This window comes from Lissotriton vulgaris, chromosome 8, assembly GCF_964263255.1.
Source record: "Lissotriton vulgaris chromosome 8, aLisVul1.2, whole genome shotgun sequence".
Taxonomy (NCBI): Eukaryota; Metazoa; Chordata; class Amphibia; order Caudata; family Salamandridae; genus Lissotriton; species Lissotriton vulgaris.
The window spans coordinates 60616208-60732634 of NC_141696.1; the positions used below are offsets into that span (position 1 = coordinate 60616208).

The 116427-nt window shown below is 49.8% G+C and overlaps 1 protein-coding gene across 1 annotated transcript; it reads left to right on the forward strand.

Moving 5' to 3' along the window:
- The first annotated feature begins 51933 nt into the window (after nt 1-51933).
- On the forward strand, nt 51934-104459 carry HPX (hemopexin). Its single transcript, XM_086933709.1, has 10 exons — nt 51934-52153; nt 62355-62416; nt 66948-67025; nt 68073-68215; nt 68682-68835; nt 72560-72775; nt 96455-96571; nt 100456-100586; nt 101436-101580; nt 103849-104459. Exons 1-10 carry the CDS (start codon nt 52089-52091, stop codon nt 104073-104075), a joined length of 1338 nt encoding a protein of 445 aa, XP_086789835.1. The 5' UTR covers nt 51934-52088; the 3' UTR covers nt 104076-104459.
- The last annotated feature ends 11968 nt before the right edge of the window (nt 104460-116427 follow it).

The following is a 116427-nucleotide window of genomic DNA, read 5'->3' on the forward strand; positions in this document are numbered from 1 at the left end:
TTGCAATATTTCTGGGCCTTCGGTCCAAACGCGCTGCGTAGCTAGGCCATAAGTCGGGGTTGGCACGACGGATTTCCTGAAAAGCAAATGCAATCAAGATTAGAGTGTCCCAGCAATGCTCCCAGACCACGAAACTCACCCACAAACAGACAGAACCCCCCCTAAGAGCACCTAAAAGGCAAGCAAGTCATCAAAAACACAAAAAAAATTCTTCCTGGGATTTGGTCCAAACCACTTTTATCCGGTATTAGAGCTTCCCAACAATGGTCCCAGAGCCGTCAACTCACCTGCAAAGAGGTACAACAACACCCCCACCAGTGCTGAGTCTTTCTTTATTGGGCGTAAACCAGCCCTCTGGTTTGATGGAAATAGGAGTCTGGAGGAGGAGGATAGAGGAGCATGTTCTTCTGAACTTGTGAACCTGAGGAATGCAGACTGCGGCAACTTCAAATCAATTAGCAAACCAGCGAAGACAGTTCTGCTGATGGGCTTGATTTTGTGATTATCTGATTAAAGTTTGAAATATATTAACTGTGCACAACAAAGAAAGACAGACACACAGGAATAAAAGTGAATAGGGACGAAAAAGAAAGTTATTGATTCGTTGTCTCATTTTCAGGGCTCGGTATCACGGTCCAGGAATGAGAATAAGCCTTCATCATCATACTCTGCGAATTCAGACAGGGTGAGCTCAGTGTCACCTGACAGAGTAGAAATTCCCTCATCCATGTTGCTGGCCACCTCCTCTTCATCCGGCACGCTCTCTCGTACTCTGAAATCTGGTGGTATGAGGTGCTGATTCATCTTGATCATTGTTAACCTCTCCACATTTTTGGGCGAGAGGCGGCTCCGTTTGGGAGTTACAATCCCACCAGCCGCACTGAAAACCCGTTCAGAAGACACGCTTGCGAGTGGGAAAGACAAGTAGTTTAAAGCCAGGTTGGTGAGCTGTGGCCACAATTCTTTTTTCCCATGCCAATACGCCAATGGGTCAGAATTAACATAGACCTCTGTTGAGTCATTCAGATAGTCCTTCACCATCGACTCAAGGTCCTCATCCAAGGTTCCTCCACTTTGCTTAGCTCTTGCTGTGCCTCTGACCTTTTGAGAACCAAACCCACGCAGAGCTAGCCAATCCTCTTCAGCCTCCAATGTTTCTGTTGTGTTTCGTGCAGATGATCCGGTTGCCGGTGTCTTTAACGGCTGAGAGGTCACTTGTGCCACAGCCACAGGTGCAGAAGTGGATTGTTTTGACTGGGGATGGCCTGCTGATGTACTGCCATTTCCTTCAATTTCCAGCCGTTCTGTTTCAAACCTCTTGGCTGACGAGGCTAGCCAACGTTTGTACTTTGGAACATGTTCATCATCAAAAGGAAAGAATGCTTGGCCTGCCAGCGCCTTTTTGTAGCGTGGATCCAGAATAGTAGCACAAATGTAATGCTGTTCTGAGTGGATCTTTTTAAGACGTTCATCACCTTGTAGGAGCTCTAATAATTGCTCAGCCAGAAGCAAAGAGTCTTGGTTTTTGTCATCTTTTCCAAACACAGAACACACCTCCTTCAGTTGGTCCTCCAGCATGTACAACAATGGGATAGCTTTTCCCAAATTAGAGTCCTCCTTGCTGACTGCACGCGTGAAGAACTCAAAAGGACGAAGCATGCGTGTCAGGCTTTCAACTATGTTCCATTGCGGCCCACCCATCCTCAGCTCCTCTGTACCCTCTTTAAGGAAATATTGATCGAGTTCCGTATACTGCTCATACAGACGCTCAAGCATGTAGAAGGTTGAGTTCCAACGTGTTACCACCTCCTGGATGAGTGCTTTCACTGGCATTTGACGTTGATATAGCAGGCTCCTCAGCTGCTTCCGGGCCTTAAAAGAATGGCTGAAATGCTTGCACATTTTTCGGCAGGTCTCCAATACACTGTACGCTGCACTGCCTTTATTACCCAAGAATTTTTGGACAACCAGGTTTATACAGTGCGCCAAACACGGCACTCTGAAATAGTAACCGTCCCTCATGGCCTTAACTATATTGGCGCCATTGTCCGTGGAAATATAACCAACCTTGCGTTTTAGTGGGGACAGCCAGTTAAGGACCTTTGTGTTAAAGACATCCAAAATGTTTTCTGCTGTGTGACGTTTCTCCAAACCAAACATGGCTAGTGTTGCATGTTTCCGAGCAGCTTTAAAAACAATGTTCGTGTCAACACCTGTGTTTAGCTTTGCTTTAGCCCCTGAAAAAGAGACCCAGTGTGCAGTGATGCACATGTAATCAGCGCCTGCGCCACTGGTCCACATGTCTGTTGTCAGATGTATAGTGTGAACAGCACTCTTCTGCAAAGCTGCCCCAATCACCTTCAGAACATCTTCATGTAGTGCTGGAACCGCAACTCGGGCAAAACAGAACCGGCTAGGAACCTTCCATTTAGGGCAGAGCGCTGCCACTAATTCTAGAAAACCAACCCCTTCTACAAAAGAAAAAGGGAGAAGGTCCAGAGCTAGCATTTTAGCCAGCTTAGTGTTATACAGACGGGTCATTGGGTGGTTGCGTTCATATTGCGCTTCTGTAAACAACATCTTTTTAATGTTGCCCTGGACCAAGGATTTACGGGATGATGATGATCTCTTCGACCCAGTTACGCTCGCTGATGAACTTTTCCGCATTGATGTCTCACTCTCTCCCACACTCTTAGTGTGGCTCCCATGGGGTGTGCTGCTGACAGGGGAACTGGGTGTAAGTGAAGTGTTTGAATCGTCTTCTTCCTCCTCGTCATCATCAGATGAAAAATCAACGTTTTCATTGCGTGCAATTCCGGCTTCCTTGATCGCGTGTAGGTGCGCAAACCATTGGACATCGTGCGTTCTCCTAAGATGACCTCTCTGGCCTCCGGTACCATAGTTGGAACCCAACTTACCACGACTAACTCGAAGCTTACAAATGCTACAAATGGCTACGTTTTCCTTTTTTGGGCAAACACTAAAGAAGTCCCAAACTGGAGACTTGAAATGTCTTCGGGGGCCGGAGGAGGTGGCGATACTGGTGGTGGTGGTCCTGCTGCTAATGCCAGATGAAGTGGAGGATGTGGATTGCCGAACTTCAGTACGTTTTGCACTTTCACCACCACGAATTGAGGTCGAGGACGAGGTGGGTACCTTCTTGCGAGGAAGAAATATGGAAGCGGTAGGTTTTGGTGTACTACTTAACTCCAAATCTAATGATTCCATTTCCATTGCCTCCTCGCCGACATCATCATCACGCTCAGCAGCTTCTCGGGATAGGGTCAAAATGTCTCTTTGCTGCATGCCCGGTGGGGCTGCAGTGACCTTTGTGATGACTGGCTCGTCGTCATCGTGAGAGGCTTCATCACCAGCAGTATCTGTCACTTCTTGTTGAGCCTCATCACACTCCATAGGTTTGAGTTTTTGGACGACCTTCCTTTTACGCTTAGGTACCGGTGTCAGATCATGGTGTGCCTCACTGTCAGACCGCAGTTGTGGTTCCCAAGCTGGATCTGTATCATCAGAAGGAGGTGGGCTTGAAGAAGATGTAGACACCCCCCTTGATCTTTTCCTTGCTAGGGATGTGGAAGACAATGAATGATCATCAGGAGGAGTGGCTTCCAATGATACCTCGGCTTCATTGTCGATTTCCTGATGTGCCCCTACTTCGGGAGGAACAACTATTGTGGGCACTTGTGAACCTCCATGCACCTTTGCTTGCGCATCTCCTTTTGCTGCCTCTCCTTCCACATGTACTTGGGCGTGTACTTGCACATGGTGTTGTTGTTGCGGCTGTGGTTGTTCAACACTTGTCAGATGAGTTACAACAACCTGTGTTGATTCAGGGACATTGCTGCTACTTTCTTGCGATGAGCCAACATCACTGGTCGATGGTGATTGGAGAAGTACACTGACTGCCTCTGAAGCACTCAAGGGCTTTGACTTAAGTTGGCGTGGTGGTGGAGGCACTGAACCCAATGGAGCAGGGGTGCTGCTCCCAGCTTGGTCCCCAGCAGATCCTGCTGCTGCAGGCGTACTTTTTTTTTTTCTCCCAAAAAACGTGGCGGGTGGCACACCAGCCTCCTTGGTAACTTGCTTCTTCTGCTCCTTACTAGCAACTTTCTTGCTAGAGGAGCTACAGAGAACTTTCTTTGGGGCCATCTTCTTCAGAGCAGGTCAGACAGCAGGCCGCAGTTGCACGAATTGTAGAGTTGTCTGAGGCCAAACGTGACGTCGCGTGACGTTATGCTGCACACACACACCGCTGCAGGACTTCTTCCTGGCACTAGTGGTTCTCTTGAGTCTTGTGCACCTAAAAAAATGGAAGACAGAGGAACATCAGTTCAGTTATAGAGCACAAAAAAATCGAAAAACACTGCAAAATCAGCACAATCCCATTCCATCCATGGCCTCCATGATGTTTAAATTCAAGACAACCCACAGAAAGACTAGGCCCATGCAAGACTCACTACCCCTGGGCATAAATAAAGGTTGAAAAGTAGGCAAAATGGTTGGAGGCCTAACAACAAAGCCTGCATTCAAAATGGCCACTTGCCTCCTAGCACATGGCCAGGGCCTGCCTGTACCAGCACTCAAAATGGCCCCCACCCACATGGCCTGTCCCCATGAACACCCCCAAAAATCGAAAAACACTGCAAAATCAGCACAATCCCATTCCATCCATGCCCTCCATGATGTTTAAATTCAAGACACCCCACAGAAAGACTAGGCCCATGCACCACTCACTACCCCTGGTCAAGGCCCCAACAACAGGTCAAAAATCGAAAAACACAGAAAAATCAGCACAATCCCATTCCATCCATGCCCTCCATGATGTTTAAGTTCAAGACAGCCCACAGAAAGACTAGGCCCATGCTAGACTAAAATACCCCTGGTGAAAAGGCCACAAGTACAGGCCCAAAAAACGAAAATCACTGAAAAATCTGCACAATCCCATTCCATCCATGGCCTCCATGATGTTTAAATTCAAGACAACCCACAGAAAGACTAGGCCCATGCAAGACTCACTACCCCTGGGCATAAATAAAGGTTGAAAAGTAGGCAAAATGGTTGTAGGCCTAACAACAAAGCCTGCATTCAAAATGGCCACTTGCCTGCTAGCACATGGCCAGTGCCTGTAGCTGCACTCAAAATGGCCACCAGCCACATGGCATGTCCCTCCCCATGAACACCCCCAAAAATCGAAAAACACTGCAAAATCAGCACAATCCCATTCCATCCATGCCCTCCATGATGTTTAAATTCAAGACACCCCACAGAAAGACTAGGCCCATGCACCACTCACTACCCCTGGTCAAGGCCCCAACAACAGGTCAAAAATCGAAAAACACTGCAAAATCAGCACAATCCCATTCCATCCATGCCCTCCATGATGTTTAAATTCAAGACACCCCACAGAAAGACTAGGCCCATGCACCACTCACTACCCCTGGTCAAGGCCCCAACAACAGGTCAAAAATCGAAAAACACAGAAAAATCAGCACAATCCCATTCCATCCATGCCCTCCATGATGTTTAAGTTCAAGACAGCCCACAGAAAGACTAGGCCCATGCTAGACTCAAATACCCCTGGTGAAAAGGCCACAAGTACAGGCCCAAAAAACGAAAATCACTGAAAAATCTGCACAATCCCATTCCATCCATGGCCTCCATGATGTTTAAATTCAAGACAACCCACGGAAAGACTAGGCCCATGCAAGACTCACTACCCCTGGGCATAAATAAAGGTTGAAAAGTAGGCAAAATGGTTGGAGGCCTAACAACAAAGCCTGCATTCAAAATGGCCACTTGCCTGCCAGCACATGACCAGTGCCTGTAGCTGCACTCAAAATGGCCACCAGCCACATGGCATGTCCCTCCCCATGAACACCCCCAAAAATCGAAAAACACTGCAAAATCAGCACAATCCCATTCCATCCATGCCCTCCATGATGTTTAAATTCAAGACACCCCACAGAAAGACTAGGCCCATGCACCACTCACTACCCCTGGTCAAGGCCCCAACAACAGGTCAAAAATCGAAAAACACTGCAAAATCAGCACAATCCCATTCCATCCATGCCCTCCATGATGTTTAAATTCAAGACACCCCACAGAAAGACTAGGCCCATGCACCACTCACTACCCCTGGTCAAGGCCCCAACAACAGGTCAAAAATCGAAAAACACAGAAAAATCAGCACAATCCCATTCCATCCATGCCCTCCATGATGTTTAAGTTCAAGACAGCCCACAGAAAGACTAGGCCCATGCTAGACTCAAATACCCCTGGTGAAAAGGCCACAAGTACAGGCCCAAAAAACGAAAATCACTGAAAAATCTGCACAATCCCATTCCATCCATGGCCTCCATGATGTTTAAATTCAAGACAACCCACAGAAAGACTAGGCCCATGCAAGACTCACTACCCCTGGGCATAAATAAAGGTTGAAAAGTAGGCAAAATGGTTGGAGGCCTAACAACAAAGCCTGCATTCAAAATGGCCACTTGCCTGCCAGCACATGGCCAGTGCCTGTAGCTGCACTCAAAATGGCCACCAGCCACATGGCATGTCCCTCCCCATGAACACCCCCAAAAATCGAAAAACACTGCAAAATCAGCACAATCCCCTTCCATCCATGCCCTCCATGATGTTTAAATTCAAGACACCCCACAGAAAGACTAGGCCCATGCACCACTCACTACCCCTGGTCAAGGCCCCAACAACAGGTCAAAAATCGAAAAACACTGCAAAATCAGCACAATCCCATTCCATCCATGCCCTCCATGATGTTTAAGTTCAAGACAGCCCACAGAAAGACTAGGCCCATGCTAGACTAAAATACCCCTGGTGAAAAGGCCACAAGTACAGGCCCAAAAATCGAAAAACACTGCAAAATCAGCACAATCCCATTCCATCCATGCCCTCCATGATGTTTAAATTCAAGACACCCCACAGAAAGACTAGGCCCATGCACCACTCACTACCCCTGGTCAAGGCCCCAACAACAGGTCAAAAATCGAAAAACACAGAAAAATCAGCACAATCCCAATTCATCCATGGCCTCCATGATGTTTAAGTTCAAGACAACCCACAGAAAGACTCAGTCCACCCACCACTGAGTACCCCTGGGCAAAAGGCCCCAAAACAGCCCAAAAATCGAAAATTCCAAAATTTTATTTGCAGCAACTGTAATGCCCCAAACAAACTTACTTGTAAAATTTCTAATCCAACAGTGATCCAAAGAAAGTCAAAAAGGCCTCAAATCCAAATATCCAGCAGCATCCACAAAAAGTAATCCTTCCAGCTCCAGATCCAAATGAAAAGTGACCAGGAGAAAAGCACTGGGAGGAGCCTGCTGAACAGGAACAGGAAGTTGAAGACTGTGGGGCACTTCCTTCCTCCCACCCCCCATACCCCCTCCCCAAAAAGGACTCCTCGCTAAAAAAGTGCAGGCAAATGTCAAACTAAGGAGTTATTCAGATAAAAATCATCATTTCTAGAAGGTTTATGCTGCTTGCTGGTGGATTTCTTGTGCAGAATTGCAAATTTATATTTTCGCTCGCCGCATCTCAAATCTCACAATTGCGAAGTACCGCGAGACGTGATCTCGCCGTACTCGCGTTGACAAACTCTCGCTGTGCAAGTTGGCAAGCCGCGATGACGTAATCGCACTCGCTAAATTCCCGCGGGATCACACAGCAAGATCCAAAATGGCGCAGCACTCGCAAAATATCGAGAAAAACAACTCGGCAAACGATGATAAACGCCGAGCGCCGCAAAAATTGTATCACCAACGCCGCGCGCCGCCAAAAAAATCCGCTGCGTGCGAATTTGCGGATTTTGCGGGAAATTCGCGAATCTCGCGGATTGGGAATTTCCCAAAAATCCGCAAAATCCGCGAGCGTAACGGATTTTCCGCCCATGCTTACCCACCACACAGCTCCACCGATGCACCCACCACACAGCTCCACCGATGCACCCACCACACAGCTCCACCTACACAGCTCCAGCGATGCACCGATCACACAGCTCCACCGATGCACCCACCACACAGCTCCACCTACACAGCTCCACCGATGCACCCACCACACAGCTCCACCGATGCACCCACCACACAGCTCCACCTACACAGCTCCAGAGATGCACCCATCACACAGCTCCAGCGATTCAGCCACCACACATCTCCAGCGACACAGCTCCACCGATGCACCCACCACACAGCTCCACCGATACACCCACCACACAGCTCCACCAACACAGCTCAACCGATGCACCCACCACACAGCTCCACCGATGCACCCACCACACAGCTCCACCTACACAGCTCCACCGATGCACCCACCACACAGCTCCACCGATGCACCCACCACACAGCTCCACCTACACAGCTCCAGAGATGCACCCATCACACAGCTCCAGCGATTCAGCCACCACACATCTCCAGCGACACAGCTCCACCGATGCAGCCACCACACAGCTCCACCGATGCAGCCACCACACAGCTCCACCGATACAACCACCACACAGCTCCACCGATGCAGCCACCACACAGCTCCTCTGACACAGCTCCACGGATGCACCCACCACCCAACTCCACCGATGCACCCACCACACAGCTCCACTGACACAGCTCCACCGATGCACCCACCACACAGCTTCACCTACACAGCTCCACCGAGGCACCCACCACACAGCTCCACCAAGGCACCCACCACACAGCTCCACTGATGCACCCACCACACAGCTCCACCGACACAGCTCCAGCGATGCACCCATCACACACATCCAGCGATGCAGCCACCACACAGCTCCACCGACACAGCTCCACCGATGCAGCCACCACACAGCTCCACCGATGCAGCCACCACACAGCTCCACCGATGCAGCCACCACACAGCTCCACCGACACAGCTCCACCGATGCACCCACCACACAGCTACACCGATGCACCCACCACACAGCTCCACCGACACAGCTCCACCGATGCACCCACCACACAGCTCCACCTACACAGCTCCACCGCTGCACCCACCACCCAACTCCACCGATGCATCCACCACACAGCTCCACCGATGCACCCACCACACAGCTCCACCTACACAGCTCCACCGAGGCACCCACCACACAGCTCCACCTACACAGCTCCACCGATGCACCCACCACCCAACTCCACCGATGCACCCACCACACAGCTCCACCTACACAGCTCCACTGATGCACCCACCACACAGCTCCACTGACACAGCTCCACCAATGCACCCACCACACAGCTCCACCTACACAGCTCCACCGATGCACCCACCACCCAACTCCACCGATGCACCCACCACACAGCTCCACCGATGCACCCACCACACAGCTCCACCGACACAGCTCCACCGATGCACCCACCACACAGCTCCACCTACACAGCTCCACCGATGCAGCCATCACACAGCTCCACTGATGCAGCCACCACACAGCTCCTCCGACACAGCTCCACCGATGCACCCACCACCCAACTCCACCGATGCACCCACCACACAGCTCCACCGACACAGCTCCACCAATACACCCACCGCTCAGCTTCACCTACACAGCTCCACCGAGGCACCCACCACACAGCTCCACCAAGGCACCCACCACACAGCTCCACTGATGCACCCACCACACAGCTCCCCCGACACCGCTCCACCGATGCACCCACCACACAGCTCCACCGATGCACCCACCATACAGCTCCACCGATGCACCCACCATAAAGCTCCACCGATGCACCCACCACACAGCTCCACCGATTCACCCACCACACATCTCCACAGATGCACCCACCACACAGCTCCACAGATGCACCCACCACAGGGCTCCACCGATGCACCCACCACACAGCTCCACCGATGCACCCACCACACATGCCCCCACCACACAGCTCCACAGATGCCCCCACCACACACCTCCACTGATGCACCTACCGCACAGCTCCACCGATGCACCCACCGCACAGCTCCACCGATGCACCCACCACACAGCTCCACCGATGCACCCACCATACAGCTCCACCGATGCACCCACCACACAGCTCCACCGATGCACCCCCCACACAGCTCCACCGATGCACCCACCATACAGCTCCACTGATGCACCCACCACACAGCTCCACCGATGCGCCCACCACACAGCTCCACCTACACAGCTCCACCGATGCACCCACCACACAGCTCCACCGATGCACCCACCACACAGCTCCACCTACACAGCTCCACCGATGCACCCACCACACAGCTCCACCAATGCACCCACCACACAGCTCCGCCGAGGCATCCACCACACTGCTCCGCTGAGGCACCCACCACACAGCTCCGCCGAGGCATCCACCACACAGCTCCGCCGAGGCACCCACCACACACCTCCGCCAAGGCACCCACCACACAGCTCCGCCGAGGCACCCACCACACAGCTCCACCGAGGCACCCACCACACAGCTCCACCGACACAGCTCCACCGATGCACCCACCACACAGCTCCACTGATGCACCCACCACACAGCTCCACAGATGCACCCACCACAGAGCTCCACCGATGCACCCACCACACAGCTCCACCGATGCACCCACCACACATGCCCCCACCACACAGCTCCACAGATGCCCCCACCACACAGCTCCACTGATGCACCTACCGCACAGCTCCACCGATGCACCCACCGCACAGCTCCACCGATGCACCCACCACACAGCTCCACCGATGCACCCACCATACAGCTCCACCGATGCACCCACCACACAGCTCCACCGATGCACCCCCCACACAGCTCCACCGATGCACCCACCATACAGCTCCACTGATGCACCCACCACACAGCTCCACCGATGCGCCCACCACACAGCTCCACCGTCACAGCTCCACCGATGCACCCACCACACAGCTCCACCGATGCACCCACCACACAGCTCCACCTACACAGCTCCACCGATGCACCCACCACACAGCTCCACCAATGCACCCACCACACAGCTCCGCCGAGGCATCCACCACACTGCTCCGCTGAGGCACCCACCACACAGCTCCGCCGAGGCATCCACCACACAGCTCCGCCGAGGCACCCACCACACACCTCCGCCAAGGCACCCACCACACAGCTCCGCCGAGGCACCCACCACACAGCTCCACCGAGGCACCCACCACACAGCTCCACCGACACAGCTCCACCGATGCACCCACCACACAGCTCCACTGATGCACCCACCACACAGCTCCACCGATGCACCCCACACACAGCTCCACCGATGCACCCACCACACAGCTCCACCGATGCACCCACCACACAGCTCCACCTACACAGCTCCAGAGATGCACCCATCACACAGCTCCAGCGATTCAGCCACCACACATCTCCAGCGACACAGCTCCACCGATGCAGCCACCACACAGCTCCACCGATGCAGCCACCACACAGCTCCACCGATACAACCACCACACAGCTCCACCGATGCAGCCACCACACAGCTCCTCTGACACAGCTCCACGGATGCACCCACCACCCAACTCCACCGATGCACCCACCACACAGCTCCACTGACACAGCTCCACCGATGCACCCACCACACAGCTTCACCTACACAGCTCCACCGAGGCACCCACCACACAGCTCCACCAAGGCACCCACCACACAGCTCCACTGATGCACCCACCACACAGCTCCACCGACACAGCTCCAGCGATGCACCCATCACACACATCCAGCGATGCAGCCACCACACAGCTCCACCGACACAGCTCCACCGATGCAGCCACCACACAGCTCCACCGATGCAGCCACCACACAGCTCCACCGATGCAGCCACCACACAGCTCCACCGACACAGCTCCACCGATGCACCCACCACACAGCTACACCGATGCACCCACCACACAGCTCCACCGACACAGCTCCACCGATGCACCCACCACACAGCTCCACCTACACAGCTCCACCGCTGCACCCACCACCCAACTCCACCGATGCATCCACCACACAGCTCCACCGATGCACCCACCACACAGCTCCACCGACACAGCTCCACCGAGGCACCCACCACACAGCTCCACCTACACAGCTCCACCGATGCACCCACCACCCAACTCCACCGATGCACCCACCACACAGCTCCACCTACACAGCTCCACTGATGCACCCACCACACAGCTCCACTGACACAGCTCCACCAATGCACCCACCACACAGCTCCACCTACACAGCTCCACCGATGCACCCACCACCCAACTCCACCGATGCACCCACCACACAGCTCCACCGATGCACCCACCACACAGCTCCACCGACACAGCTCCACCGATGCACCCACCACACAGCTCCACCTACACAGCTCCACCGATGCAGCCATCACACAGCTCCACCGATGCAGCCACCACACAGCTCCTCCGACACAGCTCCACCGATGCACCCACCACCCAACTCCACCGATGCACCCACCACACAGCTCCACCGACACAGCTCCACCAATACACCCACCGCTCAGCTTCACCTACACAGCTCCACCGAGGCACCCACCACACAGCTCCACCAAGGCACCCACCACACAGCTCCACTGATGCACCCACCACACAGCTCCCCCGACACAGCTCCACCGATGCACCCACCACACAGCTCCACCGATGCACCCACCATACAGCTCCACCGATGCACCCACCATACAGCTCCACCGATGCACCCACCACACAGCTCCACCGATTCACCCACCACACATCTCCACAGATGCACCCACCACACAGCTCCACAGATGCACCCACCACAGAGCTCCACCGATGCACCCACCACACAGCTCCACCGATGCACCCACCACACATGCCCCCACCACACAGCTCCACAGATGCCCCCACCACACACCTCCACTGATGCACCTACCGCACAGCTCCACCGATGCACCCACCGCACAGCTCCACCGATGCACCCACCACACAGCTCCACCGATGCAACCACCATACAGCTCCACCGATGCACCCACCACACAGCTCCACCGATGCACCCCCCACACAGCTCCACCGATGCACCCACCATACAGCTCCACTGATGCACCCACCACACAGCTCCACCGATGCGCCCACCACACAGCTCCACCTACACAGCTCCACCGATGCACCCACCACACAGCTCCACCGATGCACCCACCACACAGCTCCACCTACACAGCTCCACCGATGCACCCACCACACAGCTCCACCAATGCACCCACCACACAGCTCCACCGAGGCATCCACCACACTGCTCCGCTGAGGCACCCACCACACAGCTCCGCCGAGGCATCCACCACACAGCTCCGCCGAGGCACCCACCACACACCTCCGCCAAGGCACCCACCACACAGCTCCGCCGAGGCACCCACCACACAGCTCCACCGAGGCACCCACCACACAGCTCCACCGACACAGCTCCACCGATGCACCCACCACACAGCTACACTGATGCACCCACCACACAGCTCCACAGATGCACCCACCACAGAGCTCCACCGTTGCACCCACCACACAGCTCCACCGATGCACCCACCACACATGCCCCCACCACACAGCTCCACAGATGCCCCCACCACACAGCTCCACTGATGCACCTACCGCACAGCTCCACCGATGCACCCACCGCACAGCTCCACCGATGCACCCACCACACAGCTCCACCGATGCACCCACCATACAGCTCCACCGATGCACCCACCACACAGCTCCACCGATGCACCCCCCACACAGCTTCACCGATGCACCCACCATACAGCTCCACTGATGCACCCACCACACAGCTCCACCGATGCGCCCACCACACAGCTCCACCGTCACAGCTCCACCGATGCACCCACCACACAGCTCCACCGATGCACCCACCACACAGCTCCACCTACACAGCTCCACCGATGCACCCACCACACAGCTCCACCAATGCACCCACCACACAGCTCCGCCGAGGCATCCACCACACTGCTCCGCTGAGGCACCCACCACACAGCTCCGCCGAGGCATCCACCACACAGCTCCGCCGAGGCACCCACCACACACCTCCGCCAAGGCACCCACCACACAGCTCCGCCGAGGCACCCACCACACAGCTCCACCGAGGCACCCACCACACAGCTCCACCGACACAGCTCCACCGATGCACCCACCACACAGCTCCACTGATGCACCCACCACACAGCTCCACCGATGCACCCCACACACAGCTCCTCCGATGCACCCACCACATAGCCCCACCGATGCACCCACCACACAGCTCCACCGATGCACCCACCACACAGCTCCACCTACACAGCTCCAGCGATGCACCCATCACACAACTCCAGCGATGCAGCCACCACACAGCTCCACCGACACAGTTCCACCGATGCACCCACCACACAGCTCCACCGATGCAGCCACCACACAGCTCCACCAATGCAGCCACCACACAGCTCCACCGATGCACCCACCACACAGCTCCACCGATGCACCCACCACACAGCTCCGCCGAGGCATCCACCACACAGATCTGCCGAGGCACCCACCACACAGCTCCGCCGAGGCACCCACCACACAGCTCCGCCGAGGCATCCACCACACAGCTCGGCCGAAGGCACCCACCACACAGCTTCGCCGAGGCACCCACCACACAGCTTCGCCGAGGCACCCACCACACAGCTCCGCCGAGGCACCCACCACACAGCTCCGCCGAGGCACCCACCACACAGCTCCACTGACACAGCTCCACCGATGCACCCACCACACAGCTCCACTGATGAACCCACCACACAGCTCCACCGATGCACCCACCACACAGCTCCACCGATGCACCCACCACACAGCTCCACCTACACAGCTCCAGTGATGCACCCATCACACACATCCAGCGATGCAGCCACCACACAGCTCCACCGATGCACCCACCGCACAGCTCCACCGATGCAGCCACCACACAGCTCCACCGACACAGCTCTACCGATGCACCCATCACACAGCTACACCGATGAACCCACCACACAGCTCCACTGACACAGCTTCACCGATGCACCCACCACACAGCTCCACCTACACAGGTCCACCGATGCACCCACCACCCAACTCCACCGATGCACCCACCACACAGCTCCACCGATGCACCCACCACACAGCTCCACCGACACAGCTCCACCGATGCACCCACCACACAGCTCCACCTACACAGCTCCACCGATGCACCCACCACCCAACTCCACCAATGCACCCACCACACAGCTCCACCTACACAGCTCCACCGATGCACCCACCACACAGCTCCAATGATGCACCGACCACACAGCTCCACTGACACAGCTCCACCAATGCACGCACCACACAGCTCCACCTACACAGCTCCAACGATGCACCCATCACACAGCTCCAGCGATGCAGCCACCACACAGCTACACCAATGCACCCACCACAAAGCTCCACTGATGCACTCACCACACAGCTCCACCGATGCACCCACCACACAGCTCCGCCGAGGCACCCACCACTCAGCTCCGCCGAGGCACCCACCACACAGCTCCACCGAGGCACCCACCACACAGCTCCGCCGAGGCACCCACCACACAGCTCCGCCGAGGCACCCACCACACAGCTCCGCCGATGCTCCAACTAAGCTCCACCAATGCACCCACCACACAGCTCCACCAATGCATCTACTAAGCTTCACCGATGCACCCACCACACAGCTCCGCCGTGGCACCCACCACACAGCTCCACCGATGCTCCAACTAAGCTCCACCAATGCACCCACCAAACAGCTACACCGATGCACACACCACTCAGCGCAACCACAGCATTACTGGTTCAAATATGTTCTTTCAGTTTTTCAAGCTTTCACGCTTTATTACAAATCACAAAAAGATGTTAATATTTCACTTCTGTTTTTGGATTTTTGTCACAATAAAAAACACTGAACATAATCTTCACAAATGTTATTTACAAAAGTTTAAGCTATTGCCATTACAAATTAAATAAATTATTTAAGTTGTAATTATTTAAAAAAATTAAAAGCCATTGTTATTTGTAATATCAATACATCTAAGTCACATAAATACAAAACATGTTGCATTGCAAATGCTATAGGTGTCACATTTGCGAAAGTTATAACTATTGGCATTGTAAATGACAAAGCTATTAATTTAGCTATTTAAAAAAAAAAAACATAAATAAAAATAATTCATTTATAACATCAATAGCTCAAACTCTCCTAATGCGAGCCCTATTGCATTTCCAATGCTTGTTGTTGGTGTAATGATACGTGCTGTATTATATATATATCTGGATGCAATGACATGAACAACATAATACCAGTCGGGCGGAACACTACGCTAGTGCTGATTTTTAGCCTAGGTGTTTTAAACTACGCCCTTAATTACATTACTTTGAAGAGACCCCCCAGTTTTTTTACACCACTTCAAGCCCTGGAAACAACACCATGTCACAGTCACCTCACATCCTGGCACTGTGCATCATGTGTGACTCATGACTTCTACGTTTTCAGACTGCCTATGTGCAGGGGCATAGTGAACTTTCCCCCACCCCACCCCACCCCTTGCTTTAGGAACTACAGCGAGGGTGAAGTTATTGATGGGCCTCTTCTGTCTGCAACTCTGTAGACAAAGGCTCAGCTCATAATGTGAAAAGGTGGGTGAGTAAATAAGTGAAGGAATGTGTGAATGGCTGGATGGATGACTGAAAGGATGAATGGATGAATGAAAGGGTGAATGGAAAGATAAAAGAAAGGATGGATGGATGAGTGGAAGTATGGATGAGGGAAAAGGTAAATAGATGAATGTATGGATGGAAGGGTAGATGGATGGGTAAAAGGGTGGATGGGTGTATGAAAGGATGGATGGTAGAGTGAAAGCTTAGATGGGCTAGTGAATGGGTGGTTAGATGAGTGAAAGGATGGATGGATTGAATTGATAAGTGAAATGGTGAATGTATGGATGGATGAGTGAAAGGGGTAGATGGACAAAAGGATGAATAGATGAGTGAAGAAGTGGATGGATGAGTGAAAGGATGGATGAGTAATAGGATCAATGGATGGAATAAATGAATGGATGAGTAATGGATGGATGGATGATGGATGGATGGATGGATGGATGGATGGATAAGTGAAAGGGGGATGGAGAGAAAAAGGGAGGATGAATGACTGAAAGGGTGAATGGGTGGAAGGATAAGTGACTGAGGCCTGCGTGACAACAGAGAGTATTAAGACAAAAAATGAAGCAAACCGGGACACATTTGAATTATATGACCAGGTCAAGATCGCCAAAACACTGTCGGAAATCAGACCAAACAACCACTATCATGACCCTTTACCTGCAAAATGTGTAAGAGAAATCAGCCACATTGTGGTTCCAATCTGGACCAAAATAATAAATGCTTCACTTACACAAGGGCTCCTCCCTGATTGCCTAAAAACAGGACAAGTAGTGCCAATAATCAAAAAACCGACAGCGGATGCATCAGATCCGAATAACTATCGACCAGTAACCAACATCCCTTTACTGGCCAAACTAATTGAGAAATGCGTGCAGAGCCAATTGAATCAACACATCACCAAGTTCTCCCTACTAGACGAATGCCAATCAGGGTTCAGAGCAGGGCACAGCACGGAAACAGCGATCCTGCATATTGTCGACGACGCGCTACAAGCCCTAGACCAAAATCAAGCATGCCTATTGATTCTCCTAGACCTGTCATCTGCTTTTGACACGGTAAATCACGAAACATTATTGACCAGGCTACAGGACAGGATGGGATTGGCCGGAAATGTGTTGAGATGGTTCAATTCTTTCTTAAGAAACAGAACTCAACGATTCCGGGTTAACCGAGCAATCTTAACCCCTTGTCCTAATGCAATGGTTGTCCCGCAAGGCTCAACACTATCCCCAGATCTATTCAACTTGTATGTCGAACCTCTTACAGACATTCTTCGGAAATCAAAGATATCCTACCACATGTATGCAGACGACACGCAAATATACTTAAAGATCGCCTCCCTTGATGACATAGATCTAATGAATGAGACACTAAAGATGGCTTTGCAATGGTTAACTACGAATCATCTGAAATTAAATGCCCAGAAAACAGAATTCTTGCTAATTTCACCTCCAAGGAGCCACCCTGAAGTAAAGGAATGGACCAAATTGGCGACTGTGCTTAACTGCACACCAACCCTAGTCAACTCAGCTAAATCACTAGGAATCATATTGGATGAGAACCTCGACATGAAAGCCCACATTAATTCAATGGCGAAAAGTGCCCGCTTCCATCTGAGCTACTTAAGAAAATTAAAACCATTCATCTCAGAGGCAGATCTAAAATTGGCTATACAATCCCTAGTCATATCCAGGATCGAATATGGTTGCTCTACATTAACTGGCCTACCTAAAACATCCACAGCACCACTAAAAGCCTGTCTCAACGCTACGGCAAGACTCATCACTGGATCGAGGAGATTTGATCATATATCTCCTCACCTGAAAGCACTAAACTGGCTACCTTATGAGGCCAGAATCCAAATGAAGATAGCATGTATTACTCACAAAGCGGTGCACTATAACACGCCAGGATACCTAGCCAAGAAAATTAAGCTATCGGGAGGAAACAGACCAGCTAGAAGCACCAAGGAGCTGCTGTTGAGGCCAGCCATCTTCCGAAAGAAAAAGACTTATGACCGAGCATTCACTGGAGCTGCCCCCAGAGTTTGGAATTCACTCCCTCCAAGCATTAGGAAGATTCAAAATATTGTAACATTCAAACGGGAATTGAAAAGCCTTATGATGAGTAAATACCCTGCATAGGGAAGCCGACGGATCGCTGGTACGAATATTTACATCAGTTGAATGGTGGCCCTCTTCATGAATACTATCATTGACAAGAGACTGACTCCACACACAAGCCTCGGCTGTATCCTTATCGCTACCACAGTCCTATGTGAACTCATAACTGTTTTTCACAGCCAAATCTATATATCCTCTACCTCACCTTATCTACTGATATGGATTGTGTTATAAGCTAGGCCTCTCTCACCTTTTAATACTACTTGCACATGTGTTTGGAATATATTTATTTAGGCACCCCTCATAGCCATAGTTTCTTTTACCTTATATCTGTTTGTTTTTAGAATTGATATTTTACTGTCAATGTGTAACCTACCTCGATGTTAAGCGCTCTGATACCCTCGGGTCTTGTTCGCGCTATACAAAACTCTATAATAAATAAAATAAATAAAAATGGGTGAAAGGGTAAATGGCTGGATAGATGAGTGAATAGATGGATGGGTGAAAGAGTGGATGGATGACTGTATGGATGGATGGGGTGAAACGGTGGGTAGATGAATAATGGATGAATGACTGAAAGGGTGGACGGAGGGATGGATGAGTGTAATGATGATGGAAGTATATATGGTAGATAGGTTTGCAAATGGTTGAATATGTTTGTATAAGAATGGGAACATAGATGAAAGGACAGAATGAATGGTGAAAGACTGAATAATAGATAAAAGAATGATTACACCTTGTAGCACCCATTATCTTAAGTAGCATTTCCTATACATTGACTTTCACGTTATGTCTCTATATAATGTGTGTGATGTAACACACTCCGACACCCTGCCCTACATACTTGGGATGAGTAACACTATAAATACACATGAGAGACGGTCTAAGTGAAGATGAGGGGCACCATTGAAGGGTGATAGCAAGGCAGGAATGGCCGGACCGGGCATCGGGTGTTTCCCTGGGAGGCTGGAAAGGGGGGGGGAGCAGTTTTGTTACTGGGGGCTGGCACTGCAAAGTTCCTTATATCCAGTAGTTTTCAATCAACAATAAAAGTGGCTTCATTTATATTCAGGTGTGGTTCACCATTGTCTGGTGATTAATGGACCTGCTGGAGCGAGATGCGAATTTTGAATTGTCTAAGGCAGCAAGCTGCAGCCATACTGAAAAACCGTGAAGTGCGCGATTATCCCAACCTACTATAAACCTATTTTGACTTGTACTTTGGTTGTCTATTTACTTACATATATACTATTGCGCGACTACCTCTGGCGTATCTGTAAAACGTACCTTTTGTCCCAAAGTTTTGTCCTGAATTTTGACCTTTTGTCCTGAATTTTTGTCCTGAATTTTGACCCTTTGTCCTGAATTTTTACACTCACCGTCTTGAATTTGCACCTATGCCAGTTGGTCACCCTAGCATGAACTAGTGCTTGTGTGTGAATGAGCGAGAACATAAGTGAGTGAGTGTGTGTGTAAGTGTGAATACTTGCATTGATCATGTTCATCCCGTTAGCATTCCTTGGAGGCAGTTTCTTCTAGAATCTTCTGTTATTTCTCTGTCCTCCATCAACGCCCTCGAAAACATGTCGGCCCTTCACTCCCAGACGTGAGAGTTTGGGAAACAGGCGTAGAGCACACCAATGCAAAAGTTCACAGGCCCAAGTTAAGCCGGGGCACACTCGTACACAACAACGAGGGGACATCTCAGCTTCTGTTGTAATTGTCGCCGGGTTTATTTTTTATTTTCATGAGTTCTAAATTTTCACTGGAGATTTGAAACAGCAAACACACCCTGCGTACCCTGGGTTTTTTAAAGGCTACAAAAGGTTATGAAACTGCTCAAATGTATATTACATTGTCAGGCAGTGATACAAAAAGACAGAATTTACAATCTATATCATATGTGTACCTGAGCACAATGTTTACAGTCACCCAGATAACCATCAGTGATGTATTATGGGTGCCATGCACTCTGGGGAAAGCAGGGAGAGTAGCCCCCTCCATGAGAAGCAGGAATACAGCTATGGTTGCGTTTCTCTCTGAAGCCCCTGCTCTGTCATGTGAACCTTGCTCAAAAGGCAGTGGAGCCCTGTACAGGGTCAAAGTCCAGAATAAAGTCAACAATTGATAGGAGCGGTCGTTGGTTTGTGGACTGTTAATGCTCTGTGATGTAGTGTTCTTTAAAAAGGAGAATCTTCAACTCTTTCCTAAATTGAAGCAGAGTTTTCGCGGATATGACTTTACCTTGAAAAAATGAAAAGACAAGAGGCGCTTGACAAAACAGGAACAAGTTGGTTAGATGATACGCATCGGCGGAGGAGAGCAGCTTCAGAGTCGTCTATGAAGATTGTCTCGATGTACAGAGGTTTTGTTCGTTTTTTTATACAGTTCTTGAAGTAAAAAAAATAAATAACACATTCTTGTACAGTACGTATATCAAGGCTTAAGAATGAACCATACATCCAACCATCTGATAAGGGGTGCAGCTGGCTCTCAACTTTATGGAGACTCAATGTGGGTCAGGTTGTATGTGTCAGGATGTCTAACATGAGGAGCATGTGTCACTGCGTGTAGTGTGCATGCTGTGTTCTGATTGGCTGAGTGTCCCTTGCTAAATGTGGCATCTAACTTTGTGGTATTTTGGGAGCACGCGCCTTTGGCCAAACGGGTTTTATTCAGAGCAATCTCCTCGACCTATTGTGGGGTAGCTGCTTATCTATGGGATTGATCTGAGTTTTCCCTGCTTGCACGTTTGTCTTTGGCTAAGTGTAACCCCACCTGTGGCCTATCAATCAATAGGCAATGGTCTTGGGGTACACCCGCTGGTGGGTGGAGTAGTGTGCGACCCATGGACTTTCATTTAAATATGGCTCCCTCGAGCCATTGGGCTGACGAGCTCGGATAACGCACCTACGTGCCGTGAGAGGTACCAGACCCGATAATATTTTGCAGCCTGCACAGCAAACCCCCGAAAACTGCCTATACTCTGCTGATGAAGGAAAATAATCCTGAAACACCGGTGTCCAGAGTTGGTGCTGCAACTTTGCTTTTACACTTTAGAATCTACGAAAAGCGCACACGCTTTGAAGAACTGCATTTACTGTGATGCTCTTGGAGTATACCCGCTGGTGGGTGGAGTAGTGTGCGACCCATGGACTTTCATTTAAATATGGCTCCCTCGAGCCATTGGGCTGACGAGCTCGGATAACGCACCTACGCGCCGTGAGAGGTAACAGACCCGATAATATTTGGCAGCCTGCACAGCAAACCCCCGAAAACTGCAAATACTCTGCTGATGAAGGAAAATATTCCTGAAACACCAGTGTCCAGAGTTGGTGCTGCAACTTTGCTTTTACACTTCAGAATCTACGAAAAGCGCACACGCTTTGAAGAACTGCATTTACTGTGATGCTCTTGGGGTATACCCACTGGTGGGTGGAGTAGTGTGCAACCCATGGACTTTCATTTAAATATGGCTCCCTAGATCCATTGGGCTGACGAGCTTGGATAACGCACCTACGCGCCGTGAGAGGTACCAGGCTCGATAATATTTGGCAGCCTGCACAGCAAACCCCCGAAAACTGCCTATACTCTGCTGATGAAGGAAAATAATCCTGAAACACCGGTGCCCAGAGTTGGTGCTGCAACTTTGCTTTTTTAAACTTCAAAATCTACAAAAAGCGCACACGCTTTGAAGAACTGCATTTGCCGTGATGCTCTTGGGGTATACCCGCTGGTGGGTGGAGTAGTGTTCGACCCACGGACTTTCATTGGTCTGCTACTGCAGCCTGGGTAAGGTGGTGCATGAACCCTTTACTAAGATATAGGTTACCTATATCTACCTTAAATCAGTGCACATAGAAACCTATCAGTCACCCCGATGGCAGGCCTTATCAATCCTGAAGGCAGGGTGCTTGGTTTTGTGTGAAAGGGTGCCCATGCATGAGCATGACCCCTCTGCAGCCTTCAGAATCTATTCTCTGGGGCTGTTCTGTGATAGACCATATACTCTTAAGTGCATTATAACCTCGCTGTTAATGCTAACTTTAGAATGGCTGCACAGAAATAGTGAAGTAGATATCATTTTACCACATTGATTTTTTTACTTGATTTTTGGTAGATATTGTTGAGCTTTCTCGTCTACACTTTCTATGTGGGAATGGTGGTCAGTGGCTTATTGCTTTAGTGGCTCAGAGGACCGTTATTCATGCACTTGTCATCTCCCCTCTGGACTAATGCAATGACCTGTATTTAGCCACAAATAAAGTATCTTTACAACACCTGTAAATTATTCAGAATGCTGCTGCCAGGCTGCTTTATCAGTTACCCAGATGTGTGTCTGTTTCTTATTTGCTTAATGGATTGGATGGGCTTAAGGTGGCCAGCGCATTGAATTCAAAGCATTGTGCTATATGTTTACGGCCAAATTTGCCTTGGGACCACGCTACATTCAGGAACTAGCATCTCTTTATCAGCCCACTCGGCTATTAAGATCTTCGACCCGGGCCCTTGTCGGTGTCCCCATGTTTCACTTAACCCTTATGAAGGGCCATTCCTTTGCCTATCTGGGTCCCAAGCTCTGGAACTCTTTACCTGATAACTTAAGGAACTGTGAATCGTTTCTCACTTTCCGCAAGATGCTGAAAACTTGGCTATTCTGAATCTGCTTTGTTAGATAGCAGATGTGCAACCACCTTGCGCCCAGAAACCCTTTGGGATAGCTGTGCGCTATACAAGTTGCTAATAATAATAATAATTGGTGAGTGCAGGTGATAATGTAGGATATGGTCCTTAATGCAGCTGTGTCTCCTTCCAAATTTTACTCCTCCATCTGATATGTACATGCTCAGTACTGATTCGATTTTGGCAATCACATCTGTGTGATGGAGAAAGGCCCCCTGCATTGCCCTAGAAAGCATGCGCCCTTGCCTGGAGGTCACCATGGCAAGCTGTGGCTTCTCCGGCCCCTGTCTCAGTATACACAACAATCATGCATGTGCACTTGAACTTCTTTTGTGCCATCGACTGAGACCCAGAGCAAGACTCTGTGGTCCCGATGGGCCACACCATGTGTGCCTGTTTACCGCGTAGGACTACTGTTAGCTCACCAAACTGTAGAGCACTGACAGTGGTGGCAGCGATACCCCAAATAGTGGCAAGGCAGAACTTTTTACCTGACCCCGCCAAGGTGAGCCTCCTACTGGCCGCTCTACCCTTTTTAAGGTCGAGCCTAGCGCAGTGCGCATGCGCTGCACTGCAAGACTTTATGTAAGGGCTTTGGAAATATCACCACACGCTCGTGCTTGTGCTTTTGGTTTTGTCCCAGGCTATTGGCCTTTGCGTGCGTCTTTTTAACAAAGACAGAACGCAATTGGGCAAAGGCGGGCGCATGTCCCACCTTTGCTCTGCCCATGGCCTAATGCGTGCGGTTACCCGCACAGGCACCATCTTGTTTGAATTATCGTGCTCAGACGCGTGCGCAATAACTCAAACCAGATGTCTGGCTGTGGCGCGCGCGCACACCACTCGCGTGCTTGTTTGACGTTCTCATTCCATAGACTCCCATTATTTTAACTCAATTCACTCGCTTCTACCTTTCTTTGTTTTATTCCCTCTGCCTCCGCTTGCTTTCTTCCATTTTTTTCTCCCATTGTTTCCTTCCTCTCATTGTTAGCCTTTCTCAGACTCTCTCCTTAACTTCCTTTTCGCGTCTCTTCCCTTTTTGGTTCAACACCCTTTCTGCCTTCCCTCCCTTCTCCTCGCTAGCCCCGCCTTCACTTCAAGGACGCAACGCCCTGGTAACAGAATGTGGCCCGGTGGCTCCATGGTTACTAAAGCAGAGCGTGCTTCTGCCTTGTACATCTCAAATCCCACCGTGGGCCTTCTGTACCCTCGGCCTGGACCCTCAACCAGCACAATGGCACGTCTTAACATGGAAGAGTAGTTCAGCACCGCCCTGGAGGACAAGCTGCTAGTGTAAGAGGAAAGAGTGGGGATGTTCTGCGAGGAGGAGGAGGGAGCGGTGCGTGGGGACATGTAGTGGTTGTGCCTTTTACTATCACTGGCAACATGACAGGGGCAATGTGTGGTGCAAGCTGATTTAGCATCCCGACGAGTGCCGGCCCCTGCCATTATTTTACAAATTATGCATTAGGCCTATGGGCTCCGGTGCCACTGCAACAGATGCGTCAATGGGAGCTACACCCCTGCTGGTTACCGAAGTTTGGGGCCTTTGCATTTCAGCCCAGAAACTACGACGTGAATGGCAACACAAGCACTCCGTGTTCCATAACTGTGGGGGCTGAGGTGTGCCAGACCACAGGCTGTTGACGTCATTATCCATTTCTCTGCATCCCCACCCGCTCCCCTCTGTCTGCTTCATCCACACGCTGCTGAAACCCATCTTTCACGCTTCCAGCAGCCAACAGTGATAGCAATGCAGAAATTCATTCAATTCTCTATCTGATGATGCCACAACACAGTATACCACCTAGGCAGGTCGCCAGTGCATTCAGGGAGCTGTGTTCTTTTTTTTAGCTTTGGTTGATGTAGCACACCATGTGGAAGTGTGTATTAAATCAGAGTCTCTGTAGTTGTGGTTATGTATGACTTAAAGAATGCAGGGAGCTAGTGCCCTGGCATAAAACAGTGAGCTGTGAAACATCTTCCTCTCCTTGCATGGCTGGCGCAGTAAGACGACCATGTCCTGCACAGAGCGCTCTGTGCACCTGCTGGTCCACGGCCTCTTTACTGGATGCCTCATGGAACCGGCAAGCGCACATACCATTTCCGATAAAGGCACAGCCTTTCCCTAGTCCGTACACAGACAGTTTTAGGTCAATGCTCCAATCAAACCATATCAATATTTATAAACAGTTGCAACGTATTTCTTTCACTATCTCATAAATGTATGTAGCATTCAAACAACACTTTACTTAAAAAATTATTTCAACAAAAAATTCTTCAAAGAAACAGAATCCAAACCATCTATATCTTCATGTAATGTTTTATAAATTGTACTCATTCATGTATACTTCAAATGTTCATCATTTACAAAAAGGCTGAAAAGTGATCAATAAGTGCAATTTGTGACATTTAGTGCTCTGTGCTCACGGCGCAAGTGTAACCAACAAAGTGTACAGGTATTATTTACAAATGGGACACAAAAAGAGGATTTGTCTTGACATGTATTCTCTTCTATTCAACTGTATACTGCCTTTGTCAGTATTTAATACAGGATTATCCTATAGTAGGTCCACTATATTGTACGTCGACGTTTCGACCCTCTGGAAGCGCACTTGGGGCGTCAAGGCGGGTCTTCCTCAGGACTGTGTGGGACGGGGGAAACAACCTAAGTGAAATGATTAATGAAAGATGACATTAATATGGATTCTAGTGTGGAGTACAGGCCACTAATCGTTTAAAGAGAACTCACCTTCTCTTATGCCCAGCCGGGCATATGGTGGTGAGGGAACTGTAGGAATCAGCTCTGTTAGAAAAAGAGCCTAATTAGTGCTTTATTGATTTCATTACGTTTTAGGGCAAATATAAACGCTAGGATTCCTTTTACAACGCTTACCTGTCGGTGTGACAATTACTCGTGCCCCCGATGGTGATCTTGTTTAATACTGCGTAGTTATTGAAGCCAACCAGTGCACCTTTCTGACTGAGTATACCGCTTAAACTCCACTATAGTTTAAGCGGAGTTTGTTAACCTTAGGTTAACAGGGACTGAAGTTGAGGAGTTATGCTTCATGACCTTTGACGCACACAGACTTGGATTCGTGTTTCGCTTCAAGCAGGGCGTTCTAGGGTCTGTGGTTACCTATCAACCAAGGTCACGTGTGACAATTGACGTTTTGCTGCTTACGTCCTTACGCTCACCGCAGCTGGCTAATATCAGCGGTGTTGCATCATTCGCGAGGTATTACATGCAGGAGCAACGCCGGGCAGTAAGAGAAACCCCTGGTCTTTGCATCAGTCATTTAGCACTTGTCATACAAGTAAAGATGAGCTCAGTGACCCGGGTGTCTTCTACGTAGCAGGGACACGCGTCCGTTTTTAACTTTTTAACATTTGGTAATTGATTAGTAGCCCTTAATACGCGTGTAATCCTTTCCTTTATAGTGGAAAGAGCACCGCTTGCATCTTGAAATCATGGAATCTCCAAGCCATATGGGGCCATATTATTCGCAGAGGATCATCGCTGGGTAGATTTATTATAACACAATCAAGATGAGCCCATGCATTTGATCATTGGTATTGTACTTATACAATGTCAAAAGGTAGCGAACCCATTATTAAATAAATGACCCTCTACTTTTCAGTCAGAAAGGTGCACTGGTTGGCATCAATAACTACGCAGTATTAAACAAGATCACCGTCGGGGGCACGAGTAATTGTCACACCGACAGGTAAGCATTGTAAAAGGAATCCTAGCATTTGTATTTGCCCTAAAACGTAATGAAATCAATAAAGCACTAATTAGGCTCTTTTTCTAACAGAGCTGATTCCTACAGTTCCCTCACCACCATATGCCCGGCTGGGCATAAGAGAAGGTGAGTTCTCTTTAAACAATTAGTGGCAATTAGTGGCCTGTACTCCACACTAGAATCCATATTAATGCCATCTTTCATTAATCATTTCACTTAGGCTGTTTCCCCCGTCCCACACAGTCCTGAGGAAGACCCGCCTTGACGCCCCAAGTGCGCTTCCAGAGGGTCGAAACGTCGACGTACAATATAGTGGACCTACTATAGGATAATCCTGTATTGAATACTGACAAAGGCAGTATACAGTTGAATAGCAGAGAATATAGGCCAAGACAAATCCTCTTTTTATGTCCCATTTGAAAATAATACCTGTACACTTTGTTGGTTACACTTGAGCCGTGAGCACAGAGCACTAAATGTCACGAATTGCACTTATTGATCACTTTTCAGCCTTTTTGTAAATGATGAACATTTGAAGTATACATGAATGAGTACAATTTATAAAACATTACATGAAGATATAGATGGTTTGGATTCTGTTTCTTTGAAGAATTTTTTGTTGAAATAATTTTTTAAGTAAAGTGTTATTTGAATGCTACATACATTTATGAGATAGTGAAAGAAATACGTTGCACCCATTTGAACCAACTGTTTATAAATATTGATTTACTGCCCAGGTTCATAGGGATACTGGGTTAACCCCATTTGATACGGAACCAATCAAACCATAGGCTGGCAAGTTCAACTACAGAGATTTGTCTGAAAGAAGGCGCTTAGGTCGGCTTCGGCCAAACCCATAGGCCGCAGTATTGTATTCTCTTTTCACGACACATACACACTGCTCCAGTGCAGTGCACTCTGACCCTGCTGTAGGGACGTGTCTACATCCCTTGGGGTTGCCAGTGACTGTGAGCATACACTGGGACCACAGAAGCATATTCATTGTGCAAACTTCGACGTACGCCTGGTGGGGCAGGTGGTGGGGCGAATATGGGTTGTAGAATGAGACAGGGTCATCTGAGGGATTGGAAAATAGCTAGTACATCAATTGTGTTCGGTTTGAACTCACATTTAATGTTCCAGTACTTAACTGCCTTGGTCGTGGGTATGTAAAGCTACCAAATATATAATATTGCACCCGTTCGCATTGAGGTTCCGTGAATTCTGAACCTGGTTCATAAAGGTCGTGGTTCTGTTACGAATTTGGTAACAGCGAACCGTAAACAGTGAGTTCAGCAAGTATGAGTGTTTTCATCATGTTACACCTATGGATTCACTGTGTATTTGAAGATTTCGTTCTGAACCATGGGTTCAATTTTGTGCATAGCAGCCATTTTGTGGTTGCCCTCACATAGGCTTATGACTGTGGCTGAACAAGTCTCTGGGACACATGCACCTTAGCTTGAGTTTGTGCTGACTTCTGTTTGACCTGAACGAACTGACTCCCTTGCCCGAGGCTGACCTCGTTGAGCCAGTTCCTTGTTAGGCAGCTGGTCAGATAGAGATCAAAGGGCAGGACATTGTTGAGTTTATTGTACATGCACACACCCCTTTATCTTGCTCCTATCTGTTTCTGTTCCTTCTTTATGGTCTATTTATGATGTGGGCTGCGGGCCCTTTTATTATGGGTTTTGTCCAGCTTGTCTAAAGAAGAATGTTTATCTTGGGTTTGTTTGATGAATAATTATGGGCTGGACAACTGAAATGTGGGTTTGTCATCATACAATGCTTTGGTCGTGTATACATGGGATTGGTCAAACTGTAAATAAGGAATGTTGGGGTTTTTGCATGCTTGCGAAAGCTAGGACTACCCTTTACTTTTGTGCTGAGTCATGTAACCCTAAAACATATAAAAGGCCTCTGTCCTCTGTATTCCTCAGACTACCTCATTCAGTTACTACGGTTTCTGTGTGACGTGGCCTCATTTATTAAATTTAATAAAGATGTCTTTTCATATTTCAGCTTCTGTGCCAAGTTCTTTATTGATATTAGTAAGACCCCTGAGAATGAAGATTTTCCATTTCCTCAGCATGGCCATATGGGTGCAGATCTACAATACGGACGTGGAACATCCTTTGTTTTTGGGAGTAGTTAAGTGTGTACAGTAAATGTAAATCCACACAGCAACGAGGTCTGAGCTTTCAAGTTTTTTGGGTACAGGCGTGGGTAACTCATCCAGTCTAGAATTTTGGGTTGCATCGTGGGACTTGTAGTTCATTTTTATACCATAAAATAAAAATCAGGACTACAAACACCAGAATGAAAAGAAACAAGCATTGGCATAGCCAGTAGGTTTCGCCTTTGGGACCTTATAAGTGTTTATCCATGCAACAGTTAATGTTGTTGCAACAAGTATATTGTGCTGGATAACTAAACACTTACAAGGTCCCAAAGGCGAGACCTATTGGCTATGCCAATGCTTGTTAAATTCTCCTGCCAGTCCTCTGAAACAAGGTCTTTTGCAAATGCACAGAGGGAATGGATACCATGCATGGGTACCGTTTAGGGTGTGTGAAGGAAGTGTTTATGGAGTGTGCCTGATACAGGTGCCCATAGGCCACACTTGGATCCATTTTGCATTTGCTACATTTAAGTGATATCAAAGATGGAGCACTGGAGGGAGAGCTCAGGCAGCAGATGTGAATTGTAGGGCATTTCCCAGACACACCATGAATTCTTTGTTTTGGCTCAGATAGAGGAGTGCTTTGAGAGGCCCTCTGAAGCTAGGGAGTGTACCATGCCCTTTCCTGACCTATTGTTCTCTGAATGGCTACCTCCCAAAGTTTAATATATAGGTAAATGGGGCCGCGGCACTTGTCTTTGTGCCCTAGTTTGAGGTGTTTCTTGCCTGGAGGCCCCCAACTCATCCCACCTAAGCATGGGCAGAAAATCCGTTTCGCTCGCGGATTTTGCGGATTTTCGGGAAATTTGCAATCCGCGAGATTCGCGAATCTCCCGCAAAATCCGCAAATCCGCGAGCAGCGGATTTGGCTCGCACTGCTCGCACTGTTCGCGTGAGTTCGCGCCCCGCGAATAAGTGCAAAATTGCAGAAATACGCTCTTAGCAAAACTGAAAGTAACTACTTACCAGGTTCAAAAGTTCAGGCTCATCATTAGTAGCCATTTCCTGTAGTGCATCCTGAGGGGCCCCTCTAGAGTTCAGTTGCCAGTTGCAACTATTATGTGACCCTGCTCTGAACCTCAGAATAGTTACACATATGCCACAAAGGTCCTGAATTACAGCTAAGGGAGACAAGCAGGAGCCAGGCTGGAGGTTCAAATCCATTATTCATCCCCTAATTCATTATTGTCAGTTGGGGCAGGGCAGGTGTTGTAACTAATTTTGCAACAATGAAAGCACTTAGCAAGTTCAAAAGATCACTAATCAGGAAGCACTAAGGAAGCAGGTGCCAGCTAAAAAAATATTCTGTGACACATTAATCAGCCCCAAATTAATTCAGGTCACTTGAGGCAGGGAAGGTGTGCTTGTTGCCACAATAACGTACACTGACTGGACAACCAGAGGGTGCTGTGATGAAACAGAGGGTGGCATGGGTGGGCCAGAGGGTGGCATGAGTAGTCAGAGAGTGGCAGTGGTGACAGAGAGTGGCAGTGATGAAAGAAGAGTGTCCCAAACAGGCTGGACAAGTAGAAACAACAAGTTCGCGAAACTTGCGACCCGACAGGTAAGTTCGCAATTTGCGACATTGTACAAAACCCTCGCGAACTCGCAGAAACCCGCGCAAACACAAAAAAAAAAAAAATCCGCAAATTCGCGAGAATTCGCGGATTTTGCGGATTTGCGAGTTCGCAAATCCGCAAAATTCGCGAACGCGAGATTCGCAAAATTCGCCCATGCTTAATCCCACCGTCTGCTCACACATTGTGACAAGGAGCCTGCCAGAACCGGTCTGAGTGGAAAAGGTAGAGCCGGGCTCAGAGCTGACTGTTGGAGTACACAACTACGATTTGTAATTTCAGTATACAGATGGAGCAGAAATCTTTATCAGTCAGTGTGCCAAGATATCTATCCCCAGCAGTGGCAAAGTGAAACCGCTCTGTGCTCCAGGGTTGGGGTATGCACCTCCATTGGCCTTTGTCAAGCTTGGGGACAGAATCCTGGGAGCTTCGCTTGAGACTGTCAGTAGAGGCTAAGAGAGAACTGAGCATCTGCTCAGGAGGGACATTGGAAGTACTGTAATAATGGTAAATAAGTATTCTTTCCAGATCGTTGCCATGTGTAATAATGGTAAATAAGTCCAGTAGCCGAGGTGTAGATAGATGATGAAGGTTTATTGATGAGATTCTAGATGAAGATATGAAGATTGAATGAAACCCCACCAGGAGCAGCTCCGTTGCAGCTCAGCCCATACACCCAACTGACACTCATCCACCATGACCTCACCATGCACACCAGCATTCCACAACACATACACTCTGGCTGAGCAGCAAGGCAGAGAAGCAGGAAATATGCAGGGCACTGAGAACCAGAACCACAAGTACCCTTGCCCAGGAGAGACAGAGCTCAGAAGAAGTAGGGACATGAATGGGTCAAAGTGGGACACGCAAGTGTGGTTGCTGTGCAACGGGGAAGGATCTGCACCGCTCTGAAACGGCAAGATGCAGGATACCCTGAGGTGCCCTGTGTGCACTCGTGGATGGAGGGTGGCTGGGAACATAGGTTTGTTCAAGTTCCTCCACGACTTTGAAATGCTGCAAAGCCACAAGGCATTGAAAGAAATCCACTGATCTTCCACATGGCCATAAGGTGCCACAAGAGACCAGATCACAGTCTGCGGTCAACACAGGAGACAACTCAAAGTGCTGGAGACGACCCACAGTGACAGAGCTCAACATCAGGAACTAAGTACTCACCAGAGGTGGGCACCTTGTTAGTTTGGTGACAACAAGAAAGATTCTCAAGTCACAAAATCCACCAGGCACAAGTATTGCAACTTCATTGACAGCTCTACAACTGGTACGGGTGCGGCCTTAACAGACCTCACACCTGTGTGACATCACAGATAGTGACTCCACACAAAATGGTTGGGACAAAGCAAAGCTGATGTTCCATGGATGCTGGGGCCATGCGTGAAATCCCTCATAAGAAGCACTGTTCTGCGCAGATACCCAAGCATTGCAGGCAAGGTGACAGATGAAAGCACTGTGTGCTACAAGGGGAAATGATCTGGGCGTGTGCAAGATCTGAACAGATGTAATGGGGAGAGCTGACACCGAGCTCTGGTACAGGTGGGAGACTTTTTTAATGTGTTCATCAAGATATAAACTTAAACAATGGGAGTGTTGAGGATATCTGTCATTGCACAGTCCCCAAGTATCTAGTACGACCATTTTAGGTGAGACTTACAGTTTAATGTGACATTTTATAGAAAAGGGACCTGCACTCTGCACTATCTATCCCCATAGCTGAAAGCCCTTTTAAGGACTTCCTAAAACCCTATACACCTCAGCTGCAGGAACCCCACAGACTAAATAATGAAAGAATGGTTCACAAAGAGCACCTTACAAAGGTGTCCCACAGATGTTGTTAAGGCTACCTCTTACAGTGAACGCGGAACAGCAGTGTCAATTCTCAATAGGATACATATCACGTCATGTGAAATAGAATTAAATTCCTTTTTCTTATGAAAAGATTAGGCACTGGCTGGACAATCAGTTACTAACCTGTGTTAGTTGGTTTGTTGAGAACTGAATAAACCTTGGACTGCTCGACTTGCTTACCCTGAGGTTGAGTGTCTAAAGGGGGTGTACTATGTGCTTTGTTTTGGGTTCCATAGTAAGGTTAAGCCCGGGACACCAGTGGCAAAAGGTTCTGATTGACACAATCAGACCCCATGTACCCCCCTCTGCCATGGGACCAGTGCTTAATTTGAGCTGGTGGTTTACAGTGCTCTGCACTGGCACTTAATGGTCAAAACTTGCACATATGACAGTCTGCCACATGATGGCGCAGTTTGTCGAATTTAGAGATGAGAGCAACAACGGTTGTTTATTAATGTTATGTACATTTAAAATGACTAGTAAATGGCAGCTAAGCCATTCTTATGGAGTTGGAGGCTGAAATAGTCTGAATTGTAACACTTGTAGGAGTGCGATGGTTAGTAGTTGTGTTGGTACTGGCATTGGCAGCAATGACAGGGGCAATGGGTGGTGAAAGCTGCAGTGGCCTCATGGCATTGGTCTTGGCACTTATGTTTTTTACAACTGAATAGGCCTGGGCGGAGTTTGTGGAGTTCCAAACCTCAATACCGCCAAGCTACGCAAAAGTCCGTGAGCGGCGGTGTGCGTTACCTTGTGCTGTTTCCACTGATTTTTAGCATCAGGTGTTTGTCCCGCACAATAAAATCAGCGCAAACGGCATCTCGCACAGTGCAAGAGGGCGCAGCTTCTTTCTGCACCTAGAGTAGATGTTCTACTCGAGCGGCTGCTTCCTCAACGCGAACGGAAGGTTGTTCAACACAAGTGGTATTGACGATCCGCGACTGCCTGCGTTGAGAAATCTCGTTGGGAAGCAGTCTAGCATTGGATTTTCCTCGTTTGCGCTCGTCAACTAACCATTGGTGAGCGCAAGTGGGGGGAAAACTCCGCTACGTGGAGTGGAGTTTTTCAGAACTTCGCGAGCTTCGTGGAATGTGAAAAACTCCGTAATCTCCGCAAATGGAGCAGAGCTGGCCACCGAAGCCTACAAATGAAACACGGCATGAGACTCATGAGACAGTTCCATAGTGTTGTGCTCGAAGCTGCTGGCTGTCTCCTGATCAGGGCCTTCACTGGACAGGGCAGATCCATTGCTCGCCAGCCTGAAATCGACACACATTCACTGTGGTCTCCAGTGCGAACTGGTGCCCAGCACACCAAATTCCATCTTATGATGCCTTTGCTGCCAAGACCATCTAGAGGGGTGTGGAGGAGGGATGTCAGAACCACACATATGACGCCCACCACTGGTCTGAAAGTAAACATAACATTATTTTACGACATCATGATAAATAAATCTCTGAAAGTGACATTGAACAGCAGAATGGAGATCAGCAGCTTTCAGAGGCAATGCCAAAGCTTTTACAGTATTTTTAGGAAAATTGACGATTTGTTCCCTTTACTTTTCAATTTTTCTAGTGTGAATTATTTTATTTTATGAAGGTTCACAAATGTGTAAAAAAAAGTGAATTTGTGCACATTTGAGAAGCGTCCATGCTAGTTTCGCCGAACTTTTTCTCCTCCCCCAGCCTCATTTCCAGTTGTCCCCCCTCACTTCCTTTACTCTTTTACAAGGCAGTCTTTCTTCTGGATCCTCGGATCAGGTCTTTTGCTTAATTATGCGTATGTTCCATTTAAATTGTCGAAATGATGTCATGCAAAGCTTACACCTCTTCCCCAATTTATAACGTCATGAAACAACAGAACAGCATTCAGAACTGTGATGTTTGTATAATATTTGTACTTAATTTTAAGCGATATGTAAGCAAACTATGTAAAAGACCTTGCTATCCTATATGTGCTCCACAGCACAGAGGCATCCACGTGCAAGCTTCAAGAGGGCTCACATTGTGCAATCTTGCAGGGTTCTGACCTGTTTCTCAATGTTGCTTAAAAGTGCAGTGTCTCTGGCCCAGGTGTGTTCTCTTTTAATGTAATCGGATCCTTCTCTTGCAGCATGCACTCTCCTTCTGCCTGCTCTGTGCAGCCAGATGTTATGCTTCCAGCTGCCTCCCACCTCTGGTCTTGTCCCACCTCTGGTTACTGGCAGCCCTCCCCTCACTGACTGGGAAATTCTCCTATTGCTTCACAAGGCGATTGTGGGAACCAGGAGGGGAAACCCCATGTAGTGCTGGAGGGGGGGGTGGGGGGGGGGGGGCAGGCTAGAGTGTTCCTGGCAGCCAGGGCTCAGGTGCCCCCCCCTCCTTCCATTGGCAGGTAGGGGGTACTTTCCCCTGGGCAGGCTCAGACCGCTGCCCTGTGCCCTGTTGGTTCTGTCCCACTGGTGGGAAGCCGGTTGTGTCAACAGCAAAGGGACTGTCATTGACCAGCTGTGATTCAAGCAGAGTCTAATGTCCACCCCCAGCCCCTTTGGACAGGGACGGCATGATCTGTGCCAGATGCACTGATGGGAATTAAAGGTCAGTTTGACCACCTGGGGCCAGATCAGCAAAACCATAACTGGTCCCTTGTCCCCTCTGACACCCTTCTCTCAGTAGTATTCTTTTAAGCCAACAGCACGTTGCAATCTGGTAGTTTAGTCAGTCAGTCAAAATTCTTTATTCGGTCAACTTATGACCATAATAGGGCAAAAAATGTTCATACCATAGTCCCTCCCTTATTGTATCATCCTCAAGACAATGTGCACTCTATGAGGTTATCTCAGGACTCACACACTACCTCAATGCTGCTCAGCACACTCGGACTGCCGAACCTATATATGTATAATGCTGTTTATTGTATGAATCTTGCTCAAAAACTGTTGTGAAGTGCTCCGATACCCTCGGGTCAGCTGCACTATATAAAACTCCTTAATAAATAAATACATAAATATTGCTTAAATTAAGACACCCCCCTAGTACCTTGCATTAAAAACCCATCATGGGAGTAGTTCATGTTTTGATCCAAAGTAAAATGGGTGCAAGCGTACAGCATCCTCAAGATAGCCTAGGCCCAGTTCTTGATCTAATATCTAACTTGGGGTTGCTTTGGGAAGAGCCAAAACCCTGGACAGGAATTTATTTTCGGCTACCTGCAGAGGACCCAAACTTGCATATCTCTATAGCCCTGCCTCATATGTGCCGACAGAATCTCAGGACATATCATCAACGGCCAGCGATAATTATTGCTGGCCGTGCATAGCGATAATTTTGTTATTGCAGGCTATCTCTGGAATTTATCACCCTGGTAGCGCGTTATTAGCAACGCATTTCTCCTGGGCAATAAAAATTCTGGATATAGCGAGGTTATCGCGGTTTTGCAGGGAACATCGCTGGTTTTCCAGCGATGTTCGTTGCAAAACAGCAATAACCTTGTTGATACGAACCACAGGGTCCTATCAGCATAATCCACCCCAATGTTAGGGATAGGTAAGTCTGCATTTTAGCAGATGTTAGTTTTTGGAGAAAACAGCAGTTTTCTCCAAAAATTAACGTGTGCTAAAATGCTTGGGCAGCCTTGTAAATATTGCGATGTGAACATCGGTGATATTTGCAAGGTAGTCCATCCAAGGTACGCCCAGTGACGCCCACTTTGCATCTCATTAGAGATGCAAAAGGAGGCGTTGGGAAAAAGGGTGCTAACATGCGCTTATGCATGTTAGCACCCTCTTGTAAATAGGGCGATAGTTTTATCTCCCTTTTTTGGCTTTTTAAGCCAAAAAAGCGGAGATAAAGCCCTTGTAAATATGCCCCCGTCCTTCATGTAGAGAAGCTAGACATCATAAATATTTATGTATTTAGAGGGTGCTGGGCACACTGCTGGCTCACACGTCAGCAGCCGCAGATTACCCTCCTGCATGCCTTCCCAGCTGCAAGAGACCCTGGCATATCTAATTGACACACACACATGTTGAAAGAAACCGGAGGCCTCTCCCCCATGCATTCCACCATAAAGCAATATTGGAAGTCGCAGGCCATAGACTTGGCCTAGAGAAAACCTCTTTTCCAAAAATAAGAACTTGGGCTTTACCTCCAGCCAACGGCGTTGCGTGGGTTGCCAGCACCCGGGGCAAGGCAAGTATCCTTCCACTTTTCTTTTAAAATTTTGCGCCCCAATTAAAATTTTGCACCCCTAAAATTGCCCCATAAAATTTTGCACTGGGGCAACCGCCCCAGTGCCCGCCCCTCTACGCCACTGCCTCCAGCCACAACACCTACATGCTGTTCCTTATTTCTCTATCTGTTCTAGTTGCAGTGCTTGCCAACTGTTGCCATGTATGTTTCAGACTCCTGTCAACCTAGCGTCACCATCACAAACCCCAGCACTCATCCTGCCTCTAGCAATTGGCGACCCCCACTCAGAAATGGTATGAAAACACTGGAAGGGATTTATTCACATACTTGAATGTCTTCCATTTCAAGAAGAAGAATAAGATGCGCATTGCCCATGACTCGCAGACTTACTCCTCGAAGTAAAGGCCTCGGGACCGGAAGTGTGCCGGTGGGGAGGGTGAGGCTGTGGACTGAGCCCCTGCTGGGGATTGAGGCGATAGAATGTGGCTTTCCGGTTGCTCTTTTTCTGATGTGTTTGCCACAGGGTAGCTTGCGGGGGGATACTTTTTGCAGTAGTTCTACGTAGCACAAATTCGACACAAACGTATTGGAGCGCTTTACATGAGCAACAGTTACACTCATATCTGCCAACTCACATGGTATCGACTCTAGGGTGACCAACTGGCATTGGTGAAAATTCAGGACGGTGAGTGTAAAAATTCAAGACAAAGGGTCAAAATTCAGGACACAAATTCAGGACAAGAGGTCAAAATTCAGGACAAAACTTCAGGACAATTGGATAAGTTTTACAGACACATCAGAGGTCGCGCAATTGTATATAAGTAAGCCCAGCCATATCTAGACATATTTAGCCATTTGCAAACCTATCCATCATGTATCCTTCCATCTTTCATTTCACTCATCCATCCCTTCATCCATCCTTTCACTCATCCATCCATTATCCATCCATCCGGCCTTTCACCCTATCCATCGGTACACTCATCCATCCACTCTTCTACCCATCCATCCATTCACTCATCCATCCAGAGATTTACCCTTTCACCCATTCAGCCATCCTTTCACCTACTCATCCATCCACCCAGTCACTGATCCTTCCACCCATCCACCCTTTCACCCTTTCAGTCATCGATCATCCTCCCTTTCTCTCTCCATCAACTCTTTCACTTAGCAATCCTTCCTTCCTTCCATCCATCCATCCATCCATCCACCCACCCTCCTTGCATCCATCCATCCTCCCATCCATCCATCCATCCATCCATCCATCTACTCATCCGCTCATGAATCCATCCATTGATCCTATCACTCATCCATCCTTTCTCTCATCCATTTATCCTTTCACTCCTTCACTGGTCTATTCATCATTTTGTCCATCTACCTTCCCTTTCACTCACTCATCCATCCTTACATCCACCCTTTCACTCATCCGTCCGTCCATTCGCCCTTGCACTTATCAATCCATCCATCATTTCACTCATCCATCCACCCACTCACTCATCATCCACCTTTTCACTCATCCATCCATTCACTCATCCATCCACCCTTTTACCCATCCAGCTACCCTCCACCCATACATCCAGCTATTTCCGTTTTCTCTTCCATCCTTCCACTCACTCATCAATCCATCCATCCCCTCCCATTATCCATCTATTCAATCTTTCATTCATCCATTCACCCTTTCACTAATTCATCCAGCCATCCCTTCACTTACTCACTCGCCCACCTTTTCATATTAATTTTGAGCTGAGCCTTTTTGAGAAGAGGCCCATCAAGAACTTCACCCTCGCTGCAGGAGACATTCCAGGACTGGGACAGAAGCCACCCAGGGCAGAGACAGGATCCACTACAGGAGGGGACAGGAGCCATCACAGGCGGGGGGTTGGGGGGGACAGGAGCCACCACATGGGGGACAAGAGCCATCACTGGAGGGGGAACAGGATCCACCAGGGTGGGCACAGGGGTGGGTATGCAGTATTCTAGTATCATCTTGGTCTCTTCCAGGGTGGGGGAGGGCTCCTCACCCCCTTCTGGACAAGACAATGAGAAGACAGGCTCTGTTTCCAAAATGTTAGTTTTGCCCCCCTCCCCCCACACTGATGTACAGTACTGAAAGGAGATACTCCAAGAGAACTGATTTAACTGATTGTCCTCCATACTTTGTTAATCAGTATGGGTGCGATTGTGCCATTTCTCTATTTTATTACAATATAGACTGCATGGTTGAAGAATCGAGGTTTGTTTACAATTTAGTGACAGTAATTAAGCTCTGTGAAGAGAACCAAGTGCTGCCTCGGTGTAATCAGGGCCGGTACTAGGATGTTTGGAACCCTGGGCAGAAAGGGAATGTCTCACACCAATTGAAAATACAAGACGCATTCAGTGCTGTTTGCATCTGAATAGATGCCCCTGCTCCGAAGCTGCCGCCCTCCCTCTGTCACCTTCAAGCACCTCTTAACAGCTCATCAAGGGCTGAAGGTGTGAGGGTTGCCATCCCGCTGTGCCTCGCCAATGCTGATGGGTATCTGAGCTTTTGTACTGCCTCGGAGTCTGTTACACCCGACCTCTGCAGCATCGCAGTCAAGACGGGAGGTGGGGGCCAGCTGTGCCGGTTGTGCGACCAGTTAAAATTACGGACAAATGGCGTCCGTTAAAGAATCCTTCACGGACAACAGACAGACGGACGAAATTATGGACTGTCCGTGAAATTTACGGACGGTTGGTCACCCTAATCGACTCCCATCACACATCTACCGTGAGGACTCGATATCACACCGCGGCAGGGAAAACAAGCTGAAAACCACTGTGAATAGTGGTATTGATATTGAACAGTGGTTTTACAGCTTCTTTTCTGAGGCTTTGAACTGCCGACGTCCATTAAGGAGTGTGAAAACATCCGAGGACATCGGCACCACACTCAGCAAGCTTATTGCTTTGTGGGGAAGAAGAGGGTTAAGGGGGTGGGATTGAAAAGTTTCTCATAGGTACTTCTCAGCACGAGGCCCCCGTCACCTTCAAGGCCCCGTCCTCTCCTCACACGGTGAGATTGTTCTTCAAGTTGGCAGGTATGCATTCTACACAAGGATACATTCGTTTTTTGTAGGCGCAGTGGGATTAAGTGATTTGCCCAGAATAACAGGATGCTGACCTGACGCCGAGACTGAAACCGGTTCTCCAATTCCAAAATAGGCAGCTCTGGCGGTTACGCCACATGCTCTCCTCAACTGCTTCTCTAGCATTCCTAAAAGTGCTTGGCATCCCAAGGCAAATAGATGAACAAAGGCGGAGATTTAAAAATGTTCTAAGAAAATGGTTCCTACTGTGTTTTTGGAGCATGTTGAGGGGGTGCAAACTACGATTTGTTAAAATGTTCTCAGGGAAAACCCCATCATCCCCTGCTCAAACCGTCCTTGATGAGATGATGCTCACTCACTCGCTCTGTGGCTTTCCGGGGAAATATCACACCCACCACTTTCAGAGATCACCAGCCAACACTACCTTTCATATTCGCATAGGGCAGTGCAGCAAAAAGACTTGCGGGGATGCCCTATGCCAATTCCTCACAAAAGAGTGTTGCGTCTGCGTCAGGCTGTGATTGCAGGAGCTTTCAGTGACTTCAGGTGTGTAATTCACAATGGAGGCCACTGCAAATATCCAGCCGGGGCCCAAAGCCTGAACTGCAATCTTGCCTGCTGGGCTGCCCAGACAGAGCCCTCCATGTGAAGTGGTGCCACCCAGCTGTGAGAGGCCTTTTGTGTAACCTATGTAGGTGGATCAATGCCTCATTGTTCTCCTCCTCAGGGAGAGGATGCTGGGCACACTGGTGGCTCACACGTCAGCAGCCGCAGAGATTACCCTCCTGCAGGCCTTCCCAGCAGGTGGCAGAGGGCCAGAGTGACGCCCAGTGGCCTCTCTAGACTGGGCCACTTCCCAGAAGAGCCTGCAGCCAAGGACATGCTGCCTGCCCTGCTGGTCAGGGTGGGCACCGGTACTGTTGGCATATCTCATTGTCATGGAGTGAACGCAGATTGACGGCTCTGCGCCCTTCTGCACCCAGGTCAACGCCCCTTCGATAGGAAGCAGGCTATAGACCCAGATATTGATATTCTGCTCTCATTTTAAACTTTCCTGCTCTGATGTCACTCATTCATGGGCATTAGTTCATGAGAACAGCAGGGGTAGTGTATATGACGTCATACACCCTTTGTCTACAAAATCCCCTTAGTGACATCATAGGATAGGAGTAGGTCAAGCAGTGAAGACAACCTGAGCGTTCTTAGAGTCTTGACCACTTCCTGTTCCTGCCGCTACCTTCACGGTCTTGAGACTGGAGGTGCAAAGGCACCGCCATGGGACCCTAAGGGTAAACCAGGAGTATCTGTTGCTACCCCTTGTTCCCCCTACTTACCATCAATACCCACACACAAGGGGTAGTTAATGCAAAGATGTAATTATTGGCACATCTGCCAGACTCTGGGCATAATTTAGATCTTGGCGGATGGATTACTCTGTCCCAATGGTCATGGATATCCTGTTGGCCAAACTATAAATTCCATAGGCTATAATAAGAATTATGTTTTGGCTGAGGGTATATCTGTCATTGTTGTGATGGAGTAGCCCGTCCAGCAAGAACTAAATCAGGCTCTTTGTTTTTATCTTGGTGGTTCCCACATGTTTCCTTGATCTTGTCCGTAGCTGTCCTGCTTACAGGTCCCACATATTGGGGGCAAAAGAAGGGCCCTTCCCCATTCTCAGGGTGAAGAGAAACACCCCGAAACCTTAAAAGGCAGTCCCTTATCATGGTCGTGATATATCTAGGAGCCGGAACTGAGGCAGGATAGCAGCGTCCCACTGTCCCACGTTCCACAGGAAGACCTGCGTTACATGCAGCCTACCTTGTGATAGATTCCATATTAATTATCATGTTTAGAGAACAGACACAGTGCAGCGAGCAATGGAACTGTGTACTTAGCACCCAGGATTGCAGGCACAGTGCGGGGGGATTGAATACAAAGTGCGGGGATGAATGTAAGTATAAGAAGGACATCTGAATGGTAAGAATATATACTTTCCATGAACCCTAAAATGTTATGCTCTCCATGCCACTAGTCAAGCTATCCTGGCTGATGAGGGTTGAAAGCCCGAAATAGGACCTAGGATGCTTGTATCCAGTCCAGGTTGGACCTGGCTTAGCAGTTCGGACTGGACTGTTCCCATGAGGCACAGGGTCAAGACTGATTTGCATATGGCTGTGTCCAAACTGGAATGGCATGGTGAGCAAAAAAACGATGGATTTAGGCCCAGATCTCTGTACTGGGGTGAATGTATGACATTGTTCTGCATTCTGTCCATCAATTGTTCTTTTTGCCCCTGAAAACCAACCCCAAGTTATCGTGGGAACACAATACCCCGGAAAAAATATTGAGAAAAAAGATTAACAGGTAAATAAGTGATATATCCTCACGGTATGTAGATGTGGAGTTGGAATAGTAAAGCTACACTCTACTCTATGCACTCACCTTACCATATTTGGATCTCTCTCTTTGATATTTTTGTCCTATGATATTCTGTGATATAGTGACTGAAAGTGAAATGTTATGTTACATGTATAAAGCGCTCAGCTACTCAAGAGTATCCCGGGGCTCGCTTCCGAAATCAAAAAGCAGCATAAGAGCAGACTTAAAAGAGCAACGTTTTGAGTTTTTTTTTAAACATCAGAGGATCTTGAATGTTCCGCAGGGCCAAAGGCAAGTTATTCCCAGCCAGCCCCACGAGGCGCAAAAAAGAATTGCCACCCTGGCGCTGACGCTTGAAACGGGGAGTCTGTAGTAAAAGCTGGTTGGAAGAACGCAGTTGTCTCCATGGTTTATAAAAGGCAACTCTGGCCTGCAAGTAGACAGGGCCTAATCCATAGAGGGCTCTGTGTACGATTGTTAGCATTTTAAATTTAATGCGTGAGTCCACGGGAAGCCAGTGAAGAGCACGCAGGTGCATCCGGATCGACTGCCTGGCAGATAGTCCCTTCAATAGTCCAACAGCCGAGTTCTGGACCACCTGCAATTTCCTCACTAAGTAGCCAGGGCAACCAATCAGCAGTGCGTTCGCATAGTTCAGACGGGACAAGATCAAGGCGCGAGCTACCGTTTCCCTGGCACACCCCGGCAGATAGGGAAAAAAATTTCCTCAGGCTTTTTAACACGCCGAAACAGGTGCCAGCCAGTTTCTTAACATGCGTAGTAAAGTTAAGGTCTTCGTCAAACCAGACACCTAGATTTTTGGCAACACCTTTATTCTCCAACGGACAAGGGAAGTCAGAGGGCCACAGCATCTCCCTAAAATTCACTGGGAAGGAGCCATACAGTAACACCTCCGATTTTCCTTCATTGCATTTTAACTGCGCCTCTGCGAGCCAAAGAAAAACTGAGGATAGACAGTGCTGGACAGACTCAACCCAGTCGTCTTCCCTAGGCCAGGTGAACAACAGCTGAGTATCGTCCACATAGGCCATCACTTTCGCCCCCGAAGACTCTGCCAGAAAGACGAGCGGAGTCATATATATGTTGAAAGGAAGAGGGCTAAGTAATGACCCCTGCGGGACCCCAGTCAGCACCGGCAAAGGAGCAGACACACACGGGGAAGCCAGATCTGCTGTTGTCGATCGTCCAGAAACGAACAGATCCATTTCCAGGTCGAGCCCGAGATACCAATCTCGCGGAGGTACTTGAGAAGCATAGCATGGAGCACAGTGTAGAATGCCCCGGAGAGATCCATCATAATCAGTGCTGCTCTCCCGCCGGCATCCAGACACTCGCGAATTGCCTCCGTGAAATTCAAACAGCACTGATTCTGTACTGTGAGAGGCGTGAAAGCCCGATTGAGCTGGGAGGAGGAGGTTGGCCCCCTCAACATAACTAGTAAGTTGAGAGGTAACCACCTTCTCACAAACCTTTGCCAGACCCAGCTGCAGCGAGAATGGCCTGTAATTCTCAGGTGTAGCAGGATCCAATGAAGGTTTCTTGAGGAGAGGGAGGATTAAGGCATTTTTCCATGAGTTGGGAACCCACGCATAGCACAGTGATTTTTTAACCATCAGATTCACCTCGCCTTTAATGGTGTCAGCTACCTCTGCCATGGCCGTCACGTTTACTAATCACCTGCAAGCAATATATAAGCAGATAGATTTACATATTTACTTGCCACCTGGTGCGAATACGCAGAGATGCTGAGGTCGGCATGGTGGCGTAGTTGAGAAGTTTTCATTGCGGATATTTGTGTAGAGTCCCAAGTTTTCATTTTACCTTTGTGAGTAATTTATGTGCTTCAAGCATTATGTTTTGAGTCACAGTTTATTGCAAGCAGTTGAAAAAGAGATGTGTTTCAGTCCTTGGATTGTAGTACCTGAGATATGTGTTTATACTGTGATTAGTAAAACTTAAAGAACCAGAATTGAAGGGAAAAACAACACTTTTAACAACTCACAGTTGACATAAAATAACGTAAGGTTTCTTAATACGTCTCAAAGGTAGTTCTCTTTGTGGCTTAGGTCAGAGCTTGTACATTTTTAAAGGTCTATGGGGCATATTTACAAGGTCTGGCGCATCTCTGCAAATCAGCAGGGATGCACCAGAATAGATGCGACCCGCAATTCTCCCCTTTGAGCCACCACGGATGCATCGCGTTTATAATGCGCCGCACCATGGCGCAAGGAGAGGCAGATGTGTGACGCATCTTGTGGCGTAAGGGAGGCGCATTGCTGGAGTCGTGTCGCAAGCGCGACGCAACTCCAGCACTGCTCAGTCGCCGCCCATACTTAATGTGGTGAGTCACTCCTTATGCCTTCTTCAAGCAGGCGTATGGGTTTGACGCAGCACTGTCGTAAAACTGACTCAGTGAAATCTTGTAGATTTCACGGCATCACTTTTATGAGGCTTTCCTGCGATGGAACGCCCACCCTGCGGCAGAACTCCCACATCAAACCTGGTGCAGGTTTCATGTGGCGCAGTGCTTTACAACATGATGCATCGGCCTAGATGCGCCATGCTGTAAATAAGTTGCAACATGGCGCATGGTTTACGCCGCAGCTGTCTCACAGAAGTGACGCAGCGGCGGCGCAAATGTGTTGCAAGGGGCTTGTAAATCTGCCCCTTAGTCATGAGAAGTAATTTGCATAATCAGTGACATCACAGAAATAAGGGTCACATAACCTTTTACTCCAGTGACATCACTGAAAGAGCATATAACCACACTAAAATGATCCTACACTTAAAATCTAACAAATGTTAAAATACATATATTTGCTTAAGTTAAGAACATCATCTCCCAGCAGCTATAAAACACCCTGGAGTTCGGGTGATCAATGATGGCTTACACACATATATGTGTCAAAAACCTTTTGCAGTTTATTAATTAATGGCAGCAGCAGCATATGTGTTAGTGCCCCCTGGCATAAGATGCATCAGTGGCCCTGACGACACATGAACCAAAGACCATAAACACTGTATGCATCAAAGGCGTGTGGTTGTTTGCGGGGTATCAATGGCCGCGGAAATCAATGTGCATTAATTGCCACAGGCAACAGTATTTATTAATGAATTTAAATATTATATGCACACATTACCTCAGACAGTAATAAGCATCAATAATCATAGACATTAATATCGATCAGTGACCTCGCATTGAAATATACCTCAGTGCCCCCGGAGTTATTTGCATCAATGGCGACAGACATGCATCACTATCCCCAGGCAGGCACGTGTCTCTAATGCTGCAGAAAATACATGTACATCCACAGCACCAGACAGAAATGTACCTCTAGGACCCCTGGCATTAATATGCACCAATTGTTAAATGCAGCATTTGCAAAAGAAATGAGCATCAATGGCCCCAGGCTACAATGAGCATCAATGGCCCCAGGCTGCAATGAGCATCAATCAATCAATCAATCAATCAAGAGTATTTGTAAAGCGCGCTACTCACCCGCTAGGGTCTCAAGGCGCTGGGGGGCGCGGAGGGGGGCTGCTACTGCTCGAAAAGCCAGGTCTTGAGTTGCTTCCTGAAGGAGAGATGGTCCTGGGTGAGTCGTAGGTGGGTGGAGAGGGTGTTCCAGGTCTTGGCCGCCAGGTAGGTGAAGGATCTTCCTCTGGTGGTGGTTCTGCGGATCCGTGGGACGGTGGCGAGAGCGAGGCTGGTGGAGCGGAGCTGGCGGGTTGGCGTGTAGAACGTGAGGCGGTTGTTGAGGTATTCGGGGCCCAAGTCGTGGAGAGCCTTGTGTGCGTGCGTGAGGAGTCTGAATGTGATCCTTTTGCTGACAGGCAGCCAGTGCAGGTTCCTCAGGTGGGCGGAGATGTGGCTGTGTCGGGGATGTCCAATACGAGTCGTGCTGAGGCGTTCTGGATGCGCTGGAGTCTTTTCTGTAGTTTGGCGGTGGTCCCTGCGTAGAGGGCGTTCCCGTAGTCCAGACGGCTGGTGACGAGGGCCTGGGTGACCGTTTTCCTGGTTCCAGTGGCGATCCAGCAGAAGATCTTACGGAGCATGCGGAGTGTGTTGAAGCAGGAGGAGGTAACGGCGTTAACTTGCCTGGCCACCGTGAGGAAGTCAAGGATGAAGCCCAGGTTGCGTGCGTGGTCCGTGGGCTTGAGTAGGGGGCCCAGAGCAGGGGGCCACCAGGAGTCGTCCCAAGCGGAGATGGATGGGCCGAGGAGGAGGACTTCCGTCTTGTCTAAGTTCAGTTTCAGGCGGCTGAGCTTCATCCAGTCTGCGATGTCTTTCATTCCGTCCTGGAAGCTGGCTGTGGCGGAGGTGGGGTCGTTGGTGAGGGAGAGGATCAGTTGGGTATCGTCGGCGTAGGAGATGATGTTGAGGTTGTGCTTGCGTGCAATGGCTGCGAGGGGGCTCATGTAGACATTGAAGAGGGTGGGGCTGAGCGAGGAGCCTTGAGGTACGCCGCAGATGATCTTGGTGGCTTCTGCGAGGAAGGGCGGGAGACGGACTCTTTGGGTTCTGTCGGAGAGGAAGGAGGTGATCCATTCCAGGGCCTTTCCTTGGATCCCGGCGTGGCGGAGGCGGGTTGTCAGGGTGTGGTGGCAGACCGTGTTGAACGCAGCCGAAAGGTCAAGCATGATGAGGGCGGCGGTTTCTCCGTTGTCCAGCAGGGTCCGGATGTCGTCGGTGGCCGCGATGAGGGCAGTCTCGTGCTGTGGTTCGCTCGGAATCCGGACTGCGATGGTTCGAGGGAGCCGTTCGTCTTCAGGAAGGCTGTCAGCTGTTTGTTGACGGGTTTCTCGATGACTTTTGCAGGGAAGGGGAGGAGCGAGATTGGGCAGAAGTTCTTGAGGTCTGAGGGGTCTGCAGTGGGTTTCTTCAGGAGGGCGCTGATCTCTCCGTGCTTCCAGCTCTCCGGGAAGGTGGCGGATATGAAGGAGTTGTTGATGATGCCCCGAAGTATGGGTGCGATGATGGAGTCGGCTTTGTTGAAGATGTGGTGTTGGCAGGGATCGGCTGGGGAGCCCGAGTGAATGGTGTTCATCGTGTGGGTGGTATCTACCATGCTGACCTGAGTCCAGGCGCACATGATGGGGGTGGGGGGTGTAAGTTCAATGGTGGGGTACGTGTTCTGAGCGCCGAAGCTGTCGTGTATGTCGACGATCTTACGGTGAAAAAAGGTGGCCAGAGAGTTGCAGAGGTCTTGAGAAGGCGTGATGTCGTTGTCGCTGGCATTGGGGTTGGAGAGCTCTTTCACGACATTGAAGAGTTCCTTGCTGTTGTGGGTGTTGTTGTCCAGTCGTTCTCTGAAGGATGACTTTTTGGTGGTGCGGATCAGCTGGTGGTGTTTGCGGGTGGCGTTCTTGAGGGCTGTCATGTTATCTGTTGACTGGTTGTGGCGCCAGGCTTTCTCGAGGTCACAGCAGGATTTCTTGGAGTCTTTGAGATCGTTGGTGAACCACACTGCTTTCTTGCTGTTGAGGTTGCTGGGAGGGTTTTTCAGTGGAGCAAGGGTGTCGGCGCAGTATATGATCCACTGTGTGAGGTTGCGGGCTCCTTCGTTGGGGTCCGTGGTGTTGGTGGGAGGGTTTAGGCGCAAGGAGGTGGTGAGTTGGTCGGTGGTGATCTTGCTCCACCATCTTCGGGGGGTTTGTTGAGGGCGGTGGTGGGTCGTTGTTTTCCTGAAGTTGAAGTGTACGCAGCTGTGGTCGGTCCAGTGGAGCTCGGTGGTGTGGCTGAAGGAGAAGACAGGGTCGAGCGTGTGGCCGGCGTAATGGGTGGGGGTGTTGACCAGTTGCTTGAATCCGAGGTTGGCGAGGTTGTCTAGTAGGACGGTGGTGTTGTTGTCCTGGTCGTTCTCCAGGTGGAAGTTGAGGTCTCCTAGGAGGATGTATTCAGGGGAGGCGAGGGCGAGCGGGCTGATGAAGTTGGCGATGGCCTCACTAAAGTGTGAGCGTGGTCCCGGGGGTCTGTAGATGAGGGTTCCTCTGAGGGTGGTCTTGGGGTCGGTGTGAATCTGGAAGTGCAGGTGCTCTGCGGTGGCGAGGGTGTCGTCGGTGTTGGTCGTGATGCGGATAGTGTTTCTGTGGGCGATGGCGATGCCTCCTCCGGTCTGGTTGACGCTGTCCCTCTCGATGATCTTGTAGCCGTCCGGGATGGCAATGGCGATGTCGGGGGCTGAGGAGGCATTCATCCAGGTTTCCGTGAAGAAGGCGACGTCTGGTGCCGTTTTGTCCAGGAGGTCCCATAGTTCTACAGCGTGCCTGTGGATGGAGCGGGTGTTGAGCAGGAGGCACTTGAGGTGGTTGTTGTTGGCGGCTGTTTTGGCTGGCGCGGTGCAGGACCGAGTGCAGGTGAAGGAGCAGGCGTGGCAGGTGAAGGCTCCGTGGGTGCGTTTCCGGGTGGCTTGGTAGCAGGCTGGATGTCGGCTGGTGTTGAGGGCGTGGAGGGTGGCGGCGGCGTAGCTCAGTCGGGTTGGCTGGCTCTGGCGGGGTCCAGGGGCTCTGGCGCGTGGCCGCTATGCGTACGCGCGGTCCCCGCCATTTATGGTGAAGTGGGAGGGAGGAGCAGCTGGGAGGCGGGTGCGGGGCGGCGAATGGGGAGCAGGAGACAGGAGAGGGGGGCGGGGCCGCAGGAGATCAGCGGCGGGGAGCAGAGGGGGGGGAAAGAGCGGGAAAGCGGAGCGGGGGAGAGCGAGGGCAAGCCTGGGCAAGGCTGGAGATCAGGGCAAGCCTGGGCAAGCCTGGAGAGCGAGGGCAAGCCTGGAGAGCAGGGCCCCTATGGAGAGGCGGCAGCAAGAGGGCCAAGCAGGCAGCAGCAGCAGAATCCGGGCACACGGGGGCCGTGCGGTAGTGGAATGACCGGGTCAAGTGTCACAGCTCACTGCCGCGCAGTCAATGGCCCCGGGCTACAATTAGCATCAATCGTCCCAGGCTACAATGAGCATCAATGGCCCCAGGCTACAATTAGCATCAAGGGTCCCAGGCTGCAATGAGCATCAATGGCCCGGGCTACAATTAGCAACAATTGTCCCAGGCTGGAATGAGCATCAATGGCCCCAGGTTCTAACGAGCATCAATGGCCCTAAGCTACAATGAGCATCAATGGCCCCAGGCTGGAATGAGCATCAATGGCCCCAGGTTCTAACGAGCATCAATGGCCCTAAGCTACAATGAGCATCAATGGCCCCAGGCTGCAATGAGCATCAATGGCCCAGGACAGCAATAAATACATCAATGACCCTCACAGATACAACGTCTTTGGCTCAAGGAAATAACATGCCCCACTGTGCAGCTCTAAACAGCTATAATAACGCCCACCTCACACACTCCAGAGAAGCCCGGAGATGGACATCGTGGCTCTGCACCCAGTGCTACCAGTTAACTCACACATGTATAGCTCTGCAGCAATGCCCACAGACAAGTAGGTCAGTTAGAATGTAAGTAGCACGGGTAAAGTTTGAGCCACATATAACAAACTGATTATGCATCTAAATATCTGGCTACAGAACATCTAGGCCTGCATTAGGAGTATCTTGTTAATGTCACATTGAACAAGGACAGAAGTTGCTGTTCAACAGAGATCCTGAGATGTGAGCTAATACTTTACCCTTGTAGTCGTCCAAGGACTCATTTTACCAGATAAAGCTAGTGGAGTATTTGTGCATAAAATGGTGAAGAATGCAAGAAAATAGGTTGAAATCTGCATAGAAACACCACTTTAAAAAGTAACCCCCCATTCCTGAGAAGAAATCTAATAAATGTGATGTAATACCGCACCCAAAAATGTATATCTCCAATGTATCAAGATGCCTGATGCGATATAACTGGATCTAAAGTCTCAAAATCCTTCAAATGTAGCGTTCAATAGCTTCAAACTTCATGTTTCTTATGAAAACTCACAAACACCAAACTCTGGTCTGTGGCGAAGCCATTGAAACTTGGGCGAGAAGGTACAGGCCTGACTGGTGTGCAAGGCCATACCACTGGCAGAATGTGCTGTATTACGCAGCGGTGGTGGCCTCTGTGTGGGTATAGATAGATCAGGCTTTCCATAGGATGAGCGTTTTTTTGTTTTAAACTAATACAAGCTCCTTCCTGGTAAGTTTAATGGTGGACTGTCAAGGGGGATCTAAGAAAAAGGAGGGGTCCCAAACATTTTTTCCAAACGCAATTTACATAGGAGAAATTAGACAACTACACAGCCAAAGCGGCGGAACTCAGGGGCATATTACCAACGAGTAGCGATATTTATCGCTAACTAGGCTTAGCAACTATTTTTTTTATCGCTAAGCATCGCCGGAAATTATCGCTGAGATAACGTGCTATTAGCAACGTTTATCTCCAAAGCGATAATTTTTCCGGCGATGGCATGAATATCGTTGAGAATACAGCGATATTCACGCATTAGCAACGAAATGCTCTTAGCCATGTTATCCACCTCCCATTGGATAACATGGCTAAGAACTGGTCTAAGCAGGCGTTAGTTTTTGGCGATAGCGGGAATATTTCCATCGCTTCGCCCGCCTTGCTAATAGGCGATAGCGACGTTAGAGACTGCTTTCAGTCGCTAACAGGTTGGGTACGCCCACTTTGCATGTCATTAGCGATAAATATCGCTGACATGCAAAGCGAGCCCCAAACCGCTCCCTATTGCCTAAAAGCTGTCGCTAACTGATGTTAGCGACAGCTTGCTAATATAGCAATAGAATTATCGCTGCTTAGCGGCCGAAAACGGCCGCTAAACCGGCGATAATTGCCAATCGCCCCCTTGGAAATATGCCCCATAATTACTCTAGATCTGGCAGAAAGCTAGGTCCTTAAGCAGAAAGTGTTCTTTTTTTGATGTGTTGTAATTCTGTTCAGCCGGTTTAGAGAAGTTAAGGTTCAACGTGTATGAATATCTGTTGGACTCCGACGGGACTCACGCTGGACCACGAGGGCAAAAAACATTCTGATTGGCTGGTCCAAGGGAGTCCTGCAGGACCAGTGAGAAAAGAACATTACAGCAGATTAACCTTTGGTTTTTTCAGTCAATTTCAAAAGTTTTTTTTTATGTAAAGTAATAAATTATTACCATTTCTAACTAGAACGTCTATTTAACCTATGTTTTCGTCAATTAATATAAATATATGTACGCATAACATAACATAGCTATGACGTTATCAGGAGTGCGGCAGTGTGTGACGTCACTTGTCCCTCTCTTCCCAGCACAGTTTGGTGACGTCACGCCCTTGCTCGCACGTGCGCCTCCTGTGATTACCTCTGAACGATATTCCCGGCAGGTGCCTGTGGGTTCTCAAACCCCGCAGTCTGTGTGCCAGGTGAGCGCGGGAGGGTGGGGTGGGGTGGGGGGGGGGGAGGTATTGGGCTTAGCGGACAGGTCAATGTTTGTCTTGTTCCCTCTTGTGTACAGTGAGTGCTTTGGCGGGGGGAGGGAGGGGGGTGATTGTGCAACGCTTTCTGGAATGTTCCTTCCGAGACCTCCCCGCCGTGGCTGCCTATAAAGCCCCAGGCGGGTGTAGTGAGTGCACAAGGACCTCAGTCTGCCCCGAGGGTACATCCGACTGCCCCCACCCTCCACCGACCTGCACAGCGCCCACCATGAGAGGACTTCTAGCCGCCTGGTGCCTGTACGCCGCCCTGGCCCTGGGCTCCGGATACCCCCTGTGAGTACTGACTGGTCCCTTGTGGCACTACAGCTGGGTGTGTTGCGTCACCTCTGCTCCTTGTCCCACGGCTCGAGCGTGTAGTGTCAAGTCTTGTTGTAATGTCAGTTGTCCACGTGCGCGTGGTATGTCCGCGTCATTGGCCGGTGTTTGGCCTGTGTCCCAGGGTATGGGGGGTGACACCTGGTCTTTGTGCTGCTGGCTGGGCGTGCTGTCTTCTGTCTGTACAATAAGTTATGTTAATAGCAAACAGTATGTTGTGTTGGAATTGTGCAGTCACACTCTTTGTAATGCACCAAGATGACGATTCTGGCAGAGTATTTACTTTAAGGGTGCTTTAAAGGGTGCTGAGCCCCCACCCACCGAGGTGGCATCATTGAACACCCCTTCCTTGGGACTTTCACCAGGGTGGGGCCAGGGTGAGAGCTCTTACAGGTGCCTCATAAGGTGTGAAAGTAGGTCTCTGTTAGGGCAGTGGTGTCCCTGGCAGCTGTCACTATTATAATACCCTCCCCTACAGACACAAGAGTTGCATTCATGCCTTGAAGATGGCGGCGGTAAAAATGGACTCAAGGCTAAAACTCCAACTCCAGGGATTTGGTCAACATGTTTCAGCCCCTGTAGACCAGAAGGGATCGTGGGCTTTCTTCAGGACCAGGCCCTTTTGAATCAATATCGAATACCCATTCAAATGTGAGGTGCGTAAGTGAACTTTAGGGTCAGATATGTGAGCATGTTGTGTTCATGCCTGGGGCTTGCTCTGGCTGCCTGAGCAGGTTGTGTGGAGGTCTAGTCTTTGGTTAACCTGACCAGGTTTCATCAGTCTTCGGTGCTTGCTCTGCTCGCCTGAGCACGGAGCACTGACATCTAGTGCTGTGTCCGTCTGAGGAGGTAGAGTCAGCATTCAGTGCATTGCCTGCCTGTCTGAGCATGCAGTGCCAATGCTTGTTTGCGGGTGGAGGGAGAATTCTTTTTTTATATAGCACCATCTCGACCTGAATGTTGTGCAGTGCTTTGCATGAGCACCAAATACATTCATTACATAAGGTCACCTGGTTTCCCAGTTCGTAAGTCTGGCAGCTCCGGCCGTAACCTTGACATCTAGTGTTGGTTCGTGTTCCTGAACTCTCAGTATATTTTGTGGGTGTACATTGCCCTGCTTGTCTGCCAGGGCATATGTGGGGGTGTGCACTGCCCGGTGTATCTTTCAGAGCATGTTTGTGCATTGCCAGGCGTGTCTACCAGGGCCAGGGCATGTGTGGGTGTGTGCACTGCTAGGTGGATTTTCAAGATCATGTGTGCGCATTGCCCAGTGTGTGTCTGCCAGAGCACATGTCAAGTCAAGTCAAGTCAGAAATTTGTATAGCGCGCTACTCACCCAGAGGGTCTCAAGGCGCTTAAGGGAAAGGGGATTGTTACTGATCGAATAACCAAGTCTTAAGTTGCTTCCTGAATGAGAGATGGTTCTGGGTGAGATGGAGGTGAGAGGGGAGGGAATTCCAGGTCTTGGCCGCCAGGTAAGAGAAGGATCTTCCTCCCATTGTGGCTTTTCGGATGCATGGGATCACGGCGAGGGCTAGGTTGGCTGAACGTAGTTGGCGTGTGGGGGTGTAGAAGGATAGGCGATTGTTGAGGTAGCTGGGTCCTAAGTTGTGGAGGGCCTTGTGTGCGTGAGTGAGGAGACGGAACGTGATTCTATTGCTGATAGGGAGCCAGTGTAGGTCTCTCAGGTGTTCTGATATGTGGTTGTGTCGAGGTATGTCCAGGATGAGTCGGGCGGAGGCGTTTTGAATGCGTTGAAGTCTTTTCTGCAGTTTGGCTGTGGTTTCGGTGTAGAGGGTGTTTCCGTAGTCTAGTCGGCTGGTGACAAGTGCATGGGTGACCATTTTCCTAGTTTCGGTTGGGATCTTTCGGAGCATGCGTAAGATGTTAAAACATGATGATGAAACGGCGTTGACTTGTTTGGTCATGGATAGGGAGGAGTCTAGAATGAATCCTAAGTTGCGAGCATGGTCCGTTGGTATGGGTGCGCTGCCTGGTGCCGGGGGCCACCATGAGTCGTCCCAGGCAGAGGGGGATGTTCCTAGGATGAGGACTTCCGTCTTGTCTGAGTTTAGTTTTAGGCGGCTGTTCTTCATCCATTCGGCTACATCTTTCATCCCTTCGTGTAAGTTGGTTTGTGCGGTGGTTGGGTCTTTGGTGAGGGAGAGGATCAGCTGAGTGTCGTCAGCGTAGGAGATGATGTTTAGGTTGTGTTGGCGTGCGATGGATGCGAGGGGGCTCATGTAGACGTTGAAGAGGGTGGGGCTAAGCGAAGATCCTTGTGGTACGCCGCAGATGACTTCGGTGGCCTCTGATCTGAAAGGGGGGAGATGGACTCTTTGAGTTCTTCCGGCGAGGAAAGATATGATCCAGTCCAATGCCTTATCTTGTAGTACGACGTTCCTGAGGCGATGTACTAGGGTGTGGTGGCATACCGTGTTGAACGCTGCGGAAAGATCCAGGAGGATGAGGGCCACTGTTTCCCCGTTGTCGAGTAGTGTTCGGATGTCATCTATAGCTGCAATGAGGGCGGTCTCGGTGCTGTGGTTAGCTCGGAATCCAGACTGTGAGGGGTCAAGGGAGCCGTTAGACTCGAGGAAGGCTGCGAGCTGGCTGTTGACGGTCTTCTCAATGACTTTGGCGGGGAACGGGAGGAGCGAGATGGGACGGTAGTTCTTAAGTTCGGTGGGGTGTGCTGTAGGTTTCTTCAGGAGGGCGCTGAGTTCGGCATGCTTCCAGCTTTCCGGGAAGGTAGCGGTGTTGAACGAGCAGTTGATGATATCTCGGAGTTGAGGTGCGATGACGGAGTCGGCCTTATTGAAGATGTGGTGGGGGCATGGGTCGGTTGGAGAACCGGAATGGATGGAGTTCATCATGCTTATGGTTTCTTCGGTGTTGATTGGGGTCCAGGCGCGGAGGGTGGTGGTAGGGGGCTTCAGTTCGAAGGTAGGGGGAGAGGACAGGTCGCTGAAGCTGTTATGTATGTCTGCGATCTTGCTGTGGAAGAACGAGGCTAGTGAGTCGCATAAATCTTGAGAGGGAGTGATGTCGTTGTTGCCGGCGCTGGGGTTGTAGAGCTCATTGACGATGTTGAAGAGTTCTTTGCTGTTGTGGACGTTGTTGTCTAGTCGGTTTTTAAATGCTGACTGCTTAGTGGTGCTGATCAGCTGGTGGTGTTTGCGGGTGGCGTTCTTGAAGGCGGTCATGTTGTCTGCGGTTGGGTTTTTTCTCCAGATTTTCTCGACGGTGCGGCAGTTCTTTTTGGAGTTCTTAAGGTCATCATTGAACCAGGAGGCTCTTTTGCTTTCTGGTTTGATGGGACGGTTTTTCAGGGGTGCTAGTTCGTCAGCGCAGTGGGTGATCCATTGTGCAAGGTTAAAGGCTGCTCGATTTGGGTCCTTAGATCTGGCGGGAGGGTTTTGGTTCAGAGATGTGGTGAGTTGGTTGACGGTAATTTTGTTCCAGTTTCTGCAGGGAGCCTGTTGCGGGTGGTGGTGGGTCGTTGTCTTTCTGAAGCTGAAGTGGACGCAGCTGTGGTCCGTCCAGTGGAGTCCTGTGGTGTGATTAAAGGAGATGTGTTTGCTGGAGGAGAAGATTGGGTCGAGCATGCGTCCGGCGTAGTGGGTGGGGGTGTTCACCAGCTGTTTGAGTCCGAGATTGGCGAGGTTATCAAGCAGGGTGGTGGTGTTGTTGTCGTTGTTATTCTCCAGGTGAAAGTTGAGGTCTCCTAGAAGAATGTAGTCCTCGGAAGGGAGGGCGTGTGGGCTGACAAGGTCGGCGATGTCTACGCAAAATTGTGTACGAGGTCCAGGGGGTCTGTATATGAGGGTGCCTCTGAGTGTTGTCTTGGGGTCGGAGTGTATCTGGAAGTGGAGGTGTTCGGTGTCTCTGAGGGTGTCATTGGAGCAGGTCGAGATGGGGATGGTGTTCTTGTGGACAATCGTGATGCCTCCTCATGTTTTGTTGATGCGGTCTCTTCGGATGATCTTGTATCCGACCGGGATGGCTATGGTGATGTCGGGTGCAGATGAGGCGTTCATCCAGGTTTCCGTGAGGAAGACGACGTCTGGAGTTGTGGTGTCAAGTAGGTTCCATAGTTCTATGGCGTGTCTGTGAACTGAATGGGTGTTGAGCAGGATGCACTTCAGGTGGTTGTTGTTGGAGCTCTGTTTGGCGTTTGTAGTTGTAGTGTGGGTTCTGATGCAGCAGAACTTGCAGGATTGGCAGGTGAATGGTCCATAGGTACGGCCTGGGGCAGCTCGGTGGCAGTCGGGGAGTCTGCCGGTGTTGAGGGCAGTGAGGGTTGCGGTGCCGTATGTTCTGCGGGGGGATGGTCACTACGGGGGCCAGGGGCTCTGGTGCTGGGCGCGGTCCAGGCGCGGACGGGCATAGACGGGCTTACCTTTGGCGCGCCTTCGGCGCGAATGGGGCGCGCCTGCTGCGCGTTTGCCACTCCGCCATAAGTGGAGAATGGAGGGGGCAGAGCGAGGGAGGAGCAGCTGGGAGGCGGGAGCGGGGTGGCGAGTGGGGAGTGGAGGAGCGGTGATGCAGGAGGGGACGGGGATTGGGCAGAGCGGCGGCAGGGAGCGGGGTGGAGGGGCGCAGGGCACAACAACAAGAATGCTAAAACAGAAACCGAAACCGGAGAGGCCCAGCGGACAGCGGTGGCGGCAGCAATCAGGGGGCACAGCAGTAACAATATCGAGCAAAAACGAAACAGGCACAACAATTACGATGCTGGGCGAAAATTAAAAATAAATATAGACAATGAAGCACAAGACCAGATCGTTGGCGAGCTCAGGGGCACAGCAGCTCAGGGGCACACCAGAGGCACAGCGGGCAGCGAAGGCGGCAACACTCGGGGGTCAGGCACGAGGCGGGTGGAGCGACCGGCTCTGACCAGGTCAGGTCGGGTCACAGCTCCCCATCTCGTTGGTGCAGGCCTAGACAACTAGTGGGAGGGAGGAGCAGCTGGGAGGCGGGAGCGGGGTGGCGAGTGTGGAGTGGAGGAGCGGTGATGCAGGAGGGAACGGGAGTTGGGCAGAGCGGCGGCAGGGAGCGGGGTGGAGGGGCGCAGGGCACCACAACAAGAATGCTAAAACAGAAACCGAAACCGGAGAGGCACAGCGGCCAGTGGTGGCGGCAGCAATCAGGGGGCACAGAAGTAACAATATCGAGCAAAAATTAAACAGGCACAACAATTACGATACTGGGCAATGATCAAAAAATACACTATGATGCACAAGACGGAGCAAAAACGAAACAGGCACAACAATTACGATACTGGGCGGAAATTAAAAATAAATATACACAATGATGCACAAGACCAGATCGTTGGCGAGCTCAGGGGCACAGCAGCTCAGTGGCACACCAGAGGCACAGCGGGCAGCGAAGGCGGCAACACTCGGGGGTCAGGCACGAGGCGGGTGGAGCTACCGGCTACCGGAGCATGTTTGTGAGTGTCTATTGTACTGTGTGTCTGCCAGAGCCTGTATGTGGGTGTGCATTGCCCGGTGGTTCTGTCAGAGGATTTGTGTGGGTGTGCATTGCCTGGTGTGTCTGCCAGAGCCTGTATGTGGGTGTGCATTGCCCGGTGTGTCGGCCAGACCATGTGTGTACATCAGTGGATCACGGGGTGACCTTATTTTTTTTAATTTTAGGAAAACAGTTCCCCTACTTCTTGTCAAAAGTCAGCTGTCCTGGGACGGTTAATTCGGGGAGCTGAAAAGCTTCAGCTAAAGTGTCATTCAGGTAGCCTCCTCCGTGAAACCGAGGAAGGGGTAGGCAGAAAAACAATTCTTCTTGGCAGGGTGCCTGATTACCTGAAAGAAGTGTAAATGTGCCAAATGCTGAATCTACAAATGTAAAAGGGCATCTGGAAGCCGGTATTGGGTTTAACTGATGAAATTCCTTGAAATTTCCTGGTGATACACATTTATTCATTTTGAGAGGTACCGTAAGGGAGCTACCTGCTAAGATGTGAAGTGTGTTTTTTAACCCCTTAAATGCGGGGCTAATTCCACTCCTGTGCAGGGGGAGAGGGGGCTGGCTCGCGGCGCTGGGGTGCTGATGACGAGCCCAGCTCGTCATGAGCACAGTTCCACTGTGCCTCATGACGAGCTGGGCTCGTCATAAGCAGGCAAGGGACAGTAACCATAAAAAAAACTGCTTCCGGAAGATACACATGTATTCTTTTTGAGGGGTATGGTAAGGGAGTTGCATTCTTCTAAGCTGTGAATTGTGTGCTTTTAATAGACAACTATAAAAAAAAAAAAATGCACTTCGTACACCCTGCAAAAAATCTATATTTTGGAAACACTTTTATCTTAAACCTTTTTGCACATTCTGTAACAGCCTATCTTATACTGTGCGTAATGCAAATTTGAAATAATGTCTTGCATGTTCACAGTACTTTCTGTCATAGACTGGGAACCTGTAGCACTAAACATACACAAGTCACTATTCTCCATTGCATCAACCAGGATTTGGTGCAGTGTAGTAACTAATTGAGGTTCCATATGGTAAGATAGTGTATTTCCCACTGATTAACATATTCATTTTCATGTAAGCTGTGTGTTATTTTATATGTAGTTACCAGAAGGTGAAAGACTGAAAAAACATAGAGAATATTTTGGTTTTTAGCAACGCCCACACTCACTCACCGGTATACAACCTTTACAACGAATCTTTTACCACGCACTACCATTACAACGCAAACCATTACAACGCATTGCGCTGGGGGGCGCTCTAGGATAGGGAATAAGTTTAATTTACTATCTAACACCTTCCTAGTGTCCACGGGGACTGGAGTTGGAATAGTAAATTAAACTATTCACTATCCAGCACCCCAAAGCGCTATGCGTTGTAATGGTATGCGTTGTAAATACCGCGTTGTAATGGTATGCTTGGTAAAAGTATGCGTTGTAACGTCATACATCCTCACTCACCCAACCCCTTTCCCCGCCCCCTTACACGTAGCAGCACAGTTTCCATACTTTTTTTACTGCACTTCGACCACTGGTGTACATTGCCCTGTGTGCAGTGCTTAATTTGAGCCGGTGATATCCGTTTAGTGAGACGTGTACAGGCACATTGGATAGAGGGGGGATTATATATATATAAGAAGTGGGAGGAGCCTAGAGTCAGTGCGGACAGTGAAGGAGGGATAAACGAGGAGAGCGATTAGAGAAAGGGAAGACGAAAGAAAGGAAGGTTGGATGAGAAACATGCGTGAGAGACGGTGAAAGAGAGGGGCTGGGAGAGGTCAGGCCACATAGGGCATTCAGAGTGAAGGTGGGTGATTGGGGGAAAGGGGGCAGCTGGAAGGCGGGGAGAAGAAGAGGGAAGTTTGGTTGCAGATAGAGGTGGCAAAGAGGGAAAGGGCAGAGTGAAGAAAAAACTAAAAAGTGTGGAAGGATGTGATGTGCTTTGGGGGCGTGGGGGGGAGGGAGGGGGGGTAAGCTCAGTGTTGTAAACCCCGAGGAGTCTCACAGGATGGACGGACTCATCTGATGAAACATTGATGGGCTGCTGCTTTAAACGTCTTGGGGCTGCCTCCCCCTGCCCCCCTGGTTTAGGGCCGACCCATAACGGGCCACAATCTTCTTTACTGGCACTTCTAAAGGTGGCTTTGTTGCTAAAGCGGTATCTAGAGGGGGGCTCGTTCTGCGCTACAGCACCCCCTTTTGGTCATCTTAGAAATTAACACTGTTCTTCAGAAGATGGAAGTCACTTCACCAAAATGCATGGGGTAACGGAAGTGACATCACATGCCCGTTCCCCTTCACTTCATGCTTACACATACACACTCTCTCACTTAAAAACACTCCCAACTGCAAGCACGCACACAATATACATTTAAAGGCATTCTTTACTTACCTCAGTGGTCAGGACAAATCATATTCCAGCTAATTGTTCTTCATGTTTGATGACACTATGGCTTAACAGCTAGAGGGCTGACTTTGCAGCTGGGACCAGGTTTGAGTCTGGCTCAGACATCCTGTGATTCTGGGCAAATCACTTTATCTCCCATGCCTAGAAATGAATGTGTCCATCTGGAATGAAACTGGTGCTCATGTAAAGTGCTCTGATTCCTTTGGGTCGAGTTCACACTATATAAAACTACACACAAAAAATAAAGTATTATTTTTCACTATTCGTGTAACAAAAAGATTGACAAAAAGCAAAAAGGGCGGGCTGCCACTGTGTTCCCGGCACTGATTTTTGCCACCTCTGAGGGCAGTGGTCGCAAAGTCAGGGGGTCCAAGGGGCAAACCAGGGGTCGCAGCTGAGGACCCCTAAATGACATCTAACACAACAAAAAGTGTATGGTGACAGTGGTCAAACAAACCATGAACTTAGTGCTCCAAAATTATTGGCTCTGACACAAATAAAGACTGAGCAACAACCTTAGAATACTGTCTTTGGGAAGTCATCCATAATGGAAGAGGAAACCTCACACACTTTTTTTGTGTCAGGCTTCATCATAGGAGCCCTCTCCCCACCCCAGTAGGACAATAACACCAAGGCGGACTCAACCTCCTCGAAGACTGACTAGATAGGAGGGAGTTCTTACATAAATCTTACTGGACAACACCATATAACAGGGGATCCAGATAAATCTTAAAAATACCTTAGTGTGTACTGTGGAAATACCTTTATTTAGTGGAACACTAGGTATGGTCAAAAACCAGGAGTGGGTTGGGTAGTGGAGTACAATGACTCACACCCAACTCCTTCAACATGCACAAAAGTCCCTAGCACACGTCAGACTTATAGAAGTATCAATGTCACAGCAGTAGCTTTGCAAGTCAGCCCAAACATATGTACACAACAACAAATTATTATTTAGAATCTTCAGTCTTTTATTCTTTCTGTTGATTTTTCTCTTGTGTGAGTTACTGTGACTGGTCGAGAGCCCCAAGCCAACACGTGTTTCGTCACCTCTGCTACATATACATGCGGCTTTTCCAAGGCTCAATCGGCTTCTCTTTGTATCGAATAACATGTGGTGATATTTCTGACCCACACGATCATCCGGGGTGGGTTAAATGTCTTTAAAGGGTTCCCAAGGTGGGCGCTCCCTCTCCAGTATTTGGCTTCAAAAACGTCTAATTGCTTAATTAAATCGTCCAAAGTCCCCTCACGCTGGCTTCCTTGAGTACGAGAAGAATCCACAGAAAGAATAAAAGACTGAAGATTCTAATTATTAATTTGTTGTTGTGTACATAAGTTTGGGCTGACTTGCTAAGCTACTGCTGTCACATTGATACTTCTATAAATATGAAGTGCGCTAGGGACTTTTGTGAATATTTAAGTTGCAGCTTAGGACTCAGGGTTAGGAGAGGTGGGTGGTTCTTTCCTCCTTTTAGGACCGTATAAATACATCTAAACAAACACAAGTTGGCGGATATTTCCTGTGGCGCCTTCCCTATGTCCAATACCACCAATTCTTTTGTATATCCTTGCCAACATGTTTCGGCCCATCATTAATAGCCTATAAGGTCTGGGGCATTATGTGTGGATCCCTATGGGTGAAATATTCCTAAATAATCTCAGTTCAGGCTAATTAGGTTGTTCAGGGAGGATTCCTAACTTAGCTCCTACCACACTATCCTACCTGTTAGTAATTAAGATGAAAGGTGCAACTCTAGATCATAGGGGGGCCAGCATCATGGTCACAGAGGAGGTGGGGTCCTTTTTAGTCACACATTCATCATAAGGAACGCCCACCCATCATACTACTCCGGTCCCCGCTCTGTGCCGTAGGACCCCTAAATGGCTGTACATGCTTCAGCGATGCTTCTGTACAGTCTCTGCAGGACGGGGTGAGGGCTGTATGAATTCTACTGCGCCCCAGTGCTTTCTTTTCTCACTGTCATCTTGGGATGTTCCTCATGGGGGCGCTGCTGAGGGTGTAAAATAGGAGTGTAGAGGTCTGTTCTCTATCAAGAAGGCGGGGGGGGGGGGGGCTGGCAAGCACGGGGCGCTATTAACCCCTTTCGTGCGGGCAGAATTTCTGTGCTGTGCTGGCGTTTCCATTAGTGGGCGGGGATTCGGACGGCTGGGGGTCGTCTTGCGCACACGCCCATCACGAGCATGGAAGAGGTTAAATGTGGTTCAATAATTATAAACTCTAACTGATGTTTGTCCCCTACAGGATAAAGGCCAGCCCCAATGACACTGGCTCCAACTTCTTCCAAGACCCTCACCACAACACAGGTGAGTGAGGGACACGCTTGTCTGGTCCGCGGGGGAGGGGCTCGAGGGGTCCCCCAAAGCTGCTTTCATCTGCACTCGATGGATCTCGTTTGGGGTGAGGTGGCCCCAGACCCTACAAATGGGCATATCACTTGCAGAAGCGCCTTGCTTAATTTGTAAAAAAAATAAATGACGCGCCAGGGCCACCGTCAGGAGGCAGCTACAGCTTGCACCACACATTACACTCCCAGCACTGGCAATGAGCTACACAACTACTGACCATCACACTCGCACGACTCCAGGCCCCAAAGCTGTAAGAATGGCTTGGGCCAAGGTAATATTCAATTTTAATGTATATTCAGCTAATAAACACTGTTGTTGCTCTCGCTCAAAATTAGGCAGGCAGCGCCGCCATGTGGTGGAATATCGTTAGTGCCAGTGTCAAGAATTAGCTGTGTGATGGTGGTGCTGAGCGTATCCACGGGCTCAATTTAAATACAGATTTTTTTTTTATTTCAAAATATTTTATTCGATTTTTGCAAGCAAGTACATTCGCTCTACAGTTACGAGGTACCAGTCAAGCCTGGTTGGTGATGCCAGGGCTACAGGTAGTTGTTGTACATGTTTGGCGGCATCCCTTTGCAATGTCTTGCTAGAAGATTGGGACAGATGAAGGAATGAGAGAGAGTAGAGGGGAAAGGGAGGAGATAGGTTACACGAAGAGTACTATAGCGATGAGCCTATTCTGGGTTTACAGCGTTTTGCTTTGTGGGCAGCTGTGTCACTCAAGTGAAATCATGGGGGTTCATAGGAGTCAGTACACGTCAAGCGATTTCCATATCCCCCTAGTAGCTGGTTTCCAGGGTGAGTTTTGCAGTGCCGTGCTGTCTGCGCCCTTGAGGTACGTTACCCAATTGGTCCAACCTTTGTATGACGTATTTGGTGTATCCCTCCAGTTGGACAGTATCATTGTCACTGCCGCAGTCAGTAGGACGTCCAACAGATCCCTGTCATGTTGTGATGCGCCCTGCGGTCATGAATGCAGTGGTGAGGGCAGAGAATTCTGCGTTTAGTGTATTGGCAAACACTGGATGAACAGACACCTCTCCAGCACTTGTGGATGGTCCAATGTGAAGCACAAATATGAGGCACCCCACTGCAGATGATGCAGTGCACCCCAGGTCAGATAACATGATGCTCCTGAGTGCAGATAATGCAGTGCACCACACTGCAGATAATGTATTGCACCCCACTGCAGATGATGCAGTGCACCTCAGTTCAGATAATATGATGCTCCTGAGTGCAGCTAACGCAGTGCACCTCACTGCAGATAATGCAGTGCACCCCAGTGCAGATAATTTGGTCCTGAGTGCAGATAATGCAGTGCACATCACTGCAGATAATGCAGTGCACCCAGTGCCGATAATATGATGCTCTTGAGTGCATATAATGCAGTGTACCCCACTGCAGATAATGCAGTGCACCTCACTGCAGATAATGCAGTGCACCCCAGTGCAGATAATATGGTGTTCCTCAGGGCAGATAATGCAGTGCACTCCACTGCAGATAATGCACTGCACCCCAGTGCAGATCATATGATGCTCCTGAGTGCAGATAATGCAGTGCACCCCACTGCAGATAATGCAGTGCATCCCAGTGCAGATAATTTGCTCCAGAGTGCAGATACTGCAGTGCCCCACATTGCAGACAATGCAGTGCACCCCACTGCAGAAAATGCAGTGCACCCCATGGCAGATAATGCAGTGCACCTCACTGCAGATAATGCAGTGCACCCCAGTGCAGATAATATGATGCTCCTGAGTGCAGATAATGCAGTGCACCCCATTGCAGATAATGCAGTGCACACCACTGCAGATAACATGATGCTCATGAGTGCAGATAATGCAGTGCACCTTACTGCAGATAATGCAGTGTACCCCAGTGCAGATAATATGATGGTCCTGAGTGCAGATAATGCAGTGCACCCCAGTGCAGATAATTTTCTCCTGAGTGTAGAAAATTCAGTGCACCACAGTGCAGATACTGCAGTGCACCCCACTGCAGAAAATGCAGTGCACCCCACTGCAGATAATGCAGTGCACCCCACTGCAGATAATATGATGCTCCTGAGTGCAGATAATGCAGTGCACCCCAGTGCAGATAATTTGCTCCTGAGTGCAGAAAATTTAGTGCACCACAGTGCAGATACTGCAGTGCACCCCACTGCAGATAATGCAATGCACCCCACTGCAGATAATGCAGTGCACCCCACTGCAGATAATGCAGTGCACCCCACTGCAGATAATTTGATGTTTCTCAGTGCAGACAATGCAGTGCACCCCAGTGCAGATAATTTGCTCCTGAGTGCAGATATTGCAGTGCACCCCAGTGCAGATAATATGATGCACCTCACTACAGATAATACAATGGACCTCAGTGGAGATCGTGTGGTGTGGTGCACCTCAGTGCAGGATATTGTAATTGCATTTGTATAGCGCTTACTTCCCCTGACAAGGCATAGAAGCGCTTTTCGGCGAGTAGCACGCTACTCCGGGACCCAAAAGGGATTAGTGGTGAATTAGTCTAGGGAAATATGAACTTAGTTTGAGTAGTGGACATGTTAGTCTGTTATTTGGATTGAAAAGATTTGGAGGGATAAAAGAGGGAAGGGTTTGCATTTATATAGCACTTGCTACCCCTGATGACGCGTTGAAGCGCTTTTCGGTGAGTAGCATGCTACTACGGAACCCAAAAACGATTATTGGTGAATTAGTATAGAGAAATATGAAATTAATTTGAGTGATGGATATGTTAGTCTGTTGTTTCGATTGAAAAGGAAAGTGGAGGGATACAAGAGGGTTGGGTTTGTATTTTTATAGCACTTGCTACCCCTGATGAATATAGATAATGTGATGTCCCTCATTGTAGATAATATAATGTGATGCTTGCAGTCAGGGCTGGACTGGCCCCAAAACCGGCCCTTGCAAAATGCCCCACCCCCCCCTCCCCGGGAGGGGTTTGGGGTGCGACTTTGCTCTTTGCCATGGCCGCTTTTAGGCCGATTTTTCTCCAGGGCTATGATGCAAAAACGGCCCTGTAACAAAAACGGCCCCCAGGGGCCCAAAACCGGCCCCCACCCATTCGGGCCACCAGGGGATTCCCCGGTGCCCGCAATGGCCAGTCCGGGCCTGCTGCAGTGTAGATAATGTGATGGCCATCAAAGGAGATAAGGTGATGCTTTGTGCTGGGAACTTTTGGGTGCTCTGCTGTAGACTACTGTGTGCAGGAGGAACAGGCCATCTTTGGTATGACAGGGTGTGTATGAGAATGAGGCAGGTTGGTGCTGCCCCCTAGAGGGCATAGGAAATATACGACAGTTCATTGGACCGTTGGGATCAGATGTCGTTCGGAGCCATCGGAGGCCCTTTTGTGCCTCAGATGTCATACACGGCCATGTGAGGCCATTATGGAGGTCTTACATTTCCATGGGAGGCCCTCTTGTGCAGGGACATCCAACGAAGTTAGATGCCATACGAAGCTATGTGAGGCAATCTTGTGCAGGGACACTTAGCAGGGTTGAATGTCAAGCATGTCCATGGGAGGCCATTTTCTCAGCGGGGTTGGAGGTTTTCCACGGCCATGGGAGGCCCTGGTCATGCACATCATGGGAGACCCTCTTGTGCAGGGACACTCAACTTGGATGGATGTTATGCACGCCATGGGAGGTCAACTTGTGCAGGGACACTCAATGGGTTGGATGTCATGCACACCATGGGAGGCCAGCTTTTTAAGGGACACTCACCAGAGTTGGATGTTATGCACGCCATGGGAGGTCAACTTGTGCAGGATACTCAATGGTTTGAATGTTATGCATGCCATGTGAGGCTCTCTTGTGCAGGGACAGTCAACGGGTTGGATATCATGCACACCATGGGAGGCCAGCTTGTGCAGGGGGACTCAACGGGGTTGGATGTCATATACAGCCATGGGAGGCCATCTTGTGCTGGGACACTCAGCTGGGTTGAATGTCATACACAGCCATGGGAGGCCATCTTGGGCTGGGACATTCAGCTGGGTTGAATGTCATACACAGCCATGGGAGGCCATCTTGGGCTGGGATACTCAGCGGGGTTGAAAGTCATACACAGTCATGGGAGGCCATCTTGTGCTGGGACACTCAGCGGGTTGGATGTCATACACAGCCATGGGAGGCCATCTTGTGCTGGGACACTCAGCGGGTTGGATGTCATACACAGCCATGGGAGGCCATCTTGTGCAGGAACACTCAGTGGGGTTGGATGTCATACACAGCCATGGGAGGCCATCTTGTGCAGGAACACTCAGCAGGGTTGGATGTCATACACAGCCACGGGAGGCCATCTTGTGCTGGGACACTCAGCGGGGTTGAATGTCATACACAGCCATGGGAGGTCATCTTGTGCAGGGATACTCAAGAGGGTTGGATGTCACGTAGAGAAGGCTGCTCCGAGCAGAGGGTCTCCATCCTGTATATTCAAGTGTATCTTACCCTGAGTCTCTTCTTCCTTTCCAGGGATAGCGGAACGCTGTGCCGACAGAGGGTTCGATGCCATCACCTTGGACGACAAGGGCGTCATGTATTTCTTCCGAGGTAATTGTGGGGTCACGCATGAGTGTCCCAGCCGCCTCTGTGTGTCACAGAGAAGTCAGGAGGCGGGAGGGGTCTGCACTTGAAGCTGTCGGGCAGCTGGGAGTTACCAGGGACCTAATCTTAGGCAAGTACAAAGTGAAAACTGGGAGGAAAAATTAGTGGCGCCTGGTGCCCAATTTATAGAAATGTAAGTGCCAGGCCCAAGATTTTTCACTTCACTGGCACCACCCTCGGTTCCTGCCACTGCTGCCAAATGACAGTGCCAAGTTTACTTGCCAATCATCACACAAAAAAAGTGAGAAGTTATAGACTATTCCAGGTCCCCCAAACTTTAGGGAAGGCCAGGGAGTACTAGTTCTGAATATGTTTTTTAGTATCTGGAATTGTAAAACATTCTGAAGGGTACTGCTCAAAATAGACAGAGAGCACCACCATGTGGTGTACTTTCATAGGTGCTGCTGGTTAAAAACAAAATGCCTGTGCCAAGTACTGGCAAACACTGGCACAAATGAAGCCCTGGTGACGCCGGGTTTTTATTTTTCCGCATTATGTAAGTAGCTCAAAAAATGTTCATTCACAGTTTTTGCAGGAAACCCTTTCTCCGGGCCCCATGTGTGGGAATGTGTGTGGGCAGAAGAGTGTGCTGGGTGTAACTGAGTGAATGACAATGATCACAAAAACTTTTTGGAACATTATGCCCCACTTATGTCTGCCAAAGTAAGATCCTGTGCATAAACTAACCTCACGACACAGTGGGCAAATGTCTTTTTAATGCAAGGGGCTGCGCCCGTTGATATCACAGCACTCGGAATTAAGCTGTGGGCGTGTGTTACAATTCTTTGATAGAAAAGCAGAATAATTCAGGATTATATTTCATCTGATATTCACCAGAGACTCCCGGGGTGCTTGGTACTGAAGTTTTTGTGATCTAGACATCTGAGTTTGGGGGTCCCTCTGCGCATTACCCGGCGACCCCTGGGGCCACTCACCTGTGCTCCTTGGGTGTCTATAGCCTCTGACGTGCCTCTGACTTCCGTTCTCCTACAGATGAGTTTGTGTGGAAGGGATACAGGGGCCCCGCTGAGCTCATCAACAACACTTGGCCTGAAATCGAGGCCCCCATCGACGCCGCTTTCCGGATTCACCACAAGAACAAGCCAGAGGCGCACGAGAGAATGTTCCTGTTCAAGGTACGTGGTGGCAGACCAGTGACATGATGTGCCATAGATCACACCCTCTGAGCGCTGCTCGCCACAGGAGCCGAGATCCTGCCTACTGCAGTACAGCTCAGGGTGGACTCCGTGTTCATCTGCATCTAGCAAAAGGCTGAAACAGAGGCCTTTGACCGACAACCCAAGTAATCCGAAGAAAACACAGCTCACACCCCTTGTTTCCCTGCTCACCCCTGACACTCCGTGTGCTCTTGGGCCAGAGTCATCATTCTCTAGCCGCAGTTCGCCTTTTTGTCAACAAAAGAAAAATTGTGCTAACACATAATAGCAATAAAATCTTCCCACACCAGGGCCTCATTGGGGGAGGTGGGGGTGGGGGAGAGTGGGGTGAGGGGACAAGGAAACAACTGTGGTAGTCATGAGGTGACCACGTGTTTCATCTGTGATTCATCATGTATTTAATCCTACTTTAATGTACTTCCAGGGTGACAAGACGTGGGCCTATCGGGAGAACCAGCTGGAGCCCGGCTACCCGAAGCTCATCGGTGAAGAGTTCCCGGGGGTGCCCACCCACCTGGACTCAGTGGCGGCGTGCCCGGCCGGAGAGTGCAGGGCTGACAGCGTCCTCTTCTTCAAAGGTAGGTGGGCTTGGGCTGGTGTGACTGTCACCTAGGCTAAGAGGAACAAACACCGAGAGGCCCAGCGTGCTGCCTGATCGCGCGCAGGCAGCCATTTGTACTTGTGCCATTTTAAAATGCAGGCTGGCACTTACTTGGGCCGGAGCGAGGACGGTGGCGCTCCATTAACTGCTGGCCATTCACACCCAGTGTGTGCAAGGCAGGCTCAGGTCTTGTGCCACCATGGGCCGCGGCAATTCGGATCTGCCGCCCTGGCCCGCCTCCTGTGAAAGTTGTCCGTCCAGGCTGTTTAGGGAAAGGGCTGAGCGGGGCCGTCCAGTTACAGCATGTCCTGGCGATAACTGCAACCCTGGTCATCACTGACGTCTCCAACTGCATTGGGAGGAGGGGGGGAGGGGATTGGGGGTAGTAGTAGTAAGCTGAAGCTCTCAGAGCAGGATACTGGAGTCTGCGGGGAGCGACAGTTTTCAGTGTACACTCAGCAGAGCAGCCCCCCCTCTCAGCCAGCCAGGCAGCCCATGCTAGCAGCAAGCACCCTGGCATTAATTTAGCCAATTTCAGCGCCGCCGTGCTTCAGCATGGAGTCGACGGGGGCAAATGCGTGACAATGCATTTCAGTGCGGTGATGCAGAGTACCACACTGAAATGCGTTAGCGTCACGCCTGAGGCGTGACACTTGGCAGGACTGGTGGGAGGGGGCCAGAAGTGAGGCACTGGCCACAGGTCAGTGTCGATGGCACGCTCCGCACCAAGCAAACCTAATCAATCAATCAATCATGCCATTTATAAAGCGCACTACATACCCGCGAGGGTCTCAAGGCGCTGGGGGGGAGGGTGCTGCTAGTGATCGAAGAGCCAGGTCTTGAGGAGTCTTCTGAAGGCCGGAAGGCCCTTGGAATGAAGACCTAGGCTTCATTCCAGGGGTACCTGGGGTGCCCCACTTCAGTCCAAGGGGAGCAGAGTCATACAGTGCTGTGTTACAGTGCACATCTGCTGCACCACAAAGCGATGGATTCGTGTTCACACACCAGCATCTCACAACATGCAATAGGTTGCAGAAGTGTGCACCTAAGGACATCGTCTGCCAGAATATTTAATAAGGATAAATGTTCCTTTACACACTTCCAAGTGCTTGTTCTCTGGTACGCCAGCACTGGAGGTGGGGAAGAGGTGGAGGGGAGTCAGGCGGCATTTAAAGGGGCTTCACATTTTTGTAGGTGTATGCTTGGTATTTGGTCAGCCTATACAGAGACATTTAAATGCATGGGCAAAGTAGGCTCTGGCCCAGGGCTCCAGCCTCCCAGGCGCCCTTGGCAGAGCCAGCTCTGTTCTGCAGAGTCTTGCCCTAATGACCTTCAATATTTCTTAAACAATTTAAATAGCCTTTTCCTTTCATTTATTTTTAATGAACTTCATGTGTGAGAGGCGAGTACAGACATTTTGCAGAGAAATTATGTTTCATGCAACATCCACAAAAAAGTTTATTTAAGATCAAAACAGGGCCTCACATATGCGTAGTGGGAGGGGGTCACAGAGGTTATTTGCAGTAATATTGGTGAGCTGCTGCTGTGTTACAGTCGTGAAAACACACAAAACAAATCCCTGAATATTAGATGTAAACACATCTAGAATTTGCACACGTGTACCAGTGCACTGTCAGTGACTCGGCCAAAGAGGGCATAAAAGAGCTGAAATTGGATCATAATTTTAAAGCTGTCCCAAAGAGGGGCCCAAAATACGTTTTGCCCAGGGACCCCAAAATCCTTAAGGTGTCCCTGAGCCTAGGCTCTTGAGTCAGAATTTTTTTACTCTGCCTTTTCTCAGTCTGTGCTTTCACACAGACCCTCAGCCCCGTCTCCGAGGCACAACAGTCTTCCTCACCCCGTCTCTGCCTAGTTCCTTGTCTCCTCAAGGGAGCATCTGCTGAAGCCCCATACAAAGAATAAACACCTACATTCTGAGCAACCTGATTGGCTGATCGGAAGTCAATATTCCAGTGATTGGTATTCAATAGTGCTCCAGAGAAGGGACAGAAGAAAAGAGATGGCGGTCCACCGCTGTGTAACACTCCCCGGTCCTGCAGGAGCGGGGGGGGGACATCTAAGGCAGATGACCAGCTATATCGAGGGATCTCTGATGTTCGAGTCCTAGCGCTTCGTTCAAGATCAGGCCACCCAGTGAGCCTCTCAGAATGTCCTCTGTAGGCGCCTCAGAAGATTCTGGACGTCTCTGAAGGAAAGTGAGGCGGAGACCCTCCCTGGTCCCTCACCGCGCAATGGCCATCGCATTGGATCCAGTCAAAGCGTTCAGAAGAAGACTGCAAGATGCCTTTTATAAATATGAGGTGTCCACATACGACTAACGTCAGCACTCAAGGGTGTCCTCCAGGGTACGTCAGGCTCTGAGAACCCCAGAAGCCTCTAAAATAGCAGTTCCTTCATTTCATACATGGCCTCTTTGCCCTGCAGGCTATGCTCACCGCAGGGTTTTGCTCTCTATATGTTACTGGCCATGGCTTGCCGTGACAGCCCCGAGCGCCATCGGCGAGAGTTCTGAAGCCCATAGGATGTGGGCACTGCCGCTTGAGTTGGACCATGGCTGGAGGGGAGCTGCGGGTGCAGCGATGCCAGTCTTGGAGAAGTGTCCTACCTAAAGTGCCCAAACGCTAATAATGTGTTGGCCACGTGTACTTCCAAAATAGATGTTTTTCGTAGTGAATTAATAAAGGTTGTTAGTGTGGTGTGCCCATACCAACCTCGGGCTGCAGTTAATACTGACCTTAATTTTATAGAAGATTGGTAGGGGGCTTTCTCAAATGCCTTACATTAGAGATGACATAAAGTTACTACAGTTGTGGTTCGTGTTTGGTGATTGTCTTTCATAGCACTGTCTTGTGAACGAGGATCATGGTTCCTGTCAATCATAGCGTCCCTGAACTAGGCCCAGGTTGATTGTAAATCCCAGCGCTGTGTCTTGTGAACTAGGATCAGGGCAATTGATTTTTAATCATGGCACTGTTGGACAGATTTCTCAGGCACGCAGCGCAGCAGTCGCAAATGCTGCACTGCATGAGAATGAGAGAGCAAGAGAGCACCACATTTACTGAAATATGGCACTCTCCTCCCATCTCCCTAGTGCCGGCCCGGAAATTATCTACTGAGCACAGACGTTTGTGCCATTGTGCAAGGGTGTGTGCGTGAGTCGAGCATAGGTTTTGTACTGGAAGGATACTATGCTTAGACTCATTTTAAACATGTTCCCACTTTGTGTGTGTGCCGTACAGTGCAGCAAACAGGCGAAGTCAGAAATTAAAGGGAAAACAAACATTTCTCCTTCATAGCACCTGGCTGAAGGATGCACTATTTTCTGACTCTAAACCCTGTCTACTTTTTTAAGTAAATAGGATTTCGTATCAAAAACCTTGAGTGGTTGCATGGGAACCCCCATGCTCCGCCCATGGTACGCCTCCGTGGCGCTAAGCAATACAAAGCAGCGATATGCGCTGCTTCGCGTTACTTTCATGTTATTTCCAGCACTAAACATCTTTATCACTGGAAAGATAATCAGACGAAAAAAGTTTGCGCTGATTCACATTTTTTATGATGCAAGCACAGCGTAAAATCTTACTAAATCTGCCCAGGTGTCTTGTGAACTAGGATCAAGGTGTTTGTCAACCACAGACTGTGTCTTGTGCGCTAGCACTCTCTCCTTTTCTTCTGTGCAGGAGACGCTGTTTACACCTATGACTTGAGCCAGCCCTCCGCCCTCAAGGTGCGGTACTGGCCATCTGTCCAGAACTGCACGGCTGCTGTGCGCTGGCTGGAGAAACACTACTGTTTCCAGGGCGTGAACTTCACCCGCTTCAACCCGGTGACGGGTGATGTGCACCGAGGGTACCCGCTGGACTCACGGGACTACTTCATCAGCTGCCCTGGCAGAGGTAAGATGCCCTTTCCGGACTGAAGTCCTGCTGTGGTCTCCCGTCCTGCTGTTGTCTCCTGTCCTGCTGTGGTCTCCTGTCCTGCTGTGGTCTCCTGTCCTGCTGTGGTCTCCTGTCCTGCTGTGGTCTCCTGTCCTGCTGTTGTCTCCTGTCCTGCTGTGGTCTCCTGTCTGCTGTGTTCTCCTGTCCTGCTGTGGTCTCCTGTCTGCTGTGGTCTCCTGTCCTGCTGTTGTCTCCTGTGCTGCTGTGGTCTCCTGTCTGCTGTGGTCTCCTGTACTGCTGTGGTCTCCTGTCCTGCTGTGGTCTCTTGTCTGCTGTGGTCTCCTTTCCTGCTGTGGTTTCCTGTCCTGCTGTGGTCTCCTGTCTGCTGTGGTCTCCTGCCCTGCTGTTGTCTCCTGTCCTGCTGTAGTCTCCTGTCTGCTGTGGTCTCCTGTCCTGCTGTGGTCTCCTGTCCTGCTGTTGTCTCCTGTCCTGCTGTGGTCTCCTGTCTGCTGTGGTCTCCTGCCCTGCTGTTGTCTCCTGTCCTGCTGTGGTCTCCTGTCTGCTGTGGTCTCCTGTCCTGCTGTGGTCTCCTGTCCTGCTGTTGTCCCCTGTCCTGCTGTGGTCTCTTGTCTGCTGTGGTCTCCTGTCCTGCTGTGGTTTCCTGTCCTGCTGTGGTCTCCTGTCTGCTGTGGTCTCCTGCCCTGCTGTTGTCTCCTGTCCTGCTGTGGTCTCCTGTCTGCTGTTGTCTCCTGTCCTGCTGTGGTCTCCTGTCCTGCTGTGGTTTCCTGTCTGCTGTGGTCTCCTGCCCTGCTGTTGTCTCCTGTCCTGCTGTGGTCTCCTGTCCTGCTGTGGTCTCCTGTCTGCTGTGGTCTCCTGCCCTGCTGTTGTCTGCTGTCCTGCTCTGGTCTCCTGTCTGCTGTGGTCTCCTGTCCTGCAGTGGTCCCCTGTCCTGCTGTGGTCTCCTGTCTGCTGTCCTGCTGTGGTCTCCTGTCTGCTGTGGTCTCCTGTCTGCTGCGGTCTCCTGTCCTGCTGTGGTCTCCTGTCTGCTGTGGTCTCCTGTCCTGCTGTGGTCTCCTGTCTGCTGTGGTCTCCTGTCCTGCTGTTGTCTCCTGTCCTGCTGTTGTCTCCTGTCCTGCTGTTGTCTCCTGTCCTGCTGTGGTCTCCCGTCCTGCTGTTGTCTCCTGTCCTGCTGTGGTCTCCTGTCCTGCTGTGGTCTCCTGTCCTGCTGTGGTCTCCTGCCCTGCTGTTGTCTGCTGTCCTGCTCTGGTCTCCTGTCTGCTGTGGTCTCCTGTCCTGCAGTGGTCCCCTGTCCTGCTGTGGTCTCCTGTCCTGCTGTGGTCTCCTGTCTGCTGTGGTCTCCTGTCTGCTGTGGTCTCCTGTCCTGCTGTGGTCTCCTGTCTGCTGTGGTCTCCTGTCCTGCTGTGGTCTCCTGTCCTGCTGTGCTCTCCTGTCCTGCTGTTGTCTCCTGTCTGCTGTGGTCTCCTGTCCTGCTGTGGTCTCCTGTCTGCTGTTGTCTCCTGTCCTGCTGTGGTCTCCTGTCCTGCTGTGGTCTCCTGTCCTGCTGTGGTCTCCTGTCCTGCTGTTGTCTCCTGTCTTGCTGTGGTCTCCTGTCCTGCTGTGGTCTCCTGTCTGCTGTGGTCTCCTGTCTGCTGTGGTCTCCTGCCTGCTGTTGTCTCCTGTCTTGCTGTGGTCTCCTGTCCTGCTGTGGTCTCCTGTCCTGCTGTTGTCTCCTGTCTTGCTGTGGTCTCCTGTCTTGCTGTGGTCTCCTGTCCTGCTGTGGTCACCTGTCCTGCTGTGGTCTCCTGTCTGCTGTGGTCTCCTGTCCTGCTGTGGTCTCCTGTCCTGTGGCTTGTCTGTCCCTTTTGTCTGTGCAGGCTATCAGTGTCTGGGGTCTTGCAGCTGCTGAGGTCTATGACCTTTATGTTATAAATGGTCTTATCTACATATGTGATGTCTACCATCCACCATTCCATGAGTTTGTCTTGTCAGCCCACCCCTCCAAACCCCACCACGCATCTACGACATCGTCTTGGGTCTCCAAGCTCCGACTCGTAGCAGGCTCCCTCCTCACAGCTCTTTCTAAGTCCTAAATGTGCATGTCTGTGTCCATTGAGTCTCTGCCTAGAATGGCTCAGGCCCTAATCTTCTCTGCAGGTGCCTTTCAGAAACTCACATCACAACCCCTTCTGTTCCTCTGCTTGACTTTCCTGTGTGCAGTGGTCCTCATGTACTTGATAGTTTATCTCTTTCAGTTTCACGTTTGGTTTCTCTGTACACTAACGCCAGGGGTGATTCCTCACAAGGACCGCTCCACACTTGGGGGCAGATTTATGATAACTGGCGCATCCCCAGGGATGCGCCAGTTATCGTGCGCTGCAGCTACGCCACCCATGGTGCGCCGCATTTATAATGAGGCGCACCATGGGGCAAAATCGGCACAGATGCGTCACGCATCTGTGCCGTAAAAGTGACGCATTGCTGGAGTTGCGTCGCAAGCGCGACGCAGCTCCAGCAAGGCTCGGGGGTACCCTATCTGACCAATGCTGCGTCAAGCCTTACGCCTGCTTCAAGCAGGCGCAGGGTTTTGACGCAGCATTGGCCTAAAAGTGACTGAGTGAAATCTTATAGATTTCACTCAGTCACTTTTGCGAGGCGCACCTGCCCCGGAACGCCCACCCTGCGCCGGAACGCCCACAAGCGGCGCAGGGCTTTACAACGTGACGCATCTGCCTAGATGCGTCACGTTGTAAATCGGTCGTAGGGATGCGCCACGTTTACGCCACCGTTGCGTGACGCAAACGTGGCGCATTCACAACATAAATCTGCCCCTTGGTGTCTCTGTGGTGTTCAGTAGACCACAGCTCACTTACTGCAGCTTTCCAAGACCCTTCTCTCTGTGCCCTTGCTGGCTGTCCATCAGTGGGAGGTTGGCAGAAAGAAGAGGTCTCAGGATTTAGGGATGATCTGCTTTTTGCTCCTTGTCTCCAGGAGCCAGCATCATCAGAAAGTCCTTCTTACTAGGATCAAAAATAACATCAAAAGTTGGGAAAATGGCTGCCTTTAACCTCTTCTTCAGTAAGCCCAGGTACGCTCTCGGGAGGCCTTGTTGAGCTCTTCTGTGGCCTATGTAAGCTCCCCTGGGGCCCTAGTGAGCTCTTCCTGAGCCCATAAGCACCCTCCTGTGGCTCCAGTGCACTCTCTTGTAGCCCATGTCTGCTGTCACAGAGCCTGGATCTGCTCTCCTGGAGTCTTCAATGTGCTTTGTTCCAGTCCCGGTGAGCTCTCGTGCCCACATGAATGCTTATGTGACCCAGGTGAGCTTTCCTGGGCCTTAGTGAGCTCTTCTGTGTGACAGTGCTGAGCTCTTCTGTGGTCTGTGTGATCTCTTCTGTGGCCCATGTTCATGCTTTGTGAGCCCAGGTGAGCTCTCACACGGCCCAGGTGAGGTCTTCTGCAGCTCAGGCGAGCTGTTCTGTGGTACAGGTGAGCACTCATATAACCTTGTGTGCTATCCTGGAACCCGAATGAGCTCTCTTGTGTGACCTAGGTGAGCTCTTCTGTGGCTCAAGTGAGCTGATCTGTGTTACAGGTGTGCCCTCCTGTGCCTCAGGTGCGCTCTTTTGTGGCACAGTTGAGCTCTTCTGAAGCCCAGGTATGCCCTCATGTGGCCCAGATGACGTCTTCTGCAGCTCAGATAAGCTGCTCTGTGGTACAGGTGAGCTCTCATATATAGCCTTGTGTGCTATCCTGAAGCCCGAGTGAGCTCTCTTGTGTGACCTAGGTGAGCTCTTCTGTGGTTCAGGGAAGCTCTTCTGTGGCTCAGGTGAGCTGATCTGTGGTACAAGTGCGCCCTCCTGTGCCTCAGGTGAGCTCTTTTGTGGCACAGATGAGCTCTTCTGAAGCCCAGGCATGCCCTCCTGTGGCTCAGGTGAGCTCTTATGTGGTACAGGTGAGCTCTGCTGTAGCCCAGGTATGCCCTCCTGTGGCTCAGGTGAGCTCTTTTGTGATGCAGGTGAGCTCTCCTGAAGCCCAGGTATTACCTCCTGTGGCTCAGGTGAGCTCTTATGTGGTACAGGTGAGCTCTGCTGAAGCCCAGGTATGCCCTCATGTGGCTCAGGTGAGCTCTTTTGTGATGCAGGTGAGCTCTGCTGAAGCCCAGGTATGCCCTCCTGTCGCTCAGGTGAGCTGCCCTGTGGCTCAGGTGAGCTGTTCTGTGTTACAGGTGAGCTGCTCTGTTCTCTGGTACAGTTGAGCTCTTTTGTGGTACAGGTGAGCTCTCCTGAAGCCCAGGCATGCCCTCCTGTGGCTCAGGTGAGCTCTTATGTGGTACAGGTGAGCTCTGCTGAAGCCCAGGTATGCCCTCCCGTGGCTCAGGTGAGCTCTTATGTGGTACAGGTGTGCTCTGCTGAAGCCCAGGTATGCCCTCCTGTGGTTCAGGTGAGCTCTTTTGTGATACAGGTGAGCTCTGCTGAAGCCCAGGTATGCCCTCCTGTCGCTCAAGTGAGCTGTCCTGTGGCTCAGGTGAGCTTCTCTGTGGTACAGGTGAGCTCTCATATAGCCTTGTGTGCTATCCTGGAGCCCGAGTGAGCTCTCTTGTGTGACCTAGGTGAGCTCTTCTCTGGCTCAGGGAAGCTCTTGTGTGGCTCAGGTGAGCTGATCTGTGTTACAGGTGTGCCCTCCTGTGCCTCAGGTGAGCTCTTTTGTGGCACAGTTGAGCTCTTCTGAAGCCCAGGTATGCCCTTGTGTGGCCCATGTGAGGTCCTCTTTGGCTCAGGAGGTGAGATCTCCTGTGGCTCAGGTGAGCAGTTCTCTGGTAAAGGTGAGTTCTCATATTGCCTGGCGTACTCTTCTGGAGTCCAAGTGAGCTCTCATGGTGCCCACATGAGCACTTCTGTGGCTTAGGTGAACTCTCCGATGGCTCAGGTGAACTCTTCTATGGCTCAGGTGAGCTCTTCTGTGGCTCAGGTGAACTCTTCTGTGCCTGAGGTGAGCTCTTCAGTGGCTGAGGTGAGCTCTTCTGTGGCTGAGCTGAGTTCTTCTGTGGCTGAGGTGAGCTCTCCTGTGGCTCAGGTGAACTCTTCTGTGGCTCAGGTGAGCTCTTCTGTGGCTCAGAAGAGCTCTTGTGTGGCTCAGGTGAGCTGTAGCTCAGGCGAGCTCTCTTGCGACCTAAATGAGCTCTTCTGTGGCTCAGATGAACTCTTCTGTGGCTCAGAAGAGCTCTTTTATGGCTCAGGTGAGCTCTTCTGTGGCTCATGCGAGCTCTTTTGTGACCTAAATGAGCTCTTCTGTGGCTCAGAAGAGCTCTTCTGTGGCTCAGAAGAGCTCTTGTGTGGCTCAGGTGAGCTCTTTTATGGCTCAGGTGAGCTCTTCTGTGGCTCAGGCGAGCTCTTTTGTGACCTAAATAAGCTCTTCTGTGGCTCAGGTGAGCTCTCCTGTGGCTCAGGTGAGCTCTTCTGTGGCAAAGGTGAGCTCTTCTGTGGCTCAGGTGAGCCGTTATGCGCTACAGGGGAACTCTTCTGAGACCCAGATATGTCATCATGTGGCCCAAGTGAGGTCTTCCGTGGCTCCCTCCATTGAAATCTTCAGTGGCTCAGGTGAGCTGTTCTGTGGCACAGCCGAGCTCTCATATGGCCTTGTGTGCTATCCTTGAGCACATGTGAGCTCTCATCTGACCTAGGGGAGCTCATCTGTGGCTCAGGTGAGCTGCTATTTTGCAGTAAAGGTGAGCTGGTCTGTGGCTCAGATGACCTCTTTTGTGGCACATGTGAGCTCTTCTGTGTTCAGGTGAGCTCATTTGTGACCCAGTTGAGCTCATTCGAAGCCCAGATATGCCCTCATGTGGCCCAGGCGAGGTCTTCTTTGGCTCAGGTGAGATCTCCTGTTGCTCATGTGAGCTGTTCTCTGGCTCAGGTAAGCTGTTCTAGGGTACAGATGAGCTTTCATATGGACAGGCGTGCTCTCCTGGAGTCCAAGTGAGTTTTCATGTGGCCCAGGTGAGCTCTTTTGAGGCTCAAGTGAGCTCTTCTGTGGCTCAGGCGAGCTCTTTTGTGACCTAAATGAGCTCTTCTGTGGCTCAGGTGAGCTCTCCTGTGGCTCAGGTGAGCTCTTCTGTGGCAAAGGTGAGCTCTTCTGTGGCTCAGGTGAGCTGTTATGCGCTACAGGGGAACTCTTCTGAGGCCCAGATATGTCATCATGTGGCCCAAGTGAGATCTTCTGTGGCTTGTGTTCTGTTCTGGAGCGCATGTGAGCTCTCATCTGACCTAGGGGAGCTCATCTGTGGCTCAGGTGAGCTCTTCTGTGGCTCAGGTGAGCTGCTATTTTGCAGTAAAGGTGAGCTGTTCTGTGGCTCAGATAGATGACCTCTTTTGTGGCACATGTGAGCTGTTCTGTGTTCAGGTGAGCTCTTTTGTGACCCAGTTGAGCTCATTTGAAGCCCAGATATGCCCTCATGTGGCGCAGGCGAGGTCTTCTTTGGCTCAGGTGAGATCTCCTGTTGCTCATGTGAGCTGTTCTCTGGCTCAGGTAAGCTGTTCTAGGGTACAGATGAGCTTTCATATGGACAGGTGTGCTCTCCTGGAGTCCAAGTGAGTTCTCATGTGGCCCAGGTGAACTCTTTTGAGGCTCAAGTGAGCTCCTCTGTGGCTGAGGTGACCTTCTTTGGCTCCTGTGAACTCTTCTGTGGCTCAGGGGAACTCTTCTATGGTTCAGGTGAGCTGGTATGCAGTACGAGTGAACTCTTCTGAGGCCCAGATATGTCATCGTATGGCCCAGGTGAGGTCTTCTGTGGCTCCACTGAGATCTACTGTGGCTCAGGTGATTTGTTCTGTGGTACTGGTGAGCTGCTCTGTTCTGTGGTACAGTTGAGCTCTTTTGTGGTACAGGTGAGCTCTCCTGAAGCCCAGGTATGCCCTCCTGTGGCTCAAGTGAGCTCTTTTGTGGAACAGGTGAGCTCTGCTGAAGCCCAGGTATGCCCTCCTGTGGCTCAAGTGAGCTCTTTTGTGGAACAGGTGAGCTCTGCTGAAGCCCAGGTATGCCCTCCTGTGGCTCAGGTGAGCTCCTTTATGATACAGGTGAGCTCTGCTGAAGCCTCTGTATGCCCTCCTGTTGCTCAGGTGAGCTGTCCTGTGGCACAGGTGAGCTGCTCTGTGGTACAGGTGAGCTGCTCTGCTCTGCGGTACAGGTGAGCTGATGATCTGTTCTGTGGTACAGGTGAGCTGGTCTCTTCTGTGGTACCGGTGAGCTGCTATGCTCTGTGGTACCGGTGTGACGCTCTGCGGTACAGGTGAGCAGGTCTCTTCTGCTGTACAGGTGAGCTGCTCTGCTCTGTGGTACAGGTGAGCTGCTCTGCTCTGTGGTACAGGTGAGCCGCTCAGCTCTGTGGTACAGGTGAGCTTCTCTGCTCTGTGGTACAGGTAAGCTGTTCTGTTCTGTGGTACAGGTGAGCTGTTCTGTGGTACAGGTGAGCTACTCTGTTCTGTGGCTCAGGTGAGCTCTTCTGTGGTATAAGTGAGTTGCTTTGCTCTGTGGTAAAGGTGATGTGCTCTGCTCTGTGGTACAGGTGAGCTGCTCTGCTCTGTGGTACAGTTGAGCTGCTCTGCTCTATGGTACAGGTGAGCTGCTCTGGGGTACCGGTGAGCTGCTCTGTTCTGTGGTACAGGTAAGCTGCTCTGCTCTGTGGTACAGGTGAGCTGCTCTGCTCTGTAGTGCAGGTGAGCTGCTCTGCTCTGTGGTACAGGTGAGCCGCTCAGCTCTGTGGTACAGGTGAGCTTCTCTGCTCTGTGGTACAGGTAAGCTGTTCTGTTCTGTGGTACAGGTGAGCTGTTCTTTGGTACAGGTGAGCTGCTCTGTTCTGTGGCTCAGGTGAGCTCTTCTGTGGTATAAGTGAGTTGCTTTGCTCTGTGGTAAAGGTGATGTGCTCTGCTCTGTGGTACAGGTGAGCTGCTCTGCTCTGTGGTACAGTTGAGCTGCTCTGCTCTGTGGTACAGGTGAGCTGCTCTGTGGTACCGGTGAGCTGCTCTGTTCTGTGGTACAGGTAAGCTGCTCTGCTCTGTGGTACAGGTGAGCTGCTCTGCTCTGTGGTACAGGTGAGCCGCTCAGCTCTGTGGTACAGGTGAGCTTCTCTGCTCTGTGGTACAGGTGAGCTCTTCTGTGGTATAAGTGAGTTGCTTTGCTCTGTGGTAAAGGTGATGTGCTCTGCTCTGTGGTACAGGTGAGCTGCTCTGCTCTGTGGTACAGGTGAGCTGCTCTGCTCTGTGGTACAGGTGAGCTGCTCTGCTCTGTGGTACAGTTGAGCTGCTCTGCTCTGTGGTACAGGTGAGCTGCTCTGTGGTACCGGTGAGCTGCTCTGCTCTGTGGTACAGGTGAGCCGCTCAGCTCTGTGGTACAGGTGAGCTTCTCCGCTCTGTGGTACAGGTGAGCTGTTCTGTTCTGTGGTACAGGTGAGCTGTTCTGTGGTACAGGTGAGCTGCTCTGTTCTGTGGCTCAGGTGAGCTGCTCTGTGGTACCGGTGAGCTGCTCTGTTCTGTGGTACAGGTAAGCTGCTCTGCTCTGTGGTACAGGTGAGCTGCTCTGCTCTGTGGTACAGGTGAGCCGCTCAGCTCTGTGGTACAGGTGAGCTTCTCTGCTCTGTGGTACAGGTGAGTGTTAGACCTGACATCATTGGCTTGAGTCTCTCCTCCATTTTTTCTGTTTGCCTCCACTGTTTTACGATGTTTTGCTGGTATATGCTTTGGGTGCGGTGTCACTGCTGATCAGTGCCACAGCGCAAGTGCTCCCTATGTTAAATTGATGTATCTATTGTATCCATGTTTGGCTTATTTGGTTTACTGTCAGTCCCTAGTCTAGTGCACCAGGAGTGCCGGGGCTTGTAAATACAAATGCCGCTCGTGGGCTTGCAGCACGTGTTGTGCCACCCACAGGAGTGGCCTCGTAAAAGAATGTCTACGGGTCGGTCATTGCGAGACCCACGTGCAGCCTAGGGCTGTCACGCAGGCTGCGCAGGTATACCTACTTGCCAGCCCCTTAAACCTTCCCTTGACTTCATGTTAGTCACCCCTATGGTAGGCCCGCGGGCAGGGTGCGTTGTAAGTATAAGGTAGGACACGCCTGACCAAGTTGGCATGTCCTAATAGTGAATTACAGCAATCTTCGTTCTTCACTATTGCGAGGTAGCCTGCTCTCTATTAGTTAGAATGGGCCGCCGGGATTATTAATGCTATGATCCTAGTTGGCTCGGGGAGCATGGTGCAATGTTGAGTTTGGTATCCCTGAACTCGGGGTTTAATTACGCATCCATCGGTGTGGATGGTTCTTGGACTCTGGGTTTGAAAATAGCACTTTTAGAAAGTGTCTATTTTCTTGTCCAACCATTTCTGGTTTCTGCTGGTCTTGCGTGTGTGTGACAGGAGCTGGGTGGCTCCACAGGTCTGGATGAGTCAGTGTGGGATGAGTGGGACATTTGTGTTGAGAGTAGGGGGAGAGTAGTTGCTGATAGCCTGCCCTGCCTGATACAATGCTGGCTTCACCTCCTGCCAAGCGGCTGATGGCTCTGTGCCTGCCATGGACGATCCTAGCCCCACCTCCTGCCAGGAGGCCGATAGCTCTGCTCCTGCCAGTATCAATGCTGGCTCCACCTCCTGCTGGGCGTCTGAGGACCCAGCCCTGCTCAGTGAATAGGCCAGGTGCTTCTGCCTGGCTCCACCCACACCAGACCCAGGATGTTGGGAAAGCCCCCGGCATGGACAAAGGGATCAAAGCCGAAAAGGGGTATAAGAGAAGGACCCCTGAACTAAGAAATCAGATCACTTCTGACAAGGAACCCTGTAACCAAGGACAAAAGGCCTGCTGATCTGAGGACTTGCCTGCCCCTTCTGCCAGTGTGCTGTTTGCTGGGGGGAATCCTGCAGTGCTTCTTTATTTTTGCCAAGGAACCAGGAGAGAGGAACTTTGTGTGTACTCTCATGCTTGCTAAGAAAATCTCCAAGGACTGGAAGAGTGCCAGTCTCCTGCTGAAGTCACAGGGCTAAAGGACTTCATCTGCTAAAGTGCTATTTGCTGGAACTGTGAATCCGGCACCTCTGAGAGAACCAGCAATCTCGACGCCGACGGACGTCGCCCAATCCAGCTCGACATAGTGGGTAACGGCCCCAGTGTCCCGCTTCCTCGACGACCGGCCGCCGGGCCCGACCGACGCCAGCAGCAACGCCAGTGAGTGGGAGTACGGCTCTAGCTCCAGAGGACCTCGTGTCTGCACCGCTGCTGATCGCATCAACTGTGTGCCCTCTCGACGCCGTGAGCGCTGCTCACTCTGTGCAACCGCATCATCGAGACGCCTGCTGAGGCCTAATCGACACCGAAGACGCGACGCCGGATTGCTCGACGCCGCTGATCATAGTGTGCTCCATTTTCCAAAGGTACTGTGTTGTTGGGGGTCCGTGTGATTCCGGGCTCGACGTAGCGCTCCTCGCGGTCGACGCCGCACCTTTGGATTAACTTTGCCTCGACGTTGTGTAGCCCCCGTGTGGGTTACCCTGTTGCTAAGAACTGTATTGCCAAGAAGAAGATTTGCTTGATACTAAAGACTTTTGTGCTAAAGAAGAAACTACCTTTGAACTATCCTTTTTCCCTTCCCAGAGTATTTATTAAGATTGTGTACATTTTTGTCGTTATTTGGTCTTGTGCTAAGCCTTATATAAAAATACCTATTTTTATAATACTACTGTGTCGTGTCCATTTGTAGTGTATTCACTGTATTACTGTATGTGATCATAAATGCTCAACACACAGCCTCTGAGATAAGCCTGTTCTGCTCTGCCAAGCTACCAAGGGGGTGAGCAGGGGTTATCGAAGGGTGTGATCCCCTTGCCCTGACTAGAAAAGGTGTGTCCCTATTTGTCAGAAGTGCATACCTCTGCCAACTAGAGACAGCCGGTTCTAACATTGGATGCAGCGGTGAGGATTTGGACCTTGCATTTATGACCCATGTGCAGTGATTAGTGTGCGCTACATAGTGAAAGCAGACCATAGCGCAGTCACAATCTAATTGGGAAGGATCCTATTTTTGGTTCTCCGCTTTTCTGAAGCTTGATTTTTTGAACACTGCCGGTTTTGACCATGAGTGACACCGGAGTCACTACCCCTGTTGTTGTTGTTGTGGAGGAATTCGACAGAGCGAAGATAAATGACTACGGCTTGAGGGAGCTGAAACTCTTTTGCAAGCAGCTGAAGGTGCCTACCAAAGGCCTCTCCAGAAAAGAGCAATATCTCAAAGCTTTGGAGGCCTGGTTGGAGTCAAGAGGTCCCACTGATCCGGTGGTGGTACCGCCAGTGGAAGGGGATGAGGAGGCGCCAGCGAATGGGCCCGAGCCCTCTCCCGGAAGCAGTGTTTCCTCCAAAGGTCTTTCCCCCGAAGAACGAGAAGAAAGGGCGAAGGAGCGTGCATACAACATGGAAATGGCAAGGCTAAAGATAAATGGGCAGTTGGAGTTAGAAAATGCAAGAGGTAGAAGAGAAGCTGATTTGGAGATCAAAAAGTTAGAATTTGAAAGAGAGAAGTTAGCTTTGGAGCGTGAAACCAAGTTGAGGGAGTTGGACATCCAAGCTAAGCAGTTAGAATTGAATCTCTCTGGTGGCAGCATTCCATCTGGGCCTGCAGAAAGTAAGTTTTACTTTCCCAAAGATGTGATAAAAGATTATCATAGGAACGAAGATATTGGTCAGTGGTTTAAAGCATATGAGCTAGCATTGTTGGCCCACCAGGTCCCTGAGAAGAATTGGGGAGCGGGGTTGTGGGGTCGCTTTGTGAATGAGGGGAGAGATACCCTGTTAGACATGCCTGTTGCGGATAGGATGTCGTATGCTCATATGAAGGATGCTTTAATGTTGCGATATGGCCTAACCCCCGAGAAGTACAGACAAGCTTTTAGAGAATGTAAGAAGTTGCCTGGTACGACGTGGGTTGAGTATGTGTCTTATTTTTGCAGAGCCATGGATGGTTGGGTAAAGGGCAGCAAAGTGGAAAGTTATGAAGCTCTTTATGATTTGTTTGCTTGGGAGCATTTGTCTAATAACTGTTTTCCAGAGCTGCGCCAGCACCTTATTGATAGCAAGATATCTAACCCTAGAAAACTTGCTGAGGAGGCGGACCGCTAGGTCAGTACCAGGCTCCACAAGTGTCCAGTGGGAGACTCAGCCAAAGGTGGGCAGGGTCCCCAGCAGAAGAGTGGGGGGGACAAGGGCAAACAGAAGGAGTCTCAGAAAGGGCCCCAAAGTAATCCCCAAGGGAACCAAGGGAAAGGTTCCCAGCCTCCCCCTGAGAAAAAGCCAGGGGCCCCGACGGGTAAACCTGTTCATAGGGGCCCCCTAACCTGCTACACTTTTGGGCAGGTGGGACACCGGTATTACGATCCCCAGTGTCCCATGAAGAAATCGAATGCACCGCCGAGTGCACCCCCCCGTCAGCTGGCGAGTGTAGCCCTGGGAGGGGAGGAGATGGTTGTCCATGGTGGGAGGGGTCCCGCAGAAATGTCCCTGGTCTCGCTAGGAGACATGCAAATGGTCCCTCCACCCCCTCTGCCTAGTAACACTAGTAAATATAGGCAGTGGGTGACCATTAATGGCCATAGAGTGGAAGCCCTCAGAGACACCGGAGCGAGTGTGACAGCTGTCAAGTGTCACTTGGTGTCCAGAGAGCAGGTGGTTCCCCACGCATTCTACCCAGTGATAGCTGCCGACAACTCCCAGAAAGAGTGTGAGGTAGCTCAGGTTTCCTTTGAATGGGGGGGAGTTTCAGGTTCCCTTCAGGTTGCTGGGAGGCCCGCCATGCCTGTCGATTGTCTCCTGGGCAATGATTTAGAAGACTCCCCTTGGGCTAAGGTGGAGAGAGAGGCGCACTTGAAAATGTTGGGCGTGCCAGAGTGGGTGTGTGCAACCACTCGATCGATGACAGCGAGTAAGGGTGTTGATGGGGTCCAGGAGCCTGAAAGTACGGCCCAGGACCCAGCTGTGAAGAGAAGAGGCAGGAGGCGCGGGAAACCGGCCCCCGTAGTTCCCGTGGTCCAGGAGGAGGTAGACCCCGAGGGGGATGCCCTGGAGCCCACAGGGGAACAAATTGCCGAACTGGGAGACCTGCCCGAGCTGACCCATTGGCAGCAGGACGGTGGTCTCTCCAGGGAGGAATTCTGTGCGGACCAGAAGGAGTGCCCTTCTCTTGTGGGCATGAGGCAGCAGGCCTCAGCCCAATCCTCAGGTGATCAGTCAGGGTCACATTTTGTGTACTGGGAGAACGACCTCCTGTATAGCGAGCCTAAGGCTGCTGAGCCTGGGTCAGCCCGTGTGCTGGTGGTACCCCAGCGCTTTAGAGCCTTCCTACTGGGTTTGGCTCATGACGTTCCGCTAGCTGGACATCTGGGGCAGGACAAGACCTATGACAGGCTTGTCACCCATTTTTATTGGCCTCAGATGCGAAGGGATGTAGACATCCATTGCAAGATTTGTCACACTTGCCAGGCAAGTGGGAAAAGCGGAAGGAAGCAGAAGGCTCCCCTCCAACCGTTTCCAGTGGTCAGTACCCCCTTTGACCGGGTGGGTATTGACATTGTTGGGCCCCTGGATCCCAAGACAGCCCTGGGCAACAGGTTCATCCTGGTCTTGGTGGACCACGCCACACGGTACCCGGAAGCCATCCCTCTCAGAACAGTGACGGCCCCCGTGGTGGGACGGGCACTGATGGGTGTTTTCTCCCAGATGGGGTTCCCCAGAGAGGTGGTGTCAGACCGGGGCACCAACTTCATTTCGAACTATATGAAGTCTCTGTGGAAGGAGTGTGGGGTAACCTACAAGTTCACCACTCCTTACCACCCTCAAGGAAATGGGTTGGTTGAGAGATTCAACCGTACCCTTAAAGGCATGATCATGGGTCTTGAAGAACCAATGAGGCGGAAATGGGACGTCCTCTTGCCATGCCTGTTGTTTGCTTACCGCGAGGTGCCACAAAAGTCTCTAGGGTTCAGCCCCTTTGAGCTCTTATACGGTCACCCGGTAAGAGGGCCTTTGAGTCTGGTCAAGGAAGGCTGGAAGCAATCTCCTAGGAAACCTCCCCAGGATGTATACAGCTACATGCTGGCCTTTCGGAACCAGACTCGGCGCTTCAGAGAACTTGCTCAGGCAAATCTGGAGGCCAGCCAGGAGGAGATGAAGCGTTGGTACGACCGGAATGCCACTCTGGTAGAGCTTCAGCCTGGTCAGGAAGTGTGGGTCATGTCACCTGTGGACCCTTGTGCGCTCAAGGACAGGTGGACTGGACCGTTTAAGGTTGTGGAGAAGAAGAGCGATGTCACCTACTTGGTGGACTTGAAATCTCCCAGGAACCCCTTGCGGGTCCTGCATGTCAACCGTTTGAAGCCCCACTTAGAAAGGTCCGAAGTGGGCATGCTCCTAGCTACAGATGCTGGAATGGAGGAGGAGAGTGAGCCTCTTCCTGACCTCCTGTGTGCTAAAGAGCAAGACGGGTCAGTGGATGGTGTTGTCCTCTCTGACACACTGACCCTTGAGCAGAAACAGGATTGTCGCCAACTGTTGGGACAATTCCCGGATCTGTTTTCCTTGGTTCCGGGTGTCACGCATTGGTGTGTCCATGACGTTGACACCGGAGACAGCCCTCCTGTGAAGCACAAGGCTTACAGGGTGACTGACAAGGTTAGAGCATACATTAAGGAGGAGGTCTCCAAAATGTTTGCGTTAGGGGTGATTGAGTCCTCTAGCAGTCCTTGGGCCAGCCCAGTGGTCTTGGTCCCGAAGGCTGCAGCGCCTGGTGCCTCACCAGAACTCCGGTTCTGCGTGGATTACCGAGGACTCAATTCAGTCACCAAGACTGACGCGCACCCCATCCCCAGAGCTGATGAGCTCATAGATCGGTTGGGAGCTGCACGGTACCTTAGCACGTTTGATCTAACGTCTGGGTACTGGCAGATCGCCTTAACTGATGGGGCAAAAGAGAGGTCAGCATTCTCCACACCAGATGGGCTCTACCAGTTCCGGGTGATGCCCTTTGGGATGAAGAATGCCCCTGCCACCTTCCAGAGGTTGGTCAACCAGGTCTTGGCTGGACTGGAGGATTTCAGTGCCGCCTACCTGGACGACATCGCAGTGTTCAGCGCCAGCTGGGAGGAACACTTGCGCCACCTCCAGGAAGTGTTGTTGGCCCTGCGTAGAGCAGGCCTCACAATCAAAGCCAGTAAGTGCCAGATTGGGCAGGGTTCTGTGGTGTACTTGGGGCACCAAGTAGGGAGCGGCAAGGTGGCCCCCCTGCAACCCAAGATTGATACCATCCTGGCTTGGGCACCGCCCAAAACCCAAACTCAGGTGAGAGCCTTCTTAGGTCTCACGGGTTACTACAGGAGGTTTGTCAAGGATTATGGTAACATTGTGCACCCCTTGACTTCGCTGACTTCCAGGAAGCAGCCACGAAATATGATCTGGACTGACGCCTGTCAGACGGCCTTTGACACCCTGAAAGCTGCAATGTGCACAGCACCTATACTCCAGGCACCCGACTTTTCTAAAGAATTTGTTGTCCAGACGGACGCTTCAGAGCATGGCGTGGGGGCTGTTCTAGCTCAGGTGAATGAAGAGGGCCGAGACTTGCCTGTAGCCTTCATCAGTAGGAGGTTACTTCCACGGGAAAGTAGGTGGAGTGCAATAGAGCGTGAAGCATTTGCTGTGGTCTGGGCGCTGAAGAAGCTAAGACCCTACCTGTTTGGGACTCACTTCCGGGTTCAGACAGACCACAGGCCCCTCAGATGGTTGATGCAGATGAGGGGTGAGAATCTGAAACTGTTGAGGTGGTCCATTTCTCTACAGGGGATGGACTTTACGGTGGAACACCGCCCTGGTACAGATCACGCCAATGCTGATGGTCTGTCCAGATTAATATGCCTTAGTGATGAGGACTCCCTAGGTCAAGGGTAGTTCTCCCCACATTTCAGCTGGAGGGGACACGTGTTAGACCTGACATCATTGGCTTGAGTCTCTCCTCCATTTTTTCTGTTTGCCTCCACTGTTTTACGATGTTTTGCTGGTATATGCTTTGGGCGCGGTGTCACTGCTGATCAGTGCCACAGCGCAAGTGCTCCCTATGTTAAATTGATGTATCTATTGTATCCATGTTTGGCTTATTTGGTTTACTGTCAGTCCCTAGTCTAGTGCACCAGGAGTGCCGGGGCTTGTAAATACAAATGCCGCTCGTGGGCTTGCAGCACGTGTTGTGCCACCCACAGGAGCGGCCTCATAAAAGAATGTCTACGGGTCGGTCATTGCGAGACCCACGTGCAGCCTAGGGCTGTCACGCAGGCTGCGCAGGTATACCTACTTGCCAGCCCCTTGAACCTTCCCTTGACTTCATGTTAGTCACCCCTATGGTAGGCCCGCGGGCAGGGTGCGTTGTAAGTATAAGGTAGGACACGCCTGACCAAGTTGGCATGTCCTAATAGTGAATTACAGCAATCTTCGTTCTTCACTATTGCGAGGTAGCCTGCTCTCTATTAGTTAGAATGGGCCGCCGGGATTATTAATGCTATGATCCTAGTTGGCTCGGGGAGCATGGTGCAATGTTGAGTTTGGTATCCCTGAACTCGGGGTTTAATTACGCATCCATCGGTGTAGATGGTTCTTGGACTCTGGGTTTGAAAATAGCACTTTTAGAAAGTGTCTATTTTCTTGTCCAACCATTTCTGGTTTCTGCTGGTCTTGCGTGTGTGTGACAGGAGCTGGGTGGCTCCACAGGTCTGGATGAGTCAGTGTGGGATGAGTGGGACATTTGCGTAGAGAGTAGGGGGAGAGTAGTTGCTGATAGCCTGCCCTGCCTGATACAATGCTGGCTCTACCTCCTGCCAAGCGGCTGATGGCTCTGTGCCTGCCATGGACGATCCTAGCCCCACCTCCTGCCAGGAGGCCGATAGCTCTGCTCCTGCCAGTATCAATGCTGGCTCCACCTCCTGCTGGGCGTCTGAGGACCCAGCTCTGCTCAGTGAATAGGCCAGGTGCTTCTGCCTGGCTCCACCCACACCAGACCCAGGATGTTGGGAAAGCCCCCGGCATGGACAAAGGGATCAAAGACGAAAAGGAGTATAAGAGAAGGACCCCTGAACTAAGAAATCAGATCACTTCTGACAAGGAACCCTGTAACCAAGGACAAGAGGCCTGCTGATCTGAGGACTTGCCTACCCCTTCTGCCAGTGTGCTGTTTGCTGGGGGGAATCCTGCAGTGCTTCTTTATTTTTGCCAAGGAACCAGGAGAGAGGAACTTTGTGTGTACTCTCACGCTTGCTAAGAAAATCTCCAAGGACTGGAAGAGTACCAGTCTCCTGCTGAAGTCACAGGGCTAAAGGACTTCATCTGCTAAAGTGCTATTTGCTGGAACTGTGAATCCGGCACCTCTGAGAGAACCAGCAATCTCGACGCCGACGGACGTCGCCGAATCCAGCTCGACGTAGTGAGTAACGGCCCCAGTGTCCCGCTTCCTCGACGACCGGCCGCCGGGCCCGACCGACGCCAGCAGCAACGCCAGTGAGTGGGAGTACGGCTCTAGCTCCAGAGGACCTCGTGTCTGCACCGCTGCTGATCGCATCAACTGTGTGCCCTCTCGACGCCGTGAGCGCTGCTCACTCTGTGCAACCGCATCATCGACGACGCCTGTGAGGAAATATAAATTTTATGGTCAAGAAATGTTCCCTAACGTGTACCCCACCGTCTCCATGTACAAGCTTAAAGTGCATGTAACTTCCCTCCTGTGCCAGCTATGAAGACGCAAATACATTTGCGTCCAACGTTAACATGTCCTCTTTCAGACCCGCCCTGAACGGGTTGAATATTCCGTTCCTAAGTATGCCATGCCAACGTCTTTTTGTGGAGTACTTTACACGTTTTTCAGCTCTGGCGAAGTAGGCCCCTGAATTCTGCCATCGAGCCTTTTCCTGCCTTCTGACTCTGAACGCCTCAGCCTGGGCTGCCTCTGTACCCGTGACCTCTGCCTTACTCCCTGCGCGGCTAACGGCGCTTAGCTCAGCCTGCTGCCTGCCAAAACTGTATTCAACCTTCGAATTATCTGTTCCGCTCCTCAAACATACATTCCTGCCTACTAGTTCAAGTAAACATCTTTCCAGCTGCAGAGCAAAGGGCCCGGCCTCACTGTCTCCGTGCAAGTAATTCATAGCTTCTGTTACCATGGTAGGCCCATGCCCCCTCGCATCTCATGCAGACACGTAGACGCTTATACACGCACTCACAGTCAGTATAGAATAGCCTCTGCCCAAGAGACCTTTCCCTCTAGATAATATGGTTCCCAAACATCAGATATCAGATATGATATAGGTACGAGTTGATCTGACATGCCAGACTTCTGTCTCTTTCCGCTAGTGTAAATGTCAAGTCCCCTGCACCCTCCAGCTCCACGTCAATCACACGTCATGCAGCTGCGCGCGCATCAGGGCCTCAGATTTCTGCTGACATTGCAAAATTCTGCTTTGTACCCACCTCCTTGTGACACTTACATGTGACGTTTCTAGTTCACGCCTTTTTGATTACGTATTGCTAACACGTGTGTGATTTTATCTTGTTTCTCTCAGCTGTTACGCCTACTGTATTGGTATTCATTATATGGTTTAAGTATAAAAGTTATGTCTTGTCAATAAAGTATGCTCTATCCCTTCCTGCACCCCAGTGGTGGCAGGAACCCGATATCCGGTACCAGAACCATTCCTTTTTAAGGAATAAAACCCCTAAGAACTCTAACACCACGGACTCTGCGTCTTTCTTTCCGATTGAGTTATTTTTGTTTAAGTACTTACCTGCATAGAAATTAGGACGGTAAATCAAATATTTACCACACCTGCTGAGGCCTAATCGACACCGAAGACGCGACGCCGGATTGCTCGACGCCGCTGATCATAATGTGCTCCATTTTCCAAAGGCACTGTGTTGTTGGGGGTCCGTGTGACTCCGGGCTCGACGTAGCGCTCCTCGCGGTCGACGCCGCACCTTTGGATTAACTTTGCCTCGACGTCGTGTAGCCCCCGTGTGGGTTACCCTGTTGCTAAGAACTGTATTGCCAAGAAGAAGATTTGCTTGATACTAAAGACTTTTGTGCTAAAGAAGAAACTACCTTTGAACTATCCTTTTTCCCTTCCCAGAGTATTTATTAAGATTGTGTACATTTTTGTCGTTATTTGGTCTTGTACTAAGCCTTATATAAAAATACCTATTTTTATAATACTACTGTGTCGTGTCCATTTGTAGTGTATTCACTGTATTACTGTATGTGGTCATAAATGCTTAACACACAGCCTCTGAGATAAGCCTGTTCTGCTCTGCCAAGCTACCAAGGGGGTGAGCAGGGGTTATCGAAGGGTGTGATCCCCTTGCCCTGACTAGAAAAGGTGTGTCCCTATTTGTCAGAAGTGCATACCTCTGCCAACTAGAGACAGCCGGTTCTAACAGTGAGCTTCTCTGCTCTGTGGTACAGGTGAGCTGCTCTGCTCTGTGGTACTGGTGAGTTGCTCTGCTCTGTGGTACAAGTGAGCCCCTCTGTGGTACATGTGAGCCACTCTGCTCTGTGGTACGTGAGTTGCTCTTCTCTGTGGTAGAAGTGAGCCCCTCTGTGGTACATGTGAGCTGCTCTGTGGTACAGGTGAGCTGCTCTGTTCTGTTACTCATGTGAGCTCTTCTGCAGTACAGGTGAGCTGCTCTGCTCTGTGGTACAGGTGAGCTGCTCTGTTTTGTGGTACAGGTGAGCTGCTCTGCTCTGTGGTACAGGTGAGTTGCTCTGGTCTGTTGTACAAGTGAGCCGCTCTGTGGTACAGGTAAGCTGCTCTGCTCTGTGGTACAGGTGAGCTGCTCTGCTCTACAGTACAGGTGAGCCGCTCTGTGGTACATGTGAGCTGCTCTGCTCTGTAATACAGGTGCGCTTCTCTGCTCTGTGGTACAGGTGAGCTTCTCTGCTCTGTGGTACAGGTGAGTTGCTCTGCTTTGTGGTACAAGTGAGCCGCTCTGTGGTACATGTGAGCTGCTCTGCTCTGTGGTACAGGTGAGCTGCTCTGCTCTGTGGTACAGGTGAGTTGCTCTGCTTTGTGGTACAAGTGAGCCGCTCTGTGGTACATGTGAGCTGCTCTGCTCTGTGGTACAAGTGAGCCACTCTGTGGTACATGTGAGCTGCTCTGTGGTACAGGTGAGCTGCTCTGCTCTGTGGTACAGGTGAGTTGCTCTGCTTTGTGGTACAAGTGAGCCGCTCTGTGGTACATGTGAGCTGCTCTGCTCTGTGGTACAAGTGAGCCACTCTGTGGTACATGTGAGCTGCTTTGTGGTACAGGTGAGCTGCTCTGTTCTGTTACTCATGTGAGCTCTTCTGCAGTACAGGTGAGCTGCTCTGCTCTGTGGTACAGGTGAGCTGCTCTGTTCTGTGGTACAGGTGAGCTGCTCTGCTCTGTGGTACAGGTGAGTTGCTCTGGTCTGTTGTACAAGTGAGCCGCTCTGTGGTACAGGTAAGCTGCTCTGCTCTGTGGTACAGGTGAGCTGCTCTGCTCTACAGTACAGGTGAGCCGCTCTGTGGTACATGTGAGCTGCTCTGCTCTGTAATACAGGTGCGCTTCTCTGCTCTGTGGTACAGGTGAGCTTCTCTGCTCTGTGGTACAGGTGAGCTGCTCTGCTCTGTGGTACAGGTGAGTTGCTCTGCTTTGTGGTACAAGTGAGCCGCTCTGTGGTACATGTGAGCTGCTCTGCTCTGTGGTACAAGTGAGCCACTCTGTGGTACATGTGAGCTGCTCTGTGGTACAGGTGAGCTGCTCTGTTCTGTTACTCATGTGAGCTCTTCTGCGGTACAGGTGAGCTGCTCTGGTCTGTGGTACAGGTCAGCTGCTCTGCTCTGTTTTACAGGTGAGCTGCTCTGCTCTGTTTTACAGGTGAGCTGCTCTGCTCTGTGGTACAGGTGAGCTGCTCTGCTCTGTGGTACAGGTGAGACGCTCTGTGGTACATGTGAGCTGCTCTGCTCTGTGGTACAGGTGAGTTGCTCTGTTCTGTTGCTCATGTGAGCTCTTCTGTGGTACAGGTGAGCTGTTCTTCTCTGTGGTACAGGTGAGCTGCTCTGTTCTGTGGTACAGGTAAGCTGCTCTGCTCTGTGGTACAGGTGAGCTGCTCTGGTCTGTGGTACAGGTCAGCTGCTCTGCTCTGTTTTACAGGTGAGCTGCTCTGCTCTGTGGTACAGGTGAGCTGCTCTGCTCTGTGGTACAGGTGAGACGCTCTGTGGTACATGTGAGCTGCTCTGCTCTGTGGTACAGGTGAGTTGCTCTGTTCTGTTGCTCATGTGAGCTCTTCTGTGGTACAGGTGAGCTGTTCTTCTCTGTGGTACAGGTGAGCTGCTCTGTTCTGTGGTACAGGTGAGCTGCTCTGCTCTGTGGTACATGTGAGTTGCTCTGCTCTGTGGTACAGGTGAGCTGCTCTGCTCTGTGGTACAGGTGAGCTGCTCTGCTCTGTGGTACGAGTGAGCCCCTCTGCTCTGTGGTACACGTGAGTAGCTCTGCTCTGTGGTACAAGTGAGCTGCTCTGTGGTACAGGTGAGCTGCTCTGTTCTGTTGCTCAGGTGAGCTCTTCAGTGGTACAGGTGAGCTGCTCTTCTCTGTGGTACAGGTGAGCTGCTCTGCTCTGTGGTACAGGTGAGCTGCTCTACTCTGTGGTACAAGTGAGCCGCTCTGTGGTAAATGTAAATGTATAGGCATTTATATAGCGCACTACTTACCCGTAGGGTCCCAAGGCGCTTCGACCGCTGCGAAACCCTTCCTGGCTTCCCTGAGAGATGGTCCCTTAATGGGTATCTCCAGGGTGAGACCAGGCATCCCCAGCGGTCTGGTGGGGCCGTTAGTGAAGATGAGGCAAGCTAATGCCCAGAGTTGCCGAGTGTGATCGCTGATCAGAGTGGGCACCGAGGCGAGAGAATTATCGAGTCCGCTGACCCTGGTCCAGAAACCTGCCGCGCCGGGAATCGAACCCTGGTCCCGGGCCGTCCTCTGCTCTCGGGTCTGCCGCCTCTAACCAGTGAGCCACACTACTTCACTTCTGGTACAGGTGAGCTGCTCTGCTCTGTGGTATAAGTGAGCTGCTCCGTGGTACAGGTGAGCTGCTCTGCTCTGTGGTACAGGTGAGCTGCTCTGCTCTGTGGTACAGGTGAGCTGCTCTGCTCTGTGGTACAGGTGAGCCGCTCTGCTCTGTGGTACAGGTGAGTTGCTCTGCTCTGTGGTACAGGTGAGCTGCTCTGCTCTGTGGTACATGTGAGCTGCTCTGCGGTACAGGTGAGCCGCTCTGTTCTGTTGCTCAGGTGAGCTCTTCTGTGGTACATGTGAGCTGCTCTGCTCTGTGGTACAGGTGAGTTGCTCTGCTCTGTGGTACAAATGAGCCACTCTGTGGTACAGGTGAGCCGCTCTGTTCTGTTGCTCAGGTGAGCTCTTCTGTGGTACATGTGAGCTGCTCTGCTCTGTGGTACAGGTGAGTTGCTCTGTTCTGTTGCTCAGGTGAGCTCTTCTGTGGTACAGGTGAGCTGTTCTTCTCTGTGGTACAGGTGAGCTGCTCTGCTCTGTTGTACAGGTGAGCTGCTCTGCTCTGTGGTACAAGTGAGCTGCTCTGTTCGGTGGTACATGTGAGTTGCTCTGCTCTGTGGTACAGGTGAGCTGCTCTGCTCTGTGGTACAGGTGAGCTGCTCTGCTCTGTGGTACAGGTGAGCTGCTCTGCTCTGTGGTACAAATGAGCCACTCTGTGGTACAGGTGAGCCGCTCTGTGGTACATATGAGCTGCTCAGCTCTGTGGTACAGGTGAGCTGCTCTGCTCTGTGGTACAGGTGAGCTGCTTGGCTCTGTGGTAGAGGTGAGCTGCTCTGTTCTGTGGTACAGGTGAGCTGCTCTGCTCTGTGGTACAAATGAGCCACTCTGTGGTACAGGTGAGCCGCTCTGTGGTACATATGAGCTGCTCAGCTCTGTGGTACAGGTGAGCTGCTCTGCTCTGTGGTACAGGTGAGCTGCTTGGCTCTGTGGTAGAGGTGAGCTGCTCTGCGGTACCGGTGAGCTCTAATTTGACCTGATGTGGTATCCTGGAGTCTCCGAGGCGTCCTGCAAGAGGAGAAATAGTTTCATCTCATTCCTCGAGCTCCTTCACTCACAGAATGACCCTGTTACAGGTGAGCCTGTTACAGGTGAGCTGGTTTAGTCAGTGCTCTATTATGTCCTCTTTCCAGTGTGCATTGATTACTCCCTCAAGGGAACCCTTTCGCCGTCTGGTAGATGGTAGTTCACGTTAGTCCACATTCAGTCGCACCCGTCCCTTCTCTTCCAGACATTACCCTTTCTTATGTGTCCAATTTAGGGTTGTATTCTTGTGTCTTACCCTCTCCCCCTTTGGGTTCTCTATACAATCTTTTTTGTTCCTACATTTTACTTTATTTTTGTGTTTGATTGTTGACCTGTTGGTTGTTTTTTTCTCATTAGATGTTGTCCACGGTGAACAGATCAGCACATTTATACTCAGTTTCGTTTTTCCTTCCTGGATTCGTCGTTCAATGTATTTTCAGTTTCATTCTGTCCTCGGTGGATTCGTTGTTTTTTTTATTTCTCTAGTGCCCTCCTTGCCTTATTAAACACACATGTAACCGGTATTTCTGCTTCCTAGGTCACGGGCATGAAACCCGTAAAAATGCCACCCTCATGTCAATCAAGGACCGCTGCAGCAACAGGTCCTTCGAGGCCTTCACCTCCGACGACTCCGGAAGGATCTACGGGTTCAGAGGTGAGTCCGGAAGTGACGCGGCTGCGAACAAAGATGGCGGGCGTATATATGAGACTCCCCCAGAGATTTCTGGCACCACCTTTCCAACACAGAGGGGAGGGGGCGGGTGGGAGAGAGAGGAGACAGAGTCAAAGAAGAAGGGGGACATAAATTAATGTGGTTTAAGGTGAACACTGGTGGGGATAACGAACACAAAGAAGAAAGAATGTGAAATGCAAACATTGGATGTAAATCACTGCAGCGAACATCAATGCAAAGAAATGTCCTACAGAGAAACCCTTACAATGACCTGCAACTATCTTGAGCAGTAAACTACAAAAAAAACTTCTTTATAATAAAGAAAGCTTTTAACAATTCTCGCCTAAAGGTAACTCTAACCCTTATTCCTTCCTTGGGTTAGTTCATCGTTACAACATTCCCCTATGTTAATTTTAACCTCAAAGTTTTCTCTTTAAAAATGTCCATGTGATGACATAAACCCAGAGAAAACGAAGCTGTTGATGATAGACCATTGTGGAGCCCTAGTATCACGTGGGTGTTGATGTCTGAGTCTAAGGTGTGATGTAAGAGGACGTACCTGTCATGAAAAGGACTTCTCTTTCAACGTCTCTTGGTCTCCGCTACCCTAAAGAAGCCACTGGCCACGCCTTGAGATGAGGCAAAGCCAGCCATGTGTGCTGTCTGGTGTAGGCCACCTGCCCCTTTCTTATGATTTCCACTGTCAGGAGAGACAGGTTAGCAACAAGCAGCCTCATCTCAAGACCCCTGTAGTAGCCGACAGCGGCCTCAATATATCCACGGTGTGCCATCTTTCCACGCTAAACCCTTGTTTCGCTGCTCTGCAGGCATTCTGACCTGTGCATTAAACCAGCCCGCCTTCATGCCCCACAGGTCCCAGCTGGATGGGAGTTTGAGCCTGTCTCTTCGATAGAAGGCAGAAAGCACCTATCATGACGGAGCTACTGGTTAATAGAGAGTAGATGTTATTTCAGGCACGAACCGACAAGCAATGCTGTGATTCACCATAATCATAGGTGACCCTTACCCTTCCGCCATGCAGACATGTCTCTCTGACATGTCTAGCCTAGTGTCTCTAGGAACAGTCACTTTCCTTCAGACACCCTTGGCCTTTGCCTTTCTTTCAGCTTTCCTGCCATTTCTTGAATCAGCTCATCACCTCTTTCCCAGCTTACTTTAGCACATGACTTTGTCCCGCCCTTACTGTCTTCCAGTGGAACCCTTTTAATTCTCCCATCTGTAAGGTGTTTACTTTCCACCTGCTCATTTTCAGGTCTGTCTTTACTTCTGCACGCCAGAGCTTCAACTCCTCACCTTCGCACAACAGATTGTAGGCACTCAAAAGGGGTCTTTGAATGGATTCTGCATTCTTTCCTGCTAAAACCCAAACAAGAATCCCATATGCCCTAGAAATGGACAAGTTGGTTAATACCTCAGTATGGACTCACTTCCACAAGCCACGCCTCCAGTTAGGAGCTGTTAGGCCCCTAACTCTACGAGCACACAGTCACGGCTCACATGACTCGCAAGTAGGGGGTCACATGGGGGTTCGTACGTGCGGGGTGGGGTGGTTAAATATATTTTTTTTAAACTTACCTTACCGGGTCCCGTGCCGCCTCCACTCCTGGCCAGGTCCGTTTCCCGGAACAGGAAGCATGCATCCTCCCTCCCCTAAGCCAATCACAATGCTGCAATGGCAGCGTTGTGATTGGTGCGGACAGCGCCCAGCTGGGTGCCTGTAGGGAGGCCATTTTCTTTATGAAGGCTGAATGCAGCATACAAAGAGAAAATGTAGAGTGCGCATGCCTGGTTTGGTCGGCCTCAGAGGGCCGACCAAACAGTCAGGGTCCACAATAGTGGGCACGCCACTCCTCCCCAACCCGCCCACCCTCCCCCCCAACCAGGCATACCCTCCCGCCCCCAACCAGGCACGCCACTCCTCACCAACCCGCCCACCCTCCCGCCCCCAACCAGGCATAACCTCCCGCCCCCAACCAGACATACCCTCCCGACCCCAACCAGGCATACCCTCCCGCCCCCAACCAGGCATACCCTCCGCCCCCAACCAGGCATACCCTCCGCCCCCAACCAGGCATACCATCCCGACCCCAACCAGGCATACACTCATGACCCAACCAGGCATACCCTCCCGACCCCAACCAGGCATACCCTCCCGCCCCCAACCAGGCATACCCTCCCGACCCCCAACCAGGCATACCCTCCGCCCCCAACCAGGCATACCCTCCGCCCCCAACCAGGCATACCCTCCCAACCCCAACCAGGCATACACTCCCGACCCAACCAGGCATACCCTCCCGACCCCAACCAGGCATACCCTCCCGCCCCCAACCAGGCATACCCTCCCGCCCCCCAACCAGGCATACCCTCCGCTCCCAACCAGGCATACCCTCCGCCCCCAACCAGGCATACCCTCCCGACCCCACCCAGGCATACACTCCCGACCCCAACCAGGCATACCCTCCCGACCCCAACCAGGCATACCCTCCCGCCCCCAACCAGGCATACCCTCCCGACCCCAACCAGGCATACCCTGCCTTCTGCTTTCTTGCAGCGCAAGAGGCAGAAACATAAAATGGTATTTAAAATACCATTTTATGTTTCTGCTTCTACGCTACCTGACCCTATTGGACAATTCAAAATCTATAGCATAGCTCGGGTGAGTGAGGGTCACAGTTGTAGGACACATCCTGTCTGCTTCAGGGACAGTACAGATTGGGCCCCATTGGTTTGGAGAAGCACATAATACCTAGCTAGGTGAATGGTATCTATAAGGATAATCTCATGCCAGGTAGACTGCCCCTTCCATCATCAACTTTCCATAACTTAGATAATACTTACATTGTTTAGAGGTCTTGCTCAGTGTTTGAGCAGCAGTTTGGCACAAAATTACATCAGATGTAACAGATGGTATCAAAAGGAGATGCCACCGTGATTCAGTGCACCCATCACCACATGGGTTAAAACCCTAAAATATATAGACCAGGAGTGGTCCTTACTAGTCCTTGCCTTTGACCATCTTTGATGGCACAAACTCATTACATTTTAGTACCTAGGGAGGCCAGATCACCACACTGTGCTGACTAAAGTGCAAAGTGTGGAAAAAGAAGATCTAAGTATTGGAGACACAGTGTGACTGGGCTATAATGCTCCAAGCAACACATTCTTCTTTTGGGCACATAACAAATCCAAGAGCTCCTTGAGTTTTGAGGGATTATTTTACTTACCCCTTTTGCTTTCTTTGCTGGCGCAGTGCAATGCTGTTTTCGTGGTTGTGCGGAGGTTGCTATCTGTAGTCTGGGTCCATGGCATTTCTGTAGGTTTGAGGCTGTGAAGCTCAAGGATTACCCCTCAATCCAGTTTACCCAATACCTTGAATACACATCCCATGACCGCCGTTAGAGTGCTCAGATCCTGAACTTGTGGTGTGCACCCTGAATGTCAACACCAGAATACCCGTGGTGCACAATATTGAAAATGAAATATCGACAGGTAAGTTAGTCTAGATTTACTGCTCATATATGTACCTATGTCCTACACACATTTTGATGATACTTAGATGTGGAGTTAGGATATTAAATCCATATCTCCCTATATGCACTTACCTTTTGATGACTTTTCCCTCAATATTCTGACCTCTATATTCTCGACTTGTTACATAAGTAGAAACACGCTGTGCGTCCAGCATTGGGGTGCTATTTCACCCCATTTCCGGACTTTATATTCTAGTACCATGATATTTTGGGGGTTGATACTCAGTAGTACAATCTTGACTTACCTGTCATGTACAATATGGTGTAATGCAGTGACTAAAGATGCACACTTCTTCTTGTTTCTGCCGGGTACAGGTGGCTGGTACTTCCGCATAGACTCCAAGCGGGACGGCTGGCATGCTTGGCCACTCATTAGCACCTGGAAGGAACTGACGGGAATAGTCGATGCTGCCTTTAACTGGGAAAATAAGATGTATTTCATCCAGGTAAAGTCCTTATCCTTCTTTCCACACTCCAAACACCTTGATACAATCCTTTGTCACAATGCACTGTTATCTTAAAGATGGCGCCTCCAGGCAGCCTTTGAGGGATACTGCGTCTTCTATCGATGAATTAGAAGACAACAGTTCAATTCGGCATCGTATGAAGGCACCTCATATTCTAGACATTTTATAGGGGATTCGTGTGTGCTGAGGGATCTTATTGTGGGTGAAGAATTGGTTGTGACTTAAATATCATATGGATATTAAGTGATTTTATTTGCATTTGAGGAACCAGCATGTTTTGAACTTTCTTTGCTAGTAGGTTGTTGACTGAGGGATGTTCACTAGGTCTGGGGCAAAGTCTGTATTTTCCAACCACAAAACAATCCTTCCTACATATATCCTTTGAAATGGGTTAGTTCTGCATTTCTCTGGTCTGCCTGTTGGTTACAAATTGCATTTATATTAAAATATGTTGTTTCATGGCAGAATAATACAGTTTCTTTTGTTAAAAAAAGAATCCAAATTTGCACACTGTGATTGCCTCTCTGGCTTGTATTAAGGTGTAAGTATATTTATTTTTAATAAAATACTCTACTAAAGAAAACATGCAGTTGAAAATCCAGGGATGCTTTTCTGTATATGATTTTGCTCCAAAACGTGCCAGATTCTGTTCTTGTGAGTCCGCGTCAAATTTTTTTTTTTCATACGATGACTGGAGAATGAAGTGGTGGGTGGCAAGTTTGTAGTTAAAAGTTACACTGAAGCTCTTGTTTGTTTTGTCAACCCGTGTAGCGCCTAGGTCTGGCGCCCTTGGCTTTGTTGAGTTAACTGTGGCTCTTGCCTCCATAGGGATCCCAGGTAACAATCTTCCGCTCAGATCAGCTCTACACCTTGGTGCAGGGATACCCCAGGCCCCTTCAAGAGGAGCTCGGAGTCCAGCAGGTGGATGCCGCCTTCACCTGTCCTCACTCGTCTGATGTGTACATCATCAAAGGTGAGTGGGAGCGACTCATTGGCCACTCCTGTCGTCAAGTAGCATCTGGTGGCATTGCAAGTTACCCAAAAGATGGCAGAGCAACTCTAATGGGATGTATGTCGTTACAACACATACTTTTACAATGCATACTTTTACAACGCATTTTTTACACCGCAACATCCATTACAACACATTCCATTACAACGCATGCCAATACAACAAATTCTTTGAAACTACCTTTACAACGCATTCCACTACAACGCATACTACATTTACAACGTATACCATTACAACGCATACCATTACATAGCATGTATGGTAAGTATTGGATAGTGTAGGGGTAAAAATTACTATTCTAACTCCAGGGGGTGCAGCAGTAGGGTAAGTGTTGGATAGTGTAGGGGTAAAAATTACTATTCTAACTCCAGGGGGTGCAACAGTAGGGTAAGTATTGGATAGTGTAGGGGTAAAAATAACTATTCTAACTCCAGGGGGTGCAACAGTAGGGTAAGTGTTGGATAGTGTGGTATGCGTTGTAATGGTATGCGTTGTAATGACTGCGTTGTAATGACATGCGTTGTAGTGGTATGCGTTGTAGTGACATGCGTTGTAATGGTTGCGTTGTAAAGGTATGCGTTGTAATGGATGTTGCATTGTAAAAGTTTTGTTGTAAAGGTAGTGCATTGTAAAAGTTGCGTTGTAAGTGTTGTTTCCCATTCTAATGTGTATAAAACATTTACTGTTTACTCCATGTCCATTAATATGACTATTCATATACCTCAATGTCATATGCACACACTATTTGTCCATTAGACAATATGTTCAAGCAGAAAAACCTTCAAAACTCCGTATATTCAGGTGAATTATGTTTTTACTTATTCTTAGTACCACAAAACACAAATAATGTTGCTGTCATACTACTGCTTGTTGTACAACTCAAGCTATTCATCAGTAGCTAAAGATGTATTGATGATGATTCTTCATAGACGTTTTGAGCCGACACGTGTTTTGTCCTGACTTGGGGCTTTTTCAAGGCTATATCTGTATTTTTTTTAAAGATAAATTATGGTGGGGAGATGTATTAACCTTCTTGGTATACCGATGTAGAATAAACATCTCAAACATCCTGACCTTATACAATAAGATGAGCTAGCCAGCAATGCTGGGTAGTACGTGCGTCCTATTCTTTTGCGATCTGGCATGAATATACTTAGTTCATAAGTACCAGTTGCCAATTTCATACGTTAAATGATTAAAAGACAAGAACTGTTTGGGACCTTGACAAGCCCATAAGAGGACCATGTCTCCACGTTGGTGTGCTGTGTATTCTAACCTCATTATCCGAAAGTTGTAAAGTAGACCACTAGTGTTGTCATGTGACATCTGGTGAAACTGGAAGTTGAAGCTGGAGAAATGCACAAAACAACAGGCTTTGGGCACTCTACATACCAGTGGAAAAAGCAGTCTAGCAGAAGCCCCGAGTAACCGATGAAGACAATGAGTAGGCTTTGCACATAAGCCGACACAACAGTGGCCGGGTATCATAGGAGTCTTTCCCTCAGCAGGGAGGAAGGTGTAGCAGGTTGAAGCGGGCGCTTGGTGAATGGCCTATCCTTTCGTCGGTGATGGGTGGAGTGGTAAGATCTGCCATGTACTCAGCATTGCAGTGTAGCAATGCAGTGGAGTGTGTTTGCGTTAGATGACCAAGACGGATAAAGCATTCTTCAAGACCTAACAGCAGACATTCTTAAACAAGGCCTTCAAATAGGAGAATTCTGCAAAGTGAGCCAGTGAGTGTGTATGTGTGCGAGTGATTGGTTAACCGAATGAGCAAGCGTTAACACTAAGCATCGTGCCCTTACCATTCTAAAGTCTACTTTGCTGCGGCAAATGTGTATCTCGTACGTTAACCTACACCCCGCAAAGCTCCTACAATTCCTTTCATCCCAACAGCAATTTAAGGTGGGGATCCAGCCCGAATCAAGGTACAAACATTGTTTGTGGGTCTATAATCCCCAGACATGTATTCTATGGATGTCAATATGTTTGAATGAAAAGAGATAGTGAGTGAGGTAGGCCACTTACATGCTACAAACAGTGGGCTACTCCTCCATATTAGCAATGCATCATCAATGCAGACATTGGCATCATTCTAGGTGGGTTAACGGAACCCAATAGAGAGTGTGGCGTTGAACGAAGGGTGGGTGGCCGCGTTGGAACGGCGTATTTGTGCAATGACAGCCTGAAATCAATTGTACATTAATGTAATATACATTTCTCTTCCAGGTAATACCCTTTCTTTGGTGGACCTGAAGCAGACCCCTCGAGTGCCCTGGAAGGAACACACCATAATCCACCGACACGTTGACAGTGCGATGTGCAACAGCCAAGGGGTGCACGTGTTCGAAGGGGCCTGGTTCTATCAGTACAAGGATGTAAATGAACTGCTCCAGGCCCAGCAACCTCCCCAGGCCAGAAGCATCACTGCAGAATTTATGGACTGCACCCAGTAAACAGCTTCATGTCACCACTGTGCACGTGGAATCCATGGAGGGGTTTTCATCACTGGCGTGTGGAATCCATGGAGGGGTTTTCACCACTGTGCAAGTCGGATTTCCACCTCTGCTCTCCAGCAGCATCCATTGTGTCTTCCTGCTTTGGAGGGGGCAGTGAACACACTGGCAGCTCTCCTGCCTTGGAACTCTCTGCACTTCCCTGTGAAGACAGGTCTCTTCAGATGGCACACTAAAAATAGAATATACGTCTGACCCCCACAATATTGTGCACTTTAATTTGTAAGTGAGATACCTGTTAATATAATATATCTGCTATGAACTTTCACATAATAATAAACTATGCCATTATGCCATTGTGAACATCAATGCGCCCATTCCACTTTTATTTTTTTAAATGAAGTTGTAAATGCATTTGTCTGACACGCTCTAAACCCTTTCCCGAGTGCCCTGCTTTGAACAGCCGTGCTCCAGGACACAGACTCCACTGTGCAAAGGATGCCATGAAAGATACCCTCAGTGCGTCAGCGAAATAACAAGAAAGGGGCATATCATCAACGAGGTGATATAAAGTTATCCCTGCTTTTGCGTCTGTTTTCCGACGAAAAGCGGCAATATTTTTATTGCCAAATCAGCAAGGTCACAAGGTCACGCTATCGTGTGAAACCTTGCATTAGCGCCTGTTTACTGAACGCCCAGCTTTGCATCTCTAATGAGATGCAAAGTGGGCGTTCCTGCCCGGACTTAACTGGAGAGATGTCGCTAAGCGATGATGATATGCCCTAAAGTTCGCATCAATGTCGGTCTTCTCACAGAGGGTGTCAGTGTTTAAAAGAGGTATTGTCAATAAAGTTAGACGGTGTTTGAAAGAGACTGTGGAGTAAGGAGTCCGCGTGTGCACAGCTCTCTGTTATCCGGCTGTAGTCGCCTTGCAGGGCGGAGGTGGCAAACACATGAGCCATTAAATAGTGCCATATTGACCAGAACTCCACCATCCGCCACAGCGCCGCCGACTTCTGCATACCGAGCTATTACGCTCCCGATCCAGATGACTCTCCACACTGGACAAGGCAGTACCGATTCCTCCTATGTTCATGGTATCTGCTGATCCGATGATTTGCCTGTTGTAATACGCAATTGCGTTAAAAGGCAGCGTAATATTTAAAGACAACAATGACTATATTTTTGTCCTGATGATGATGCCCCTCATTTAACTTACCCAGCGAGTTAGTTCTGGAGGGTCATCTATTTTATTTTAGATTTTTTGTATTTTTTGGAAAAACATTACACAATTTCATTTATATATGTCATCAAATAGACAGTCAGCGAACAGTGAAAAAATACATATAAACAAGTGAAGTGTGCAATAATATACAACTGCTGTACAATGGTTCAAAAATGAATATAATCAGTTCATACAGGCAACACCAAGAGCAATAAATCAAATACCTAACAATGAATTTACATTAGGAACCAGTCCTTTATATTAGGTACAGGGAGACAGGCGGACAAACAGTTCAAAGGCACTGCCTGCCTGTCTAACTGAGCCCTCTATGTTTTGACCTTGTCGCATTGAAATTGTTCTGATGTACATTCCTATCCGGTTACAGAACCGCGGTACGTGCGAGGCCTTTCATTACACTGCAACTACTCTTGAGTGACATCCACCTGTCATTCCCAGGTACCTTTTTACACTTTCCCTTTGAGTCTTGAGTCTGAGCTTTTAACTCATTTTAACAGCGGTGCACAAAGCTTACACCATTTTCCCTCAATATCATTCTTTTCAGTTTCGGCTCCATCCAGTCCATGTCCTGAGGAGAACCCTTAATAACGTCGTGGTTCAAAACGCGTTGACCCTGAGCCTTTGAAACAGAACAAGGGTGCCACTAGGGCTGTCTAAATTTATACAGTGTTATCCCTAGCCTTGTAACCCACCAATTTATTTTCCTATCCTTGGCTCAGTTAGACAGGCAGGCAGTGCCTTTGAACTGTTTGTCCGCCTGTCTCCATGTACCTAATTTAAAGGACTGGTTCCTAATGTAAATTCATTGTTAGGTATTTGATTTATTGCTCTTGGTGTTGCCTGTATGAACTGATTATATTCATTTTTGAGCACTTGTACAGCACTTGTATATTATTGCACACTTCACTTGTTTATATGTATTTTTTCACTGTTCGCTGACTGTCTATTTGATGACATATATAAATGAAATTGTGTAATGTTTTTCCAAAAAATACAAAAAATCTAAAATAAAATAGATGACCCTCCAGAACTAACTCGCTGGGTGGGATCAAAAAATCTGAAAACAAATCTGTCAGGCTTTTCTTTTTGTTTAGCATATTTGAGTGGTCCAAGCCAGTTCAGACACAGGACCCAAACCTTTGTTCTTGCCCTCATTTAACTTAGGCATCGAAACGTCGTCGACCAAAAAACCCCCTTATGCAACATGACATTTAAACTATTGTGAAATGCAATGGTGTGGTTATAACAATGTCTGTCTGTAACACTGACTACAAGTACAGAGACATATTTTAGCTTTGCTCCTTTTACCATTCTGTTTGTTGTTTTGTCTGAATGTTGTGGGTCATGCTTGTGCCCACTTGTTATTAATGTGTTCATTCAGTTTTATTAAGAAAATTGTTAAATAAATTCCTTGTCCGGCTGGACAAAAGACATAAAACTTATCAGGTGTGTGATTATTAGCTCAGTATACCATTGTGTCCACGAGTAGGGATCACTGTTTTTTGTAGCATAAAATAGTGCAGCAGGACCCAAAGAACAGGCCTTTCAGAGCCTCTTAGAGGAAGCGATGACTCCCGGGCATACAGTGACCAAGGAAGACGGTTCCGAAGAACACGGATGCAAAGGGGACTTGTCTGCTCTTCTACATGTAGGGTTTTAGATCAGAAGTGGAATGCTGTGGGTGTATGTATTTTTAGGACTATCTTTGAGTTCTCGCTCAATGCCCACGTCCACTGTATCTGACGCTGCTCCTTCTCTTGTCCTAATAATGATGAGCTCTCTAGCCCTCTTGACCTGAGCTGGGAAATCAATACACTTATTTCAAAGAAAGCTTTGAATATGATCTTCTCTTTTGGGTGTGTTGATGGCACCTGCTCTTTTGGGCCTGTAGTCACCCTGTACCACATAGCATTCAACCCCTTAAAGCCGAAGCACTGGAGTGTCATATAGAGGAACTGGATGTTATGTTAATTTTAAAAATGATTTATAAAGCGCATGTACACCAGGTGGTTTCATGGCGCTGTAAAGGCTCTGTATGCTATCGAAGAGGACATTAATTGTAGGCTTGTGCAAATAGCCATGTTTTAAGGGACTTCCTGAACTGCAGAAGGTCATTGCAGGACCGTATTTCCAGCGAGAGGGAGTTCCACAGTTTAGGGGCGTGGGTAGCAAATCTGCGGCCTCCTAGATGTACCCGTTTGAACACCGGGGTGGTGAGGAGTGAGAGGTGGGCAGATCGTAGGTTGCGTGAGGGAGTGTGCCTGAATATCAAGCTGTTGATGAATACGGGACTATTGCCATGCAGGGATTTAAAGATGAGGCAGCCTGTTTTAAAGGCGCAGCACTAGGAAATGGAGAGCCAATGCAGTTTTCTCAGCATGGGGGTTGCTGGTTGCCACCTAAGTTGTCCAAAGACCAGTTGGGCTGCATGGTTCTGGGCCATCTGCAGCCGTTTGAGCAGGTATGGTGGCATGCCCAAGTACACAGAGTTGGCATAGTCCAGGTGCGACAGGACGGTGACTATTATGACCTGGATCAGTGCTTCCTGGGTGAGAAGGCGATGTATCTTCCTGATCTTGCGCTGTTGAAAGAAAACACTTAGAGATAAAGATGGAAGTCACAATTGAAATTCAGTGTCCTGTGTGAATATTTAATAGAACTGACTTCACTTCCTGACTTCAGTTCCTGGACACGCTCAGGATGCAGCGCGTCCTGGACACGCTGCATCCTGAGCGTGTCCAGGAACTGCTAAAGCCACATCCAGACATGTTTAGGTCTCGCCTACGCAGCACGCATGCGCTGCATAGGAGACATTTAGTCGTTGTACAGCTCTTTTTTCAAGCATATACTCGTGCTTGTGGCGGCATACAGCTTGTGGAAGTGCGCAGCAGCGCGCCACAAGCACGAGTATGTGCTTTGAAAAGCGCAAACAGCTGCTGCCTAGCGTGCACGCACATGTGCACTCCCCCCTCCCCTCCACTTGTTTACTTCTTCAAGCCGCTCTGTTCCTTGTTCCCTCTCGCATGTACTCACTATTGCGCTGGCCCCGTGGTTGTTTGTATCTCGTGTCTTAGCTTTTAAGTTTCCCATATTGTGCCATTAATGTTTGTATCCCCGTTGCCCACACTGTGCCATTATTATTGTTGTATTTTTGTTGTCAGTGGCTTCACGCCCACCGGCCCATCGCGCTTCATGTTTCATGAAGCACAGGGGGTGCAAAGCCAATGCCGTGTTGCTAACAAAGGTCCACGCCGCTCCCTCCGCCTTCAAAACAGGGCTTTAACAGGAACATAGTATTTGTGTTTTTTACAAGACCCATATTTGCCAGGATATTAATCAGAGGCTGAATTTTATCTTGTTCCAGTGCAATAGGCACTTCTGTGGGTGCTTGTGCGGACACATGCCTTCTATCAGCACAGCCACTGACTTACCCTGCTTCATGTTTCATGAAGCACAGCAGCCATGAAGAGGGCGCTGTGTTGCTAAAAGGAAGGCGTTCAGCCAAATCCTCCAACTTATACATAAAATACTGCTGCAACACAAATATGTCTACCCCATTAACTCACATTGAAGGATAGGAATTTATGAATGAAAAGCAGTGAGACCGGCATTTATGCAAAGAATACATATTAGCGGAATTTAAACCAACTGCAGCTACAAAACCACACAACTTCTGCGATCCAGATAGAACCCTTGGTGCAACCAACTCTCCTTCCTAGTTTGTTGATTTGTTGCAGTTTGACTTTGCGTCGACAACACACTGGCGTCAGGCTACTGTTCGTGCTTGCCATAAGAAAATATATCCTTTTATCAGCTCTGCACAGAACACTGCTGCATTAACAGTCATGACTACTAGAGGGCGAAATCTACATAAATAGAGGCTATAGTTCAGTGGAAACGCACTGCATTGCAGATTAACAGGTCCCTGGTTCAAATTTGAGTGCCCCCTTCTGTTTTTTTTTTAGAGAGCTAGGGAACTATGTTTATTATTAATCTGTGGTCAAAACCTTCACATTTTGCTGCAACACACTTTCTATTTATTTTTTCCAAGGGTATACTATATTGCATTACATCTACAGGGCACGCCACCATAATTAAAAAAACAAATTGTGCTTCTGTGCACATATATATGTATTAACAAAATAGCAAGTTTCAGGGACAAGTCATACTATCCTGTGACGTCAGATATAAATTACAGTCTTTCTGATCTCGACCAAGAGTCATGAGTGTGTGGCAAACTGAAGTTGTATTACGTTGGGTTGTGAGCATCTCATGCAATCCAATTTGCAATATTCAACTGCATCCTGAATAATAACCCAATATGCTTATTAGTATGGAAAGGTAATACAACTAGAACTGAATATTCTCTCTCTACCCTGCATAGCTTTCCATGGTGTAACAGGTTCCTACTCGTGTTGTACATATGATATACATGTATTATTGTATGGAATATTTATTTTAATTGGAATAAGTAAAGATGACCCCTTTTCTGGCTACGTCACTACTGTTGGTGCTGTAATTCTGCTGCAAACAAGTCAAAATACATCTCTTTCGGCAAGGGTTTTTTGAGTGACAGAAGAAAAGAGTGGCAGATGTGCTGGCTACCCCATTTTTAGGTCGAGCCTGGCAAGAAGTATCTCATGAGATTATGCAGCACCGATTGGCAACGCCAATAGTTATGGCTAAACACTTATAAGGTCCCAAAGGCGAGACCTATTGGCTATGCCAATGCTTGTTTCACTTAGCTTGAGAGCTCGCTCGTATTGTCCTTGAGTTCCCTCATCTCACTCTGAAAGTTAATAGCCCTGTTGTGTCCCTGTCTTCACCTGGAACCGATTGACACCAATACAGGAGGAGACGCACCCAGCCCTGAAGCGATCTTTCAAATGCCAGTGACCCAACATGTCCCCGGGTTCACGCCTCCCACCACAGAAGTAGTGCAGCCTCATAGGGTCAGTTCCAAATTCTGTCCCTTAGGCTCACCCGCTTCCCATCTCTGCTGAGCCACCCTCAGACGGTGTCTCCCAGCACTGTCATTGCTAGTTTGGAGGTGGCTAAGATACAGCGGTCTATGACATGCAGTGTACAGCTGTTTCAAAAGAAGAATGGGGCGTGGGGATAAGCCCTGGGCTGCTTTCTTCGCTGTCTCTCTTCCTAATGCTGGTAGTCTTTGTTTAATTGGAAAACATTCATCAAACCTCATTCCATCTCTCAGGGGTCGCTTTTTCAAAGCACAGTTTCATGTTCAGACTTAGCAGTGCTTCCACACTGCTGGGTGCTCTGTCTTCTGTCTTCCAGAAGGCTCTCAAAGTCATTCTCCTGTCCAGCCTGTTAATTTCTGTTAACATCAGTGCTTAATTTGAGCAGGAGTTTTCCGGTGCTCGTCACCGGCCCTTTAATTGCCAGCACTGGCATTTATCACAGTCTATCACATGGTGGCGCTGTCTCTTCTATTTAGAGATAAGCACAACAACACTTGTTTATCGACTCAATATACATTAATGTTCCGTGCCGAGGACGGCTGGGGGCCGTCCGCACCCCGCCCACTGTTTAAGAAACACCCACACCGCGGCGGAATTTGCGCTGCGGTCAACGGGTTAAAAATTACTAATATATGCCACCCAGGCCATTCTTATAGCTTTGGGGGCCTGGAATAGTCCGAATTGCAACACTTGTGGGAGTGTATCGGTTAGTAGGTGTGTTTGTACTGTCACTGGCATCACTGGCAGGGACTATGAGTGGTGCAAGCTGCAGCGGCCTCCTAGCGAGGGTCCTGGTACAAATTTGTTTACAAATTAGGCACTGGTTAGCATTCATATAACAGGTGACAAAGATCTCCAGCAGGCACAAACTCATTGATTAACCAACATGAACTATATATAATCCAGATACATAACTCATTTGTCCTAAACGTTCATCAACCATCCATACCCAACCCACGAAGGGCAGCGCCAGAACCGTAGGAAAAAGGTACACAGATTAAACAACACTTTTTTGCTGTATCAATGGTTTAAGCCATTGTAATGATAACCTATCTATCAATAATGATTATAAAATATCACCCCAGTGATTATAAAACACATATTAAATGTGTATAGAGTTTAAAAGAGATTCATAGGTTTGGTCTCAAAAAGCCAAAGGTGAAAATGTGAATAATCGACAGGCACGTGTTCTTTCCCACACTGACTACAGGGCCGAACTATGGGGCATATTATCAAGAAACGTTGTTAAGATTATCGCTGATTTAGCGGCAGCAAAACTGCCACTAAAGCGGCGATAATGGGCTTGATAATATGCCCTTGTGAATTCCCCTAGAAGCCCATGTTCTGGTGTGAACCTGGGCTTCTATTGGAAATCTCTACGGCATATTATCAAGCCCATTATCGCCGCTTTAGCAGCAGTTTTCTGCCACTAAAACGGCGATAATCTTAACTCCGTTCTTGATAATATGCCCCTTTGATTCTACTGTGAACACTATCTCTGGCAAAGACAACAGGCCTGACTTTTTTATGAGAAGTGTTTGGTATTTACGCGCTCTACAGATTCCTGTACTTACCTGCTGGCCATTTCGGGGGTCAACATTCATCTACTGGCCCTCACCTCCCAGGCTGCTGTGAGGCTAGCGTGCTACCAGGTCCACCGAACGCCGTGAGGGGAACGGCTGTCGACCGACGTAGCTGGAGCCAAACTACAACTCCCAGCAGCCCCAGTCTCAACCCAGGCGCCTCAGGCAGCGCCAGGGCTCTTCAAAAGTGCAGCCGGTGCCCCGCAGCGCAGGACGCGCTCTACAGATTCCTATACTTACCTGCTGGCAATTTCGGGGGTCAACCTTCATCTGCTGGCCCTCACCTCCCAGGCTACTGTGAGGGTAGCGTGCTACCAGGTCCACGGAACGCCATGAGGGGAACGGCTGTCGACCGACGTAGCTGGAGCCAAACTACAACTCCCAGCAGCCCCAGTCTCAGCCCAGGCGCCTGCCATTGGTGTCATCAGGCAGCGCCAGGGCTTTTCAAAAGTGCAGCCGGTGCCCCGCAGTGCGGGTGGTGCGCGGGTGGCACCGGGGGAATCCCGGGACAAGGGCAGGACCGTCTTAGGCCGTCATTGGTCGGAGGAGGCTGGGCCATCCCTCTTGGCTTTTGCATCCGGGACTGAGGTAAACATGTTTTATGATGTCTACAAATAATGCTCCTGTTTGTAGCCAAAGGAAGTGTGCATGCACTGTTAAAGGGTCCCACATCAACCCAGACACTTCTTCGGTAACTTTGCCTACAGCAATTGACTTAATGCTACAAAAGGTGATTGGGGTAGTTACTAAAGAAATTGAACTCACGGAAAGACGCTTATCTATTACTCTTGACTTCTTACCCTTGGTAACACCAACCCTAGCGAATGGTCTATCCACATCTGTGTCATCTGTATCTGAGTGCCCCCCCCCCCCTGTGTGACTCTGTGCTAATGTCTCCACCTAAGGCAGAAGCTTGTGGACAGGCTACTGCCAAATTATTTAAAACGACTAAGAGAGATAGGAAGAGAAAACAGGGCAAAGCTAGAGGGTCCAAGGGCAAAAAGGCAGGGGAGGGCAGTCTGGAAGGTACTTCAAGGGGTCCTAGATCAGAGAACCTCACGGGCAGTAATGATATCTCTCCAGCATCTCAACCCTATCCATCTTGGGCCCAAGTATTATTAGCGGATCTTCTCACCCAATGTAGGACCATTGTGAAGGAAGAAATTGCTCCACTTATTGCCCATGTTCAAAACTTAATGGCTATTGTGGGCAAAACTCAGGTTAACAATCAACAGAATGATAATATAAATCCGTCATCTAGACACCTGGTAAGGGCAGAGATCCATCACAATTCTACTGAGTTCCAACAAATTCAACCCTGCGCACTAACTACCCAGGCCCCAGTCCGAGTAAATTCTAAAGAGATAGCCTCCACCAATCAAAGAGCAGACAAGACCAATCTTGTATGGGCAGAACTGTGGGGGCACTCCCGAACTGAAGATGTTCTTAAAGTGGAAAATTGTTTTTTAAGATCTTTATTGTCCCTTCCAGTGAGTACTCCCCTCATCCCCCTAAGAATGGACCTAGATATCAGACCCATAGATGAGGTAATTGGTCTCCTCCCTTTAGCCTACTGGCGTAAACCATGGGTAACCCCTGAACTGAGGTAATTTAAGGAAGAAGTAAAGGAACTTATGAGACTTCCTGGGACAGAAAAAATCCAATGGTTTGCTCATATAAGAAAGGAGAGTGAGAGGCTGGGTCTTCCAGATCTCTGAAGCAACCCTGAGGAAGCACGAATGAAGGTGTCCCGTGCTGACTTGGTGAGACTCCATCGTAATAAACAACTGGAGGATGCTGTCACCAACTCTGCGCTGGGTTCCCTAACCCAAGAATTTTTGAGGCACAAAGATGAGTACAAATTTGAGCCCTTCTTGGACGAGATTATTCCTAGCCAAGCAAGGAAACTCTATGTCCAATTTAGGCATGGAACACTACTCAGGGCTTTTACGCATAAATGGACTGATAACAAACTATTGGAATGTCCAGCGTGTGGGGCAAAGGAGGAGTCTGTGCCTCATGTCCTTTTTTTCTGTCCATCCTATAAAAATCTTAGACAGCAGTGGCTTATCCAATTATGCAGAAATCTGGGGCTCAATCAGTACCATCAGGCACTCAGGATCCTAAAATGTGATACCTCCCAATCAGTTGTATTTTCTGTTTCTCGCTATTTATATGCCATGTGGTGGAGACGCTGGTCATTCATTACGAACCAATCGTGTGGTCAATTATCTGCTTAACTTTGTTGGCCGCGTGATATCTATGTCCTGATTTTACTTTATTTTTAACCTGTACATATTTTTATACACCTTTTTAGCTCACTTTTATCTTTTTAGCCTGTGAGAAATGTAATTTGTGTATCTTTTGTAACTAATGGATTTATTAATATTTGCCATGATGCTTTTTAATGAGTGTATTGGGCATTTTGCTTCTTTTATGGTCTATGACCGAAATAAAGATTATTTGACTTGACTTGTTTGGTATTTGACAGGCGACATTGTGATGGCTGCCCCCAAACGTCATAGTAAAGGAATCCCATAATAAAGCAACAGCTTCAGCAATAACAATATGGAAGCTGTTGTGTCCTGTGATGGGGAAGTGAATGCCCTAGGGAGATCACTCTGGGACCTACACTCCGGGGCATCTAATCCTGACTAGGCCTAACACGTGGCCCTAGAATAAACTCAGACGGACACTAGGAATAAGTTTTGTTGCTCGGTCTGCGCGTCTCTCTCTCTGAACGCCTGTGTACGTGCTAGACCTCTTTTTATTATCAGGAGTCACATGACCAGCGCGCCCCACGCCCGGGGCGCCGTGGGCGGACCTCCAGGAACATAACATTCCTCCTAAAATAAGGAAAAACCAAAACCTAATCATGAACACATTTAGACATTTCTTTTTCACATCTTTGGAAACATTAGGACCGATACCTTCAGCGTCCTTTAAACGCAGCGCCACTTTACTGGCCGCTCTGCTCAACTACATGCATGCGTAAATGGGAACAGTCTTACGTGAAGTAGTCTCTCAACCAGCCAGAGGGGGTGGGATTGTCACGTAGCCGACGTTGCGACCCCCTGTGAGTCAGCACTTCCGCTCCAACCTCCAACTCGTGACTTGGCGCCTCTCTGTCTGCCCCCTCCGGATCTGGGGCCTCCTCAAGGGCCTCCGCGTCACCTCCCACTTCTTCACTGGAGACCTGAGGATCTTTACTTTGTCTGACCTCGTGACGAGTTGTTGATTCGACAGTTGGCAAGCTGGTTGCAGTTTCGGTTTGTTCACCACCCTGCTGACGCTCTGACTCCGGGGCTGCAGGATGATACAGTTTGAAGTGAGACACATTGCGAGTCACCCTGTCTCGTCCTCGAATGGCTGTGAGGCGTGTGCCTTTCACTCCGATGACTCGCCATGGACGCTTCTCATAATTGAGTCTAAACTTGCCACTGGTGACACGATTTCGAATGAGCACCACATCTCCTCTTTTGAAATGCGGGGGCACGGCCCGTCGTCTCTGGCTGATTTTTTCAAACGTGGAGTTTCGTTTCCTCGCCACTACTTGTTCATTAACCACCTCAGGTGACCACTGGGGGTGATGAGGGATGGAGTCTGTTATCACTCTTCCTAGGAGAAGGTGTGCTGGGGCCACCCCGGTTGTGGAGTGCGGGGTCTGGCGATAGCTTCGAAGAAACGTAAAGATGGCCATTTCCACTGACTGTCCTTTGTCGTGGGCAATACGGATAACCTTGTTCAATGTCCTCATGAACCTCTCGGCTTCCCCATTAGCTTGAGGCCACCGAGGTGTTATGCGCCTGTGACGTGTCCCCAGAGATGACAGGTAGGCAGCAAAGTCCTGACCCTGAAATGGCGGTCCATTGTCTGTTCTAAGTTCCTTCATGGCTCCGTGAGTGGCAACAATCTTTTCCATTTTGAGAATGACGCAGTCTGCACTGGTGCTTGTTACGATCTCGACTTCGGGATACTTTGAGTGGTCATCTATCATCACCAGCGTGTGTCTTCCATCCGGGAGACTGCCGAAGTCCATGTTGACCCGCTCCCAGGGCCCTTGTGGACGGGGCTCCACGATGATGGGGGCCTCGCGGGGGTTGTCCCCCGTAACTTGGCAGGCAGCGCACGATCTCACCACGCTCTCCACCATGTCGTCCATGAGAGGGAACCATACTTTAGTTCGCAGCCGGGCCTTCGTCTTGACCATCCCCTGGTGCCCTATGTGGGCCAGTTGGATCACTCGTCCCGTGAGAGCCGTTGGGATCACTAGGCGATGCCCTCGCAGGAGGCATCCCGCCGCATCTTCATTAAGTTCAGCCCTTACATGATACAAACTGTCCATGATCTTCTGAGCCTCAGGGGTGAGCACCTTCCAGCCCTCCTTAGCTTTCTGCCAGTTGGTAGTTCGGAGAAGGTCCTTGGCCCGCTGTATGCAGGCATCCTGAGCCGTGGCGCTCACGACATCCTCCAGGGATATGGGACGCGGGCATGACCTGGCCACTACCCACTGCACATACGCTTCCGTCTCTTCTGCCTCATCC

What these genes read in the sequence shown, in the direction of transcription:
- HPX (XM_086933709.1), top strand. Translation starts at nt 52,089, where the DNA reads ATGAGAGGACTTCTAGCCGCCTGGTGCCTGTACGCCGCCCTGGCCCTG. An exon ending in CAGCGTCCTCTTCTTCAAAG is followed by an intron (nt 68,836 to 72,559) that starts GTAGGTGGGCTT and finishes TCTTCTGTGCAG; the next exon opens with GAGACGCTGTTTACACCTAT. An exon ending in ATAAGATGTATTTCATCCAG is followed by an intron (nt 100,587 to 101,435) that starts GTAAAGTCCTTA and finishes TTGCCTCCATAG; the next exon opens with GGATCCCAGGTAACAATCTT.